Below are 142,560 nucleotides of genomic sequence, written 5' to 3' on the forward strand. Positions count from 1 at the left end.
ACTTGAAAAGCAATCAAAGGCTGAAACAAGGGTGCATTTTTAAATATAACTGCACAGCTAATTAATGCTTTTGGTTCATGTGAAACTGTGAGCTTGATATAGCCAATAACAGATGGTAAAGGGGCCGGAATCAACCGCGAGCATGCCAAACATACAGTATACACATCGCTTGGCAGTTGTAACTACACAGGCTGTGTGCTGCAACCCCCTTTAGTAAGTATTACTAGGCTAAATGATTTTCCTTTAAACAGGGAGCCAAAAGGTACCATTTAGTTTCAATATTTTGAGCATTATGAAATAGCTTTAGTCAATCCATTTTCAGGTACAACACTCCATCTGCTGCTACTTTGCAATCACAATCATGTTGCGCAGAATTAAAGCCATAATAAATTGCACTTTTCACTTATCTGGACAAAAAAATTATTTGCTTTTATTTTCTGGCTCATTTTTCATTCTGTAAAAAATATTAGTTTTAGACATATTGAAGAATTAAAAAAAAAAATCTCAAAGGAAAAAGCTTAGGTTTTTAAGCTAGCAAGAAATAAGTTATGGGATAATGAAAGACATTATGAAATACTATGAATTCTAAAAGGTACTTAAAGTCAATCTTCTCCCTCGCTCTCCTTTTCGCACATTCATCAACCACGCATTCATTTGTTTTATATGGTAAATAGAGAGTAATAGCAGTGTAATTTATGCTTATTTTGACATATTTATTCACAATAGTGTCTTGCACATAATTTTACTTGATTTTGCCTATTCACGATTGAACAACATTGTACTGTAAATACAGGTAGTGCCAGTCCTATTATATTGTGACAAAAAGTGAGGCACAGGATGAGTTAAAAATGAGACATTTTTTGTTCTGTATTAAATAGCAGCTTAACCTGATTTCCTGGTGGTGGGAATATGTAGGTTATGTAGGTCTCTCTTTTTTCTTCTTCTTCTTCTTTTTATCCAGGTTACAGACAGACAGATGGTTCTCAGCAAGATGAGCAGCTATCCATATACACACATGGGTGTGTGTGTGTGTGTGTGTGTGTGTGTGTGTGTAGGGTACAGTATATAGTATGTATACATAGCCTACTGTATATGTATAAAATAATAATATTAATATTTTAAGGGATAATATAAATTATTTATTTATTATTATTATTATTATTATTGTTAATATTATTATTATTATTATTCGTAGTAGTAGTAGTAGTAGTATAAATATCCTTTAAATATCCCAATTGAAAAAGTGAAGTACGTATTTACAACGAAAGCTCACTACCCAAGAGGAACTGAGGGGTTAATGGAGAGCGGTGAGTTGAGTTTGTCCAGCCTCTGGAGAGTCTGCGGGACCAGTCCCGTCTGAATGAAGGTTACAGACACTCAGAGACAGAGCAGGAGGAACCCAACCCAAACACATCCTGACAGACATAGAGCAATCTATGAATAACAAAAAAATCCCAAAGCTAGGTACAGATCGGTAAGTGTCACCTGACGCTGACTTTCATTCAAAAACATTGCATTGTAACAGTTAGACCCTGGAGAAGGGTTTGTGTGACACGTAGCTTGATGGCAAGATGCCCTTATTCTCCGTGCTAGAAGAGTTCCTGTGGATACAAGGAGTCGTCTATTAAGTTTCACAGCTGAAGTTTCAGTGAAAGATGGTTGTAAATAAGAGGTAGGGGGTTATTCACTCCAGTTATGTGTTACAGGTAACGTCCTAGTATGCTTTACGTTCACTACATTGCGGTTTGCTGTGATAGCGGTCGAAGAGCAACTGTCAAAACGAGTTATTTTGGGCTCTTTACGTTTAAAGGACCGTAATCGTGTAAACACATAGCCTATCGCTTTATCAGTAACGTTAGACCCCGAGCTGTTGTTCAGCCAAATTCAGACTTCAGAGCGCCCCTTCTAACAACATTACCATGGTAACCTGGGTTTCCGCTCAAATACCATAGTTACGATAGATATTGTTACTATAAATGGTTAAGGCCCTCAGACAAATAAATGTAAGCATATTTCTGTTGTTGCAAAATTGGCATTTGAACACTGCAATTATGCCTGTTTTTTTTCAGTGCATTTCAGTATTACTGTAACATTACATTGTATTTTGATTTGTGTGTGTGTGTGTGTGTGTGTGTGTGTGTGTTTGTTGTAACCGACAGTCATTGAAAACCTCTTATTGATTTAAATTACCACTACCAAAATACCAATAATGCTTAAATAATAGAGACATTTCCTCTGTTTCACACATTTTACCACATCTTACACCAATCGTATATCTACAATATTTCCTTTATAAAGCAGTACAGCTATATATTATTTATCTTTGTCAGTTAGTATGGTTAAGATGCATCTCTTCACCCATCTAAGGTTGTTCCAGCATTTTATGGCTTGTGCAGGCAGTTAGTGCACACAGTATAGCATTGAATATGAGTGCAGCAGATGTAAGGAGGTTATTAGTTTTGGTGCTCAGTATTGCATTGAGACTATAATGTAATATCTGATCTCAAAGCTTGCTTTGAATGGCCCGTATAAGATGATTATATATGAGCTATTTTTGTGTTCTGTGCCTTGATTCGAAACATTTCCCCAGTTACTGATAACAAGATCAGAGGAAGATAGACTACTTGTTAACCATACCCCTTTTTATATTTTTTTTACTGTAGCTTTTATGTTTTTAATTTTATGCTTATTATTCATTGCCTAAGCTCCCATAACAGGAAACATTTTATTGTTTGAAACAATAATACTGTAGCTATATCAGTAGAACTGAACTCTACAACCCTTAACTAAATATAGAATCCTTCAGACTGCTCCTAACATAATTTGACTAATGCAGTTTGACCTCTGTTCAGGATATTGATGCACTTGCAGTGCTGGCAGAGGAACAGTGCATTGTGCCATCCTTACACAGGCTCAGGGAGAAAATCGTTCTCATGAAAGTCAAGTACGAGAGCTTTCTGCATGGAGAGTGTGTGGTCAGCGATTTCCCCCTCATCTCTCGGTGGCTCGATCAAGATTGCTGGACTCATGACACTGTTATCTTCCAGTGCAGTCTGATATCGTTGCTGTTTGTGCCCGCAGGTTTCTCCGAACAGCCAGGCCTTTGGTGAACAAGAGTTATTGCTTTGAACTACAGAAGGCGTGAGGAAGAACAGGCCTGAAGATAAGCAAACAAGCAGTTACTAGGTGAAGGTGAATGTCTTGTGTCAAAGACTGCTGTCAGCAGACTGCGACACCAAATTTTTTTTTTCTAAGTCTTCCACTTATTGTCTGATGCGCTCAGCGGTGGCAAATCTAAGCAGCCTTGTTCACCACCGGATTTTGGTCTATCCTTTTTGTCACTTTGAAAAAAATGTACACCTAATAATACATCAATAATCACCGCCAGTGTAGATTCTGTCGTCATCTACCAGAACCAGGACTAAGTTTATTCTTCTCTTTCAATTCTACTAGACCCTCTCATCTCAGCTGCCAAGACAACGAGAGCAAGGCATCTCCTTTAAGAGTCACTCAGCGCTAACAAGACAGACGTAGAGAGGGAGTAAAAAGAAGAAGAAGAGAGGGAGGGTGGGTGGAGAGCCAGAGAGAATTGGCGCTCAAGTGTGAGCGAGAGAGAGCACGCAGAACACAGCGTGCAAGTGTCTCCTCTAACCATTGGCACTCTGATACATTTCAAAGCCTCGCACCTCGCAGTGAAGAATCTGACAGAACGCGGGTAGCATCTGAGACTTGTACTCGAGCAGACGGCTGAACGAATGGGCTTTTATTTAAGGAGCAACAGTTCAGAAGGACTCGTCTGAGGCGGCTGTCATTGAGGATGAATTTCTGAGAGTCCTGCTGGGTAAGAAGGATCCAAATAGTGACTTAAGATTTTACAATTGCCCAGAAAGCCAAAAAGGCACCGGAAATTCGCAATGGATGAATGTCCTTGGATTTGTTGGCAAAGCTGATCTGTTTCTCAGTTTGCTGGTGCATTTGGGTCTCTGAGATTCTGCTTTAAGAGGACGAGTTTGTAAGGAGTTCTGGTACAGTTCTGTTCCACGCTGGACCACACAACCTATCTGCAGGAGGTCTGGAGAGCATGGGGAAATCAAACAGCAAGCTCAAACCTGAGGTGGTGGAGGAACTAACCAGGAAGACCTACTGTAAGTGCTTTCTGACTACACTTTTAAGAATGAAGGTTTCATTGAACAATTAAAGAGCCACTTTGGGTTCCCCAAATAACCTTAATTTTTTTTTTAGTGTGAAGGACTTTTAATAATCTAAAGATCCATTTTTAACTTGTGCAAATGCAAAAGAAACATTCAGTAGATGTTACAGTTTCTATAGGGAACCATAAAATAATATTTATTTTTAAGGATGCATGTGATAAATGCTGTTTCGTAGCCATGTTTTTTTTTCAGCCTTTGCGTAAAAAGGCCACGGTGGCTATTAAAACCACATTTTTTTATTCATCTGTTATCCTCTTGGGTCCAGCACATGCACTAATTAATAGACTAGAAATATGAGCTAATTGTTTGAAAACAACATTGTTTAATCCACACTCAAGATACCCCATATATTTTGTGACAAGAAATCACAATTCTTGTGGCATCACAAATTGTGATTAGCAGAAGCCTGTAAGTGGGCCTAATCAGCATGTTTTAAAAGCCCCCCAATTGGGACTCAAGCTTTCTGAATATGCAAATTGGTCGGTCTTGAGATCTGCAATCAGGCTGGTGGTTGCCCAGAGAGATATCTGAAAGTAGCTTGCTCTCTGCCAGTGAAGCAGATTGGGTTTCCATGGATGCATAAGCTATATACGTAAACACACTGAGCCAAGATCTCAATTCTAAAACTAATGCAGTTAAATGACAAAAGCATTGGAAATTCTAAGGACACAATTCACTGTAGGCCTTCTTTGCATTCTCCATTAGTTTGCTGTCTCTTTATATAGAAATTAATTGTTGTTCATATATTAATCAAATCCTATCTTAGAAACTGTTGCCATCCAGCTTATCAAGAAATATCAAGAAAAGTTTTTGCTATTTTCAAATGCAAATATATGGAAGTCCTGTGAGTTTAGTTGTAATATATATATATATATATATATATATATATATATATATATATATATATATATATAGGGTTAATTAAGTGCATCATCTGGGTATTTCAATTTTGTACATTTTCATATTGAAGACACAATGGCATAGTGCAGTACAAAAGTACAAGAAGTAGCATGCACCTACAAATAGAGTTTTAGAATGCACCATAGTTTATTTATTTTTTTTACAAAGATTTACAGCTAAATGAATCTGTGTGACAATATAAAACTCTATATTAGGTTACACTTTCTGAACCGACTAAGAACAAATACCTAACCTGACCATCCGTTTATTAGAAATGATTTAGGAAGCCAAATATAAAACATCTTACGATGATCTTTTTTTCATCAAACTTATGAAAAGAAGCCAAGACACTGTGAGTAAATAGTGTCGGTGTTAATAAGCAGTGAGCATGTTAAAGTAGGCAGCGCTGGCTTGAAGTCATGCAGATATAGAATGGGAAGTGACAGCCAATGGCTTCCTAATAATGGTGTCTGCTGTGTGTTGGGCTCAGTGGTGGGCGCTACATGGAAAGATGCTGGGCAGGAAATTACAGCATGCAGGGAAATGTGCCTCCGTGTTGGGATGGACTCCATGGCCCTCACTTTCTTTCTTTCTTTCTTTCTATCTTTCTTTCTTTCTTTCTTTCTTTCTTTCTTTCTTTCTTTCTTTCTTATTCTCTCTCCGAGTCTCTCTCTCCCATTTAATTGCCTCTCTGTGAGCATGGAATGGAATACTGTAATTAAAGCCTTATCAGCTGAAGGACATTGCATTTCTCTTTCTATCCATGTATCCCTCTTACCTACCCCTCTCTCTCCTCAGCAGTCCCTTATCTTTACCCTCTTTTGTAATTTTTTTCTCCTCATCCCCATTTGTAACCTTTATCGGTCTCTCATTCTTTTGTTCCTGTACATTTTTCAAGTCTCTATAAGCTGGAGCCCATAGCTAGAAATTATGTTTTTAATCGGGAAGAAGTTGTCAATTGTGTATTTTTAGGTTTGCTTTTGCTTAGCTCTATTGTCTGGGACTACTGTAAGAAAGGGAAATGAATGCTACACCTAAAATACAGGTTTTTGCAGTGTAGGATTACCAGGAATTAACCTTTTTTTTTTTTTTTTGATAGAGACAAGCAGTTTTGTACTTATTTATTGGTGCACTTGAACATAAATTAGCTGATCTCTATTTAACTGTTAGTCTTTAGATATTAATAATATTGTATTAGATTTTCAAAATTATATGTCATAAAATGTCTTTGAAGTCAGTTTAGTCTGAATAAAAGTTGAATATAAGCAGGTTTTGATTCACAATAATTTATCCATTTAAACCTGTAGTAAATAAACAAATATAGTATGTAAAACATGTTAAAAATGGTTGAAATCATAAGTGCCACATACACCTTAGAACATAATTTGACTCTTGACATTTTTGACTCTTTTCGATTCTTTTCAAAATGAACAGCTGGCCTCTCTCTCTCTCTCTCTCTCTCTCTCTCTCTCTCTCTCTCCACTGCCATCCCAGATGCAACCGACTAATTCAATCTACACTTTCAGCCGTTTCATGTCTGCATTTTGCATATGTTTATGGCAATTAAAGGACAGCTTAACTTGTTTTACAGCTGTGGAGGCTTGCTGCTGCAAGTGTTTATTTGAGTGGGCTACATGATTGAGTTTTTTGCGTGGTGAAGTGCAAAGGGAAGCGTGCATGAATATAGACTAGATTTTAATGTAGGCAGAAGATTTTTTCATTCTGCCAGGAAGGCCTTGATCAAAAGCTTATCAATCAGAACACTGGCTCGCCTATTCAGTGTGGTGAAACAGATTTTCCATGGCATTTCACTACAAATATAAGGCACTTCTTTTTTGTTGGGTTATGTAACACTGGCATTTCCATAGCAATTATTCGATTATTTAATGGAGGACATATCTCCTGGTATTGATCGCATGTAAGCTACTGTTGCAGCTCTGTGGAGAATTGTAGCCTCAAAGAACTACAGCACTGGGCATTAGAGGCCTGAATGATTAAATGAGGCAAATTTAAACAAAGGCCTATATCACTGCCAGCTCACATCTCAGTAAAGTGCTACATGTAATCTCCAATGGTGCTTTAGCTCACTATGCGCTCAGAGCAGTGGAGCAACTGCCCCATTAAAGTTTTGCCCTTTCAGTTAGCAGATTTGCATACAATTGACATTTTAGGTTCCCTTTAGAGTGTTAGTAGCTATATAGTCCAAATGAAATAGGAGCGTGTGAACTCTTTAAGTACTAATGCACCAAAAAATGAACATTCTGCCATCATTTACTCACCCTCATGCCCTTGTATGACTTTTTCTTCTTCTGTTGAACATAATGTTTTTTAAATCATACACTAGTCAAACTTTTCAAGATTTCAGAAAGACAAAAGCACCATAAATCTTTTATAAAAGTAGTATATACTTGTTATCAGGTTTATTGAATTAAAAATATTTCTGATTAAGAACATTTGTTTAAACTGGCTTAAGTGCTTCATCTAAAAATCGAACTGAATTTGTTCTTATAGACTACTTTTACAATGGTTTTATTGTGGCTTTTTTTTTTTTTTTTTTGCCAATTTGGAGCTTAACTGCCCCTCTTCCTTGTTCTCTTTCATTATATTGAAAAGGGTGGTGGTTACCTTTTATGTTCCATTGCAGTAAATCAGTAAATCACACAGGTTTGCAAAGTATTTCCATTGTTCGTTTGATCCGTGCCTTTAATTGCTCACTGCCATTGTGATAGTGACAGGGTGTCTGAAGGGGCCAGTCATTTCCTTCTCCGTCACGCTTTTCTAAATCTCGTTTTCAGAGCTTGAAATACAAACTCTTTGTTTACCCCCATTAGAACAGTCCACCTCAACAATGATTTCCTGTGACTTTGCGAGGAGGCATCTGAAAAGATCTTGCTTCTGTATGGTTTCCAAGTGATTATTGGTCTTAGTACAAAGAGAGCTTGGCTGCAGAGTCATTCATAAAATGAGAAGGAGGGATGTTGGAGTCATTTTCGTATAAAACAAAAAGCTAGCATGAATTCACACAATTTCCTCTCAGCAGACCATTTAGTGAAACGTATTAGACATACAAATGTTTAATAGTGACAAACGAGGGTCTGCACACACTGACTGTGTCAGGAACCTGAAAAATGTTGACTTCTCAGGGAGAACATAAAGATAGGAAAGCATCGAGGCATGTTTGAGTCCAATGTTTGCGTAACATCCTACAAAGATTCCTCCATCTGGTCGATTTTCTGAGGGCAGCATGGATGCATCATTTGTTGCCTGAAGCAATCCCAGCAGGGTTTTGCTGAGTTTATTTCTAATCATGGCCAGCCAAATTTATGGAGTTGGCTGTGGCTTTTCCAAAAAATTGCAATGCTATTATTTCTGCATTTTTTGCGTTGTTTTGCAACAAAAACTTATGAATAATCATTATTTAATTATGAAAATAAGTTTAGTTTGTTACCTTCATAAACATTTCTGAGTAAGGCAGGACTATTGGTATAAAGCAAATAATGGCATACAGTCTACATTAAAACACATAACAAAATCAGTTTTCTGTGAAGTACGATCAATTTCGATTTATCTAAAACTAATAAGCACAGTTATTTCAATAGTGTGCCCTTCACCACCAGTTACCAAGATGCTCCCGGTGAATGTGTCTTAACTTTTTAGTTCCTACAAGCAATTCAAGTGATCTGAAAACAATGCTAAATCATTAGGCTGTGGTGTCAGTTTTGGTGCTTTCATATTTACCCGAATATGCAACCTATATATGCCATTTTCAATGATATCCAGTGTTTAGTTGTTCATGTAGAAGCATAAAAGGACTCTAAGATCCTGGAAATCCAGTAGAAGTTAGCCAATTTAGAACTAAGCTCTGTACTTTACATTTGAACCAATATTAGGTCATCCAATTGTTCTTAGCATACAGAATTTACATATTGTTAACAGTATATAATATCTTTTTATTTATATTTTTTTTACAGCCAAGTATGGAGACCCATACTCGGAATTCATGCTCTGCATTTAACCCATCCAAAGTGCACACACACCGCAGTGAACACACACACACTGTGAACACAGTGGGCAGCCATTTATGCTGCGGCGCCCGCGGAGCAGTTGGGGGTTCATGGTACTGCCAGCCCGAGACTCGAACCCACAACCTTAGGAGTCATACTCTCTAACCCTTAGGCCACTACTTCCCGTAATAAATATATATATATATATATATATATATATATATATATATATATATATATATATATATATATATATATATATATATATATATATATATATATATCTAAGAGTAGTGTCCTGTTTGAATAGCCAATAAGGTTTCATAACTCTGCCTTCTTTCCAGAAGCTAGGTGTCCAAGTCTCTTTACTTTTTTCTGTCTTAATCTCTTTTCTCTTCATCTTTTCCTCACAAATGGAGCACGGCATTCCCAAAGGAGGTTTTAGTGAGACAGGATGAAGGTAGACAGACATTGCCCACTCAAATCTTCAAAAGCTTTTCTTGCTTCCGTGATGGGCTTGAGCCACTAACTGCACAAACAGCCATATTTCACTAATGATGATTATCAACAAATGATGAATTCTCGAACCAATCAAACTGCCATTAGTCAAACACGACAGAAGTAGACGTTAATTGTTATTTACATGAAGATTTCCAGTTACAGCAGATGTAAACTAAACCCATGCTGTGCTGTATTTGACATCCTGTGTCTGGCATAGCAAATTTCAAACTCTCTGGCACCACCAATATGCCAAATTTGCACTCATAGTAAGGTCTAGAAGAAAAATTCCTTGGCTCATGCTGAGTCGAATGCATCCCAAAACTAAAATTTCGGTGAAGACTTCTACTTTTTTTTATGTTCATCCTTGAGAGTTTGTCTGAATTTCACTTGGCTTGGATCACCTTCATTATGGCATCAAAAGCTTATTAACCGGTCTGCATGTAATGATTGATTTGCAATTAGATAGCATTTCTGATAAATTGATTTCCCTAGCATATTCCAAATAAGATGCTTTATCCATACGTGTTTCAATTGAAATTGCAAAACTGCTGTTTTCCGTCTGTACTCATTTAAATCTCAAGCAGTTTTCCTCATAAGAATAGATGAGCAGCCATGCTCTTCAAGTTTGTTAGAGGAGGGACTCTTGGGGTCCAACTGTGAAAGCTGCCTCTCAGAATGCAGAGATGAGAGTAATATGATATTATGTCAGGGGATTTGTTGTTTTGCATTTGTAAATCACAAGCTTATGTATTCCGCCAAATGCTGCTGACCAACGAACCACAGCCTACTCATTGTCTTCTGGCTCTCACTTCTGTGTTTGCATTGTTTTTTGTTAGCCCTGTTACCTCTTATGAAGCGTATGAGGCTACAGAGTGTCTAATAAGTCTTCTGCAAGTCACTTAGGATAGATGTGTTAGCTAAGTGTTAAATTAATGTCAATGACCTACAAGTGAGTTCATAAAAAGTGTTGGTATTGTGCATTTTAGAGGACAGGCTGAATCACAAGAGGCAATCAGATATTATGTAATGATAATGTAGCACAGACAAATGTATATTTTGTATTTTGTTTCATCTTTAATTTATTAGTTTATTTATTATGTTCCTGTTTCCCCCTACAGTTACAGAGAAAGAAGTTCAGCAATGGTAAGTTATTTATCTATCTGTCTGTCTGTCCGTCTGTCCGTCCATCTGTTCTGTCTTTATACTACTCTATCTATTTTTCTATCTAGTTCTACATGTATTCCTCTGCTCAGTGTTTATCCTCCTCCTCTCATCCCTCTGTTGTCTGTTTTGGCACACTGGGCACACCATGCTTTTATACCTCCATCTGCTTTGGCCGCTCAACACAGCATCATTTTACATGTCCTCATCATTTTGTAGTCGTGCTTCCCAGGGGAAAAATCTCAGTGTCTACCCTTGAAACAAAAACACATTTGACAGTAATGTTACAGTCCATCTCTCTGTTCACGTACCCAAATGTCAGCAAGGAGGAGTGTGTTGTTTGGCACACCTCATTCAATGTCAGTCTGTCACAGAGTTCAAGCGCTGGCACCTTAGCTGGCATGCCCAAGGTCAGTCCAGTCCTGGCACTGTGTGTCCCTGGGTGTTTGCCAGGCTAAACTGTTGACTCATTTCTGCCGCTGCTGGTAGATATAAAACCAGCGAGGAAGGACTAAGATGTGGGGCTGCAGTGGGACGTGAGCTATAGGTGCCTTTTGAATTTACTCCGCCTGTCAGAGTCCTGTACTGTTGCTTCTTTAGTATCCATCTTTCCTTTGAGGATCCTTGCTGTGGAGAAATGATGTCACTAAAATGACACAGAGATGAAGGTGCAAAAAGCTGTTGTTTTTTTGTCATGTTTTTAACCACAGTGTCTTTGTGGTGCACAAATGCCAGAAGCGTGTGTGCATTTAAATTTAAATATTATCGTAATTTCAATTTATATACAGAAGTTTCTGGTCAGTAAGTCTGTTATTTGTCAGTGTTATTAGTCAGTAAGTATGTTTTTTTTATTTTTTTTTAAACCTTTTGAAATATTATGAATGTGTTTACTGGTACTTGCATGCCTACTTGCTGAATGAAAGTATTCATTTCTTTCTTTATAGTCTTTAAATGGTGTAAGGTTATTCGGAATAAGAACTGTGGGATGGGGTCATTGGACATTTATAATTGCAAAATAACATGCTGGCGTGAAACAAGTGTTTGTGTATTTAAATAGTAATAGAACATGTATATGTTTTCTCATAATGATTTCTGTCTGTCAAAAGGTAATAAATTCAAGTTACTTGTAACTATAGATTATACAGTTGTGCTCATGGATAACTTCGTCCTTAAAACTACTGTTGCCTTCTTAAAGGGGGGGTGAAATGCTATTTCATGCATACTGAGTTTTTTACACTGTTAAAGAGTTGGATGCTAAACATGGGCAAAGTTTCAAAAATTAAGTTGTGCGTTTGAAGGAGTATTTCTGTTCCAAAAATACCTCTTCCGGTTTGTCACAAGTTTCGGAAAGTTTTTTTCAAGTATAGCTCCGTGTGACGTTAGATGGAGCGGAATTTCCCTATATGGGTCCTGGCACCTCCCCCCGGAAGAGCACGCGCTCCCATATAGCAGAGCATAGACGAGACATTCACTGATCAGACCGAGAGCGTCGCGAAATGTCACAAAAAAAGAAGTGTGTTTTTGGTTGCCAGGGCAAGACAACAATGCACAGATTACCAAAAAAAAAAACAGCATTAAAGGACCAGTGGATGGAGTTTATTTTTACAGAGCATCAACAGAGTTGTGCAAGTGTTTGTGTTTGTTCCCTGCATTTCGAAGATGCTTGTTTTACAAACAAGGCCCAGTTTGAGGCCCAATTTGCACATCGTTTATTTCTTAAGGATAATGCAATCCCAACGAAAAAGGGTCACAATCGTGTGTTGGAACCGCAGGTGGTGAGTAAAACTGCTTCAAATATCTCTGTGTTGTTAACTTAACTATCGACGCGTAAGAACATCAAGTAAACAACATGCGATGTTGTCATCAAACTGCACTTTCCACATGTACACCTTAAAAAAAAAAAAAAACATAAAGTGGAACTTAGTCATTTTCCAAAACTGCTAAGCAAATATATACAGTTTCAGTACATACCACATAGAGACGTCCTGCTGTAGTCGTTGCTGCTGCTGCTCTTGTTCAATTTCAGCCTCTGGATCTGATTCTGGATCATAAATATACGGCTGAATCTGACAGTTAGCCATGGTTTGTTTTGGATGATGGTTTTTTCCTCACGGTTATGTCACAGCTTCCAAACACTCTCAACGCAAAAGCCTACTGGCGGTCGTGATTCTTTACACGTCACGACTCCAGGCGCTCGTGTTTTTCCGGGAAAAAATGGTACAGACTATCTTTCACTTATAAATATAATAAAACTAAAGACTTTTTGGAGTTATGAAGGATGCAGTACTACTCTATAGGTACTCAAGATTAACAGGATATTGAGTGAAAACGAGCATTTCACCCCCCCCCCCCCCTTTAAAATAACTTCATTTCCAATTTTATTGACAGAAATGGTGTGTTTACTTCCAGGAGTTGCATATAGTCAGTTATCGCTTGTTATTTTCCTTATTCATCAGATGGTCAGTGAATGGACTATGGTGGCAAATCTGAGGCTGAGAGTACTATTCTTGTATCTTTTTTGTGTGGTTGTAATTTTAATCTTTGTTATTCAATCTCAGACCTACAATGTAATAAAATCCCTAATCTCAAACTGAATTACAGAACTATTACTTAAGCCTGACAGAATTGCATTCTCTTTCATATAGGCTACAGAATTCATTGTCCTCTTATCCTAGGCATTCTGTCACTGATAATACATACAGAAATGAAATCCCCAGCATTGACCAAGAGTTCCACTTGCTTTATGCATATAAATGACCGTTTTTATATGTGCTGATAGGCATTGATCAGCCAGCTACATTGCATTGCGGTTAACCAGCGCGGAGGCTGAATTAATGGCTTTGCACAGGTTAACCAACAGCCCCGGGAGCAACAATTAAACATCTCAGTGATTAATTTAGTCATTTGTCTTTCCCTGCAGGAGCTAATGGACTCATGTGTTCTGGACACCTTAATGAAAGTCTGTATTTGAATATACTGCAATCTACTGAAGTGCCTGTTAATGGAGGGCACAGCTAAAGTGCCATAAGGTGGTGAGGTTTTTGTCAGGAGTCTTGCTAAACAAAGTCACATTTTTAAGTCACGTTTCATTCATCTTCCCCTCCTGTGAAATGACAAAAGCTGCAAGTGGATAGTCGAGTCGAACTCAATAACCCAGTTAGCTCAATTTGTGAACAAATCATTCCGATGATTCATTCAAAAGAGTAAACTCGCTTAAGTATTCAATCATCCCTTTTTCTCAGATGTACAGAAGATGTGTACAGAAGATATTTTATTCAGGAACAAATGACCAACTCTGTCAAAGAGACTAGCATTGTTTTGGGTGCTGGTATCACTACCATTCTTTCTTAAAGACATTGGTCACAAAAAAATAAATAAAAATGATGTCATTATTTGTTCAGCCTCATGTGGTTACAAACTTGCATGCCATTATTTATTCTGCAAAAAAAAAAAGAAAGAAAGAAAGAAAAAAAAATATATATATATATTTTTTTTGGTTATATATATATATATATATATATATATATATATATATATATATATATATATATATATATATAAGAATGTTTTAACTGCTTTTGTCTGTATATTAAAAGTTAGTAGGACATAAAGCATTCCAAATTTATTTGTTATCAACAAAAGAATAACTAGTCTACATTAAAAATAGTGACATAAACCACCATCATCAACTCTCATGATATCTCATTGGTTCTTGCATGTCACATGACCAGACTTTCATGTCACCATATTTGATGTTGCAAGTTAGACCAGCATTAAACCATCAATAACCTGCTTGGACCATCAACATTGGTCTTTTCAGCAGGGATGACGTTTAATTACTGATTTTCACATCCGCGATCTAGACTGACTGAACTGATATTGTAGGCTGATGTAGTCGAATAAGGAACTTGTATGGACAGTTTAATAACGTGTAATTAGAGAACGAGGCAGCAGCATTTCTAGAAAGTGCCCTTTAGACACTGCAATGAAAGATGCCTTCACTTCATCATCACATCTCAATGAAAGCTGATGTTTAACAGCTTTGACGGGGCAAATTTGTTTTCGTTTGAAATCTGAACATTAAAAATGTCATTCCTTAAAACCATGCTGCATTTATGCACATCATATTTGAAGTATGAGAGCTTTGTGTTCCTTGCCTTTCAAAAAACAGCATGCATTGCTTTGACAACAGTGGCGTGCTCAAATTAAGCCGCAATCAAGTCGGATTAGCTGAAACCGAAATGCCGTTACCCTTCTCATTTGCTCTGTGCTCACTCTGTGCATGCTTAATGCTGTGGAGAGTTTGAATTCTGTGTGTTGAGAAGTAGAGCATTGTTCAGAGTTCCCTGATGGGGCGTAACAGTCCCCACCACCACCACCTACCACCTTTGCCAATGAATGGATAAAGCATGAATCATACTTACAGAGAACATTTTCTCTTTTCTTGGAGCTGTAAAAATAGCCCAGCTGATTTGTGAATCATTCAGTTGACTGACTGTTTTTCCTGACTGGTGTGGTGTAATGGGGCAATTGCTGAGACATTACACCGCTGGCATTGCTCCGCATGTGGCCAGAGGATGGCGTCATAAAGCTACAGGAGGTTATATAGACTCCTGACCCTCTGCGAGATACTTGTGTGCATGTGGCAGAAAATATCTTTGATTGGTTTTATGGTTGTGTATAAAATCCTTCTTTGGTACACGTCATTTCTGGACTTAAAAAATCTCATATCCTCAGCCGAACCATTCATAATAGTGAGTAAACTTACTGATAATGGCTGTGTGTTTAAGACTTGCATATCCTTTGAATGTTTAATTAAGCATGTTTTTAATCTTATTTGAACTTAACAGTCTGGAAATTTGCCTATTCTGTTTTCTATTGTCTACCTGTTTCCTAAAATGCATCTTAGTGATCTTATAAACAATTCATCCATGCAAAATGTCAACAAAAGACTTCTCTAACCATTTATTTGCTTAAACCATATCCTTCCATCATTGACCACAAACCTGCGTTCAGATCTACCTCAATCAAATCAACAACCAATGAACAGAACCATATTTTTATGCTATTTGCATAGAGGTGGAAAAAACTATCCGTGGTAGTAAAAAAATAAAAATAAAATAAAAAACCCATTTAATCAGCATTAGATTGTTTATTGATTTTCTGGGTAGTCTTAGCTGCCTATGAGCAGTGATGACTTTAAAAACACATTTATGCTACAAACGTACACTAGCTCAGTGAAATTTGTTGGATGAAGTTACAGAGTTAAAACTTACAAAGATTGATGTAAACTGTTGCATCAATTTTTTTTTAAACCCCAAACATTTGTTTTCAGGGAATAGACAAGTTTAATTTCCTCTGTTGTTAAAGGATGTATATTTGTTGTCTGAAGTCCTGAATTAGTTCTGAGGTATCAGAGTCTGCTCATCATACTGAAGGCAAAATTGGGATCATTCCAAACCAAATTGGGGTATGCAAACAAACCCATATGACCTTGCGCTTCTCCTGTCCCTCATGCTAGCGGAGTCTTCTTTCCTTTAAGCGAGGAAGTTCCTGCCCTTTATCATCAGGAAAGGGAGAGAAAAATAGACAAACTGAGTAAGAGAGAGGCTGTCGTGAGAGTTTGGTAGCTTAAATCACAATGAATCTCCATTAGGAGTTTCAGCATGCGAGTCAAAGCTGAGAGTGTTGTGCTGAGATATCGATAGACCCTCTTTCCCTTCACGCTCACGTCACCTAACAGCCTGAATTCACATTCTGTGATAAACTGAGCTGCACTAATAGTCTGCTTGGGTGAAGTTGACATTAGTTGATATAAATTTAATGCAGTATTTAAGTTTGACAATGTTGCTGTTGCTGTTTGTTATATTATATTATATTATATTATATTATATTATATTATATTATATTATATTATATTATATTATATTATATTATATTATATTGTTTAATAGTGTGGTTGGTTTCTAAGTAGTTTTTTATGTTTTTAATGTATCTTATGCTTACCAAGGCAATATGTATGTACTATATAATAAAAAAGGAATATATTTATAATAATCTGTGATATTATGGACAATTATTAGAATTTAAAATATCTGTTTTATATTTGAATATAGTTTAAAATGTAATTTATTCCTTTGATGTTAAAGCTGAATTTTCAGAATTTACTACATGGTCCTTCAGAAATCAAGAAGACAATTTAATGCTCCAGAAATATTTATTATTATTATCAGTGCTGAAACATGGAAAATGTATTTCTTTGAAATCGTTTGTAACATTAGGAGTGTCTTGACTGTCATTTTGATCAATTTAATGCATCCTTGCCGCATAAAACACATGCTGTTTAATTATTTTTTATTGGAATAAGGAAAAGAAAACTTGAAAGCTTTTTCTGATGATAAGGTTTGACCAGCAGGGTAGAGTAGACAGGAGACATCAGTTGCTACCTGTAGTTTAGTGAAAGTTTCATTCTTGTTTCATGTCATAGTAGTCATAGTCACAGCAGGGTTCAGGAAGCTGACAGATCTAGCTATAAATTATTTCTAACTGTCAGAAAGAGAACAGACTTCAGAGATCTTATGAAGCAGGAGGCAGAGTATAAAGACATAAGCCTATTTTGTTAGCATGGAGATCAGTCAGGTGCTGTGCTCACAGATGAGCATAGACTGTTCGACATCTTGCCCACTTTTAAAAGACATTGTTTGAAATGATAGTGTTTTTTTCTCTCTTTCAGGTACAAGGGCTTTATAAAAGATTGCCCGAGTGGTCAGCTTGATGCTGCAGGTTTCCAGAAGATCTACAAACAGTTCTTCCCCTTCGGCGACCCCACCAAGTTCGCCTCATTTGTCTTCAATGTTTTTGATGAGAACAAGGTGAAGTGCACATCACTGTTAGGGTCTTGCACAAAATAATTTCTTTAGGGATGGAGACATTCTGTCTTTCTATTTGTCTGTTCTTTACCTAGGTCAGTGATCCTTGATTTTATATATATATATCACTCTTGTCATTTAAATCTATTGCAAATCAAGTTTCCAATGTAGAGCGATATTTGTACCTACACGTGGAGTTTTTTATATAGAACATTCTATATCAGACACTTATAAGGTTCCTTTACTGTTAGGATGCTGCCTATGTAGACAGCAAACAGCGAGAGCCCTCAGGTTTTGTAACAGAGCACGTATGTATATGAATGGGAGGTGAAAGGTTAATTATTCTCACTCTCTTGTGAATTGTGCTCTGTTCCTGTTATTAAATATTCATTAAATAGCCTCAATTTGTTATCTATGCAATCTGTAATGTGATTAGGAGCCAGTTAGCCCTGCCAGATAAGAGTCGTCTGGCAGCCAAACCACTTTCAGAGATCACCCACAGTCGAACTAGTCCCTATGTTTATTTATAGGTTTTGAAAGGCACCGCTGTTAGTGAGAGACTTTAGTCTTGGTCTTTGTTTGCTCTTTTCTAGTACTCTGTACCACTGCAGTGCGTTTCACCTCAGATTCACTTTTCCAGTCACCGTCTCATGGTCAGTGTTCTGGAGATGTTATCAGTGTGGGCTTGTAAGGAACTGCAGGGATGTCTTACAGAACAGACTCTGTAGTCTGACTCTAGAACAGAGGTCAAAGAGACACAAACTCTGCCTTGCTTGAATTTGTGCTCCATTAGCAGCATGAGTCTGTTCCTGCAAGTTACCAGTCTTATTCTATGATATGGCATTTGCGTTATCCTTTTTCACATTTGATTGTTACAGCTATGAAAAAAAATAAATAGTTTCTATATATATATATATATATATATATATATATATATAAACTAAGGAAATAGTGAAATGTGTATTTCACCCAAACATGGCAATTCTGTCATCATTTATTCACCTTCAAGTTGTTCCAAATCTTTATGAATTTCTTTCTTCTGCAGAACATAAAAGAAGATATTTTGAAGAATGTGTGTAACCAAACAGTTGATGGTGATCAACTGTGTTTTTTTAACCTGTATTTTTCAAAATATCTTCTTTTTAATGTTCAATCAAAACAAGAAACTCATACAGGTTAAATGATGACAGAATTTAGATTTCAGGTTAAACTATACCTTTAATCAGGTTAGACGCAATATTGAATTTAACACGGATGAAAACCAAATATACTTACAATAAGCTTTCAATCTGCACAATGAAGCATATTATAAAGGTCCTAGATCATGTAATTATCACAACTCGTGACTTTGAAAACTGAAAAGTACTGCTGAACAATCGGTATGTTATATATATTTCCACAACTGAATAAAATAGTTAATTGTGACTTTTGATCTTACAAATCAGTTTTTTTTTTCAGTTTACATCCCGCAATTCTTACTTTTTTTCTCTCTCAGAATTTTGACTTCATGGCTTTCTCAAAATTGTGAGATACAGTTATGAATTATAGAGTCAGAATTGTGAGTTATAAAGTCAAAATTGCGAGAAATAAAGTCAGAATTGCAAGATATAACATCCAGTTCTGAGGAGAAAAAAAAAAAAAGACTGATATGTTGTCACAATTCTGACTTATGAAGTTGCAATTATGAGTTTATATCAGACAATTCTGAGGAAATTGTGAGATGTAAAGTTGAAATTGTGAGAAAAAAAGTCGCAGTTAACTTGTTTTATTTTTTATTCAGTGGCGGAAACAGGCTTCCCTAGTATATTGTATAAACAAAAGTAAAATCCATTAAATGCACTAAACATCAGATCGTGTATTTTCAGCATCTGCCAGCAGGGGCTAATAGGGTCATGATGATGAGCCAGACCTCAGCACCTTTATAAACTTGACTTGACCTGATTCCCACTTTGTGCGGTTTCAAAGAAACACTAAACCCTTATGACCATGTAACATTCAAGTAGATCATCTAAAATGCAAGTCTAGGCAGGGATATAAGAAATGTTTTATGTTGTGGAATACATCTCTGAGCATAATGAAATCCATCATTAAAAGTGAGATAAAAGATGAAATAAATGGCTGTCCTCCAAAAGGTAGTGCTCTGAATAGTGGAAGTGTTGTAGGGCAGTAACAGTAACTGTTGTTGTTGTTCTTCATGACAGGCTGCATGAGACAGCGAAAGCAGATACACTCACAAATGTGACTCATAAGGAAGGGTGGCAAGAAAGTTGAGTCACCTAGAGTTTGCCCAAGGCAGATAGGAAATGCAACAATTTGGTTTAATGAGATTCTATGGTTTGATGACACCGAACTGAACCTTTGAACCTCAAGGCTGTATTTGACTGAAACCTAACACTGCATGCTAGATTCAGTCTGCAGATTGTGTAGCAGGAACTGGAAAACTCATAATGTTGAAAGGAAAATGGATTAAGAGAATGGAATACAGAGGAATTCAGTAGGTAAACATGAATTTGATTCTTGTTCCATCAGTGAGTGAGAACATACAATAATAGCTAGATTGTAGCTGATGTGTAATTTTTAAATAATTTTTATTGTATCTTTAAGCTACTTTAGTACATTGTAGTAATTAAAAAATACATATAATATTTATTAGAATTAGGAAATATAAAACAATTTGTTTTATTGTTTTCTGTTTTTCTTTCTATTGATATATAGAAATTATAAGAAATTATATAAATATTATATAAATGTTTTTATTTATTTATTTATTTATTGTGGCTGAATATATCCGATTTCATGGTATAGAACAAACAAATCTATGAAAGTGCAATGGTAGTGAATGCTTTTTGTAGCCTTATCTTTCATTGTCTATAGTGAGCCTTTAGTATATAGTCTAATTGCTGGCATGCATAATTGCAGTGTTTTTATTTTATTTTTTTATTTTTTTTACATGCTATTTGTACTCTGTAGTTCAAGAACAGTTCAGTCTGAAATAACACATTGCAAAAATAAACAATTGCAAATCAGGCAGGGTCACCTGGATGTGAAGGCTTGCCAGTGGAACAATGCTTTGATTGGATAATTTTATTCACAGAACTAAATGCTGTCTGTCATTGTTAGTGCCTCTTCAGAAGTTCCTTAAGCCCACCACTTCGGTCTGATGTGAAGATGACAGAAAACAGAGTGCATAGTCAATATAATAAAATTCACACAATAAAGTAAGGTTTGAACAAGCAAGCTAAGTGTTTCCACTCCCTGAGGTTTCAAGACATATTTTGGAAGATCTTAAAGCTGTGTACTAAATAACATGAAAGTGCATTCATTTACCTCTCTTGTTCTAGAGAGGTTTCAATAGACAAATCATAAAATGTGTCGTAACGTATCTGCTGGTTATTTGGAAGTGGAATGCATTTTGTAGTGGTTGCTGGTGCCAGCCTGTAGCCCCAAGGCAGTGCAGGGGGTGGGACAGGAATAGCAGCCCACTGGCCCATTTTATTCTGCCAGTCAACAGAAGACTTATGGGTAACACTTTACAATAATGTTCTATACTTAAAAATTAGTTAGTACATTAGACATCATGAAAAAAACTATGAAAATTTGTTTTTAAAGCATTTAACAGCGTATGTAAAGCATTTAATAGTGTATGATCTAATGTTAGCTTTTACGGTTAAAATGTATTTGTAGGCTGTTTGTATAAATTAATTAAAATAAAAGGGAAATAACATACATATATATTTTTTTTTTCACAGGATGGACGGATTGAGTTCTCAGAGTTCATTCAGGCCCTGTCTGTGACCTCACGTGGGACTTTGGATGAAAAGCTCCGCTGTAAGCAAGTTTTTGTCTAATAAAAGCCCATTCAAGTGAGAATCAGTGAAAGACAGAAGTACCTTTGTGAGATGCTTCATAAAACAGTAAGCATTCTGAATATACAAAATCCCAGCAATGACACTTAAGTCACATTTAAAAATCAATGTTTTTCATATATATATATATATATATATATATATATATATATATATATATATATATATATATATATATATGTTATCTTATATGTTAGGACAGTATTTGGCCGAGATACAACTATTTGAAAATCTGGAATTTGAGGGCGCAGAAAAATCAAAATACTGTGAAAATCGCCTTTAAAATTGTCCAAAAGAAGTTCTAATCAATGCATATTACTAACCAAAAATTAAGCTCTATTAAATTTACAGTAGGAAAATTACAAAATATCTTAATGATTTTTGGCTAACAAAAAAAATAAATAGTTTTGACTTTTGAACCATACAATGTATTGTATTATTATCTAGTGCTGTTGCGATTAATCGCATCCAAAATTAAAATTTCCGTTTACATATTATATTTATATAAGCGTAACATATTTTTCATAAATATATACTTTATGTGTGTGTATTTATATAGACATAATAAATATACACAGTACACACACATAAATGTGTAAACAAAAACTTATATTTTAAAAAAAATTTTTTCACTTTTGACAGCACTAATACATACACATAATTATATCACATTAATATTTATTTCTTACAAATAAATATTACATAGTTTGATATTTTATTATCATATACTAAAAAATTCATACATTAAGGCTTGAAGTGTCTGAATATTTTTTGGGGAGCTGTGTTTTGTAAAATTGATTAAATTAGAAAATGACCTCAACGTGTAACAAGCAAAGCAATTTTCTTGCTGATACTAAACAGACATATACGGGTCGCGTACCGCCTCTTTCTCTGTTGACTCTTCACCCCAGGCACTGACCTGTGTTTGCACTCTGCTGTGTGAGATGTAGGATTGTCTTTTGTTGTAGATGAGCGGAATGAAGTGGGGCTGTTTGGGTGGGACGTCCTAGAGTCCTGGAGTGAAGAGAAAACCATAGATGGCGAGATGAAAGAGACGCTCTTCACTGCTGTAATTGCAGTGCAATGATTTGACTTATACAAAGCATGCCTTTTTCACCCAATCCTGCATCTATCATTCCCTGTAGTGCTTACATATCTGCTCTGCTAGCAATGCATTTCAATACATAATCAAAATATATTAAACCCAGTCTACCGAGATGCCTGATGGTGCTTTTTTTCATGATTTAAAAAAATTATTATATATTATATTATATATTATATATGATATATACATATATCACACAGAGACACACACAAAACAGCTTATTTTGCTGCTTGATATTTCAAACTGGTATTTCTTATTTTAATGTATTATCTTAATTATAAACACAATGGTTTCTATTGCAAACTGTTTACTGTTTACTGCACTTTGTTAAGATTTGCGTTATTTCCTTATAGCAGCTAATGAATCGGAAGTCTTGCACATTCACACAAAACCTTTTGCAGCATAGTATTTCTGCACACTCACCATGACTTCTTGTTACACACTTTAGGGGCCTTCAAGCTTTATGATCTTGATAACGATGGCTATATCACACGTGAGGAAATGCTCAATATCGTAGATGCAATCTATCAGATGGTGGTAAGTCACCGTTCATTTCAACTCTAATTATAGTAGGAACATATGGCATTCATTTAATGAGTAAAATCTTTCATATGTCTTTAAAATTACTTACATTTTTTATTTAAGGGAAACACAGTGGACCTTCCAGAAGAAGAAAACACGCCGGAGAAGAGAGTGGATCGCATTTTTGCCATGATGGATAAAGTACTGATGTCCTTTCTTCTTGACCCCAATCACACAGAACCAGTTAATAATCCAAACCAAAACCCAGTGTTATTATGCAGAGGGCTGTTTATTTTATTAAATTAGTGGATTTATTTTATAATAAATCACCTAAGCAGACTAAAGACTATATATTTTCTTGGTTTTGGAAAAGAAAGAAATGTGCACAGATTTGTAATGACATGAGGGTGAATTAATAATGACAGAATTGTCATTTATCGGTGGAATATTCCTAAAAACCTAAGGATTTTTTTGCAGTCCAAACTCAACAGTAATGATGATCGATCAACCATCACTAAAACCATCAAAAAAGTCACTCATTTATAGCTCTGATACAATTTACTAACCACATTCTCATCATCAATCCAGATTAAGGATAGAGTAGGAAATAAGAGCTCATATCTGTGGTAAAGCTAGCGTCACTAACGCTGCCCTCGGGTCTATAAACGCCATTTTGGCATGCGCTACTACTAACATTGGAGCCTAGCATTAATGCCCACTCAAGCCCTCTTCAAGCCCTGAAAGATGAGATCAGGACTTGTTTGGGAATGTTGACAGAGATGGAATGCTTTCCAATACTGTAGCAATCTCAGATAAGAACTGCACCCAATGAGGAACCAGCGGGGTTATTTTAAGGACTTAGTGCTTCTTCAAGTACTACACTGAGCCACATAAGGTGAAAGAAACGTTTTCATAGCCTACTCTGTTGTGAATGTTTCTTCATTGGATCAGACTGCTAGCACTCGCCCCCTGCTGGGCACGTGGAGCATCTTAAAAGTGGGAGAGTGTTCTCCTCATGCATAACTGAAAATCCTCATGGCTGTTTTTTTAGTATCCTCCAGTTTGTAAACTGATGTAACCTTAAAGTCTATTCCACATTCGTTTGAAGTGTCATGCATTCGCATAAAACCACAAACGACCTTAAAATAATACATAGTTGTTTGTACTCAGCATTTGAGACGGTTGTGATTCTAAACAGTGTTTGTTTGTTTACCCAGAATGCTGATGGGAAGCTGACCCTGCAGGAGTTCCAGGAGGGATCAAAGGCAGATCCCTCTATTGTCCAAGCTCTGTCACTCTATGATGGCCTCGTATAGTAACAGGTATGTTGTGCTAAATAGAAAAGTATATTCTACATTTTAAGGGATACAATCCAATACGAGAAATACGAGAGCTTTCTGACCTTCCATAGACAGCAACACAGCTACCACATTCAAGACCCGTTCATTGTTGAATGAAGTCTTTATTTTTCTTTCATAAAATGAAAGTTAAACCACTGATGTCACATGGAGTATTTTAACAATGTTCTTACTACCTTTCTGAGTCTTGAATGTGGTAGGTCTCAGAAAGCTCTCAGATTTCATCAGAAATATCTTAATTTGTATACCAAAGATGAAAGAAGGTCTTGGGGGTTTAGAACAAAATGAGGGTGATTTAATTAAAAACTAGAATTCATTATTATTATTTTTTTATGAACTATCCCTTTAAATAAAATAATTTAAAAAAAAAAAATCTTATGGTTGTTGTGCAGGTACGTCAAAGGATCCAGTGCGGTGCCGTCCCACAATGCCATTCAAGAAGATGAGTCTTTGTTGTTTGATCTCTCATTCTGGACACTTCTGGAGACTGAGAAGTCTCACCACAAGCAAATCACATTTCATCCAGCAATGACAGAAAAAAAAACTTGTGCGTGTGTGCGTGTGAGTGTGCGTGTGAGTGTGCGTGTGTGTGTGCGTGTGTGTGTGTGTCTGTGTGTGTGTGAATGCTAAACTGCAGGATCCCATTGGAACTCCACCAGTGCTTGTTTTCTGCCGAATAAACATACTGGAGAGTATATGGATGGCACTGATTGTTAAAGAAAAGCATGCTGGAGAACCTACAGTAAATTAGAAATGTAAATATGTGTAAACATTTCATATTTTTTAATCATACTTTGCTGGGATATTGTGGATGTGCGCCTCATATATAATTTAAGAGACTGTTGGTATTTTATTTATTTCTTGTTTACTTTAAAGTATATGCATCGCAGCTGTTACAAGCCTGAACATTTCTAACAGCCTCTTGGAATGAAAGACTGTAATCCTGTTTTGCTTTTTCTTTGGAACTTTGAATGTGAATTAATTTATTATATTTGCGGAAGACAGCTCCCATTGTGAAGAGTGCGCTGCCCATTCATTGCTGGCAAAAGTCACTGCAGAGTCCTCAAGCTACTTTTGAAATAAGGCACAGTAACCAAGCAACATGCTACAATGTTATCACTGAACAGTTGCTCCTCGAAACTGATGTAAGTACCTTTGTAATGAAGAAACAATCAGTCTACCATCTGCTAACTTCAACTACACCTCTGCCTTTGTCTTTTCCTGTGTCATTTTCCTGTCAAACTAAAGTCATAGACTTGAACCATGACACTCCTCTCAAAGAAAGTAATTGGGTATGTGCTGGGTAGGTTTGAGTGGGTCTCATGCTTTATCAGTCGCTCTCTGGCTGATGATTAAATTTGAGTCACTGCATAATTGCCTCTAATGTTATTTTCTCGTCGGTAAGTAAGATGGAGGTTTTAATATCTGATGTGTCTCCTCTTGATATTTCAACAATGGCTGCTTCCATTTTCATCACTGTGTGCTATGTGTAGAACTGCTGTGCTCATAATAGGACAGTGTTCCACAGACTCACAGACCTTGTATTCCATCAGCACAATGGATTCGCTGGCACGCTTTCAAAACAATTCACTGTGGTCAATGAATCCCTGAAGTAATCGATTGTGTCACCCTAAAGGAACATAAATCAAATTCACCCATAAAAAAACATATAAAATAGATGTCTCACTCTCCATGTGTGCCATTTTCAGAGAACCACAAGAGCGTTAAGATTTTTTTTACAAATATTTGTATTCAGCAAGAATGCATTAAATTGATAAGAAGTGCAATGACAATTATAAAGTACAATTCAATTCTGCTGTATAATACACTAAATTCATAAAGTAATTTACAAAATATTAAGCGGCACAACTGTCTTCAACATTCATTACAAGAATAAATGTTTTTGTTGTGCAGCAAATCAGGAGGATTTCTGCAGGATCATGTGACACTTAAAATTTAGCTTTGCCATTTTAAGAATAAATTACAATTTAAAATACAATCAAATGGACAGTTATTTTTAATTTTATGCTTATTGTACTTTTCATCAAATAAAAGCCACATTGCTGAGCAAGAAATATCTGTATATATGTACATATAATGTATTTAAAATGTTTTAATGTGTATATATATATATATATATATATATATATATATATATATATATATACAGTATATAAACAATTTAATATATTAAATGTAAAGAATTACTGTAAAAAAGAATCTATTAAGATGTAATATTATTACTGATTGTTGCTTTTAAGAAATAATGAGAGAAAAAATAGGGGAAAAATTAAATTACATATTTATGTCAAACAAATATAATCAGTCATCTCTCCTTGTCATAAAAAACCCAAAATATGGTATCATTTCAAATTTGACTGAAAAGTTTTTTTTTTTTTGGGTGTACTGTAACCTTGCAACAGTTCATGAAGGCACACAAGGGTTTTAGGTATCAGCCGGGTCTTGTGATGGCTTGTTGCTGCCTCTTGAAAGTTCATGTCTAGCCCTGCAGTAATGGAGCTCTCATTGTGCGTCTATGGCACGTCTTCTGTTTCATTATGTGGTACTCAAGGCTGGTGGCCCAGTCAACACGACATCTGGGGCTTCTGATTCAGCAAGAACTAAAAGGGTTCTCGCTGACTAAAGTAATACAGACCCCACGCTCAGCTCGCAGGCTTAGTTTCCCGATCCAGCACTAAAACAAAACAGACTTCACACCCTAATCACACGGGACAGCTAGAGAATAACAGTGAATAGAGGAGGAGAGGAATGTTTCGCACAGGCACGAATTGTTACATGAAGGGTCATAAACATGGTTTTTGCAGTGAGGTCTGGATTATTTATCCCATGTTGTTAAGTGCAGCGGGTGATGAACCGCCTGTTTGGAAAAATTAGAAGACTTGGAAGGATGCAGGCAAACAGCATGTTAAGAGTATTTCATTTTAACAGATGCACTGTTTTTCTAACGGTAAACTGATACGGAAATAGGAACATTTTCATTAACATGTTGCTTTCGGTTTAAAATGTTTCCATGACTGTTATGTTAAGGGATAGTTCACCCAGAATTCAGCATTCGCTCACCATCATATCATTCCAAAGCCGACTTTCTTTCTTCAGTGGAACACACACAAAAAGAGATTTTGAAGAATATTTCAACTTTTCCAGTACAGTATAATGAAACTCTGAAACAACAGTACTACACTGGATCCTGTTGACTGTTCAGACTTTAAAAAGTGGGATATTTCTCAAAATATCTTCTTTTTGAAGAAGCAATTGAACAAAATAATGACTATGGAAATACTATGGAAGTCACTGGCTACCAGTAAATGTTTTGTTACCAACATTCTTCAGTTTGTGTTCAAAAAAAGAAACTCATACAGGTTTGGAGCAACTTGAGGGAAAATGAATGACATAATTTCCATTTTTTGGGTGAGCTATCCCTTTAAAAATAAAGGTTCTTTATTGGCACCTGTAATTCCTTGAAGAACCTTTAACATCTACATAACTTTTCCATTGCACAAAAGTGCCTTATAGTTAAAGTAGAGTTAAAATGCCCTTATACTGAGAAAAAAAATGGTTCTGTTAAAAACAGTTCACTGACAGATTCTTTGGGGAATCCAAAAGGGTTCTTCTATAACCATACTGCAAAAAAAATATTTTTTAATCTTTTTTTTGGTATATAAAAAAAATATAACCAAATAAAAAATATTACCAAAAAAAAAAAAAAAAAAAACCTTTAAACCCTTTATTTTAAACAGTGCTAGTCAAGACTTCTGCATTGAGCAAACATAACTATATGCCTGTGCTGAAGATGAAATCATTTCCTAAGTTCAATGTCTTTGAATGGCATTGTGTTATTTGGCAAGGCTATTTGGGTGCGTCTTGATCAGTTGACCAACCATGTACTGACCTGAGAGCAAATTTCTTGTTAGTTTTAGATCAAATTATCACAGAAACAACCTCTGTTTACCATCATAAAGCCTATCATATGTATGCTTGGTGTCCTTCCAGAAGAATCTAAAGGCTACAATGTAAATAGTACTGAATGCTATTTTTTTAGAGGTTACTGGGTCATTGACATCCTCATAGACCTCCTTTCCTTCCGTTTTTGTAATGTTCTATTATCAACTTGACAGCATTTGCTGCATCGCTATCAAGTTAAAGCAACATTAAATGACATCATGACCAAAAGCTACGTGAGGATTGATTGATGTATCTGAGAGTTACTGATAGCAGCATAATTCATCCGGATATACAAAGGGGTTGAGGCGTATCCGGAGTCTTCCCTTTCAGAAAGCATCTGGGATGCCTCTACCCGGAGCCTTGTCATTTATGCCACACGTTAAACCGAGTCCAGAGAACAGCATGTATATTATTAGCTGTGTGGCAGCTGAGTATAAACTCACTCTATTAATAAACCTAAAATTATTTCAACCCTATCCATGCACTAAATATTCCTCCCAAGAAGAATGTAAGAAAGGTTGGGTCTGTGTTTTAGTATCTGTTCTGTTTGGGTCTAGTAATACGAGTGCATGTTTTCTCTATTATTGGTTTTGTATGTTAGTTTCAAAATGCTTGTAAATTAGAATAACTTTCATGCATTCTGTCCTCAAAACTCCACAATGGAATGGAACATGGTTTTATTGTGAGCTCAGTAAAACCACACTGGCATTGATTCTGACACAAGTCGATTATTTTAACTAAAAGTTTGAATGTTTTTAGGACAAGAGTAATTTTCATAAATACCACAAATGTATATTTATAATGTAATCAACTGATTAATTGTAATATTATTTAAAATGAGTTGTTATTAAGTTATTTAATTAAAAACATATTTGTTTGAATGTTTAAATGTAGGTTACAACCCTATAATAAGCTGTTTTAATAGTAGGCTATAGGTTAATTTGTGACAACATGCCCCACTGTTTTTTTCAATGTCTGTTGAACAAAGAGATCATAAACTGTATAACCATTGAAATAACAGTGAAAGCTCTTTCATTTTAGCCAAGACTTTAAGGTATGTGTCCACTCATTGACTTCCAAGAATGAAACCTCAGAAATAGGCTATTTACTTGAGTGAACAAAGACAACTTGCCCCACAGTGCCATCAGTTCCTCCAGTCACACTTTACATTATAGTGTCAACAAAGTAGTGTTAGAAAGTAATTGCATAAGCGCTGAGCAACACTAATGCTGATAAACATCATATGTTTTGTTGTAGAGCTGCCTGTCAGACTTTGTTATTGTGATGTAGAAGATGGGCACAACAATATACAGTGTTATACAGTAGTTCCATCTCTCTCATGGCAGTTGGCACGGGTTTCTCGAGTAGCTCCCTGATAAACTGGAGCAGGCCGTGTGGGATGGGGTTTGGAGTCACAGTCGGGTCAAGTTACATACATACAAAAAAAAAAAAAAAAAAAAAAAAAGTCAGGTTGTAAGGACTCCTCACACCCCTCCCCAACACTGCAGTGTTCAGCTCCAGAGGGTCCACGCGCTTCTTACAAGTTTTCTCCGTAACTCAGCCAAGGATGGGACAAGACGCAGGGAATTTACTCCATGTAGCGTTCGTCCAGCGCGAGTAGGATTATTTACATCCCAACTTTTTTTCTAGGAACTCGAGGCACTTTGAACTCTTTTGGGACAATTTAAAACTTTTTCCCCTCCGTTAATTAACTGATTATCTTTTTTTTTTTCTCCCACAGTCACATGGTTTACATATTTTAAACTTTTAAATCATTCGTTTTTACGGTTATTTCTTCATATGCCTCTTTTAAATAGAGTCTAATGAATTTCAAGCAAGAATGAATACGTTTCTCGTGAGTTTCCTCATTTTGGCGCTGACCACCAGCGCGCTCTCCTCATCCGTCTCGCCGGTGAAGAGACACTCCGGCGCGGATGACAGCGCCTCAACACTGGCGTTTGTCTTCGATGTGACCGGCTCTATGTACGACGATCTCAAACAGGTGATAGATGGTGCTTCTCGCATCTTGGAGAGAACCCTGAGCCGCAGAACAAGACCAATCAAGAACTTCGTGCTGGTTCCTTTCCATGATCCAGGTAGTTGCACAATTTCAGCTTTATTCCTAAAGTCAATTATAAATTAATCCATGTCCGTTAGTTTACCTCATAAAAGTGATTCCGTAGAATAAATAACTTCTGACTGAATATAAATGTTTGTGAGGCAAAGCATTAAAGATTGTCTGGGAACTAATGAATAAAGGTGTTCGGCTGCTAGGAACATCTTGACCACCAGGGACCGCTGAAAGGTGCTGATCCATGGCATCATGGAGTGATGTTTTATTCTACATGTAGCAGGTTGCCCTCTCATGGAAGCCACTATGTTAACATCACATGATCTAGTAGTTATGATCCAGTTACTATACTACTATGACACAAATATCATGATTACTTTATATTTTTACAGACAGAATAGGTATGAAAGGAATAGGAAAAAATATAAACCCATGTAACAGCACAAATCACCAACAATGTTGACATTTAATCCAATAATGTCCATTTACATGCTATCCAGAAAAACAGACAAAAATGAATGAAACAAAAGATAAACAAACAGTTTTGGTGTGAAATGGCAGCAGTTAGTAAATGCACCCTGGCCAATGGCTATAGTCAGGTTATCGACTCAATATTGAATTAAATGTTAGAGAAAATGAGGCTGCGAGGGAAAGACTTAGTCTTTACATGCATTGTATAAAGTTCCTGTTTCATATTTTTTTCCCACCAGAACTGTTTTATGCTGAATTTTTTCCCCATTAAGACATTTCATCATTTGCACAGTTGTGTTGTCAAACAACAGTATAATAAATTATATGTACTTCCATCGCCATTTCTGTCAAATTTAAATATAGTGCTACCCTGACAAAAATCCATAAGCTAAATATTAACAAAACTCACTAAGTGCACCTTTAAGCATCAGGATTGTATTTTATTTCTGCCATTTACATTTTTTTTTTGTGAATTTTGAGCAAGTTAATCTGCAAATCACATCATAATTTTTCTGACTACTACTGAATGTTTGTCATGCTTATGAAATCTGTTTAAATTCCACATCTGGTCACAGACTGCAGAGAGGATACTGTGTTCTCAGGTACGCTTACACAATGTAGCCTAGTTCAAACCAGCTATCTGTTAGCCTTTGGGGGGCAGGGTGCTCAAGGAGCTGATGAGAAACACATGTTGTCTGGTAGTATGTAATTAACACAATCACCCCCAGTCCCCCATCCAATTCTCTGGAACATTCAACCCAGCCCCCCAGTCAGAGGAGAGACGTCAGTCCTAGACTGGTAGGGGGATGGTGCCAGTCCTTCCCTCACCTTTTAATGTGGCCTTCCCTTGGGGACCTTGTAAACCGCTGAGATCACAAAGACAGCCAGTGACAGACAGAAAGGCATTACAGAAACTTAATGGCCCCTCACAGCCGAGAGAGGGATGAAGAAAGTGCAGAAAATGAAAATGAATGTTAGAACTGGTTGCATTGCTGCTTGAGTTCATTAACATTTGTGTTTGTGTTTCGAACCCAGCTGGAAGAAACTAAAGCTGGTCTTAGCTGGTTTCAGCTGGTCTAGCTGCTCTCTCAAGCTGGTTTACAGATAGTTTAACATTTATAAGTACACAGATGCTAAACCCCCCCTAAACCATCAAAACAGACCAGCATATGCTTGTTTAAAGCTGAGAATGTTATATTGATATTAATGTTGATAAAATGACCTTAATATTAAAGGTCCCGTTTTACGCGCTTTTTTGTAGCTTTGATTGTGTTTACAATGTGCACTATAACGTGTTCATGTTTCGCGTGTAAAAAAACACAGTATTTTTCACACAATTCAACTATCTGTATACTGCTGTTTTCACTTTCACAAAAACGGGCTGATGACTTCCTTGTTCTATGAAGCCTCTCCTTCAGAAATACGTAACGGGTTCTGATTGGGCCAGCGGTGTAGTGATTCAACAGCAGCTGAGAGCAGGCTGCCCTCCTGGTAACGTGATTGGGAAAGAACGCACGTGCTGGAGATGTATTTATAGTCACAGGAGCGTTTTTACTGACGAGATGCGCATGAAAACCGCATTTGTTTTTTTGCACAGCCCTAACATCTAGTTAACAAAGCTAAACAGCGTTGCCCTTTGTGTAATAAGTTACAGAAACTGTTAAACGCACCAACTTAAATAATAAAATACACTTACCAGTTGTGGTCCATAAACAACGCCTTCTCCAGACAAAGAGGGAACTGCTCCATCTTTCAAGAATAATCTTTGTGCAAATCCGGCATTAAACTGAATGAGATTGAGAAAGTTGTCCTCAGCAAGCTGTCCTCAGCAAAATGAGCTGCACATAGTTTTACATGTGCATTATAATTTTCGGGAACCGAGTTAAACATAAATTGTAACCATTAATCTCAAAGTACAGTGTTCCTGGGAAGCCCAAACAAAGGTGATTGGACTCAGAGATGAAAATAACAGCGTTTCAACGACATGGCGACAAACACAAACAGCTCTTCCTTCTTCTCCGTCGGAGCGCAACAAGGCCACGCCCCCTGTTTGTGAATTCATGTGGGGGCGGAGGTTAGTAAAAAAACTGTTTTAGTGACGTCATTCCTGCAGGAACTAGAGGGCTGTAGTCCAAACTGGTCGTTTTTTGTAGGCGAATTCTGTTAAATAAAATATCTCGCTTGGCATTGAACTTTGAGCTTTAGCATTTTACAGATATTATTTATACTCTAACAACAACATTACACACTAACTAAAGTTTAAAACATGGAATCACGAAGAAGGGGACCTTTAAAAATATAATATAATGAAACATACACTGTAAAAAAATTCTGCAAAATTTACAGTAAAATATCAGCAGCTGTAGTTGCCAGAATTTCACTGTTAAATATATGTAAACATCATTTTAGGTTTTACAGACTTAACTTAAATTCATAATAAAAAACGTATTTCATTAACTGATGTTATAAACCAGCATACTGAAGTACTAAGATCTGTTTTGAACCGTTGTAATACTGATAACAACCAAGATGGTGATGAGAAAGTCACATGATGAATCAAAGCTAATCACAAACAGCTTTATATAGAAGGTGCACCGTGTCATCCGTGTCAAACACTAAACACCATCATGGTAACACACATGAAACTTAAATAATGCAATAAACATTAATTTAACAACATTAGATGTAACATAAAACCCTAGTGTACACAACTAATAAGACAAAACTGTTATTTCAACGAAGAAGAAAATAAAATATGAAGTGTCATGCAGGGAATTCTGTGATTGTCAATTTACGTTTTTTTCACTGTAAATTGTGCAATGACTTTTTCTTTTTCACTTCCAAAAACCGTCATTTTAACAGTACTTTACTGTAAAGTTACAATAAATGTAATTACAGTTATTCACCGTATATAGAATGGAAACTTACTGATAACAAATTAACAGGTTTTTACTGTAGCATTTTTACAGTCTTTTACAGTTAAAATCACAATCATTTTTACAGTGTAATATAATATAATATAATATAATATAATATAATAGTACAAGTTCAAAAACCTAAACCACTCTTAGTTGGTTTGCTGGTTTTAGCTGGTTTAAGCTGGTTTAGCTGTGCCTCCAGGTCGGTTTACAGATGCTAGTTTTATGTTTACAACTTACCCAAACAGCTCTTAACTAGCAAAACATACCAGCTTGACCATGCTATGCTAGTTTTATATTATATTCTATTTTATTATATACAGACTGAAACAAACACTAAATCCGCCTTAGTTGGTCTGCTGGTCTGCTGGTCTCAACTGGTTTAAGCTGGTTCAAGCTGATTAAGAGCCTGGTTTTGTAATATTAATATTAATATTGACAAAATCATTAAAGTATTTATAGTATATTATTATTATTATTCCTAATGTAATGTAACACAAAGTACATTTGGATTCAATATAAAGTTTGTTTGCATTCAGTGCTGAAGATCATAACATAAATGTATTTTTTTTTATTATTGTTAAATAATGGTGTATTGATCTGTCCTATTTGCTCTCAGAAGAAGATATACTTCTCCTCAGACATATTCAAAATTTCTCCCTTTGTCCTTTCTTCCAAAGCACTGTCAAATTGTAATCCACCTCTTTGTCTTCTATGTTTTAATAATTTCTAAAATTATATATGTTTTTTTTTTTTTTTTGTGCAGAGTAATAAACCATGTGGGATATCTGTCCCATACTCAGATCATAACGATGCGTCTTCTTTATGCTTTTTCATCCATGTGCCGTATATTCAGCCCTCTAATCAATCAGCTTCTGAGTGAGTCCAAATAAGTGCCAAATTCAGGGAGGACACAATTCATCCCGAGACGAAAGAATGGGAGAGATAGACACAAGAGATATAGTAGTGGAATGAGAAGAGGTCAGAGATTATCTAGGTGGATGATGACAATCTTAAACAGTGATGCAATGAGGTTATGCACCCAATCTGGTATTTCATGAGGACTGCTGGAATTTTGCATGGTCTTTAATTTATTATCAGCTGTCAAATGTTTCAAGACGGTCATTTGTATCCGCAGATGTTGATGAGGAAGAATCCAGGACAAATGTGTTCTGTGATTAGGAGTTGGCTGGGTCTGTAGCTAGTTTGTTAGTTTGATCTGCAATCATTAGTAGGGTCTTATCTGTGGAAGAAGCTTTGCTTGTACCTAATCCGCACGGTTTAAAAAAAGGTTAAACTCCTGCTCCGGGATATCCTTGTTGAAGTGTTGTGATAGACTTTCCAAAACTAATGTCACGTAAAGTCTTTTTAAAGCTTTTGTATACAATTAATAAGTAGTATAGATGTTTCTTGATTCCTTTTTTATCCCTTTCCAGACATTGGCCCTGTTTCCATCACTACTGATCCCAAGAAGTTCCAGAAGGATCTCCAAGAGCTGTTTGTTCAGGTGGGCACCAGTCAAAAAAAAAAACAAAAAAGAAAAAAAACACACACACAAAAAAAAAAACACTGCATTGAGTGGTTAAAATGATGTCCTTACTTTATTATGCCACACTAGATTACTATATAATTCAAAGTTCCTCCTCTTATCACTTCCACACATACAGTTTTTAACCTCCACACCTCTCTTGGTAACTTTGCTCAGGTATTTATACTTGTATTCTTTAGCATCAAAAGACACAGCAGTCATTGGCCTCTTTCATCAAAAATCATAATCGAATCATATTCTGTACTTTGTGTTCTTATTTGCTCTTTGTGGCTTCTGCTGAGTATCTTGGCTCGTTTCAGCACTTGATCTGTCTTCAGTGCTACAGTTTTATTAGCACTCTGTTCTTATTGTACCTTTGGGCTCTAGAGCAAGTACTGGAACTTGTACCCCGAGCCAATACAATATGCGCTTTCCTGTGCTGTGGTTAGTGCATAAATGTCCATGTCAATGATGAAGGCCTTGTTGTTCTCTCTCAGGGTGGAGGGGATTGTCCAGAGATGAGCATTGGGGCCATCAAGAAGGCTCTGGAGGTCTCTCTACCGGGATCCTTCATCTACGTTTTCACAGATGCCCGAGCCAAAGACTATCGCTTGAAACGAGATGTTCTTCAGCTTGTACAGCTCCGACAGTCTCAGGTAACGACAGATCTTTGAAGTCTTTTTGCAGTTCTGTTCAGTGCAGCTGGTGATGCAGAAATCACGCTTTGTCACCCAATAATGAAAATGTGCTGGAAATGCACTCACCTTTAGGACATTCAAGGTTTAGATAAGTTTGTTTCAGATTTTGGAGAACATATTTTGAGAAATTTGGCAGTATTTCACTTGCTCACTAATGGATCCTCTGTAGTGAATGGGTGCCGTCAGAATGAGAGTCCAAACAGTTGATAAAAACATCACAGTAATTCACAAGTACTCAAACTGCTAAAATGTTTTATCCATAATATTGTTTAATATTCTCATCTGGTTCGGGAGTGAAATATGCAAAGATCAAGCACTTATTACAACAAAAACAATCCAAAAATATTATATAATATAAAAATATTTTGTTGGATTTTAATGTAAGAGGACAACAGCGTGAAGGACCTTTTCACTGGAGTAAATGCTATAATTAATGATTTTGGACTTTGGTATAACTATATACAATAAGATTGTGAAGTTGTAAGCCAGAAATCTAAATATATCACAACCCATTTAAAAGAAAATCCATCTGCTCTTCATGGAATATACCCCAGTGTTGACATTTAACCCCAACACCCAACCCCCTAACCAAACACCTAACTCTCATAAACATCCCGTTTGAATCCAGGTTGTGTTTGTGTTGACGGGGGACTGTGGGGATCGGTCTCAGCCGGGATACAGAGCTTATGAGGAGATTGCTGCCACAAGTTCTGGTCAAATTTTTCACCTGGACAAACAGCAAGTCAATGAGGTGAGATGCATGAACTCATATGACTTTCAAATGTATGTAAATTGCAGATACGCACAAAAATTAACCTGGATGCAGTTAGAAGTAATTATTGGAAGAAAAGAAGACCAAAAAAAAAAAAATATATATATATATATATATATATATATATATATATTTGCAGAAGTAGAAAGAAAAATGTTTTTGGCACACAATAAAGACACAGAAATAACTCCATAGACTCTACAGTAGTAGTACAGTGTTCATTTATTGTGTAATGTGACTCGACTGACCAAGTTCTGACATGTGACTAATTTTACAGCTGTATTTTGAGTTGTAAAATCTGTTTAAGTCTGTGTTTCATATGGAGACCTAAATGAAGCATGTTCAGTCATTGTCAGACTTGAAAGAAAGCAGACCTTCCTCTTTGTGAGACGGTGGTATCATGCATGTCAACACAGGACATGGCAGAGCCGAAGCCTTCCAGCAACAACTATGGAAACAGTAATCCATAAGACAACAAGGCAGAACAGCTTGAAAAGTAAAGAAAAGCACGTTTGCGAGTGTGTATTTGTAATTGGAGATGTGTGTTGTTGACTTATGGTCCTTTGGGGGTGGGTGGCTGATGGTAGTTGTGTTTGAGAGCTTTACCACCTGTACCTGTTGCTGAGAGTCTGCACTGAGGATGACTGGTCAACCTCAAGCTGTTAACACTCTCCAACTCCCCTGCTGCTCTGTGAGGATTGTATCAAGGTCAGGGTCACACAGTTGCCCCCCGCCACCCCTACCACCACAACCTAGTCTTTTTCATTCAATCAGTGGCAAATTGAAGGGTTTGGGGTAATTTAGTTTTTTTTTTTTTTTTTTTTACATAGCGTTCTCTGTTGTAAGCATTTTTTGTGCTCTGCTGAATTATTTCATGTACGTTTCCAGATTTCAATAATTTAGAAAAAGTGCAAATCTTGAAAAAGTCAGTAGAGGGTTAACACTGGAGCTATAAATTTAGAATAATTTAGTAAACATTTGACTGTAGAGCAAATGTGCGATAAACAATAGAAATATCAATATTATCATATTTTTATTCAGCAATTAATGAATGAATGAATAAATCATGTTTATGATACATTATCTTATTTTTATTTATACAGCAATATAATACCATGACAGTAACATATCTTCATTACCATTCAAAAGTTTGGGGTCAGTAAAATATTTTTTTGAAAGAGATTAATACTTTTATTGAGCAAGGATGCATTAAATTGAAGTCACAGTAAAGTCATGTATAATGTTACAGAAATTTTCTGTTCGTTAATAATTCTAGAAAAAAAAAATCACAGTTCACAAAATCAAAGACACTTAAGACTAGAGTAATGACAGCTGAAAATTAATCTCACATGAATAAATTATATATATATATATAGTGTTTTTACAGCATTTTTCCTGTATGATTGTCTCCCCATTTTTTATTTTATTTTTTATTTATTTTTTAAAATACATGCAGCCTTGGTGAGCGTAAGAGACTTTCAAAAATATAAAAAAATAACAGTTCACAAAATCAAAGACACTTAAGACTAGAGTAATGACAGCTGAAAATTAATCTCACATGAATAAATTATATATATATATATATATATATATATATATATATATATATATATATATATATATATATATATATATATATATATATATATATATATATATAGTGTTTTTACAGCATTTTTCCTGTATGATTGTCTCCCCATTTTTTATTTTATTTTTTATTTATTTTTTAAAATACATGCAGCCTTGGTGAGCGTAAGAGACTTTCAAAAATATAAAAAATTGACTGACCTCAAACTTTTACATGGTAGTGTACGGTCTGTAAAAATAGGACCCATTGTACTGTTAGTATGAACGAGTGGTCCCTATTGGTTTCTCACAAGTGTTTTAGCTTTATTTTGAATGACACGGTATTTTGTTTTAGTTTTTCCCCCCCGGTGTATTGATACATGTAGAAAATAACATCTAGATCAATAAATACTTAAAAAATATTGTTCATTGTTAGTACATGAAACCAAATACCCAATACATCAGTGTTCTGCATCCCATATACCTAATTTCTCCAATATTTCAGATCCAAGTATGGAAACACACTCCCCTGTCAGGTGTATTTTTTGCTTTTGATTAGTCTATGGGTGGGATTTTGAAAAATGAATTAAGGCAAATCTGTAAATCCGCAGAAACCTCATGATTGTTCTCCACATCTAACCACAACGGCTATCTGATAGGAGTTAAATGAGTGAAAGCCAAATGAAATACACACAGCGCTTTGTCATTTTTTTGGGAGGGGAAGGGGGCAAAGAGAGAAAGCAGGGCTTATTTTACTTAGTAATCCCGGATATGATCTATCATGCCTGCTCTATCCAGCACAGCTGCCTGTCCAGGGTCCAGGTTGGACGTCTCCAACAGACAACTCTTTGTGGAGCTGATGGAGGAGGCACTACTTAAACAAAGGACGGGGCTCAGCTTAATCATGAGTGATTTGCAGATAAAGCTTTATGAAAGCGTGTCGGTGCTTTAAAGGGTCTAATGGTTTGGCTGAAACCTCAGGCCGGCCAAGCTCAAAGTGAAGGTTGGAGATTTCGTTAGTGCTGGGCAGGAGACTTTAGTAGTGATAAAAGTTCTTGCTTTTTATAGCACACCTAAACCAGGGATCTTCAACTTTTTTCATTTGGCGGAGACAGAGAGGTAGCGAAAATCTGGAGTGTTGCATTTGAAGTCTGGCCTATATTTAGATCTGTATAGTGTATTGAATGGTGTCACGTACTTGTACGTTACATTTAAATTTTTAGTTTATGTCTTTGAACTTCAGTACTGCTACAAACCCCTTGGGGTCACAGGGCTTTTTGGGAGCCCCTTAATAGTGATAAAAGTAATGACAAAATTTTGTTATATATAAACTGATTTTAATACAATTATGCTTTGCTCAAAAGGTTTCTAAGGAAAATCAATTTCACTTGGTTCAGAAATTAGATGCACACACAAAAATGAATATTACTTGATCAAAGGAAAATGTCATGTGAATAAATTTTTTTAAATCCAAAAATCTATCCAATGTAAGACTTTCACAGCCAAATGTTTCAGCATCACTTAACCAGCACATGGACATTAGCCCACAGGTGTTTTCCATCAAAAAGACCTAATAGCAAGAGTGTCTGACCAAGAGTAACTAGATCCAGTTTAGTCTGGATCTCCTGCTCTGTTTTTGTCATAGGTGACCAAAGTCTTGTCTGTAATATGGAGAACATTTAGAGGTCACCTTTGAGAGAGGAAGACAAATGTATTAACCTTTTGCTTCAGTGTCACAGGACAAAAAAAACAAGCAGGTGTTAGACATTCTCCACTGAATAGATGAAATTAACTTGGTTAGAGACTTAATTCTCTTGGTGCCTACAATAACACATTTGGCAGATGGTTTTATCTAAAGTGAGTTACAGTGTGTTCAAGTTCCTGTTTTTGCCTGTGTGTGTGAATCCTGGGTCTCCATAATACAGTATCTTTCCAGTGAAGCATTCAGGGGGAGTTGACCCAAAAACTAAAGGACAAGGTACTCAGGTTTGGAATGACTTGAGGAAGTGATTGAGGACTTCAGGTCACCTTTTATTTACTTTTAGATGATCTGAACATTTATACACTTTCATGTCATTTTGGACCTGTAAGACTTCTGTAGAGCACAAAAGGAGAAAGCTGCAGAATGTCCTGCTGGGTGTTCTTATTCATATAATGAAAGTGAGTTGGGGGATAAAAAAAAAATAAAATAAAAAAATACTTACATTTCTGGTCTGTTTCTATATGACTTCTTAAGATGTGGGATAAGGTGCATTGGTGACATGGACTACATTTATGATACAAACCCGATTCCAAAAAAAGTTGTGACTGTACAAATTGTGAAAAAATAAAATAAAACCAGAATGCAATGATGTGGAAGTTTCAAATTTCAATATTTTATTCAGAATACAACATAGATGGCATATCAAATGTTTAAACTGAGAAAATGTATAATTTTAAGGGAAAAATATTATATATTTTTTATATCTTTTTGTAACAGTCTGCAAATGTCTGGGAACTGAGGACACAAGTTTAGGAATAGGAATGTTGTCCCATTCTTGTCTAATACAGGCTTCTAGTTGCTCAACTGTCTTAGGTCTTCTTTGTTGCATCTTCCTCTTTATGATGTGCCAAATGTTTTTTATGGGTGAAAGATCTGGACTGCAGGCTGGCCATTTCATTACCCGGATCCTTCTTCTACGCAGCCATGATGTTGTAATTGATGCAGTATGTGGTCTGGGATTGTCATGTTGGAAAATGCAAGGTCTTCCCTGAAAGAGACGACATCTGGATGGGAGCATATGTTGTTCTAGAACTTGGATATACCTTTCAGCATTGATGGTGCCTTTCCAGATGTGTTAGCTGCCCATGCTACACACATTCATGCAACCCTGTACCATCAGAGATGCAGGGTCCTGAACTGAATGCTGATAACAACTTGGGTTGTCCTTGTCCTCTTTAGTCCTTCAAGAACTTCAAATTTGGATTCGTCTGACCACAGAACAGTTTTCCACTTAGCCACAGTCCATTTTAAATGAGCCTTGGCCCACAGAAAACGGGATCATGTTTAGATATGGCTTCTTTTTTTTGACCTATAGAATTTTAGCTGGCAACAGCGAATGGCACGGTGGATTGTGTTCACCGACAATGTTTTCTGGAAGTATTCCTGAGCCCATTTTGTGATTTCCATTACAGAAACATTCCTGTATGTGATGCAGTGCCATCTAAGGGCCCGAAGATCAAGGGCATTCAGTATGGTTTTGCGGCCTTGACCCTTACACACAGAGATTGTTCCAGATTCTCTGAATCTTTATATGATATTATGCACTGTAGATGATGCTAACTCCAAACTCTTTGCAATGTTTCTCTGAGAAACTCCTTTCTGATGTTGCTCCACTATTTTTCGCCACAGCATTGGGGGAATTGGTTATCCTCTGCCCATCTTGACTTCTGAGAGATACTGCCACTCTGAGAGGCTCTTTTTATACCCAATCATGTTGCCAATTGACCTAATACGTTGCAAATTGGTCCTCCAGCTGTTCCTTATATGTACATTTAACTTTTCTGGCCTCTTATTGCTACCTGTCCCAACTTTTTTGCAATGTGTAGCTCTCATGAAATCCAAAACAAGCCAATATTTGGCATGACTTTTCAAAATGTCTCACTTTCAACGTTTGATATGTTATCTATATTCTATTGTGAATAAAATATAAGTTTATGAGATTTATAAAAATTCCATTCATTTTTTACTCACAATTTGTACAGTTTTCCAACTTTTTTGGAATCAGGTTTGTACATTTTGCTGCGTTTTTATGCTGAAATCTCAAGTCCCCTTTCACTTTCATTATATAGGTGAGCTGGTTCTTTCATTTCTCTTCTTGTGTTCCATGGAAGAACAAGGCATTTAGGTTTGGGATGATGTGAGGGTGAGTAATTGAGGACTTTTGGGTCATTTATTATTTACTTTTAGATTTACCGTCCCTTTAAACCACAAGTTATCCAAACAGTGTGGGTGCTAAGCTGGAATTCGGCTCATCCTCAGCTGACCTCTTCATCCTTTCCACATCTCTGCTTCCCGACCAACACTCCTCCACAACTAATCATTGAAACATGACAGTTTAACTTCCAGAGGAAGCCAGTCTGTTGCCTCCCATTAGGGTTTGTCACGCTGGATGTGGTTTCAGGATCCCTTTGGCTTTGATGATGTCTTTTGGGGGGCACCTTTCAAACCTTTCCTAGATGCACACAGGCTGTAGTTGAAAATATTTCCCTCCGCTGTGCTCTTTTTGTCGATTTTCTATCACTAGGCTAATCTTCCCAGCTCCCATGAGACGTCCATTGAAACAGACACTGGTTTGAGCAGATGTAGGTCATTGGTGAGCTTTTTTTCTGCTCTGTGGGGGATAGTTGCACATGTGGCACTCATTACAGCTGTTTCCAGTTGTAAACTCCGAAAGGAACCAGCTGCTGTCTGCAGCCAGAGAGAATGAGAAAGCGAAAGAGTGAAAGAAATAGTGGAGAATCTGAGTAATGAAATTATCAAAGGCTACGCTTGCTCCAATTTTCTCTCTCATTCGTAAACGTATAAAGATGTGTTAAATAAGCGTCATCCTCGAGGGCGCTGTGTTTTCCTTCATTGTTATGGAGTATGGACACAGAGCATCCATTATGCCTGTGCTCAATATAAAAAGGTCAGAACAAATACACACAGCTGCCTCTAAAAGGAGTTAATGACTGAAATCTAAAAATACATACTCTGAGGAAATAGTTTCTTTTAGTTGTTGGTCTTAGACTCTCCTTGTGCTAATAAGCTGCTGTGAAAACAATTTCCTTTGTGATGTATAAAATTATGATGTTTAATTGATGTGTACCTAGAAAAACCCCATACCCAATTATCCACTATGGGATGTAAAGTTGATCTTAAATGTATTTAAGTTCTTTCAGGTCATTGTGCTGCATTTGGACAGTTGGCAAGTTAGATAATGAACCTAATTTCACATTACTGACTTCGGGTGCAAACATCTGCTATTGTGAACAACAGCATCTTGCAGTATTCAAAATAAATGAAGTTAAACAGACAGTTTGCTCAAAACGGAACATTCTGTCATCATTTACTCACCTCGTGTCATTAAAAACCTGAATGAACTTTTGGAGCACAAAAGCGAAAGATGCAAAAGCACCATAAAATGATCAAAAATGTGGTCCATTAAATTATCTGGCCACAGCTGAATGAGAAGATTATTAGTGAATAATGACTTAATTTGAGAAGGTTCCTCAAATAAAAATGATGTCAGAAGTACATGGACCATTATGTTGCTTTTTTTGCTAATTTTGTGATTCATGAAAGTAAGTCAAGCAGATTTGAAAGGGCATGAAGCCGAGGAAATGATGACTGAACATTAATTTTTAGGTGAACTATCCTTTAACCTGTTCTTGTCTGTATTTGAAGCAGCTTGTCTCATCTGGTATGGTCTCAAAATGACTAATGCATTACCTATACTTTTAGACATCTGCTGTGATCTTCTCTGTGATCATCCAGGATGAACAGCAGTCCTTTACTGTTTGTACTGCTCTTTGAGAAATCAATGCCCTGTCGGTCCAGGAATAGTTAGCATTCTCTCACTGACAGACGATCTGATCACATTTTCTCACTGTTTAATAAGGATCCGCTTGTGACATACCTCTATGAGACCGTGAACAGTCTACATGAACAGATGATGTCACTGGGATCCTACCTTGCCTGCAGTTCTTGTCTTTGAATGGATTCGTGTTGATCTGAGCTTCACCAGGCATATTCTCTTGAGTCTTTTGTTCATAGATTGTGTCATCCGGTAAAACTTAAAGGGATAGTTTTCTAGAAATGAAGATCATCATTTACTCTCCCCATGTCATTCTGAAACTGTGTGCCTTTCTTTCTTCTGTAGAACACAAGATTATATATTTAAGCTGCTCTTTCCTTACAGTGTCCTTTCACAAATACTGTTCGTTATTTTCTTGTTTGCACTATGAAACCTCATAATACTTGGAGAAGAGTCTGATAGTTGATTTGTTTGCTTAGGTTCTTAAATGGGTTGAGGAAACTGTCCAGGCTATGAAGGTCCACCTTCTCTCATCCGATCATGAAACTGCCCAGGAGACTCAGTGGGAGGTGTCCTTTGACCCCAGTTTAAAAGAAGTCACCGTGTCACTGAGCGGTCCAGCACCACAAATTGAGCTCAAAGACCCTCTTGGTAGGCATATGCTTTTATATTAAATGGTTGTTTGGGAAATACAGCTGAATTTCTTCAATGTACCGCAATTCATAAACCTTTTTAAAATCAATATCTAAATAATTATAGGTCGCGTAGTTGGAGAGAGACAGGGTCTGACAGAACTGCTCAACATCCCAAACTCAGCACGGGTGGTCAACCTGAAGAACCCTCGACCAGGACCATGGACATTAAAGGTGCCACCAGCATCTACAACTACAGATACTTCTGAAAAATGTCAGTGATTGATCCCTGCTTTTTCTCTCGTCTAGGTGGGCTGCGGTGGGAGACATACTCTTAGAGTAACAGGTGTGAGCAACCTGGACTTCAGGGCAGGTTTTTCTAGTAAACCTGTCACAGAGTTCGGCAGGACCAGAGAGAGACCTATTAAAGGTATGACTACATCATCATGTGGCTAAATAAAACTTTTTCTTTGATTATTGCTGCAGCGATAGCCTAAAAATATAAAAAAAAATCTATATCATTTAAATCATTAAAATTATAAAATTAATCATTTTAAACAGAATTGTATTTATTTTTAAATAATGATTTAAAACAGTTCATATTTAATTTAATAATTGCTCCAGCCACATTTTGCTGGAAGAGGGCTATTACTAAGAAACTGATACCAGATTGTGCTCGTATTTGCACATCACTTAACTGTATTAAGAATTATAGATCTAACATATACTGTTTTTCTCCAGGCGTACCAGCCCATGTGATGCTGAAGTGTTCAGGTCTGAAGCCTCCTGGTCTGGTTACCAATATGGAGCTAGTATCTTTAGGGGGGCGCTCGTTGCGTACCATTCCTGTGCCTTTGCCTGACGATGGAGGCTCTGGAGGTATTTGGAGGATCCCAGAGTTTCGAACACCCTCACAGAGCTTCTTCCTCAAAGTGTCTGGAAATGATGGAGATGGCTATAACTTTCAGAGACTGTCTAGTGTATCATACACCAACATTATCCCAGGTATGCATCTTTCAACAATAGTTTTTTGTATAGTTGCATTCAAAATCCATCTAACTCAGCTTATCCTTTGAACTGTTTGAACACTATTAATACTTTTTGTTTTGGTTTTTAAAATCTGTTAAATTTTTTTTTTTTTACTTTGAACTGTTTGAACTGTATAAATACTTTTTTTATTTCTGTTTCATATTGTTTTGTTTGTTTTTTGTCATTTTATTTAAACTTTGATCTGTTTGAACACTATAAATACTTTTTATTTTGTTTTAAATTTAAATTTCTGTTTCATATTTTGTTATTATTATTGTTTTTTATTTATACTTTGAACTTGTTTGAACACTTTAAATAAGTTTTGTTTTTAATCTTTTGTTTCTTTTTTCTGTTTGTTTTGTTTAAACTTTGAACTGTTCGGACACTATATACAAACTTTTTATTTTTTGTTTTGTTTTCGATTTGAATGGGCTTGATGCTCTTAGATGTGTTGAGACACAAGTTCACATTGTTTATATTGTGTTGGGTAACCCAGCTGTGATGAACCAGTTTAACCGTTTGACCTCCTCTCACCCTGCAGAGCCTCCACGAGTGAACATGCCCACTATGGTAAGAGGCTTCTACATGCAGCCTGCTACGATTGACTGTTCTGTGGAAAGTGACCTGCCCTATAGGCTGAGATTCACCAGAGGTGGAAGCACAATAGGAGAGGAAAGAGACTATGAGTGAGGCTCTCCTCATATCTTACCTTTTTATATGGTCTTCTTTCTCTTCTCTGTCCGTTTATGTTTCTTTTTCTTTTCTTTTGTTTATGTTTCTCACACTTCACACAAATTCAATACAATTTAAATTTGTTATTAGTATTTTAATGCATGTTTTTATATTTTGCGTACTATTAGATATTCTTGATAATCAAGTAGCTGTCTATATCCCTCTTTTCAGATCTTTTGTTTTATAAGAAAAAAGTTTTCAGACCTAATGTTGTACCAAATTGTATTGTTTTTTTCTTCCAACATTCCATTCTGTATATTTCTTCCTTTCTTCCCTTTGTCTTTCTCACATATATCCGTCTTCTTCTTCATATCTCTCTAAACCCAAACATGTATAAACACTTTTGCAGGCATTCTCTCCGGTGATATGGCCCTAAGTAAACAAAATGGAGCAGATGTTAAAGTGAACATCTGCTGGACAATTTTTTGCTCCGTTTGATACCGTTTGCTGACACGGGGCATTCGTTTACAGTCAAATTCAAACCTAACCCAAGAAGGATTTGTTAGCTTTCACTGACATATCAATCTTGGAATGAATAGCCGGGGTTGTGTGCACTGCACAAAGTCATCATGAAAAATGAAAGAAACGTTTTTTTTTTTTTCTCTATGAAGGGCACTCTGTTTTGAATTACTTTGAACATGAAATAACGTTGACTTATACTGAAAGGTATTCTGTGCAAACTAGTTTTTATTGACATCAGACTGTCTTTTTCCTTTCACCTGCTGCCATCTCTGTGTGCTTGAATAAGTTTGTATCATTTGTAATCTGTAACGCTGTATTTTCAGTCTAATTCTTTCCATTCTTGACCCCATTCTTCTGTGCAAGTGAAATTCTGTGCAGGTTAAATGCATGTTTGTGATCAAAGGCTGCACTTTTGGACTCATCACTTAAACCTGCAAATTTTTGGTAATTGAAGGTCTTCAGTTAAAGCATCATGGGAAATTCCCCATGCTTCAGGCAGTGATGAAGGAGCATATGAATGTGTGGCCCAGAGTACTGCAGGCATGGGACGAGCTCTCACGCAACTCACTGTCAGAGGTACTGCATGGATACTCACATTTTCCATACATTTTTCCATACTCAATACAATCTTGCATTCACATGCTTATTTTCTGTTTTGAACCATTGTGCACCTATAGATTTTTGTAACTTTTTAAGCACAGTGTCATTGCAGCACAGTCGCCATGCTAAAAAAAATATAAATACTGATATGTGCAGCATGATAGCGTATATACAGTATATATATAGTTAGAGGGCCGTCTTCATGTGCTATCGAAGGTTTCCTGGTTCCCACATATGAAATCGTGATTATGAGCATGTTGCATTCTTTTCTGTTAAAAATAACAGTGGACAGTGGTTTGTGAATGTAGATGCTTAGCCTAAACCTTTATCGGGTTTGGAATATATATATATATAAATATTAAATACATAGTAGAAGAGTAGAAGTTAGAGTATTTACTAATGCATTTGTTGTCGTTTGCACTTTTTGTATATGATCAAGAAAAGCCATTTACATCGAACTAGCAAGAAAAAATAAATTAAACAAATGTTCAATGAAAAAATGTTTTTTCCCCCCACCTGGCTTGGTTAACAATATATTGAAAATTTAGAAATTCAGTTAATGTAAAAATATTACTTTCTGGTTCAGCTAATATTTTCTGCATGCTGCCTTTTGTTGTTGGGGGGAACAGTTCAGCGTGGAACATGTCAAGTATAAATGCTTCTTGAGTGTCGTGAACTGTGCACACAGTGTGCGGAGGGTCATGTGAAAATATAAACAAGGCTTCAGCTTGCTAAGGAGGGTGTAATCTCCAGAATTAAAGGAAACTCTAAATGAGAAACGCTTTTTGCAATGGAATTGTAAGTCACAGCCAAATGACTTGTATTTGACCGCTATGACAACATTAAACTGAGAGATTTGCTGCCTCACATACTGTAGTCTTTTTATAAGCATTTCATCATCATTTCTCTTAATGCAGAGCCACCTCCTGTTCTGCATCCTCCTCTGAATGTGACGTCATTCCCGGGGACAGTGGCAGTGCTGTCCTGTCAGGTTCAAGGCTCTGTGCGGCACAACCTGACCTGGTATCGGACTGGCACCGCTTTATCATCCCGCTCAGGAAGGGTGAAAATACTGGCCAATTCCTCTTTGGAGATCAGTTTGGTTCGCAGCCATGATGCCGGACCCTACCAGTGCAGAGCTACAAACGCCCACGGAGAGAGCCAGGCTGTCGTATGGCTGGTGGTCCTAGGTATTCTGCAGCACCTGGTCAAACACTCAGCTCCTGCGGCCTCTCGAGTCCAACCGTCATGTGTTTTCCATTAAAACCCTCCAAACCACAGCGCAGCTTCTACACAGCCAGCGAGATTGAGGCCTGCATGTTTCGAATAAGGAAGATTAATGTGATCTTAGATTGGCGGGTCCTTTTGGAGACAAATAGCCTAACAAATCGATAAACTGTATCTCACTGTGAGCAACTTTCAACATGTGCACTTAGACGTCCACCATTATTATACTATTATAAAGTGTGCAGTATTCATTATCCCTTTTGCCATACCTGCAGACTCAAAGGTTTTGTGCCAAGTAATGTGTAGGAATAGTTCACCAAAATTATTTACTCACCCTCATGTCATTCCAAATATGTGTGCTGCTATTCTTTGTTGAACAAATATCTATCTATCTATCTATCTATCTATCTATCTATCTATCTATCTATCTATCTATCTATCTATCTATCTATCTATCTATCTATCTATCTATCTATCTATCTATCTATCTATATATTCTTTCTTTCTTTCTTTCTGTCCATCCAGAATGCAATTCAAAGCCGGTTCAGTTTCTGAGTTTGACAGAACACATAATTGCAGATAGAATGCATTCTGTTTTGAATTCTTCATTCTTTCAAATCCAGGACTTAAATGGGAATTTTTAAGGCATTTCCGTTAAATTATGAATGGTGCACAATTCTACTATGAAATGTTAAAGAGTAAAAAATATCCATGTAAAGATTCTTTAAGATTCTTCTTATATGTTCCATGGAAAAAAACTACAACAGCGTATGGGTTTGGAATGACATGAGAGTCGGCAAATAAGCATTTTTGGATATACTGTCCCTGTAAGTATAGGATGATTCACAGTTTATTTCTGTTTCCTTTACAGAGGCCCCATCTGTGGTTGTCTCCCCTCAGAAACAAAGGTTCTCTCTGGGTGCAGAGGTCCACATCTCCTGTTCGGCATCTGGTTCCCCTCCTCCAAAGGTTTTCTGGAGCCATGGCAACATCTTTCTGTCCAACCACCATCGGTAGTCTACCAGCTCCCCCTCCCTTCTCTCACTATACATTTACACACATCATTTGAGATGGTTATTTTGATCTACTTTCCTAAAATGGATCATTTATAGTTTATTTCTGTTTGAATACACTGTCCGCAAACCATTAATAGTCTGAGATTTGGTCAAGACATCAGAATAAATCTGACATCGATGCTGTGATCATTTAGAAGTCAGTGGAAAGAAAACACTGTTGAGGTTGAAAAGTACTCAACACAACTGTCTCTGTAATATAATCATTACATCAGCAGTCTTAGGACAATATAACCCTGGCTGTGCTTTCAGAATGAGCATCTCTGAGTCTGGCACACTGACAATCCAAGGAGCTGTCCCTGAGGATGCTGGGAACTATACGTGCCTGGCCACCAACGAGGCTGGCACTGCCTCTCAGTCTGTTAGCATCAGTTATGCAGGTGGGTGCCGGAGTCAGTGGCTCTGTTGATGGAAATGCTTGTGCATGGTAAATCAGTCTTCTGTCATTTTGAGTTATAGATTGAATATATATTTTTATAGTGACATGACAGCATGCATAAAAAATAAATGAGATTCAAGCTGCTGGCAGACCTATCAAATTCAAAATGTTATATGGCTGCTTCTATTAAACTGTTTTGTCAAGCCTCGGAATTTTATACTTAATTCAGTTGGCATATTAAACTTAAACATTTTTTTAATGTTTTTGAAATAAGTCACCAAGACTGTAAAAACAAGCAAAAATACAGTAAAAACATAGTGATGGATTCTAAAATTAAATATATTCCTGTGATGGCAAAATTTTCACTTTTATGACACTTTTTAAAATGAATGCATACTTATTGAATACAAAATATTAATTAATTTTAAAAGAAAAGTTTGATGGATGAACCAGGAGTAATATATATTTTTTTATGTTTAACCCTCTCTTTCTCCCTCTCTCTTTCACTTTCTGTAAGTAGTAAGCTAATATTTAATTCTGAACATAACCAGATATTTGCATGATATTTACAATGCTAGTTTTAATTCCTTTCTCACTTGTTGTTTTCTCAGAACCTCCGAGCATCTCTGTGGCACAGCAGGTGGTGATGGTCATTGCTGGTGAAGATGCCAGTCTCGAATGTCAGGCTTCTGGCACTCCTCCTCCATTAGTCAAATGGCAGAAAGGTAAATACTGTCCTTCAGCACAAAACCTCCACCTCTTTTTACAGTTTTTACTTGTTTTTTTGAGGAAAATGTCTTATATCGTTGCAGCCTGATACTGCAATTGTTTAAATTATTTTTTCCCCTCATTAATCTACACTCTGTACCTCTTAAAGACAAAGTGATAACACCATTTTAGAAATGTCTGTAAATTTATTAAAAAGAAAAAACTAAAAAATATCATTTACGTGTACACAAGTATTCAGACCCTTTGCAACAACACTTAAAATTTAGCTCAGGTGCCTCCCATTTCTCTTGATTATTGCTGAGATGTTTCTACACTTTGATTGGAGTCCACCTGTGGTAAATTAAATTGATTGGACATGATTTGGAAAGGCACTCACCTCTCTATAAAAAGGCCTCACAGCTGACAATGCATATCAGAGCAAAAACAAAGCCATGAGGTCAAAGGAACTGCCTGCAGAGCTCAGAGATAGGATTGTATCGAGGCACAGGTCTGGACAATTAAGGTTCCCAAGAGCACAGTGGCTTCCATAGATCTCAAATGGAACAAGTTTGCCACAATCAGAACTCTTCCAAGAGCTGGTCACCCAGCCAAACTGAGCAATTGATGGAGAAGGGCTTTGCCTAAACTGGTGAACAAGAACCTGATGGTCTCTCTAGTTGAGCTCCATGATCCTATATATGCAGATGGGAGAAACCTACAGAAGGACAATCATCACTGCAACACTCCACCAATCTGGGCTTTATAGCGGTGTGAGCAAACTCAATCCTCTCTTCAGTGAAGACACATGAAAACACACAGAATTTGCAAATCAGCATCTAAAGGACCCTCAGACTAGATTATCTGGTGTGATGAACCTCAGTTCTAAGCATCACATTTGAAGGAATCCAGCTCTGCTCATCACCTTCAGAGTACCATCCCAAAGTAAAGTGTGCTGGTAGCAACCTCATGCTGTGGGGGTGTTTTTCAGCTGCAGGGACTGGGAGACTGGTCAGGGTTGAGGGAAAGCTGAATGGAGCAAAGTACAGTGAAATCCTCATTGAAAACCTGTTCACCTTGTAACTCTTGTTGTTGTAACCTTGCAACATCCAGTGGCCCTAAGAACACATCCAAGGCAACACCGGAGTGGCTTATGGACAACTCTGTGAATGTCCTAGAGTGGCCCAGCCATAGCCCTGACTTGAACCCTATTGAACATCTCTGGAGAGACCTGAAAATGGCTGTCCACCGACGGTCCCCATCCAATCTGACCGTGCTTGAGAGGATTTGCAAAGAAGAATGTCAGAAAATCCCCCAATCCAGGTGTGCAAAGCTTGTTGCTTCATACCCCAAAACTCTTGAGGCTGTAATTGCTGCCAAAGGAGCTTCAGATAAGTATTGATTAAATACTTATACTGAATACTTTTGTCAATGTGATATTTCAGTTTTCTTATTTGTAAATACATTTACAGACACTTATGAGGTACGCAGTGTAGATTCATGAGAAATTCATTTAAACAAATCAGGTTGCAAAATAACACAATGGAAAAAAGTAAAGGGGATCTAAATGCTTTCTGAATGCACTGTATAATTTTAGTCAACAAAAAATAAAAATGTGCAAACTGACAAAAATGTGTCAAACAGACCAAACTTTGACCAAATCCAATGTATAAAAATGTATCAACATATAACATATGTGACCCTGGACCACAAAACCAGTCTTGCGTCACTGGGGTATATTTGTAGCCATAGCCAAAAATACATTTTATGGTTTAAAATTATAGATTTTTCTTTTATACCAACAATCAGTATAATTTTCATGTTCACTGAAGATATTTTGTAAATTTCCCATTGTAAATATATTAACTTATTTTTTTATATACTTTATTAATTAATTCATGCAATGCTAAGAACTTCATTTGGACAACTTTAAAGGCAATTTTCTCAATACAAATATTCAAATAGTTGCACAAATATTCAAATATTTGTATCTCTGTCAACTATGGTCATATCCTAACAAACTATACATCAATGGAACCTTTTTTTATCCAGCTTTCATATGATGTTCAAATCTCAATTTCGATTGACCCTTATGACTGGTTTTGTGGTACAGGGTCACACATGATAATATTTCTTCATGTCTTCTTTCGAGACTGTTATTAATTTTCTGGGTTTTAGAAACCGTTAAGGATATTGCATTACTTGTAGTGGGTAGTTACAGCAACGGTGGATGTTTTCTTTGATTCTTGCACCATCCGTCTTCAGGGGATCTGGATCTGGGAACAGTTCCATTTGCAGAGCAGAATGTCCATCGTGGATCGCTGCGGATCCGTGGGGTTCAGGAACTGGATTCTGGAGACTATACCTGTGTGGCCTCAAATGATGCAGGGTCTGCCTCTGCTGTGGTCAAACTACAGGTGGGAGGTGAGAACAAGAGCTCAGCTGCATTACAAGCTGACACAATATAAATATTACTGTGCATTTTATACGGAACAGTTTCATTTTATGTGAGCTTTTATTTATTGAGCTCACTGTCGCAGTATTTCTATTGCTTTTCCAAAACTTTGAAGCATATGTAGTTCATAGCATGAATCAAAAACCCTGGACAGAACTATCTGATTTTAAGCAGAGCACACCCATAAGCCCATGAGCTTCCAAACCGCAAGTGGAAATGTTCTCTCTGCTTTGTTTCCGAGTGTGAAATTCCGAGAGCAAAATAATTTTTTTGGGAATGTGAATTTAACGGGACTTTTAACAGCTCCTGACAGGATTCTCAGACTCCCAGTAGCTCATGGCCAGTTTACGAGCATGCTTGAATGATTCAAAGCTGGATCATAGCTTTATATTGAACTTGCATTAAAAGTTATATGTGCCTCTAGCATCAGTAAGCATAGTTACAGAAATAATGATTATGTATTATGACTGATTCATGTTCTAGTTCCCAGAAAGCTTCCTCTTTCTGCCACTGGTCAATTAAACAGGTGTTCTTGCATTCAAACTCACACCACTGGTTGAGAAAATATTTATCTGGTCATAATATGCAAATAAACTGAGCAATGTGACTAAACTTTTTGAGAGAATCATTTTACAGTCTTTGTTTAGTAAGTGTTTTTCTGAATAATAAACAGGGATGGAGAAAAATTTTTACATTGTAAAAAGCGACAAACTTTTCATCATAATTATTATCCTACATATAATGTGTGAGGGGAAAAATATGTTGGAAATAAATTTGTTCAGTTTAATATTGGTGGTAAAGCTAATTTTTTTTTCCATCTATATATTTTCTACTTTGTTCTCAGATATAATTCAGTAGTTTTTACACTTTCTCAATGCCAGGGACACCGAAATACAATAAAGACACCTGTACATAAAAACCAATTTACACTGTGTGTTAAACACACACACACACACACACACACACACAAAGCACGATGTTATTGACTTTGGCTTTGTTGGATGTGGCAAAATATGTTGTTGGTCTAAAGCCAGATCAAATGAATTAAGTATTATGTAAATAGAAATTAATTGTGGTTGCACTTTATTTTACAGTAGGTGTACTTGCATGTACTTTCAGTGTATTTATCTAAGAAAGTTCCAGTAATACAAGGTAAATACATGGGGTAGGGTTAGGTTTAGGGGTAGGTTCAGGGTTAGTACCTAGTTATTACATATTGTAATTACTATAATAAGTACATAGTATGTACATGGGAACAGGACTGTAAAATAAAGTGCTACCTAAATTGTAAAAAGGAGAGTTAAAAAGAAAAAGATTATTTATTTCTCTATATTTATCTATTTATTTACATATGTTACAATACATTTTGTTCACTTTTTCAAACAAAGTGTTTTTTTTTTGTTTTTTTTTTTGCAGCTGCTCCTACGTTCTCCGAGTCTCCCGTGGACATAACGGCTGGTGTGGGTGACAACATTACTCTACCATGCATCGCCCGTGGTTTCCCCACACCTTCTCTGACATGGAGACGCCAGGACGGACGTCCCATTTTTGGCAAGTCATCTGGCCACATCGGCACCTCTCAACTGCCTTCCGGTGCCCTTCAGATCCAGAGTGAGTTTCTATATTTATCTTTGCATAGACGTCTGCTAGTGAAATCCCTCCCAGATACTAAACATGAGGATCTAACGAACATGGTTCAACCACAAGAGGAGAGTGAAGATGTTATTTTAGGTGTTGACATGCAGGGGAGGCTCTGAAACCAACTGCCGCGATAGAGGAAATAGAAGCAGTCCAGCAGAGAGCTTCCTCTCTCAGAGACTGGGCTGAGAGGAGGTCTCCTCACCCCAGGCCTGATCAGGGGCTGGGTGGGGTAAAAGTCTAACCGCAGGGCAGGCCTCTAGAGCCAACACCGGAGCTTCTGGCCGGACAGGGAGCTACATATGGACAAAGTAGAGCTCTAAATCTTTATAGGCTATAATGTTTTTATTGGACAGCTTCTATAGTATTAGCATTGAACAGCTCATCTGGTGTTGGATAACCTGGTTACTAAAAGCATTCTGAGCAAACGTGTCTGTTCCTAGTCCTACCTTCCCTTTGAGAGAGTGTGTGTGTGTATGTGTTTGTATAGGCTGACAAAGTTTATTGAAATATATATAATTCATTGATTATATATAATTTATTTAATTTAAATTTTTTTTTTTTTTCCAGTAATGCTAAGCTGAATTTTACAATCTTCAGTGTCACATGTTCCTTGAAAAAGCATTCTTCTTATATTTGATTAGCTGCTGAATTATTGTTAGTGGTCTGTTTTTAATAACTATTATCATTATTATTATTATCAGTGGTATTTTTGGTGACTAATTTTTACAGGATTCTTTGATGAACAGGATTTATTTGAAATATTTATTAGATTTGTATAGATTATAAATGTTTTTACTGTCACTTTTGATCATTTTAATGCATCATTGCTGGATAACAAAATTCATTAAAATAATAATAATAAAAAAATCATACTGACCCAGTACCTTTGAATGGTAGTATATCACAGTTTTTCCATAAATATTAAGCAGTCGAATTGCTTTCAGCATTGATAATAAGAAGTTTATTGAGCAGCAAATCATCATATCAGAATAATTTCTGAAGGATCATGTGACACTGAAGACTGGAGTAACGATGCTGAAAATCCAGCTTTGTCCTCCCAGAAATAAATTACATTTTAAAATATATTAATATAAAAACAGCTATTTACCATTACCATTTCTGTTGCATTTTTGATTAAATAAATATAGCCTCAGTGAGCATAAGAGACTTTCAAAAACTGCAACAAATCTTAATAATTCCAGACTTTGGGCCGGCTGTGTCTGTGTGAAAATTTGCGATCATTCCTACTCACATAGCACTGCATATACATACAACACTCCATACTTGCACACAAATGTATTGCGCAAATGTGACACTGATTTATACTATTTATATCTATTTCAACAGCTACTTATGTGATTGCAAATGACTATTGTATGAATTTCACACACGCAGACTATTGCACAACATTCATAACAGCTTCATTTTTTTAAAATCAGATGAACATTTGCATATAAAGTAGTGAATGTGTAATGCTCTCAAACAAAAATGAATAGCCGCTAATGAAGTCAGAACTGTCATCACAATGGAATTAATAGCTGGACTGTAAGTTACAAGAGAACCAGCATGGCTATAAATTCTCTTTCTCTTCCAAAAGCGCCAACAGCGCCAAGAACCGAATGCGTCTTTTAACAAATGTAAAACTTTAATGGTTAATTAATTAGATCTGTAACAAACGTGCAGATGTGTTTCATTAAAAAACATTCATCATAAACGATGACTTAAGATCCAAGTCATCATCTGTAGCATCTATTTATTTATTATTATTATCAAAGCATGAGGTAGAAAACCGTGGAGAAACAAGTTTATAAATTGGGAATGCACTGATATTTAAAAAAAAACAATGTCCAAACAATGAGGTCATTATTATTTTTAGGTTTTTTAGGTATTTTATATGCTAAAGATCACAGTTGGTGTTACTGAGCTGTTAAATGTAACCATAATTTAATAACACCATTACATGTAATCGTCATAAAGTCTCAGATTCATCTTGGTTTAAGAGTTTATAATTATTATTTTTTAAATAACATACTTTTTTTATTGTTATTGTTAGTAATGTGAATTGGTTAATTGCATTTAAGTGAGTGTGAGATGATGACAAAAGTAATCTAAACATAAGAAACATGAAAAAATGCAGTAATAAACATTAAAGCTACTTAATCTATACTACTACAGTATATGACTCTAAAATAAGAGACATTAGAAAAATATTGTAGGTTATTATTTGTGTGTATCGTTAAACCAGTCACATTCCTGACTGAATGTTCTGTATGTTGTTTTTATCCTGACTTTGATGCAAAGGTCAAGATACCTCTTTATTAATGAAGTAAAGCCGTTACCAAAAACAAAAAACGCACAAACACATCCATATGTGATCTACCTAATGACCACACATCCATTTCACATTATTAACAGCAAACTAGAATTAAGCTGAATGGTTTGTTAATGAGTTAAGTATGAAATTACATGTTTATAAGAAAGGAAAATACAAAAGAGTCCTTTATGTTCTAATCAGTGTTCCTGTGTTCCCTCCAGGTGTTTGGGTTGATGATGAAGGTGTTTATGTTTGTGAGGCCAAAAACCAGTTTGGATCCATCAAGGCTCATGCCAGAGTCACTGTTACTGGCTTGGGTATGAACATATATTGTTCTCCTTAACAAATCTGACAAATATTATCACCATAAACTGTCATAATAATTATCTGTCCTGTTTGCAGAAGCCCCATTATTAGTTCAAGGTGCACCAGCTGTCGCAGTGATGACCGGTCAGCCTCTGAACCTTCCCTGTATGTTGTTAGATGGCATTCCTCTTCCTGACAGAGTCTGGACGCACAATGGAAAACAAGTGAGTGACGAGGGAGACGCTTACTAGGTGTGAAATTGAAATCCAGGGATAATAGACATTGTTTACACTTATTCTTTCATTGTGATCACTCTGTGTCTAGGTGCGTGTTGGTGGAAGAGTCTTTCTAAGGAGTGACGGCAGTCTGCATGTAGATAGAGCTGGAGCAGGGGATGCTGGGATATATGTGTGCACTGCCATCAATGTAGCAGGATCAGCCAATATAACCGTCACAGTGGAAGTTCATGGTTAGTAGGCAGGGCCTGTTATCATAGAGTATAATTGATTTACATATTTTTCATGGGCTAGATTTATCACCATGATGATAGCAAGAGTGTTATGAGGAGATGATGGAAGAAAGTTTTTTTTAGACACCCAAATTAAAAGAACAAGTACACTGGTTTCAAACAATCCCTCATCATTTATGGTTTAACTGCCTAACAGTTAGAAACTTAAATGAATAATATGATTTTTTTAAAATCTTTATTTTATGTTTCATAAAAGGGAACCGTTAATGGCAACGGGTAAAATTATAATCTTATTACATAAGTCAGAAAAGAGTTTCCAGCTACAATCTACAATCAAGTCATGCATGCATACATGAAAAATACATTATTAAATAAAATACAGTTAATTATTAATTATATTAAAATGATAATAAAGATGTTAATCAGACACACATTGATATAGAAAGAAACAAACAAAGAGAAAGAAAGAGAAGGAGAGAAAGAAAGAGAAAGAAAGAAAATACAAATTTATAAATTAATAAAAATACAAATGAAGGCTTAACCAACTTATGATCAGCAAAATTAATCTCATATCTATCTACATATCATGATAAATTTACTTTTAAAAAATACAAATGTTTTCAGAGATTTTCTTTATTCAGAGAAAAAAGGTATTTTTTATAAAAATCTAATGAAAACGGAAACTATTGAGATTCATGCTTAAAATAAATTTTCTGTATTCTCTGAAAACATATGATTTGTTACATCAAACCCGTATCTCATCTTAAGATTATTTTTATTATTAGTGGAAATATGTACAAAGAAAATCTATTTGAAGTACATCCAGCATTACAGTAATCCATCTGGTCCTTAATGAAGCTAAAATAGATGCTAATATGAGAGTTTCATATTTAGAAGCGCTAAGCTGGAATCCTTGTGAAGTATCTTTGGCGTGAAGTTCTAATTGTGAACCGCTGGTTGTTAAGGCCTCGTGAACAGCTGCTATTCTGACCTACTTTTCCAGCCCCTCCTGATATCAAGGCTGGTCCTCTGCACTACACAGCCAACGAGGGCACACCCATCTCCCTGTCCTGTGAAGCAAGTGGGGTCCCCAAACCCACCATTGTCTGGTCCAAGGTACATCACTCTTACTGTGGTCTTTTTTCAGTTATGTTGCTTCTGGCTGTGCTACCATCCCAGCAGTGACAAATAGTGACAGATCGCACCTTGTTATACACTTAGCTGGAATAATTTAGCATAATGGAGGCAGGAGAAGTGCTGATGCAGCATGTTCATTGTTGATGCATGGCTTTCCCAATCGCCTTTCAAATGAATGCATGCTCCCGTCCGCCTGCCCCTGTTATGGGAGGTTAAGTTTTCCACCGCTGTTTCACAAAACGATAGATTGGGGGTGTATTGTCCGCAGTATTCACTCGAGGCATGTAAATTGCTATTCTGGTCACATGAAAGAAGGTCTGCTAAAGTCATCTTGTTTCAGAGCAAAAAGGGGCTGGGGGATATGCATGAGGAATGCCTGATTCCTGGTAACCTGAGAAGCTGCTTCAGAGGTTTCGGACAGGATGTGCATTCCAATGGTGCATTCAAGTCGCGTCGGAAAAATTGTATATACAAGTTGAATGCACATGAACGTCGCCACAAAGCCCTAATTGCGATTGGGAAACTCTGAATTTTCTTTTAGCCCTGAGAAAACATGAAAACATGTCAAACCCAATAGGTGCATCATCTGTTTTAATAGTAAATTCATGAATATATATTTGTTATTTAGAGTAAAATAGAATTGTGTACTTGAGTATTGTACAATTACTGTAGAATATCCACCTTATTTTTTTGAGAGCAGGTGCAGCCATTTGTAACTTTAATGTGCAAAGCTACCAGGTTCATTCACTTCCTATGGAAGCTTTTAAATTAAAAATGGGATTGCAACTTTTTTCTTACAGTTCTGAATTTATTCTTACTCTTTTGAGAGAAAAAAAAGTCAAGATTGCAAGATGTTACCTCACAATTACATTATAACCAGGTTATAACTGGCAATTCTGAGAAGAAAGCCAGAATAGTGAGTAAATTTGAAATTGCAAGAAAAAAATGTCTAAATTGTGAGCTAAAAAGCTAGAACTATAACTTTTTTTTTTTTCATACTGAAATCTATGGAAGCTTGTTTCTGCCACAAGATGAGAAATAAAGAAAAATTGCAATTACCTTTTTTATTTTGTGGTAGAAATTAGAAAAAGGTTGCTTACTTCTGTGATGCAAAATAAGATGTAATGTTTACATTTGCAAAACACCCAGTGCACATTCTTTATTCATCATTTTGCAGATGTAGAGTGAAAAATCTGAAAAATCTAGAAAATGTGTATTACCATCCTGTTCTAACCGAAGTGATTTGAGCTTCCTAGCTTCACAGCTCAAACTTTCCCAAGAGGACTTAAAGGCACTTCTTCTCTCCCCAGGGTCGAGATCCCTCAAACAGGCCTGTGTCTGCACCTCTTAAGGCAGCTGATGGAGGTCTGTACATCCCCAGTCCCACAGCGGAGGATGCAGGGGTTTATGTGTGCACCGCCACCAGTGCTGTGGGCTACACCAGCAGAGAGATGCATCTGAGTGTTAACAGTGAGGGAGATATAGATGGATGATTTAATAAAACAATTAAGTGTAGAAGTGTTTTCTGAGTCTCTCATTTCAATAGGCAAACCAAGAATTGTTGGTGCTGACGGGTCACAAGCAGTGGTTAAAATGGCAGCTGAGGTTGGATCAGAGGTCATCCTACCATGTGAAGTTCATGGAAGTCCTACACCTCTGGTGACTTGGAGCAGAAATGGGCAACCGATACCTCCTGTCACAGCCTGGTAGGAAAATATTAATCGTCTTGTGTTGTACTCGCATGCACCATATAGATTATATAAATTCACAAAGACACCTAACCCAACTATCGTTCATACACTAATATAACTACATGTTTCTTAAGCAACAAATCAGCATATTAGAATGGTTTCTGAAGGATCACGTGACACTGAAGACTGGAGTAATGGCTTCTTAAAATACAGCTTTGACTAACTAAGCCCACCTGTCAAATTTGACCCATATTAAGGACTGTAAAAAATGCCCCATATAAGAAAGAAAAAATCATACCGGTTTGGAAGGACATGAGGTGCAAATGACAGAATTTGACTGAAATTGTTTGTAAAGAATCTTGAGGTACACAATTTGTGTGAAAGGACATGTTAACCAATTCTGGCACATACTTTTGGTAAAAGGTTTTCCCAGTTTTCTGTTTATTTTTATATTTTTTCAGCATAACTTGCCAAACAGCCTAAGGTCAAAGACCAAATGTGCTCATACTCTTGACAGTGTCACAAACCATGAAGCCGAAAATGATGTGGTATTTAAGTTTTTGCTTTTAGAACAGTTCTTTTTTCGTACATAATAAATGGCAAAAATATGTCCTTATGAGTGATGAGGTTTTCTCGCTGTGAAGGAATGGGCCCTCGTGAGGTGATGTAACCATCTATCAAAGGCTTCAGCTGTGTCAAAATTTACCCCAGCTGACTTCTCTTGCCTCATTCTAACTCCCCTGGACAAGAACTAGAGCCAGCTCAGTTTCAGCAAGAGCCACCGGTGCTCTGTTATAAAGGAGACACATTAGATTTCATCCTGATGGACTGATGCTTTGCATTTATTTGGCATAAGTGAAAGCATCATCTGCAGGCATCTTTTTTCTCGATAATTTCATGTTTTGAGAGTGTTGGATATAGCTGTGTGTTTTCAATTGTGGTGATCTATCATAAGCCAGATTGTAAACTACCCAGGAGTACAATGATGTCACATAGTAAAAGTAACTGGAGATGAGACTCTCTTATGCTGGCTAAAGTTGTCATTTTTGCCATGTTAAAAAAAAAAAAAAAAAAAAAATCCTGGTTTAATTTCGGTTTAGCTCAATCGATATAATTTGGGTTACAAAAAACTGGGTTACATGAGTCACTCGTAATGGAATTGAATGACGCCAGTCTGTAAACATTACTCAGTACAATTCTCAGTGTTTCAATATTACAGCCACAAGACAAACAATATTAATGTTAACATGATTTTAGTGAGAAAAAAAAAAACATAAGACTACTAAGCTTTTCTATGTGAAGCTATATCCAATTTTACAACTTTATTACCTTGACAACATAATATAAGCCCTAAAACAACTATTTAAAAAAAAATGATGATTTAAACAGATTTACAGCTCAAAGAATACACAAGTTTTAATAGGTGCTTTTATAAAATGATAAGTTTCACATTACTGCTTTTAAGTTCATTCACTTCATTTTAAGCCCCATTTTGGAGTATTTTTAAAAGAAAACAAAAAACAATTTAATCATACCATAAACCTGTAAAAGCATGTTTTGCAGAAAAGTTTCCCAGGCATTATGGTCATGTGGACTTGCATACAGAAATGCAAGGTGTAAAATCACATGAGGTTCAATGGAAAACAGATGTGAAGTTCATTACATCAAGGTTGATGTATTTGCTCAGTAAACAGATGATGGGACTGGGGCTGGAGGTGCTGGGATCAGAAAGAGAAGCGTGCTGGGTTTTTTTTATGTAGGTGCTTGAGCATGTACTGTAGATGGCATTAGTTAGAGAGGGATGCAGCAGATAGATATTGCAAGGGTTTATGGATAACAGCTTTAGGATTAGGTAATGTGGTCTGTCTGTAAAAACAGGGAATTATTGGAATGTTGAGACACTCTAGTCCTACTAAAGCAAGGAATGAGACGTGTGTGTGTGTGTGTGTGTGTTTTGAGTGATAGTCACAAAGGAAGAAGTGTAGCCTGCATAATGTTTGAGTCTCCAGGAGCTTCCTGTCTCATAAAACAGCATGTCGATGTCTCAGTCTGCCTGACGCGAATAACACTCCACTCCAGAGACATCTGCCACACAGGAAAGAAGATTGTGAGTGGAAAGTGTGTTTAATCTAGAATCAGGTGGCTGTAGTGATGTTAGGGGCACCAGTGCTTGCTTTAACCTTTGTGAGTCTGGAGCTTTATCTCACTGTGAACTGCTTTTTTAGCCTCATTCTCTTTCTCTTTCTGGCCCATTCCAGCACTCTTGATTACACTAATAACCCACAGTCCAATTTTGCCAGCTTGCACAAGTGTTGTTTCAAGCTGGTTCAAACTGCCCCAACAGGATCAACACACTGATCCAACTAGAATTTGTTGTTTGTTGGAATTTGTTTGGTGAATTTGAACCTATACCTAAAAGTGTACAATTAATCAATACAGAACACAGGTATTCAACAAATCCAATCTCTAAATTAACGTACACGTTTTAGGTGCTAGTATGTTATATGGCAGAGAAATTTAAAAATTATTGTGCATTTCATGAATGTTTACTGTATTTTTTTTTTTTAAGTTGTCAGCCTTAAAGGGTTAGTTCACCCATAAATTAAAATTTTGAAAATAACTCTGAATGGATTCTTCTGAAAGAAGAAAGTCATATACTGTACACATAGGATTATTTCAGGGTGAGTAATTTATGGCTTAATATTCAGTTTTGGGTGAGCTAACACTTAAATTTTAAATGTTCAAGCTGGGAACAATAATGCTATGTAAACAAAAAAGGCCAAAAGCACCAGTGACTTGAAACTGATGCCGTTTCAGAAATATTCATTGTACATTTTTCAAGTTTCAAGAAAACACACGCACGTGCACACACACACACGCACACACAGACACAGACACAAGGAATTAAAGAAACAGTCAGTTCCAAATTGATGCTTTTTCAGAAATATTCACTGTAAACTTTCAAGTTGGTATCCATAATACTTTAAAACAAACAAAGAAATACTAACTCTGAAACTGATGCTCTTTCAGAAATATGCACTGTACATTTTCAAGTTAGCAGCCATTTACAGACATAATTCCTTGAAAAAAGTCAAAATATTCTCTTGAAGAGTGCATTTTAGTCTAGCATAGAATCAGAAATTATTTAAAAGAAAAATCCAAAAAGTTTTTATCATAAATAAAATGCTTCATTATAACAGTTCACGTTCACATTTTTGCTGTTCAGATATGACTTATAGAACAAAACTTTTAGAATTCTGTTAATTCATTAGAAATTGTGTGCAATCTGTGTAAAGTCAGTGTTGGGTATGAATCTTGGCCGCGACTCACTATTTAGTGATCTCAGCATTAGTCCACATGTGCAAGACTTGTGAGAAAAAAGTGGGAGGTGGAGTACTTTGTCCCAAAGGGGGTTTGTTGAATATAGAAGCTTGTAGCTTCCTTTCAGATTTATTAGTTGTATTTGTATTTGGGTTGCCATAATAAAGTTGCTAAGCAAATGTTCAAAAGATTATGATCCAAATGAAACCAAGCTGATTTTCTCAATTGGTTTCAATTGCACAAGTTGGGAACCAGCTTGTATGCATATACACAAGACCACACATTCATACTGTATACACCCCACATACTCTTTAGCAGACACTATATAACATGCTTCTTTCAGACTTCAGCACCTGACCTTTGACCTCTTCTTACGCAGGTTCACCATTCTGCCGTCTGGTTCTCTGAAGATTAGTGATGTCAGGCTGATAGACAGTAAATTCTACACCTGTTCTGCCGCTAACCCAGCTGGCAACGTCTCACTCACCTACAATTTGCAAGTACAAGGTACAATCCAATAACTTCAGGATTTATCTGTGGAAAAAACTCTTAAAATACATGAAATAGAATACAGATTTTAGGAGTGTTCATAGTTCATACAGTTATCCATCCTTTCTATGACAACTTCTCTTTTGAGGTTTGACAATGGAATTTGATCTTATAACAAAAAAACAAAAAGTGCTGTGGTAGAACTATGATACAGTGATAGTATCAGATAGTATTGCCATCATTATTTTACATCATTGATTACTGTAAGAAATGTTTTTTTGAGCAGCAAATCAGCATATTCAAATGATTTCTTAAGTGACACTGAAGACAATTCTGCTTTGCCATCAAAGAATAAATTACATTTTTAAATATTTTAAAATAGAAAACTGTTATTAAACAGTTCATATTTAACCATTTTGCTGTATATTTATCAAGTAAATACAGTCTTGATGAAAGTGAGATCTTTCAAAACCATTTAAATCCTAAAAGCTGAACTCAAACTTTTGGATGCTAGTGCATAAAGAGGATTCAATTTATAATTCAATTTCATGTGCCAGATGAACTACCAAACAACATAGAAACCAGACTTTTCTGTACCGGATTTATCCTAACAGCTAAACCAAGGATCCAGCCAGCACCTCCATCTCTCAAGGCTCTGATTGGCCAGACGGTGGTGTTGCCATGTGTGGTCCAAGGAGAGCCAAGCCCTCAGATCAGCTGGCTTCATAAAGGACTTCTTGTGGGCAGTGATAGGATGCTGAAGATCCAGGCGGTCCAGCACTCGGACAGCGGCATCTATAGTTGTGTAGCCAAGAATAGTGCTGGAGAAGATACCATCGAGATTGTTCTGAACATTTTAGGTATGTCTGTTGAGCAAAACTGCAAGTATTACATTGTTCAACTGTAAACATTTGTCATCACATGAAAACTCTTTAGTGAACCAAATCATTTAAGGCAGGCAATATATCATGATCCCCAGCCAATCTGAATGATGACTAAACATGACTTATATGAGTTTGTAAACCAATGGATATGGTCTCAAATCACTTATCCCTGTGTTCCTGTGCTCTCACTCTGACCCTTGAGTTGAGCTTTGGCTTTGGGCTTTTTATGTTAACCTTGTACTTGATGTTAGTACTTTGTAATGTAACTACTTCTTCAAATGGCTTGACTCTAGTATAATTACTTTGTGGTTACAGAGGGCCCCTATTTTAAGACAAACGGAGAGACCATTATTGAGACTGTGGCTAACAGCAGAGTGCTCATCCCTTGCCCTGCAAGAGGTAGGTAAACTAGCTTAGCTTGTCACTTGTCACTATTACTGTATTTGTGGTGTATTTTCTTCTCTACTTCCATGGGTTAATTAATGCTTGGTTTAATCCCATTTGCAAGATAAACGAATGTTTTAAAAGACTAAATCTAATTTAAACATGAGGTGTTAGTGTGTTGGTGGTTTAAACTAGTTCAACAACCAAAACATCTTTTGTTAACCAACTTTGCTAGCTTTTTAAAAAACGTTTTGCTATTAAACAGTGTGACTGTGCCCATTCAGCAAGACCAGCATGGAGCCAGCGTAAACTGGCCCCGAAACGACAGGGAAATCTATATTTGTCTAAGTTGATCTTTTTTAGGCAAATTACATTTTAAACAAGTTGTTTAACTGTGTCTCCATTTCCAGAAATATTCAACATATATTTATGTAAAGTCAGATTTTATTTCTGTAATTTTTGGCTGAGCTGTAGAATGTACTGTATCATATAATACATGCAAAATATTTCTGAAATTTAAGTGAGTTTATCGATAACAAGCTATTCGTAGGCTCTCTCTGTCTAATTTTCTATATGGATGGGTTAAACATTTATTGTAAATAGAAATTCAAATAAATGCATCCCTGCTGAATATAAGCATTTAATAGGTGACATATGAAAAACTTGTTCCATGTTTAAGTGCTATAATCAGGTACATGCATGTACCAAAACCCTATATCAGAAGTTTAAACTAATATGGTTTATGAGAATGCAATAGACATGGTCATCAAAACCAAACCGATGTTTTTTAGCAGTGTATCTGAAGCTGTGTTCACACCATGTCGTAATCACCATAATACCAAGATGACAACACGTGACACTCTACTTGGAGCTTAATTATTTGTTTCTATGGCAACACTATCAACGCCAAAGCCCTCACATGCTGCAGAACTTGGATTTATGACTTATGAGCTCGGAATGTTCTGAGAGTTATGGCTTAGACCAGTACAGCTATTACTTAGGCGCTAACTCAGAGTCCGAGGACATGAGTAAAATGTCCTGTGTTGTCATCTCGGAATTACAGTTTTGACTTGGCGTGAACGAAGCATGAGATAGGAGCTGTAAAGTCAAAGCCCTATGCTGGAAAAGGGGGCGGGGTGCAGCAGCTCATTTACATTTAAAGAGACATGCATGAAACAGCATGTTTCCACTTCCACTCAAAATAGGTATTTTCAAAATAATATAATAAATGATCTGTGGGGTATTTTGAGCTGAAACTTTACAGACATTCTGGGCACACCTGAGACTTATATTACATCATGTAAAAGGGGTCATAATAGGTCTCCTTTAAAACTTACTGACCTCAATCTTTTGACAGGTGGTGTTTCTAAATAATTTTAGCAATTAATAAAAATATAATGGTGAAAATAAAGGCATATACACTTACATAATATAATAAATAGAGAGTGATGTGATAAAAGCTGTACTGAAAGCTGTCTTTGGTAGTTTTTTTTTTTTTTTCTCTCACCATATGGTCTCTTTTCTCACCGCCGCCTCATTTTGGCTGCTGGCAACATCTTAATTCGGGAACACTTTGTGCAGGTTTAACAGCTCGTTTCACATAAACAGACCTGGAAAGGAAGTCCTATGCCTCCACTTGTTAGAAGTGAGAGGTGTTTAGTGTGAATCTGTGTCTGTTTATGAAACACACTACACTGATACATACCCAGCTCTTCCCGTGCACACTGTAAGCTAATAGGTGTTGTTTTGATGGAAACCTGCCATGGCAACCCTGCGTGTCGCGGATATGACATGATGTGTGTGTGTGTATGTGTGTGCGTGCGCAGCAGCTGGAACACTACTCTTCTCCTCTGTCTCTGAGGGCCACATCTGCTTTCCTGCATGCGATGGCCCACTGGGAGAGGAATCCTAATTAGGGACTGTTGCAGGCGGAGAGGAGGAGGTCTAAGAGCGAGATTACAGGGAAAGAAATGGTTTGATGGGTCATTTTAACAGGCGGTTATCAGTCTGTCTTGAATCAAAGCAAAGATGGTCGAGTCATCCTTACTATTAAGTGCAAATTGTGCTGAATTGCTAGTTGTTTTCTTCTGTTTGTGTTGTATCTCTAATGTTGTTATGGCGACTGAGAATTCAGACATCTGTGTAGCACTTAATAAGAGGTACTTAATACAGATATGACAGTAAATAAGTGTAAGCGGCTGTGCTGTCATGCATGTTTGGTGGCGGATGACGGTAATCATTAGGCTCCAGCGAAAGTTGTTGTCTATTAAAATAAAGTAACATGCCTAATAATCCCACTTCATAGGAAATGAGCTAACTCAAACACAACCTTTACAGCTGATTTAGAGGTTTTGTGTTATGATTTCACTCTACACTAAAAGTTTGGGGTCGGCAAGCCACGTTCACTAAGGCTGTAAAAGGATACAGCGATATTGTAAAATAGGATTAAAATAACTGTTCCTGTTTTATATGTATTGTTGACTTGCAGCTCGAGAAACATTTCATATGATCAATGTTGGAAATATAATTTTGGGGCAAACTGTGATGCTTTTTTTTTCAGAATTCTATCATGAATAAAAAGTTAAAATTAGCATTTATTTAAAATAAACATCTTTGTAAAAATATGAATGCTTCATTGTCACTTTTGATCAGTGTAATACGTCCTTGCTGAACAAAAGCTGTTGATGTAAAAAAAAAAAAAAAATATATATATATATAAAAACGTTATTTTTTATTTAAATTCTATGTTTATTTAATTGTATTATTTTAGTATTTTTTTATTAAGATTATATTAATATAACCAAACTCAAATCATCTTAAGACCGGCTGAGAACAACTGCATAATTTTTGTTTTTTTGCAAACAATCATAATTTTGTTGGTGTTAATGCCGCGTACTGTACATTTAAAAATGTTAACTTCTACATAGAACACACACTGCTTTCTTAATGCAGAATTCCTCAATCCTACAGGTGTGTTAGATAAAGAAGACGTGCCAAAAGGAGTAGGAGTGAGGAAGTCTGTCCTTTTCAGATAGATCCATTTAATCTGGCTTGCACTAAAGGCATGACCCCACCCAAGGAACACACACAAGACTCTTTTTATAGCGTGCATCATCTGAAGTATTGTTCAAGGGATTTTTGACAAATAAACTGCTCCTAATGTTATCCTGTAATGTAAACGGGACCAGCTGCACACCATTCTTTAAGTAACAAAAACAATCAATCCAAACATTATGACTGTAGACATCTGCTCTGGGAGTTCTTTTCCCTCCAATTCTGATTGGCCTGTTAAAAAAAGTGGCTGACTTATTGTATACAGCGGCCCCCTAAAAGTATTTGGACACTTAAGATGCACTTAAAAATGTATGAATATCTTTGAATTCCGTAATAAATTATTACACCAAGTGACATTTATTTTAAAGCTAGCACAAACACACATTTGAAATAAAATGCTTTACTAAAAAGTTTGTAAGAAAGTGAAGACAACCAGCATTTATATACTTTGTAGTTAAAACATTAGTGGATAGTTAATGTGTCAAACTTCAACTGTGGGTACTCTAATAAGACACCTGGGCGAATTTGGCCTCATTTGGTTGCAAGTCATTGCAAGCAAAGTTACTTCTGAGAAAAGTTCCTACATAATTCATTTGCAGATGACACCTGGTTTGATATGTTCTGTCACACCCTATTTCTGTGAAACATAACAGAAGATACTTCGAGGAATGTTTCAGTTGCTTTTTGTCAGTTCAGGTTCCTTAGAAAAAGGTGCATTTACCAACATTTTTGCAAAGAATCCATAAACATGCCTGTACATAAAATCTACTGCAGTTTCCAGCTAAAATAAACACTAGTGGCAGTAAACATCTTTTCTGATGTAGTAAACTTGCTTGTTAGCTCACCTGGTATAGTTGTACCTGATGTGAAGGTCCTGTGAAACACACGTCATGATAAAAGATTTAAAAACTTGTAGAGCTAACTTAAAACATCATGGTTGCTTCAGCCAATGGGTTTTTATCTCACAATTGGTTTGGTTATACCGATCGGTTAGGTTCAGTGTGGGGGGTTGTGTAGGTGGTGCAGTTTTTTCAAATGTGATAGAGCAATAATCTTTTAGTGCTACTGACTGGGTGTTTCATTTCCAAACTGCAGCAATATGTACAACAAATGATAAAATGTTTATAGATTCACATTCATCTGTATCGGTTAAATCTGAACACTCTTTTAGCACTCTTTTAGCACTCTTTTCAGCACGCTTTCCAGTGGGCCAGGGTTGAAATGGGGTTCAAAACAACAAGGGACACTTTCAATGTATGAATAGAAAAACTGATAAATTCTTCAAAATGTCTTTTATGTTTCGCAGAAGAAAAAAGTCACACACTTTTGAAACTCCACAGGGGTTAGGGGTTGGGGGGGGGGTTCATCTGTTTTATAAATTTGATCAGATAAAAATGATTGTTTCTCTTCACAAGACTTGGATTAAACCGTGTGATTCATACGGATTCTTTTTATGATGCCCTTATGATCATTTTAGATCTTCCACATTTTGGTTACCTGGAATTTCGGTGGAAGAAAACCTCAGAAACCTCTGAGGTTTCATTAAAAATGTCTTATTTGTTCTATGTTTTGAAGATTAACCAAAGTTTGACGGGTGAGACCATGACAACAGATTTTCTTTTTTGGATGAACTACTCTTAATAGTTCTGAATGTCCAGATGTGTCTAAATACTTCTTTTGGGCCTCTTTTCTTGTATTTTTTAAACCCTTATTAAAGTATATTCCTTCCATCACTATAGACTCTGCATGTCACAGGAGAGTTTCATCTAAAGTGCTCTGGGTGAAACCAAACACAAATAACTTCTCAGTATCTATCATTCCTGCCCAGATGGCCTTTGAGGAGGTTTAAGAGGTGACTGTAAAACAAGTTCAAGGTTACCCCCTGCCCCGTCACTTAAAGCTAACCTAGTAAAGTTCATCACACATCTGTTAAAGGGGTCTTGGAGGCTGATATAGGACCTCATTGGTGTGTTTGAACTACTCCCCTTACTGCTGACCTGAAGTCTCTTGACTTTTGTCTTTGAGCTATAAATCTGCTGTTCTTACGCTTGATCCGTTCTCTTCTGATATACTGTGTCTGGCATCTTCACTCGGTGTGTTTCACCTTGAAGCACTGTTTGACAGGACATCGACTGATCCACTTCTGAGGATAGAAATTTACTGGCATCTCTTTGTTTCTGCACTATGTTGCCTCGCTTTCAGGTGGATGGATATCTGGTTTTGTTTTTAAGCTCTGGCGAGCCGCGTGTTCATTGTGCAGAGGGTATTGTGATTATGTCTTTTCTGATCGATGTCTTCTTTCACACATACCCCTGGCTAGGATCTCCTGCTCCTTGGGTGCGATGGTTCAAAAATGGCCTGGAGATCCATATGGAGCGATCGGAGCACGGTGTGTCTTTGGCTGAGAATGGCTCGCTGGTGATTGGCTCCGCTTCGGCCAGTCACAGTGGAGATTTTAAGTGTGTGGCCACTAATGAAGCAGGATCAGTGGAGAGGAAGACCAGGCTAAAGGTCAATGGTGAGACTTTTGCACCATTTCCACATGGCTAATAGCTTTACAATACATTTGAAATTAAATTCTATTTGGTCTAACATATAAAATGTTATAATCACTGAATTTTGGATTACAAATTATGAAACAATAATGTGTTAAATGTGTGCAAGTTTTCCAAATTTGTATTGGTGACTCTTAATTACCCTGTATAGTTCACATAGAGGTTAATAGGAATGGGTTTCTGGTTTGTGTTGTTTTAGAGTAGGCACTTACAGTACATTTTCATTGCTTGATTACATGCCTAATTAAATACAATCAAATTACTGTCAAGGATTAGTGCTGGATTGAATTATGCTGAATGATTTCTTTGTCTCACAAATCTAGTTCCACCAGAGATCCAAGAAGATGGGCAGCCTTTGAATCTGACGGTCACACTGAAGCAGCCCCTCACACTGGGATGTGATGCTTTCGGTATCCCAACCCCGACCATTACCTGGTCTAAAGACAACAGGCCTGTAGGTTAAGATCTCCTCATGCATGGTGATTTTTCAAAAAAAAAAATGTTATATGATAAATAATGTATAGTCACGCTATCATTATCGAAAAATAAAACCCAACAGGGTTATCAGGACCCCATCATAAAATGGATCCATTATCCAGATTATTACACAGCTGCTTGTCATCTATATATATATAATTATTATTATGTTATATATTTTAGTTTTTAAAACATGGAATATTAATTTTGATAGTGATGTGAAAGACACAAATCTAGTATGATGTATTAAAATGGTCAAATATATATTTTAATTGTCATTGTACAAAAATATTTGCAGAATGCCAAATAATCCAGAGAGCCATGTATTATTATTAAAATAAACAAATTTTATTTTATTTTATTTTGACTCTCGTCCAGTATAATGGTAACATAGTGTCACCTAGTGGCCATGAAATTCCACACAAATCTTGGCTGCTACTCTTGGAAATCAATTACCCGCTTTGTGCTTCTAGGTATTGGAGACTCCAGGGGTGTATCTGCAGAATGGAAAAAGACTTTTAAAGATTTACCGTGTTCAGCATGATCACGCTGGCCACTTTTCCTGCACTGCCCAGAACTCTGCTGGGGAAGCCAGGAGGGAGTATATTATTGAAGTACAAGGTGAAATATAGATACAAAAGCTGTGTCATTTAAAAAAACTAAAAAACTTGAGGTGTATGGAACAAAGCATAAATATTAGGCTTTGTTTTTATATTTAGCTTGTAACATCTGATACAAATTCCTTTAGTTTCTCATTTATATTTATATGTCCTGTGTGTACGTTTAGCTCCACCAGTAATTTCAGGTACCTCAGGAGTGCAGGAAATGACTGTCATGGCAGGGCAGGAAGTGGACATGCAGTGTAGAGTCAGTGGCCGCCCACTGCCTATAGTGGAATGGAGTCATGATGGAGAGTGAGTCAATGACACACACAGTTACATGCTGCTGTCTTCCAGCTTTTGTGCTCATGTGAGCTCTTCACAACCTTTCTCAGAATTTTATCCCCTAATGGAGACCCTCATGTGGAGTTTCTGGAGAAGGGGCAGGTTTTGAGGATCAAGACTGTCAAGCCGAGGGATCGTGGCCTATATCAGTGTATGGCCAGTAACAACGCTGGGACTCAGACACGGCAGTTCAGGCTGAATGTACAAGGTACAGTGGAAATCACAAGGAATTCTTATTCCAGCTCCTAATACTATGGTGCCCGGAAGAGGACATGGTGGGTTCACTTAGTTTTGTTGTGGCCACGAAATAATAATTTGTGGGAACTTGATAATACTGTATGTTGTGGCCATGAGATATTAATTTGTAGGAACGTCATATTAACTAATAGGAACGTCATATTATGTTGTGGCCACGAGATCATTTTAATGAGGTAACGACAGACTTATATTGTGGCCTCGAGATGTTATATTGACAAACCTGCATGACCATAGCAACCTAGGTTTATCAGAGATGTATTCACTATAATATTTTATTTTATTTACACTTTAAACTCGTGGGCGTGAGAAAAACATGACGTTCACTCAACATAAGAACTCGTGGCCACAAGAAATGGATGCCACTATATAATATGACGTTCCCACCAGTTAATATGATGTTCCCAAGAATTAATGTCTTGTGGCCACAAATATATCATGTTCCCACTAATTATTTCCTCGCCATGACAAAACTAAGTGAACCGACCATGTCTCTCACAGACACCATATATTACTGTTTCCTAAATTATGTAATTAATTCTAAGTCATATGTGTTTGACATTAAAAAAAGAAAAATAATTATAAATGTGATTCATATGGGAATCAGACTACACTGCTTGCGCTGTATTGTTTTGTTTCACTAATAATAACTGAATCAAAAGAATAATTTGTTCAAGAATCAAACTATACTGGTTGTGCTCTATAGTTTGGATTTACTAAATGAACAAAATTATTAGAGTCATTCATTCATGAGCCTGAACCACAAAACCAGTCATAAGTAGCACAGGTATATTTGTAGCTATAGCCAAAAATACATTGTATCGGTCAAAATTATAAATTTTTCTTTTATGCAAAAAATCATTAGGATATTAAGTAAAGATCATACTCCATGAAGTTATTTTGTTATTTTTCCACCGTAAATATATGCACAGTTTATTTTTGATAAGTAATATGTAATGCTAAGGCAATTTTCTCAATATTTTGTTTTTGAACCCTTGAATTCCAGATTTTCAAATAGTTATATCTCTGTCAAATATTGTCCTCCTAACCACACATCAATGAAAAGCTTATTTATTCAGCTTTCATATGATGTATAAATCTCAATTTAAAAAAATTGACCCTTATGGTTTTGTGGTCCAGGGTCAAATTTGGGAATCAAACTCTTCTAGTTACTGTATGTTTTTGATTCACTAAAAACTCATACGAGTTATGCATTCAAGACACCGACTACATTGGTTCTGTATGTATTTGATTTACTTAAGTGACATTTAGAATTTTGAACACCCAGGTTTTCTTCATCTTTACTTTCATCCAGTTCTTCTCCAATCTTTCTTCTCTGTCTTTCCACAGCTGCTCCCATGATTCGTGGTGCCGGTGAGAACTCAGAGGTGACTGTTGTTCTGGGCTTCCCTGCTGTCCTTCACTGTGAAGTTGAGGGGATCCCACTTCCCACTATCACCTGGCTAAAGGACAACCAGCCCATTGTGTCCAGCCCTCAGCTCACGTACACACAGGGTGGACAGTCTTTGCGTGTGGCTGCGGCCCGTGGTGAGGATGCAGGCGCTTACACCTGCCGAGCAACTAACCCAGCTGGAACAGCGCACAGACACCACACACTAAGAATTATGGGTAAGTATGCAAGCTAAAGACATTTACATGGCTAGAGGTGGTTTGTCTTTGTGAAAGATTAATACTGTGCCATTTCCTCAGTACCTCCACAGATTGAGGGGGATTCTACGACTCTCCGCTTTGGCAGAAGAGAAGAAAAAGTGAGAATTAATGGGACATTGACTTTGTCATGCCTGGCCAAAGGCTTTCCAGAGCCTGTCACACAATGGTTTAAAGATGGACAGGTCTGTATATCCGTTTTATGTCTCTCAGGTTCTTCCATAGTTATGTCTAGACATTGCTTTTTATGCAGTTGTTAATGAATAAACAAGAAGATAATATTGAGTCACTTACATTTTAAATACAGAGTGTGTATTTTTATTCCTCCAATTCCTTGGCTCTTTGAATCATGTTTTGAGGAGGAATGGATGAAACAGTAATATTCAAACCCTCTCTATTCACTCTGTTCCACAGCTGTTAAATGGGAATACACACACCGGTCTGAGAGTGAACAGTCACATGCTCCTCATCGAGAATGCCATGTTGTCTCACGAGGGCCAGTACACATGTGTGGTTACCAATTCTGCTGGAGAGGACAAGAGAGACTTCCACCTCATTATACAGGGTCAGTGCAAAGTCTACACACATTAACTTCAGTTGATATTAGTAGATATTAAAGATTGTTTCTTGAACTACCTCCTCAGTTCCTCCGATCTTTCACCGGGTAATAAATGGTGCTGCTGGTTTCTCACTGGGGGAGAGGGAAGATGAAGAGGATCCTGACGGCACTGAAGGGATGGTTGAACGACGCGAGGTGGTACTGGGACACTCCATCAGTCTGTCCTGCGAGAGCAATGCTATTCCTCCTCCTCGACTCAGCTGGTACAGACAAGGCAGGCAGCTTTCCAGCTCAGATGGAGTTGTGTTGTTACCTGGTGAGTTGTGTGAAATGTGCTTTTGATTCTCTTTAGTTATAGTAGTTCAAAACAAACAATGCCATCAGTTTTGAATTTAAAGATAAAACACTGGCATATGCAGTACAGTACATATACAGTACATTATTTTTTGTGTGTGTTTCTCTTCAGGAGGGAACGTCCTGCAGATCCCACGGGTTCAGCTTGAGGATGCTGGGAAATACACCTGCCAGGCTGTGAATGAAGCTGGAGAGGATAAAATGCACTATGACCTGGAGGTGTTGGGTAAGGAAGTACATCCAACAAGCAGATCTCTATGGCATTCAAATTAATATACTTTACTTAATAATGAGCATGACTAATCTGCATAAACATGACTAATTTTACATTTTTTACGCAGTTCCTCCTTTGCTTGATGGCCAGACTGATGAGTTCATGCAGGACGTGGATGCTGTGGTCAACTCGACTATATCACTGCGCTGTGATGTCACAGGAAACCCCACTCCATCTGTATCTTGGCTGAAGGATGGTCTGCCCCTCTACAGCGGCCCTCACCATCAGATATTAGAGGATGGGAAACTGTTGGAGGTGATGGTCATGAGCTCAGAAACAAGAGTTTTGACCCATTTCTCTCCTAATTAAACATACTATCTTTGATTTGTAGGTTAGCATTGATTTATATTACTAGGCTGATAGAAAGATTTTGATAATCTGAGAGAAAGAATGAAGTGCCTTGCCTTATATAACTCCTCTGTGTGTCTCTGTAGATACTGAATGTGCAAGTGTCAGATGCAGCCAGTTATCAGTGTGTGGCAGAGAATAAGGCTGGAGCTGTCGAGAGACTTTACAGCTTGTCTGTTCAAGGTACGAGCAGTCAACCAGGGTCCAACAATCATGGAAAACCAGGAAACATCAGGGAATTGTGTTTTTCAAAATGATTAAAAACTCCCTCAAAAACGGAAATTTCACTAATGATGTATAGTTATGTTCTCCTCTAAAATATTTCATAGTCTAAACTATGGTAATATGGGGGAAAAGAACATGCTCTTTCAAGCCATAGTAGTGTTTAATGTCAAATCATTTTTGAGTCTGTTCTTATTTCCAATGAAGAAGTGTTTTTTAAGCAGTGATTCACCATATTTGAATGATTTCTGAAGGATCATGTGACACTTATGACTGGAGTAATGATGCTAAAAATTCAGCTTTGCCATCACAAGAATAAACGACTTTTTAATATCTCTTACACTAATAAAAAAAGTTATTTTAAATTATAATATTTTTAAATTATATTATTGTTTTAAAGTTGTCAAATAATTGACATAGGAGCATAACTAATTTGCTATTTGTCTAATACACTGTTAATACAGTATGTATTTTTCTTAGTTCCACCAAGGATTGTGGGTCGCCGAGAGGAGGATATGAGTGTGGTGGAGGGTCACATGATCTCTCTGCTGTGTGATGTGCAGGCATACCCACCTGCTGACATCATCTGGACCAAAGATGGGCAGGTGCTGGAGTTCAGCACTGGCATCCACATACTGCCAGGTGATTTGCCATCTAAATATAACTCTCTGTATGTATCACTAATGCTTTGTGAAGTATGTATGCATGTACAGTATGTAATGTGCCATCACCTTGTTCAAAGGTGGTCAGATGCTGCAGCTTCCCAGGGCTGGACAGCAAGATGCTGGCCAGTATGTCTGTACAGCCACAAACTCAGCCGGACAAGACCAGAAGAGCATTGTCCTTACTGTCTACGGTTAGAAGACTATGGGAGTTTTTGTTAATTAATTGCTTCAGTTGATTAATATAGCAGATTAATTTTGTATTTTTTTATGATTTCTAGCCCTGCCTTCACTGGTGCCACGTCTTGAATCCGAGTCAGAGGTCATGACACCTCAGGTCGGGTCATCACTAATTCTGCGTTGTGAAGCCAATGGCACCCCTGAACCAGAGGTCACATGGTATCGTAATGGACTTCAGCTGGCTGCTGGAAATGGTTTGAGGATAGAGCGGCAGCAACTTGAGATAGTTGGGGTGCAGGTAAGAAAGATGTTCTATGGGAGGTTTGCAAATGCTCCCACATGTAGATAATTTGAAATGCATATGTTACATACTACTGTTCAGTTTGGGGGTCATAATTCTTTTAAGAAAATAGTAATTAGCAAGAAAGCATTAAATTGATAAAAAAGTGACTGTAATGACCACCAAATCTGCACATTAGAATGTTTTCTGATGGAATATGTGACACTGAGTAATGGCTGCTGAAAATGCAGCTGTGCTTTACAGAAATTAATTAAATGAAAATGAAAAAAAAAAGGTTCATTTTGTAATAATATTTGTACAATATTTTTTGATTAAATAAATGCCACCTGGGGAGGCATAACAAAAATAAACCGACCTCAGACTTTTGAACATTAGTTGTAAATGTATAAATAAGCAGTGTATTTCTGTTGGCATTGTTTACATGGTTTCTGACTTTCCCTAGGTGGCTGATGGCGGGGTGTACACCTGTAAAGTGTCCAACATTGCAGGTCAAGTAGATCGCACCTTTAGAGTAACAGTCCATGGTGAGTCCTAAAAACAGAGCGCAACTGAAACATTTAAACTTTTTAACAGTTACAGGTGCAGTAAGCGATTTTGCTATCTTTCACTTTTAGTGCCTCCCGTGATGGAGGGCCCTCTTCATGAGACCCTGACTCAAAACATGGGGTCACACATCACCCTCATCTGTGAGGCCTCTGGCATACCTGTACCCAACATTGCTTGGCTAAAAGACGGCTCTCCTATCGGTCAGTTAAATGCTGCATACCCTCAGAGTTTTTTTTTTGTGTGTGTGTGTGTTTTTTACTCATGTTTTTGCATTTTATTGTTTGTTCTTTTGTGTAGAGACCAGTTTGCAGTGGAACTGGTCAGCGAGAGGAAACCGACTGGAGTTAGGCCCTCTGCAGATCTCTCATGCCGGCACTTACACATGCATTGCTAAAAACAGTGAAGGCCAGACGCAGAAAGACTACTCACTTACTATATTTGGTAAAACTGCACGTAGCTCTAATCTCAACTACTCTCAGTCTTGTTTCTTGATTCAAACTTTGTGGAATTCACTAATTATTAACTCTAAAATAACCAAATGTATTTGGCTCCATCAGCGTCACCCACAATTCTAGATTCTGGCCACCCATCAGAAGTCAGTGCACCTGCTGGGGAGGAACTGACTCTTGAATGTCAGGTGATGGGTACACCTACTCCCAAAGTGAGCTGGCTGAAGAACGGAAAGACTCTTGAGAATGGAAATACAGAGCATATTGAGTAAGACTCTTGCACTGATTCAGTAATGTCTTTTTTACTACTACTATTACTACGACTACTAAATGTTTAATATAGTAATGTAATGTAATATAACATCATTAATATAATAGCACTTGTTTATTTTAGAACACACTGAAAATGTAAAAAAAAAAAAAAAAAATTAATCAGAGAGATTGTTCATGAAAAATAATTAAATTGTCCAATTCCTACACCTTTCAGTCTATTTGTTTTGCTTATAATAGTATTTGTAATTAATTTTACTAAAAAGTATTAAACTGTATAAAAAAATCACTAGTAGGACTTTTTGACCATACTGCATAATAAAGGCATATTTTATTTTTCTGCTTGGCGAAGAAAAGCTTGTTTATAGTTGCACGTTAACATATATACTGGTGTGTTACAGTATCTCTCCTGATGGGAGCACTCTAACACTTCTGAATATAAAGCCAGAAGACTCAGGAACATACACCTGCCTGGCTGTCAGCTCTGCTGGCCAAGAGAGCAAGATCTATACCTTGTTTGTACTAGGTGAGAGCAGCTTTCTTTCTATACTGTTTTAGCAAACATGATACAAATCTGTTAAATAATTGCCATGCTTTTTGCACTACAGTTCCTCCCTCCATGAGTGGGGAGACCAGCGTCCCCCGTGAGGTGCACACCACTCAGCACAGTGTAGTCACACTGGAGTGCAAAGCCACTGGGACTCCTCAACCTCAAATCAGCTGGCTGAGGGACGGTCATCCTTTACTCCTGTCACCCCGTCTCCGTCTGCTTTCTGCAGATACTGTTCTTAGGTCAGTGTTGAATGCACAACAGATTACAATTTCTAATATTATAGATATAATATAATATAGATTTGATTGACGGTGTCCTGTGTCCTTGTGTCTGAACAGGATTGCATCGGTACAGCTGTCTGATTCTGGCATCTACACGTGTGTGGCTCGTAGCAGAGCTGGATCAGCTGAACTCAACTTTGACCTCCGTGTGCAAGGTACAGCAGAACTTTTTAATTGATGAATTTCTGTAAACCAGAATCAGTTAACAAATAATATATGAAAATAGAAACAACAAACCTGCAGGTTTTAACCATCGCTGTTTCTCCCCCTCATCAGCTCCCCCTGCGGTTGAGCGTACAGAGCCGACTGAGCAGGTGGCCGTGGTCCAGGGCTCTTCGGTAACATTGACCTGTGAAGCCCGCGGTGTGCCTCCTCCAACTCTATCATGGCTAAAGGATGGCCAACCGCTTTCACTGCACCGTAATCTTCTGCTGGATGGACAGGAAACCCGCTTCCTGCTCTCTGATGTGGGTCCCAGTGATGGAGGCCTCTACAGCTGTGTGGCAAGCAACCAGGCAGGAAGCAGTACCAAGACTTTCAACCTGACCGTGCTAGGTATTTGCAATCGAAAGCAATGTAAACATGAGAACTAAAGAAATTTGAAAATGTTTTTTTTTTTTTTGATGCTCAGAAAATGAGTTTCTGAGCATCTTTTTTGCACATTTGCATTGGCTCGCAAATATTTTGTAATGGAAATCGATGCTTTTATGAGAGAATGTAAAGTTTGTTTGGGACACACAATGCTTTTGCATGAAAATGCAAATGTTTTGCAGGAGATCTCTTGAGTTTCTCAGGTAAGAGCAATACCTTTGCCAGAGTATTTCAGTTTAAAATGCAATACTTCCCCATTTCATATTGTATTTCCTCTAAGGGACATAGGAATGCATAGTATCTGATGTTAGTATTAAATCTGATGACGTATTTTTTCATATAAGAGCCCCCCAAGATCTCTGGCTCTTCATCCCCTGACGAGCAGCTGGTTGCAGTGGACAGTGTGCTGGAGCTGGAGTGTATCGCGACGGGTCTTCCCCCTCCAACCCTCAGCTGGCTGAAAGATGGGCGTCCACTACAGGACAGCATGGCAGTAATAGAGAGAGATGGGCAGCTTCTCAGAATCAACAAAGTTCAGGTGCTTATTCAAATGAAGCTTTTTGGCTTGTTTGAAATATATACCTAGACTCGCATTTGTTTGTGGTTTTGTGGTTATACCAGTATGTTTTGAAACAGGTGGAGGACGCAGGTCTGTATACCTGTATTGCTAGTAGCCCAGCAGGAGAGGATGGTAGAAACCATTGGGTTCGCATTCAGCGTGAGTATATGTGGGACAGTAAAGACTTTTCTAATGTTACAGACGATTTCTATTACAAATAAATGCAGTTGTTTTGAACTTTCTATTAATCATGATGAATGAAATTTCCACAAAAATAACAAGCAGCACAGCTGTTTTCAACATTGATAATAATAAGAAATGTTTCTTGAGCACCAAATTGACCCATTTATGAAGAATTAGATTACAGTAGATATGCTAAAATGTAGCTTTGCCATCACAGGAATAAATTACATTTTAAAATGTATAGTAAAATAGACAACTCTGGAAAAAAATGTCATCTGTCACCATGGACCATAAAACCAGTCCCAAGTCGCTAGGGTATATTTGTAGCAACAGCCAAAAAAATAAATAAAAAAATAATAATAATTCCTTGTATGGGTCAAAATTATAGATTTTTCTTTTATGCCAAAAATCATTAGGATATTAAGTAAAGATCATGTTCCATGAATATATTTTGTAAATTTCCTACCCTAAATATATCAAAACTTATTTTTTGATTATTAATATACATTGCTAAGAATTAATTTGGATACATTTAGAGGTGATTTTCTCAGTATTTAGATTTTTTGCACCCTCAGATTCCAGATATTCAAATAGTTGTATCTCGACCTAATATAGTCCGATCTTAATAAACCATACATCAATGGAAAGCGTATTTATTCAGCTTTCAGGGGATGTACACATCTCAATTTAAAAAAAAATATTGACACTTAAGACTGGTTTTGTGTTCCAGGGTCAAATATAAAGACCACAGTCATAACAGGTGAATCATTTGTCTGATCACTTTCAGTTCCACCCACTCTTCTCGGCTCTAATGACATCAGAACTGTATCAGTTCCAGCTAAAGGTCACTTGACACTGGAATGTCAGGCCGACAGTGACCCTCCACCAGAGATTGAGTGGTACAAGGATGATGTCAAACTACAGGCGAGTTGTTCAGGGTACTTTCTGGATGTATTTGTAACTTTCCATTCACATATCACAATCACATTATTCTGCCTTTCTGTCTCTCTCTCAGTTGGGAGGTCGAATTCAGTCCATTGCTGGTGGACAGTATTTGGAAATTCAAGATGTCCGGACCCAAGATAGCGGACAGTACAGCTGTGTGGTCGCCAACATTGCTGGCAGCACCAGTCTGTTCTTCACTGTAGAGATTCTCTGTAAGTTTGTGTCACTCACTCTCATGTTGTTTTAAACCTGTGTTACTTTCTTGCATGGAACTCCATATACACATAAGCATATACATTGCTGTTCAAAAGTTTGGGGTTGGTAAGTTTTTTGAAAGAAGCATCTCTCATACTCACCAAGAGTACATTTATTTGACAAAAAATCCAGCAAAATAAGAAAATATTGTTAAATATTACCATTTCAAATAGCAGTTTTCCATTTGAATATATTTTAAAATATCATTTATTGTTGTGGTGGAAAATCTGAATTGTCATTACTTCCAGTCTTCAGTCACATAATCATTAGGACATTATTCTAATTTGATGATTTTGATGCTCAAGAAACATTTCTAATTATTATGAATTAAAAAAAAAAAAACATTTTGCTACTTAATATTTGTATAGAAACTAAATTACAGGATTCTTTGATGAATAGGACATTTTTATAAAACAGAAATCTTTTGCTGTCACTTTTGATTAGTTTAATAGATCGAAAATAGAACAAAAGATTTGATAGAAAAAAAGGTAACACTTTATTTTAAGGTGTAATTTTTACACATTACATGTACTTACTATTATAATAACAATGAGTTATGCATAATTAAGCCAAATCCTAACCCTAACCATATAGTAAGTAGTAAATTAATATTACTCAATACTTAAATGTATAACTACACTGTAATAAGGGCATCTTAAATTAAAATGTAAGAAAAAAAAGTATACAAATTCATATTGACCTACGAATGTTTGAACTTTTATGACAGGTTTATGATAATGACAGATTACATTTCAAGATCCTATGCTTTCACTGTATGGGAAAGAGTCCTGCAGAGCAAAACATCTCTTTGTTTATGTTCCACAAAAGAAAGTCATTCCCACAAGTTTCATTTTTGGGGGGAGTGGTCATTTAATGCTAAACATGTTGTTGTTCATTCTCAATTAGTCAGTCTTCGGTTCGAAGGAAATAAACGGCTTATTGATTCTGTTCACTTAGTGCCGCCAGTCATCAGAGTGGGCAGTTCATTGATCATAGCACATGTCGATCAGGATGCAGTGTTGCCATGTGAGGTGGAGGGAGGGCCCTCCTCATCTGTCCTGTGGAGGAAAGATGGCGGTCCAGTCCCATTTCACCATGGCAGGTAAGTTTGAACCTCAAACAACCAAATAAACAGCCATTTTAATCCTGTACTGAATGTATAACTAAATTCAATCTCTGTCTGCTTAAAGATTCACCTTGCTATCAGAAGGCTCTTTGCGCATTGCGTCAGTGCAGCTGTCCGACACTGGGCGTTACTACTGCAGTGTATCAAATCAGGCTGGATCAGACCATCGCGGCATGGACCTTAAAGTCTATGGTACTGCAGAACACTTACACTTTCTATAGGTTGCACATAAAGACATTTCACCAACCCCCCCCAAAAGAGTTCAGACTAGTTGTAAGGGATTTTTTTTCTTTCCTATCCTCTTTTATCCTTTCAGTTGGGCCCTCGATCAGCCCTGGCCCCTTTAATGTGACGGTGGTCACAGGTCAGAGAGCAGTCTTGAGTTGTGAGAGCACTGGCATACCTGCTCCTCAGGTGAGCTGGAAAAGGAACGGCTCACCCCTCAATGTGGATCTCCAGTCTGGCGCTTACAGGTTTGAAGAGATATTTAAAATGCCAAAAGATTATAATCATTTAATATGTAATCTATACTGGTGTAATTTGTAAGAATATTTTACGATTAGTATTTTTACTTAATCTTATTATTTTTTGTTTTAAAGGTTAATGTCTTCTGGATCTCTGATCATTACCTCGCCGTCTTTTGAGGATGAGGGCTACTTTGAGTGCACAGTGACCAATGAGGTTGGAGAAGAGCGAAGGGTCATAGAGGTTATTCTGCAAGGTACTGTGTGACAGATTTGTGTATAATAGGAAATATAAAATACATATTCACACTCCTATACTATAGTCCAGAAACTGTTTGGAGGCTTCTGCCATATTTACAAATGTATTTTAATTTATAAAATATAAAAAAGATGCATTTATTATAATGAAAGGTAAAGTGTCCAAATGTTTTTTGGGGTAACTGTAGCATATTGTGAACTCATACTATGTGTGCATATTCATTATTATCTTTTTTTTTTTTTCTCAGTTCCTCCTGTAATTAAAGATGATGTCAGCAGTGTTACAGCTGTTAAAATGTCCCCTGTCGTGTTGCCATGTCATGCCACGGGCCGTCCAGAGCCTGTCATCAGCTGGAACAAGAACTGGATGCAGCTGGGCGCTCGAGGGGGCAGTTACCGTGTGCTGCCCACAGGTGAATCTAAGACAAATTTCCACCATAAGCTACACACTTCAGATATTACTGATATTCCTGAACCTATGCTGTGGTAGATGATTTCACTGTAGTTGTTTCATTGCGTTGTAGGTGCACTGGAGATCTTGGCTGCAACACCTAGTCATGCTGGCAAATATACCTGCTCTGCCCGCAATTCTGTTGGAGTGGCTTACAAACACGTTACACTTACTGTACAGGGTAAGATGTAATAGTGGTGTTATGTTGCTTGAAATAATCTTATGAATACTAAGCACATTTAGTATCTGCAATAAATAAAGTACATGGTTTGGGTTCTTAGAGCCTCCAGAGATCAGACCCATGGCAGAAGAAGTCCAGGTGGTGTTACATCACTCAGTGGTTCTACCCTGTGAAGTACAAGGATTCCCAAGACCCACCATTACATGGCAGAGAGAAGGTGTTCCTGTGGCGACAGGTTGGTTTGGTTGGTTCGGTTATTGAAATTGGATTTGTTACCAGTTTAAATGATAAAAAAGGAAATATTAATATTATAGATAATGTGTGACACAAGTGCTTATATTAGACTTTCTGATAAAAGATCTAGTATACAGTATATACTGTGGCTGTGAATATGTTTAGGTCATAGATTGACCGTACTCCCCAATGGAGCTTTGAAGTTTTCACGGGTCACTCTTGGAGATGCCGGAACATACCAGTGTTTAGCACAGAATGAAGCAGGAACCACTATGGGAAGAACCAACCTCATTTTACAAGGTATGCCATGTTTATATAAGGAAGTCAGCCTATACAGTATCTCAAACTAAAGGTTCAGTTGCATAATTATCTCACTGTTTCGGTGACAGTTCCTCCGGTGTTGTCTGTGCCTCGTCTGGAGTACACAGCAGTTCTTGGCCAGCCGGTCAGTCTGGAGTGTACTGCGGATGGTCAGCCAAAGCCAGAAGTGACGTGGCACAGGGAGCGTAGGCCTGTGGTGGAGGGCACACACCTGAGACTGTTCTCTAACGGCACACTTCACATCACTGCCACTCAACGCAGCGATGCAGGAATCTACACCTGCTCTGCCCGAAACAATGTTGGTAGAGCCAGCCATGACATCAGAGTAATTCTGCAAAGTGAGTTCCATTAATATCAAGAGAAGCATTGTTTAAAGGGTTCATCAGATGCCTATTTTCCACAAGTATAATATGATTCTTTAGGGTCTTAATGAAAAGTCTATAACATACTTCTCAATGGTAGTGTAAAACAACACTCTTTCAACCTGTCAAAAACAGCTCTGTTTACAGCAAGCCATTTTACATTTCTCTTTTAGTTGCTAATGAGCTCTGCTCACCCCGCCCCTCTCTTCCATGGGGTGATGTGCAGTTCACTCATTTCGCTGCGTTCACCGTAAAACTTGCTAACTAGAACATTATTAGGAAAGGCAATTTGCAAAACTCATAAAAATAAAAATAAAACTTCTTGAGGTGAAGCTCAAGAATGATTCGCACGAACATAGATGCATTTAGGTAGATCAGGGTCGCATTCCCTTCAGAAACAAAAATAATCCACTGCGTCTTCAGTGGCTCAGATGTCAGGAGTAAATGACAACTGCTATGTTCATTATCACATCCAACAACTAAACTCCTCGATTTCTTATGAGCCAGTGTTGTCTACTAGTCCTGCTGCGGTGTCGAATCAATGGCAGACTGTTGACAGCCCAATCAGTGTGGGTCTAAGGTAAAAATCCAGCATCAGTCAACTATTGTGGGAGAGGCCTTGTCCTATGTGATGTCACACTGGCAGAAAATCTGTAAAGGCTTGATTTGAGAAAGAGGATTAAATTTATCGAGATAAAAAAAAAAAAAAAAAAAAACCTGGGTGGATTTTTAGCATTTTTGGGTGGTTGTGTACACACACTGTCAAGACACATTTCAGTTCAAACAACATGTAAAAGTGAATTTTGCATCCGATGACCTCTTTGCAGTATTTCTCACAGATAGTGTCATGGAATGTAGTTTTAAGACTTTTTTTTTTTTTTTTTGGTGAGAATGTAGTTTCCTGTGTCCTTGTGCCTACAGCTGAATCACAGCCATGCATGCCAGTATACAGATATATGACACTGCAATTAGCATAACATTACATTTATCAAACTGTGGTCTTGCACATTTTAAACCTATTATTAATGACTATTAATGAAATGCATTAATATACATTGTATTCATAAAGATCATCAAATGCCTCTACTCTTAGCCCCACCACAGATTTCTGTTGGTCAGTCAGAGATGTCCGTCATCCAGGGATTTCAAGCGCTTCTGCCATGTACAGCACAGGGTCTTCCAGAGCCCAGGGTGAGTTGGGAGAAACAGGGAGTCCTTGTGCCAACTCTCCCGGGCAAATTCACTCCGCTGAGGTCAGGAGAACTGATTATTGAAAGGGCTGAGGTCAGTAATATGCATTTCATTGGATATAAATGAGCAGAACGCCCATTTAAAATTACCTTCATATTAAGTCATGATGTTACTTTATATATTTTTGCAGTCTGGTGATGCGGGTCTGTTCACATGTGTAGCCACCAACACTGCTGGAACAGCTCGAAGGGACATTCGCCTGTCTGTCAACATGAGACCTGCTTTTAAAGAGTTACCTGGTGACGTGACGTTGAATAAAGGGCAAAGTCTCACCCTATCCTGCCATGCTCTGGGTACTCCACCTCCCACCATAACCTGGACTGCCAACAACAGGCCCTATACAGGTATGGGAGGAGTTTATAGTCTTTTCTTCATCTTTTTTTCCAGCATAAAAATAATTACCTTGTTTTTGCCCACAGGTGCAAGTGTTGATGGATCTGGCAGAAGTTCAGTGATTATTGACAATGTCACTGTAAGTGATGGTGGCACCTACGTCTGCACTGCAGAGAACACTGTAGGATCCATAAGGGCTCTTTCGTTTGTGCGTGTCAGAGGTATGCATTTATTCTTTTTTTTATTTTATTTTTTTATTCAACAATTGTATTCAGTTGTTTTCAGAACAATTTGTTTTATTTTAATTCATCTATTAATTATTCATTTTAATTATTTTTATTTTAATTATTTAGTTGCTTATTTTAATCCACAGACAGCCCTAGTTTATGTAAAAAAAATAAAATATGACCAAAAAACTTATTGGCTTACATATTGGGCTCTTTAAAGTCAAAAAGGCTGAAAACTCTGTTCTAGATGGTGTCTTGTGATTTAAAAATGAAACTTTCCTAATTTATAGAGTTAAGTTAAGCATACACTCTGTCTTTACAGAACCTCCCATGCTGAGAGGGGAAGCCCAGACCACTCAGAATGTAGTTAAGGGTAAAGCTGCCATGCTGGACTGCGCTGTCACTGGGGATCCTGTACCTTCCTTGCGGTGGTACAAAGATGGCCAGCCGATACTTGGCTCTCTGCGGTTTCATCCCCTCCGCAATGGCTCTCTGGCTCTGTATAGTGCCACGGTAACCTTATTTGTGTGAAAATGATTGAGTAGGATTTTAAAGCCTTTTCAAGATATCAAAGGCTATTTGACCAGCCTACCACTTCACATTCTATTTAAACAAATGTGTGAGAGGTAAATCTGTGTGTTTTCCAGATTGGAGATTCAGGAGAGTACAGATGTGTTGCTGAAAGTGAGGCAGGCGCTGTGGAGAGAACAATATCTCTGAAAGTACAAGGTAAATTATTTTATTAGAGCCATGTTCATCTGTATATTTTAGATTCCCATTAAAAGTAATTTCACATTATGAACTGTTATTGCAGTTCCAGGGGGCTACTCAGACTGGGAGGAGTGGGGCCCGTGCAGTACTACCTGTGGGCAAGGCATCCAGGAGCGAATCAGATTCTGTAACAACCCACCTCCAGCCAATGGTGGGCCATCGTGCGTGGGTCCAAATGTGGATTCCAGGAAATGTCAGGCCTCTTTGTGTCCAGGTGCATCTGTGTTTATTGAAAGAAACCATGTAGTTTTAAATCCTAATTAGATATGTATTTTGTAGGCCTTAACCCAGAAACAAGTTAGCCTTTTAGCATGTCCATCTCCATTGTTCTAGTGTTAATGGATTTTTTTCAACCAGCATTATGAAAATATGTCTACAGCCATTACCTTACTTCCTGAAATACTTACATTAACATTTACATTTAATCATTTAGCAGATGCTTTTATCCAAAGCGACTTACAAATGAGAACAATAGAAGCAGTCAGGTCAACAAGAGAACAAAAACAGTATACAAGTGCCATGACAAGTCTCAGTTAGTCTAGTATAGAATGCATAGCCAGGTTTTTTTTTTTTTTGAAATGAATGAAAAGCTGAAGGTGATGGTCATTCATCCAGCTAGAAATGTCACTCAGACAGGCTGAATGCTAGCAGCTACCGTCGGGTCATCTGGCTGGAATAAAAGTAGAGTTGGGTGTCATCAGCATAGCAGTGATATGAAAAGCCATGCTTCTGAATGACAGATCCTAATGACGTCATGTAGATGGAGAAGAGAAGTGGTCCAAGTACTGAGCCTTGAGGAACCCCAGTAGCAAGGTGTTGTGGCTTTGAACATCACCCCTCCAAGACACACTGAAAGATCTGTCAGAGAGGTAGGACTTAAACCACAGTAGTGCGGTACCAGAGATGCCCATCTTTCTGAGGGTGGACAGGAGAATCTGGTGATTAACAGGGACAAAAGCAGCAGACAGGTCCAGTAAGATGAGTACGGAGGATTTTGAAGCTGCTCTCGCTAGTCGCAGGGCTTCAGTAACCGAGAGCAGGGCAGTCTCAGTTGAGTGGCCACTTTTGAAGCCAGATTGGTTGCTGTCCAGGAGGTTGTTCTGCACAAGGAACATAGAAAGCTGGTTGAACACAGCTCGCTCAAGTGTCTTTGCAATGAATGGAAGAAGGGATATCGGTCTGTAGTTTTCAAGAAGCGCTGGATTTAGAGATGGTTTCCCTGAGCAGTGGGCTTACCCGAGCCTGCTCTCTTCACTCTGGAAAATTTCCCTCAGCATTCAAGGAGTTGATAATATGAGTAAGCGAAGGTATGAATGAAGAAGAGATCGCTTGAAGGAGGTGAGTGGGGATTGGATCAATGGACAAGTAGTAGGATGATTGGACAGGAGAAGTTTGGAAACGTCCATCTCTGAGAGTGGGGAGAAGAAGGAGAAAGAGTGTGCGTCGGTCATTGTGAAGTTGTCCTCAGTCTGCGGTGTGGAGAATTGGTCACTGATGGTTCTTGTCTTATTTGTGAAGAAAACTGCCAAGTCGTCCGCTGTAAGAGTTGATGGAGGAGGTGGTGGCGGAGGATTAAAAAGAGAAGAGAAAGTCTTGAAGAGTGTCCGAGCATCACAACAGCTGTTAATTCTGTTGTGGTAGTATGATGTTTTAGCCGTGAATACATTTGCAGAGAAGGAAGACTGATACACACTGAGGTCGGTAGAGTTTCTTGATTTCTGCCATTTCCTCTCTGCAGAGAGTTTAGAGCGATGTTCACAGAGAACGGCGGACAGCCAGGGGGCAGATGGGGTGGTGCGTGCTGGTCTAGACAACAATGGGCAACAGTTCAAGTTCAAGTTCATTTATTTATATAGCACATTTAAACAGCCACACTAGACAGACCAAAGTGCTTTACAGAACAAGCATATAAAAATAAAAGCAGCAAAACACACTTAAGCACATAGAGAACAACTAAGCTAAGATTTATTATAAAATCAAGAAGCAAATGTAAAATAATAAGAACAGTCTAAGATAAGTAATCAGTATGCTAACGAGAATAGATAAGTTTTGACCAGAGACTTAAAAACAGAGAGGTTGGGAGCAGTTCTGATCTCTAGAGGCATGGTGTTCCACAGACAAGGCCCTGCCACCGCAAAAGCACGCTCCCCTCTACGCTTAAGTCTGACACGAGGGACTACCAGCAGTGCCTGGTCGTGGGATCTGAGACTTCTGGACGGAATGTACGGATGAATAAGTTCAGAGAGATAAACTGGTGCTAGGTTGTGTAAAGATTTGAAGACAAAGAGAAGAATTTTGAAATCTATTCTCTGCCGGACTGGTAACCAATGTAAAGATCTGAGGATGGGAGAGATATGGTCATATTTGCGACAATTATGGATGAGTCTGGCCGCCGCATTTTGGACTAACTGAAGACGGGAGATTTGAGAATCTGATATACCGCAATAAAGTGAGTTGCAATAGTCCAGTCGACACGTGATGAAAGCATGAACCGCCATTTCCAGAGTTATTGGAGTGAGAAATTCTTTGATTTTAGATAGTAAGCGAAGTTGGTAGAAACCAGAACTGACTACAGATGAGATGTGTTTATCAAACTTTAAAGACTGGTCAACAAGAACACCTAAGTTCCGCACTTGTGTAGATTTAAAGGGAAATAGACCTCCCAAGTCTGGGCATGTGCACTGGGACCTTTCACTCGGGCTGAAAACAATGACCTCGGTCTTATCATCATTAAGGGATAGGAAATTTTGAGCTAGCCATGCCTTCACCTCCTCTAAGCATAGATGAAGAGAGTTTAGTGCTGCAGGATTATTGCGCTTGATTGGAATGTAAATTTGGGTGTTGTCTGCATAAAAGTGAAAAGATACACAGTGTTTCCTAAAAATTGTGCCCAGCGGTAGCATGTAAAGAGAAAATAGAGAGGGAGCCAAAATAGAGCCCTGTGGAATACCACATCTCAGGGTTGCCATGTAGCTGGAAAAGTTTCCCATTTTTACTAAAAACTTTCTGTCAGTAAGGTAGGACTGGAACCATGACAGGACAGAACCTTTTATGCCCACCCACGTCTCTAGTCTAGCTAACAGAGTGGGGTGGTCAACGGTGTCAAAAGCCGCCGACAGATATAGGAGAACTAGAACCACAGTGTCTCCACAGTCAGTGGAGAGATAAATGTCATTTAGCACTCGCAGGAGAGCGGACTCAGTGCTGTGGGCAGTCCTAAACCCAGATTGAAAGAGCTCATATATACAGTTATTTGACAAAAAGTGTTGGAACTGATTCAACACGATTTTCTCTAATAACTTGGAAATGAAAGGTAGGACAGAGATGGGCCGGTAATTTTTTAAAACAGAAGGATCCAGTGAAGGCTTCTTGAGCAAAGGAGTGACCGTAGCCACTTTAAGATTGGCCGGAACAGATCCAGTGCTTAGACACTTGTTAATAAGCGATAGCATACCTGGACCCACCGTGTTGGTGATTAATTTTAAAAATCTCGGGTGAATGATGTAATTTGGGCAGAATGAAGGTTTGAGCTTAGCGCTCACATCCTTCAGTGTCTGGAGGTTAATGGGAACAAAAGCCTCCCAAACACAGGAGGTATGCGGCATAATAGGGGGGAGAGTTAATTTAGGGCAGATACTGGTCCTTAATGTAGTGATTTTGTTAATAAAAAATCTCTGGAAGTCTACACATAGAGCATCTGAGGCAACAGACAATTTAGCAGATGGGTTTAAAACAGAATGAATGACAGAAAACAAGACCTTAGGGTTAGAGTGATTGGATTCAATTAAGTTTGAGAAGTATGAGGCTTTAGCTGATTTAGAAGTGTTCTGGTAAGCTGTAAGTGAGTCTTTGAACATGCGGAAGGAGACACTTAGCCTGTCCCGTTTCCATTTGTGTTCGGCCTTTCTACATATTTGTCTTTGGAGATGAGTGTCAGAATTTTGCCACAAATCTGATTTTGGTTTGGGTTTGTGAGGCTTAAGAGGAGCAGTCACGTTTGCTACTTTAAGCCAGGCAGAATTTAAAAGGCTAAGATGCTGATCTGCATCCAGGTCAGATAAAGGTTGGTCCAAGTGCCAGTGAGAGCATAGCTCAGTAAAGCACAAGTCGAAGTTTGTGTTGAACTGAGGAGAATAGAACCGTGACATAACAGGATCAGTAGTGGGTTGAGAAAGCTCAAGAAGAGACAGTGAGAATAAAATAGGCTTGTGATCAGAGAGAGGAAAATCAGAGATAACAATATCAGTGACATCAATCCCATAAGATAACACAAGGTCCAGTGTGTGGCCCTGAGTGTGGGTAGAGTTTTTGACCCACTGCAGTAGGTTAAAAGCATCTATTAAGTCAAGAAACTCCTGAGACAGGGAGTTTGAATGACAGCAGACATGAATATTGAAGTCGCCCAACAAAAGGAAGCGATCATAGTTTGTGGCAATGTTGCCAGTGAACTCAGTGAATTGGAGTATAAAATCCTTAGTGAAGAGTGGAGGGTGGTATATCACCCCTATACAGATGGGACCATTCCAATCTAGGTGGAGAAGCTGAGTTTCAAAGCTGGGGAAGGCCGTTGCAGGGACCAGCCGGCAGCGTGAGAGAGAGTTATTTAAAATGGTTAAAATCCCACCCCCGCGTCCATTAGGACGAGGAGAGTTAAAAAATGTACAGTTTGCTGGAACCAGTTCTGATAAGGGAGTTAAATCACCGACCTTTATCCATGATTCTGTGATGAACATAAAATCCAAGTTGTGTGATGAGTAGAAGTCGTTTAATAAAAAGGTCTTATTCACCACGGAGCGGGCGTTTATTAGCGCCAACTTAGGTGGAGGAATAGACACGTGAGTTGACAGCGCTTTTCTCAATGAGCGCAGATTTCCGTGATTTACTCCGTTCCGCCGGGCACGTCGGCCAACACTGCGGAGATCAACCTGAGTGGCAAGACTCAGATGTAGAGGGAAAACAGGACGAAGACATCGGTAAACCACGTCCCGCGGGTGCCATGCTACAGATCTGCGTCCAAACGAAATGTCAGCTTGTAAATAAGCTTTCAGTTTCGTCATGTAACCTCCACGGCAACCTCGTTTCCTCCTTCGCTTTCTCCGCACGGTGTTTAGCGGCCACCGGCAGATATCGTGCAGGAAGATAGTTTGGGGAGGCTCGTACGGTTTGTGAAGTGGGCATTCCACGTCCACGGTGTGAAAGTTCGCGTATGAATCCCCAACGGAGATGCGGATGTCCAGGAGAGCTTGACGGGCGTACACCAGCCGCGTACAACAGGTAAACGACACATCAGACAGAAAGAGAAGAAAACACGAGAGCTGCAGACAGCATGCCAAACACACAGGCGCCATCTTCAATCCAATCCAACAGATTGGACATCAAAAGTTATCCAAGCAAGATGTTAAAGTGGAGCAAAGAGTGTCCGTAGCGCTGCTCGTGTCCAGAGCTGAAAACTGAGAGAGTGCAGGAAGCGAGGATGAAACCACAGAAGATAGGCGAGATTGAGAGAGTGAGCCTAGGTTCCATTGAAAGGTGACCTGCGTTGGAGTGTGAGGCGCTTCAGGAGTAAGTGCTAGGTTAGCAGTAATGAGGAAGTGGTCTGAGGTGTGCAGTGGAGCAACTGAAGAGTTGTCCACAGAGCAACAGTGCGTGTAGATAAGGTCCAGTTGGTTGCCTGATTTGTGAGTCGCTGTAGTAGACACTAGCTTGAGATCAAATGAGGTGAGCAGAGTTTTGAAGTCAGCAGCCTGAGGTTTATCTAGGTGGATGTTGAAGTCACCAGGCAGTACCAGAGGAGTACAATCTTCAGGAAAGTTTGATAGCAGCACATCCAACTCCTCCAAGAAGTTTCCCAATTGACCTGGGGGATTATAAATGACCACAAAGTGGATTTTAACAGGGTTGGGTTACAGTAATGGCATGTGATTCAAATGAACCATTACCTGTAGGTGATGGCTGAAGATCAAATTTCCATTCTTTTGATATAAGGAGACCTGTACCTGCACCCCTCCCAGTGGTACGAGGAGTGTGGGAACAAGTGAAATTAGTGGAGAGGGCTGCAGGGGTGGCAGTATCTTTAGGTTTGATCCAAGTCTCAGTCAGTGCCATGAGGTTGAGACCGGAATGAGTAGCAATAGAAGAAATGAAGTCTGCTTTGTTAACTGCAGACTGGCAGTTCCAGAGACCAACTGGAATAGAGAGCGTAGTAGTAGAGGTCAAAGGGACAGGCCGTAAGTTTGTCAGACAGGCCTTCCTGCGATGTACGTAGCGTGCTCTTCGAGTGGTAGTAGTGATAGTAGAGATCTGAAAGCACATTGTGACTACAAGTGTAATAAATATTTGAGAACAAGCTATACAAAAAGTAAAGAAAGGGGCAAAAAGCAATACTCAAGTGCTCTGTCGGTGTCCTTGCTCGGTCGTGCAGGTCGATTGTCTTTACACTCGTCTGACTTCACACGAGGAGGGCTTACACGAGGCCTGCCGCGACCACTGACGTGGTGAAACCTACTGCTTTTGTATTTGCCTGATTACCTGTGATTGAAGTCAGCTGGCCACACCTCACTATTTAGCAGATCAAAACTGGGCAGTCCCGCGATAGGCAAACGCAAAACCAACGGCCACTTTCAGCACGTATTTACCAGGGTAACACACAATTAAACCAAAAACTTTCCTAGCAATGACAATCACACAGTATTCTAATGAGAAAACGAGACAAAACACTCACAAGCTGCTGTCCTTCTCTGTTGCTCGATTGTTTCTTCTGACAAGTGCTTTCAAAACAGCAAATTAAATACTTTCACTGGCTTTGACCACGCCTCACTATTTAGCAGATCGAAACTGGGCAGTCCCGCGATAGGCAAATGCAAAACCAAGCGCCACTTTCAGCACGTATTTACCAGGGTAAGACACACAATTTAAACCAAAAACTTTCCTAGCAATGACGATCACACAGTAGTCTAATGAGAAAACGAAACAAAACACTCACAAGCTGCTGTCCTTCTCCTTCATATATATATAGGGCCACCTCATACCGTGCTGTTTGTCTACTTCTCTAGAAATTCACAATGGATGTAGAGATACAAAGTCACCTGTTCCAAATGACAATCTACTTTAAAAGAAACTGTTGAAAACCCACCTATTTAAAATTACTTTTCATGACTACGCTGAATTTAGCATTTTTATTTTTTTATTTACATTGTTGAAGTGTAATATAATGAAATGTATTATTATTATTATTATTTACATCAGGGCAGCAACATCAGCAATTAGATGTTGAATCTCAAATGAAACTATCAGAATTCTCGACCACTGGTCATCACAAGATAACTCGCCTACGTATTCAAACAAACTTGAAGACCTCAATCAATCCCGTGTTTAACTCAGCCCTTCCTAACTTAGGGAGTCCTAATTGTCTGGCCTAAATATACAATCATCCCATTCCATCTACCTCTTCGTCCTCTTTCTACTTCTCCCCAACATCCTGTTAAATTACCTATTCCATAGCTTGTTTGTTGCGTGGTCCTAGTTCTTGAAAGGGAGTTGACTTGTTAACTTAGGTTCGGGAGCAGGGCCACGCCCCATAAACCTTCATGTATAAACCTTCCCCAAACCTTCTGTGGTGAGTGGGGCGGGGGTGAGAGCCGTGGGAACGGAGTGAGGCCAGTGGAGTGATTGGAAATGAGCAACACCTGCTCAACCCACCGGTCTTGAGTCCCACGGAGGAGATGGAAGGATACAAAAGAGGAGCGATGACAGTGAATGACGAGAGAGGGCCTGGATTTTGTTTGTGTTTGGTTATTGTTTGTGTTCGTGGCAGTCATCCATGAGGTGCTGCCATGCTGTTTTGTCTTTAGTTTGTAATCAAAGTTTCATTTTGATTGTCCGCCGGTTCCTGGCTCCTTCTTCCCACGAAAGAACGTTGTTACATTGGTGGGTCCCTCCTTCCTCCTGGGTTTCGGCACCAATGTAACAATGTTCTTTCATGGGAAGAAGGAGGCAGGAATCGCTCCATTCCCACGGCTCTTGGCCCCGCTCCACTCGCCACACCTTCATGTATCGGGCCACCTCATGCCGTACTGTTTGTCTCCTTCTCTCGAACCCACCCTTTCCCTCCCTTTCACACCCATTTAGCACATATTTCTCTTTCTTTCAAGTTTTATCGGGGGGGCCTAATCATATAAATATACAATCAAGACGATACCCTCACCCTGAGTCTCTTTGGGCCATCGCTTCTAGATGCCCTGATCAACCGGACCATCAGTGTTGGGAATGTTACTTTAAAAAAGTAATTAGTTATAGTTACTCCCTACTTGTTCCAAAAAGTAACTGAGTTAGTAACTGAATTACTCTATAATAAAAGTCGTTACTAGGGAAAGTAACTATTTGCGTTACTGTAAAAAATAAATAAAAAAAAAAATAAAAAAAAGTTGCTACATGTCAGAGAATTTGTACTTTTTTTTTTTTTTTTTTGCAGTTTTCACAAGTAGGTTGAAATGAGTAGAACAGACAGGTACATAACTTTCAATATTTATTGCATGTCAACAGACAGCAAGAGTTTTATCCTGCCCTTCAAGTATTATCTTTGTAAGAAAAGTGTTTTTGGCCACTAGCTTTGTAGATGCGTGTCACACATTACATGTAAACATTACATGCACGTTCTTGCCTTTGACCACAATGAATTTGAAGTAGTGCTTATATCTTCACCTTGAAAATGCCAACTTGCTCCTGACTCGCCATCTCTTCTGCGAATCTCTGTGTGTGTAGCTGTTGTGTGTGTGTTTGGCGCCGCTGGCATGTGTGTAAAAACACTGGCTCTGATTGGCTACCATGAAACACATGACTCTGCCTTAGCCAATCACAACCGCATATCTCGTCATTAACCATTAACCCACCTGCTCACTCGCTGTGTGAGCCAGGGGTCGGTTCGGATTGCATAGTTTATTAAATCAATGCATAGTAACGCACCGCATTTAACGTTCAGTAACGTTAACGGCGTTGTAACGATGGGAAAAGTAATTAGTTAGATTACCGTGTTACTGAAAAAAATAACGTCGTTACCTAACTACCTAACTAGTTCTTTTAAACGCCGTTATTCAAAACACTGCGGACCATCAACCCATTCTATCTACCCCTTCATCCTCTTTCCACTCTTCCACAGCATCTAAATTAACTATTCCATAGCTTGTATGTGGCGTGGTCCTAGCTTGTGAAGAGATAAAAATGTGGTTTATGATACTATTGTTGCCAAAATCAAACAATATTCAAAAGCACTCATTGTAGCATGTGTCATTACTCCTAGATCCTTTAGCAGACCAAAAAACTCACCATTTTAGTGTAAAATGTACCTCACACTGTCTGTAATGTTATAGACTAAAATAACCCTTACAACCTGTCTTCTCTTTTGTGTAGGCGAGTCTCCACGGCGTGCACGGGGCAGTCTGATAGGCATGATTAATGAGAAGGAGTTTGGAGTGGCCCATCTGGAAGCCAATATCACAGAGAATGAAGCGGATGGCACCAGCACGCTGGAAGCCCATGTAGAAAACATTCCTCCAAGTGTTGGTGAGTGTATTTACATGATTGTATGCACAGTGTGGTTTAACCATGTGCCAGAGTATGTACCGTATTTTCCGGACTATAAGTCGCACTTTTTTTCATAGTTTGGCTGGTCCTGCGACTTATAGTCAGGTGCAACTTATTTATCAAAATTAGTTTGACATGAACCAAGAGAAAAGAACTAAGAGACATGAACTAAGAGAAAACATTACCGTCTACAGCCGCGAGAGGGCACTCTATACTGCTCAGTGCTCCTGTAGTATACACTGAGTGCCCTCTCGCGGCTGTAGACGGTAATGTTTTCTCCTGGTTCTTGGTTCTAAATAAATACGACTTATAGACGGTTTCATCGGGCACACGCGCCTGGACCTAAGTTAACTTCTGGTCTGTGTTGTGTATATCGGTCTGGCTGCAGTGCCTTCTACAAATGCAGTTAAAGGCAAGGTGATGAGTAGACTGAAGTTGGGCTCAGGTGGTTGTGCTGTGGAATGTGTTTCCCATACATTTATTTATTTTTGGAGACTCGCCACAATTTTAAAACTGATCTTTTTTCAAAAAGGCTTCATTGAATAAACATGAGTAACGTTACGTACTGCATGTTTAATAATAATAATTCCTTACATTTATATGTTTAAATATCAAAACGAGGCACAGGTGTTTTTATATCGCTGTATTTCTGAAGGAAGACTTGCATGTTATATGCCTGATAGCAGCGTATGAGCGTACCAGCTCTGCTTCATTACAGCTGTTACTGGGGAAACCTCTATTTCTCACACTTTATGTCTATGCTTTAAATCATCTCCTGTTGGCAAATAATGAATTTGCATTTTCATTAAGTCCGCCTGATCCACGCAGCAAACATTTTGTTTATCAAAAAATATCTACTCTAGAGGGACTTGGCTGTTGTTATTGATTCTATTTGGAAGTCTTCCGGAAGTTAAGTTAGGTCCACAAAAGCGCTCATGCGCAGTAACGTTTGTTTATGTTGTTGCCGTTGAAACCGTCTATAGTCCAATGCGACTTTTATATGTTTTTTTTCTCATCATGACGTATTTTTGGACTGATGCGACTTATATTCAGGTGTGACTTATAGTCTGAAAAATACGGTAACCCCAATTCCAGAAAAGTTGGGACATTTTATAAAATGCAATAAAATCAAGAATATTTGATTTGTTCATTCTCTTTAACTTTTATTTAATTGACAAAAGTACAAAGAAAATATTTCCATAAGTTCTCACTAACCAACATAAATGTATTTTATTCAAATGAACAAATTTTGATTTTGATGGCTGCAACACACTCCAAAAGAGTCTGGACAGATTAAACTGTTTTGAAACAGTTCACATTAAGCAGGTGAATTGGTAATTGATCAAGTTATCATGTTTGGGTATAAATGGAGCATCTCAGAAATAGAACCAACGCCTATTTTTTCACGCAACGCGCGTGTTGGAAGCGTCTCCAGGAAAAATATAATAGGAAAATATGTTTATATGTCATTTTGTACACAAATACATATTAATTCATGACATTTTGATATTTGAAAGTCTGTAGGTTGACATAAATTCAGATATAAATGTAATTTTAAAAATAAATAAATATAAAATATATCGATTTTCAAATATTGCACCTGTCAAACATAGTCTATTTTGCCATCAATACTGTTGACGGTGTCCTTTATCAGTAGGTGTAGGTGTGAAAAAAAAAGTTGATATTGTTGTCATGAAGACAAGATCTGGTCTGTCGGCGGCCTCCCTCTATTGTCACCTACAGCAGCAGCAGCGCGTCAGCGCCGCGTCAGGTACGCTTCTGGTGTGTAAAGACACAGAAAACGTGAGGCAGCCGGCACGCTTCTGGCACGCAGCAGAGACGCCACGCAGCCAGTGTGTCACCGGCCTTAGTCGCGAAAGAGCAAGAAGTGAGAAGAATGAGTCTGGAGCCCTACTGTGCACCAGGATAAACGGCATGGGTGACTGCCACATGTGCGAAGGTACTATTCACATGGAGGCATAAACTGGGATAGTACAGAGAAATATACTGCCATCGAGATGATGTCTTTCATGGGAAGTCCATTGTTATTAGATCAAGACTCTTTATATGCTACAACAGCATGGTTTTGTCGACTCACAGAGTGAATGTGCTAGACTGGCCTACCTGCAAACCTTATATGTCTCCAATTGAAAATGTATGACCAGTCATGAAAAGGAGAATCAGACAATGACAATCACAAACTGCTGACCATCTAAAGAGAGATTTTGCTCGTTGACAAAACGTCCCAACTTTTCTGGAATTGGTGTTGTACTTAAGCAAGCAGTCATGCTCAAAGCTATGTTGACTTAAAGCTGACAAGAACAGGAGAAATGGGTTCTTGTCATTTGACAAGTGTGCTCTCAAACAGACATCAAGAAGTACAGTACCAGACAACACATTTAAACTGCCAATGTTCTTTCTCTGACAATGAGACCTTGCTGTTTTATTTTTTTTATTTTATTTGAAACTTTCCTGCATTACAGGTCCTTTGTTGCGAGTTCTTGTGTCAGTATTTTCCCCAATTTACTGGACAACTGTACATCAATCACCGGAAACTCAAAATGGCTTCTCTCTCAATCAAGGGCAATTCAGACAGGAATCTCAGCTGGAGTTTGACACAGGTTAAAGCTTTCCATACATGCCAGTTAAAAGAGCTTAATTAACATATCTGTTGGTGTATATAAGACAAAAACATAATCTGTTGATAAAAGGACTTCATTTTGGATTCTATCAACTTAATGTGTCTTCTGCTTTGGAATGACAGGAGAGGTCTTAAAGCTGACTCATGTGGCCAGAGGTCTGGATGCAGAAGGGGCTCTGCTTGTGGACATTGTGATCAACGGCTTTGTTCCTCCTATGCTGTTGACTTCTAATCTCAATCTGCAGGTTGGTCTTTCAAACTCATGGATGTAAGTCTATCTAACTTGCATTTATGGACACAACTTTTAAAAAAGGTCTTTACTGATCTGAATCTATTTTAAGTGCGGGGGAAGGGGGGCTGCTGGTGGTGTTAATGGTTGTGTAAGATCAGGTGTGGGGTTTGAGACCAGTATAGTAAAACTCATTCAGGTCTTCAGCTGATTGTTGATTTGCCTCAGTGCTGGGGGATGTTGCCTTCCAGTTAGTGATGTCTTTCAGACCTTTCCATATTGATGCAAGTTTCAGCATCGTTACTCCAATCTTCAGTGTCACATGATCTTTCTGAAATCATTCTAATATGCTGATATGGTAGTCAAGAAACAATTCTTAATATTATCAGTGTTGAAAACAGTTGTGCTGCTAAATATTTTTAATGAAACCAATAATAAAAATATTTTGTAACAATTTAATGCCACAATTGATACATTTAATGTAATACAAATGTATTAATAGAAAAGTAGTTAATTAAACCAAGTAGTTAATTTACCAAATAGGTAGGTATAGTTTGAAATACTCTTAAAGTGATAGATCATACCAAAATGAATTCTTCAAAAGTATTTGATTTTCTTTCCTTCTGTTCATTAGGAGTTTGACGAGTCATATGTGCAGACAGGCTCCGGGCAGCTTTACTCCTGGTCCTCACAGAATCACATGTGGGACGGGGCTCCTCTAACCCTAAGATGCAATCATTCTGTGGTTTATGAAGGGCCGGAGAACCGTCAGGGGCCCCTGCTGCAGCTCCTCAGACTGACAGGAATAAGTAGCACCTACAGCTTTTTCACTCTCAGCCTGGAGTTCAAGATGACTGCCAGTTTACTCATACCAGGTCAGTCCATGGGATGTTTTATTCAGTTAGTTGATAATGTGTAAAAAGATGCATCTTCACATGTACACGATATATATATATATATATATATATATATATATATATATATATATATATATATATATATATATATATATATATATAATATTTCAATTTAAAAATACATAATCAATGATTTGTTTGTGTGCAGAGGGTGATGGAGAGACATGTCCAAAAGGTTTTGTATTGGACACAGCATCTTACTGTGCCGGTATGTACTTTTAAACTGTTTTAAAATGTATATGCAACTGCATATTAGCTATGAAAGCCCACATTCTTTTACCAATTTTAAAACAAAATTTATTTTAGAATGTGATTGGAATATTTTGTTGTCGTCTTTGTCTTTTAGATGAGGACGAATGTGCTGTTGACTCTCCCTGCTCACACTCATGTAATAATATCATGGGTGGTTTCTCCTGCGCATGTCCTTCTGGATTCACCATCTCTACCGAGTCTAACACCTGCCAAGGTCAGATCTATATTAATCAGACGTTCTGCATTTTTTTTATTTTTTATTATCTATATTAAAAAATGTTTTGGTTTAATACAAATTCACTTTTCAACTCAAAAATTCAAGATACAGTATTCAAGTTCAAAAGTTCAAATGTTCCTAGATGACATTAACACATTCGCCTGGAAGGCAGTGAAAAGTTAATCTCTGTTTTCTTGGAAACAGAACAGTTGCTTACTGTGATTTCTATTGTGATTCAGATATTGATGAGTGCACACAAGGTTCCCACTTGTGTCACCCCAACCAGCAGTGTGTGAACACTGTTGGGACATATCGCTGTCAAGCCAAGTGTGGCCTGGGCTTCAAACCCAGTTTAGTTGGCACCAGCTGTGAAGGTTAGTTTAAAATATGGTGGTCAATGGATAATGGATGGAGCATTATTAAATTATTAGCATTATTAAATCCCAAGTCAACAACAATTTGAAAAGTCATTGAGATTTCCCCAATGAAACTAGACTGAATTATTCTAGATACAGAAACTATCCAGAATGTAGAGGAGTTAAATGACCAATCTCTTCCTTCAGATGTGGATGAGTGTCAAGAATCAGCAGTCTCTCCATGCCAGCAGCAGTGTTTCAATACTCTAGGCTCCTACCGTTGCACCTGCCATCCAGGATACCAGCTAGTGGGACATCGCTGCCTGGGTCAGTGTAATTTTGTAAAACAATACTGACTTTCACAGGTTCATTGGTGTTGGTTAGTGGAGTTTTTGAATAGCATATATCATGGGATTTACACTTTAAAGACTCTAAGACTTCCATTGGACCAGTTAGGAATGCATAGAAATGCGTTTTACTTTAGTTTTACACTCTAGGAGATGAAATTGTCATTTATTCACCTTCTTGTCATACCAAAATTAAAACTGGAACATGAAAGAAGATATTTAGAACAGTGGGAGACAAGCAACATTGAAAGCCCATTGACTTACACTGACACAGACAAATATCTATTGTGTTCAGCAAAAGAAAGTCATACATGTTTGGACTGATATAAATGATGACGTTTTTTTTTTCAGACTATAACTTTAAATATATATCTTTTATATGTGTAATTTCCTTAAAATTTGTTTAGTGTGCAGTAATGAGGAAATTCAAACCAACACCCCAGGGGTGGAAGTTTTTGAATGAGTTTTTGAATGGCAATATTGTGCTCAGAAGATATTAACAGAATCAAAACTGTAGCTTAGTAAGTTTGTATTTTACTTATCATCATTTATGCTTGTTTATAACCAGATATAAATGAGTGTTTGAGGAATGTGTGTCCAGCACACCAGCAGTGTCGAAACACAGATGGAGGATACCAGTGTTTTGACAGCTGCCCATCTGGCATGACCACAGCGGAAAATGGAGTGTGTGTAGGTAAGGAGTCACACAAATAAGACCCTGTTACTTCAACAAATCAGTTTATTTTAAATGAAACATGCCATCTGTTCCTCACAGACATAGACGAATGCCAGGATGGCAGTCACATGTGCCGCTACAGTCAAATCTGCCAGAACACCATTGGTGGGTATGGATGTGTTTGTCCTCGAGGCTACCGCTCTCAAGGTGTAGGTCGACCTTGCTTAGGTAAGGGTCATAAACACAGTCAAGCAATTTCAAATATGTGACCCTGTCTGTGGAATCCAGGCTAAAGTCTAATTAAAAAAAAAACAAAAAAAACTTATAAACTATATAAAACTAATGCATATTATTTTTTGGCATTGCAGATATTGACGAATGTGCGCAGGTGCCCAGCCCTTGTGCTTTTCAATGCCGGAATGTTCCGGGCAGCTTCCGCTGCATTTGTCCACCAGGGACGGTTCTTCTGGGAGATGGTCGCTCATGTGCTGGACTTGAAAGAGGGCATATCTTTACTAACAGTACCCGGGTACAAGCCAGGCTGCGGCCACAACTGGTATCTACTTTAGAGCGACCTTACCTCACTCGCCTCTCAGTCCTACCAGAGCACCTTGGATCTTCACGTCGTCCCAGGCATGAATGCCCAGTTGGATACACCAGCAAGGATGGTACTTGCATAGGTGTGTAACATTACACTATACTGTATTTTATCTAATCCTAACTGAGACTGGAGCCTATCCCAGCAATAGCAAGGAAACATGCGATATGGATGGCCAGTCAAAAGGGTTGAATTTGCATCAAAGGATTGAATTTTATTAGATTATTTTATTTTTATATATATATATATATATATATATATATATATATATATATATATATATATATATATATATATATATATATTTTTTTTTTATAATTAATTTTTTTATAATTTTTATTTTATTTTATTTAAACTACTTGACCTAAATACACTCAACCCTGGACTTATAATACACTCAACCCTGGACTTATAGACTTATTTTGTTTTTAATGTATATATTCAAGACTATAATTTAACAGAACAATCTTTCTTCTTCCACAAAGATATCGATGAATGTGCATTTAAAAAGCCTTGCCAACATGAGTGCAGAAACACAATAGGAAGCTACCAGTGCACTTGCCCACCAGGATACCAACTATCATCCAATGGCCGAACATGCAAAGGTGAGTCTTTTGCACTTTTTATTATAAAAGGTATTTCATTAACTCAGATACACATTACTGTATATAAAGCCTTTTTTCATGTGTAAAAAAAGTTTGAAAATCAACTTATTATTATTATTATTATAGATATTGATGAGTGCACTGTTCAAGGTGTTCAGTGTGGCCCAAACCAAATGTGCTTTAACACACGTGGGGGCTACCAGTGTCTTGACACACCCTGTCCTACCAGCTACCAAAGAGGACACAATCCAGGGTAAGATTTGCTTGTAATATAATGAATGAAAGTCTCAGTAATATAAATTATTGAACAAAAAAACGTATTTAGTAGCTTTTTTTCTATTATTAAGGAGTTCAAGCGCATAGCGCTGAAACCTTATTGTAATTGTTAGAATGGTCACAGATCAGCAATCTCCACATAAAACTGATTGTGCAGACCAAACCGTGAGTCATAGAGCTTTGAAACTTGGAGGGATGGTATTACTCACATCACCTACAATCGCCTGGTGGGGGCGATACAGTGATCAAAAGAACAAAATCACTCTCTCACACCCAATTCTTAAACCGTCAGTCACAGGCTCAAGTGTCTTATGTCATTGGAATCCTTGGCTCACGTCGGACAAAACGCATGCCTCAGATTTGGCAAAAGTTTGGGGTATTTTGCCTATTTTCCAAAACCTACTTTTGCAAACTACTCCTAGGTTTTTCACCCGACTGGAACCAAACCAGTGCAGAAAGATTCTCTGGAGAATGAATATCAATAATTATCAAAAAAAGTTGATCTTTTGACAAAATTTTTTGAAAGGGGCAGGGTCACTTTTAGTAAACTGCCTATAACTACTGAATGGAATAAGATATCTTCGCAAACTCAGAACATTTATGTAAGAGCTCAATCTGAGGTCACAGGAAAACAATCGTAGAATTTGGTCAGTTGGTGGTGCTATAAGAGGGGGAAAAAATTTAAATGGCTATAACCATGCAACAATTTGTCCTATCAACAGGGAAATCGGTGTGCACGGTCTTGGTTTAAAAAATAAATAAATAAATGGGCGCCATTGGCAGACAAAATTTGAGTACCCGTTTGACAAGGTTAACGAAGGCCAGTGTTTCCCAACCGGGGTACCATCCGTCAAGAGCAGGGGTGCCACATAAAAAAAAAAAAATAATAATAATAAATTAAAAAAAGCATCTATTGTATAATACCCATTTCTGATATTGCCAATAATTAAAGATGCTCCGAAATTCTGGCTGTCGAAACGGAGTTCACTATTTAGGTTTCACTTTCACGTGGTGTGAAGTTCTACGTATTATCCTACTCTATGCGTGTTTGTGCTCCACTCAGTGTGAGTGCTTCTTAGCTCCAATCATATACCGTTCATGCTCAACCGAATAGTCCACTCAAAAATCAAGCCAACAGGAAACACCTGTGTAGCACAGAAAGTAGGGCTTACTGTGCAGTATCATGATGTGTTATATGGGCAACTTTTTAATGCTGCCCTCTCATTCATTGATCAGCTGACCGCTATATTATGCTCATGTGTTCTGATAATAATAGCTTTCTAGGACTAAACATTATTTGCATATAATTGATCAAATAAAATAAATAAATCTCTTGTTAGACCTACCTGAAAAACTAAAAAGCAATGTATTTCATTTGCATCATTATTTTTGCACTATTATTAAGTCATTTGTTTTTGTTCTAATTTTATTACTCACTACTCACATGTCATTTTTATTCAGTTCAAAGTTTGACCAAAAAAGTTTGAGAACCACTGGGATACAGGCTTGCTAAATATAATATGTAATGTTTTTATCCTTATGTGCTTAAATGCTTTGATCCCTGATCATTGCTGATTGCAGCTATATTTTTAAATGCTTTTATTATTACTTATTAATTAATAATTTATGATGTAAAAGATTACTTGGAAATGTAAACATGAAAAGGATGTTAGGATGTGTGCACTCTTTTTATATGTACAGACTAGGGCTGCATTATTAATCTAACACTTCTTATCACGAGTGTCATGCGCATTTAGTCAGTAAAGCCAGTTCTGTGATTTAGCAGTAAATTTCCATCACCTGTTTTCAGGTGGAGCAGCATTTAATACACAGAGCCGTAGTTCTCTGATAAGCTATGTAAAATCACGTTCATAATTGCAGACGATATAATTGTAGGATTATGAAATCAAGTAAATTGTTTGCGATAATGACTGCTGTTTGCGTATCTTCTCAGTGTACTACGTCTCTGTGTATTAAATGCTGCTCCATCTGAGAGCACATGAAAATACCACATTTAATAACATTTTAACTCCAAATTCACTTTTTAACATCAGTTGAGTGTTTAAAATAAATCCTTCCGTGAGAAGGTTTGGCTTCTTAAACAGAATACAATTAAATATTGTGTGCCTTAATTATTCTAAGCAGTGATGAAGGCTATGTCGATTAGCATTTCATTATAGAGATACTTTATTAAGATGGAAATTATAATAATAAGAACTCAGATAAACCATATATTGCCATAGTCATGTGTTTATAATTAGTCACGTTGAATCAATGAAAGCAGTTAAATCTTCTGTTTATTCAGCTGCAGCGGGGCGTATTTGGATTTTCAGCATGAGAGCCTTTGGATGGATATTTACTGCTGATCACAGAACCGTGCTTCACTGAAAGATACGCATGACAGTTGCAGGTTGCCTTTTGCGATTTAATTTGAATTAATTGTGCAGCCCTAGTACACACTTTTTAGAAGCATTACATTTTCTTGCAAATGCTATAAAAGGATTTCAAAACCACATTAAAACATTCCTTGAATACTTACCAACAAGGTTTTTTTTTTTTTTTTTTTTTATTTCCTTAACATGGAAACTCTTATTGACCCATATACATTTGCTCTATTGCTTTGACCCCAGCACCTGCTACAGGCCTTGCACTTCCAGACTAGATTGTGGCTCCACAGGCTTTCCTCTGCTCCAGTACAAGCTCCTTACTCTTCCTCTGGGAATACCAGCACACCACAACTTGGCCCGTTTGTCAGCTTTCTCTGAATCAGGTGTTCTCCAAGACCACACATCCTTCACTATCCTGGAGCAAGGAGGGGGAAATGGAGAGAGGCCATTTGGCATCAAGGACGAAGCAGGAAGAGGCATCATATTCACAGTAAAGCCTTTAGACTGGCCCGGCCTGGTGCGACTTCGGGTACAAGCCACTACGCTGTCAGACCAGGGGCGCATAACCTACCAGAGTATCTTTATTATCTACATCTCCATATCCAAATACCCCTACTGAGTGTGCAGGCTGCACAGGATGTACTGTTGCTTAATGGGACATGGGAGGAGCATTAGTAAATGAACTCGATTCCCACCTATTTATGTGCCCTCTTGTGGAGCGGAATGTTGGATTAATGAGTTATCATCAGGATAATAAATACATTGCACCTTTTATAATTACTGTTATTTTAAAGTATTGTAGTAGCTTTGGAATCTTACCTGGTCTCTTTTATTTTCACTGATGTGCTGTAATTTCTCCATTTTTTTTTTTTTTTTTTTTTTTGGTAATGAATCAGGATACATCTGGTATTAAAACAACAAAAATAATAGCAGAAGACATTTCCCACTGACATTTTGAGCAGGCTTCATTACCTACATTAAAACTGATTACTGGTATGTTTAGATATATTTACTTATCATATGTTGTATTGCTATATTCTTGTACATTATTGAGTGTACTCTCGTATGAGAATGAGAGTGTGTGTGTATGAATTATTGCGAGCGTGTTTGCCTTATCTGTGAATATTGATGGTTGTGCTCTCTCTGCTCATGACTCCTTGAAACTAACATGTAGATTATAAAAATTCTTTAAAAAAAAGTGATTATTTTAGTCAATCAGACCTATCTTTTTGACATTAAACACCATTCCTTTTTAATCCTTGGAAAAAATATATGTCAGGAGATGCATAAGAATCCATTGCTTTAGAATTTTAAGTTGCTAAAGACCATGAAACTTTTGGGTATCTTCAGAAGACTTATTTATTGAGAACATGCTGTGTGGCTCTGCAGTGTTCAAACGTCTAAGGCAAACATACATTGTATTTTATAGGCGTTCAGTGGGCAGTCCTTAAAGGTGTTTACCTGACACATCCTTGGAAGTGACCACTCTAAGCTAAATATCTAAAAACTATATAGGTAATCATCCCCCAGCTGCGAGTTCCAGTAAACCTAAATATAATAGGTTAAGGTAGGTTAAGTACCTATTTAACACCTTTGCAGGTGTGTATGAAAATGAGTCAGTGTCCGAATACACTATCTTCACTGTGTATTATATAATATGCATCAATAAAAATGCATCTGTTTTCAGTGTATAGTAAGTAAAACTCAAGTAAAGGCAAACTTTGTTACTTTCCCACTGTTAGACTGTTAAAATGATGTTCAATCAGATTTTATTTTAAATCATTAAATTACAACAAAATACATTACAATTGAATCATTCTTTCAACAGATGCAAAAACTACATGAAAGTTTGTATATGCACATTACAGTCCACAATGAGCAGGTGTGCATAAATGAGCTAAGCCTAAGGTCAAAAAATATATAGGAAGAGATGACACAGGATCCTCTACGTGTCAGATCAACTGCACTTCTGTGGTTGCAATAAACTTGCATTTGATCATAATTTGAATGTCATATGCAGCTTGTATATAAACTAATACAGGCTATCAATAAGCGGGTTCTTTTCCAGTTTTTTGCATAATGAACGTGAAATCTTTATGAACATAATCAGAATGTCTTAAACCCCATAAAAAAAAACAAAAAAAAACCCGAAACATTCTGTCACTGACAAAATTATTTCATTTTACAGTATATATATTGAGAGTATCAAGGTTTTTTTTTTTTTATCACATCAATACAGTATAACAAGTCATATTTTTGCATTATAAAATAGGGGAGACCGGGTATGGTTGTAACACTTTTGTCTTCAGCACCCAAAACTACCTTTTTTTTAGCTACATGTCTGAAACTTTCTACTACAAATGGAAACAGTTTTAATTTCTTCAACTATATCACAGACTTCGTGAGATGATGACAAATACAAGGTGGTCCTTTGTTACAAGACAACCTACCCCACTACTCACTGTGTGAATATGGGAAGTGTATGAGCATATTGTGTGTTTTTGTGCATGCGCACGTGTGCGTTTGTGTGTGCATGTCTGTACGTGCACATTCATATGGGTGTGTGTGTGTGAGTGAGAGCAAATTAACATACACATATTTACCCCCACTCCACAGAATGAACAAATTAAACGCATTCTTTATCAGTCACAATGGTGACAAGAACAAACAAATTAAATTCCTGGTGGGCCCAAAAGCTACATAAAACACACTTGACCCACACTTCTTTGAATCTTGAATTTCTGAATGGTTTCATGCAGACGACACACAAATCTTCCTCTTCTGAAGAGGAGTTATCAGCCTTCACCCTTTTCCCGGCAGGTTTTTTTTACCTTCTTGTTTTTGCTTTTCTCACTCCCCGAGATTTGTTTTCTGATGTTTTTCCCTTTTCGACTACTCTTCCAATGCCAGCCTCACTGGTGTATCAGTGAGGATTTACGAGCACCTCTTCTTCCTACCCCTACCTGTCTCTTTGCTTGGGCCTGCTTTTGCAAATGGCCTAATGAGTGAAGGACTGAACGACTGACCTACGATGGACCCCGAGGTGCTCGGCATCTCATCAGAGTGCAGGTGGGCTCTTTTTAAAAGACTGGCATTGACTCCACGATCTGTTTTTCTCACCCAAGGTCTAGGCATTCTGTAGAATTATTAAAATCACAAAAGTGTTCTTAGTTGTATGTTAGGGGATGGTTGTAACACTTTCAAAACACGTGTTACAACCTACCCCGCCACTGTCACCTATTGTTTAGCTAGCTGTATTAGCATGGTGCTTTGAAATTAGCAGGTTGATACACCATTCTTTACTAGAGAAACTACAGTTTGACCTGATATAACTCATACAAGATTATCTACAATGGTAGAAGTACTAAACAAAATATTATCTTTTTTTTTTTTTTTTACTTTCTTGCCTCAGAATTAGATTTTCTGCTGTAGCTTCAGGAGAGATAGCAACACAGACTGGAAAACCTCCATGTGAGATTGTAAAGGAAGCCTGAGGAAACTGACAATGTCACATGACTCCTATCTTATCCCTGGTTCGTGGAATTGGTATTGTACAACTCTCCCCATATTACAACTATACCTGGTCTCCCCTACTTATGCATTAATTATGCATAAACTATTGGCTTGATGATATTTGACAAATACCAATGCTTTCTCATTTGTTAATGGTTTTATTTATTTTTTTAAAGAGCATTTTATTTGACAGTTGAGCCGGTGGCAACAACTCAAATGCATTATTATTTTAACGAATGTGTTCAAGTTTAAAAAAATGTTTTAAATATATTTGTCTATATTTGCATACTTTTATTAATGCTATACAACGATATCAAACAGAAGCCTTCAAGAAGCCAGAAAGTTTCAAAGTGTGGTCAATGTTGTGTATCAGTTCTTGCTCAAAGTCCCAGACTCTTTTGTCTACAACAAGTTGCTCTTTGGTAAGACTCCCCTGCAGTGGGACTCTCACGTGTACAATCCTACATACATTAAACGGTACAAGAACACTGCCTCTAAAGTGTTTCAAAGGGGAGTGTACTGATGTTTGCTGCACCTTCCTTGGGTTGACAATCATCTTTGTGGGATTGTAAATATTTTTTCGACTTGGTTCTCTATAGATGTGCTCCATGATATTGACACCTGGGATATTATTCCATTCTGCTCGTTTGAACTTCCCACTCTCCTCAAACTGTGTTTTAGGGAATATGTGGTTCTCTATGAGGAACACTCCTATACTGGGATGAGCAGACTGGAGGTCTTCCATTAGAGATTGTAGAGTGGCATGTTTGTAAGGCATGATGATTTCATCAATGTCATTCAGGAGAACGTACTTTGACTGGTACATGTGCCTGTAAATGCACTCATTGAGTGTTACTAACTGACCATAATACTGAATGTCTCCCTTGTGTAGCTTGATGTTCCAGCCTGAAGAAGGGTTCAGAAACTGGTCGATAGGCCATGGAACGATCTCCAGTATCCCCTCCGTTTCATAATGTTTTAAGAGCTTTTCCATGTCTGGTCCACTACTAGTGTTATAGATGACCACATGCTGTACTCCCAGAAGCTTGTACATCTCCATCGTTTGAGCAAACTGCAGTACATTGTTGTAGTCGCCAAAAAGGTTAGAAATGCAAACGGTGAAGTTAAACTTGAAAGTCTCTTGTAAAGCCTTATTTTTTATTGGCAGATATTCAATTTTGAGGTCAGCTGAATCTTTCTTGACAGTTATGAGGACATGAGTTGCATCAGTCATGGGTTTACCTTTACAAATCACATCGGAGGCACCATACGGGAAGCCAAAATGGTCGCTGTGTATCTGGACCTCAGTGTGAACAGTTTTGCAGACTTGTTCAGCATTGCAGTAAACACAGTAAAGCGGCTGAAGACGGTTTCTGTTGATTATACTGATGACTCGAATGACCCCATCCAGTCTGTGGTCGATAAAGGCAGACACCATGAAATGCTCCGAGTCTCTAATGGGTGTTATTGGATATGAAGCTTCCAGGATTTTGAATTTATTATTTGACAGAGGAGCTTTTATTGCTGTAGGAGCTTGTATGTAATATGTATCACCGTTCATGTGCACTAAAACTAGAATGCCAATAATACTGACAATTAATAGTGAAAGAAGCACTTTGCCTTTTTCCATCTGTCCTTTAGTTGCTGTGGAGTGAAGAAAAGAAATGTCAAAATCCAAAATACTTAATTTATAACGCAATGGTATTGGTTGCAAGATATTTGTTTAAACAGATCTAAACTAGTAGTATCCACACTTATGAGATATGGAGTAGTCTGGTCTTGCATTGTACTTTCAACAACAAACAAATACGACAAGAACAAAAGTCTCACGCAACAACCACTGATGAAGGCAGATAATAAACAAGAAAGAAAGACTTCCTGAGAACACATCTTTTTCATGGCCAGTTGATGTCGCAATGAACTATTTAATAAGGCTGATTCAAAAATACAAAATGTATAAATAATATAAATTTGTAAATCTAAAATCTAACATTTTTACAATTACTTATTTAATTAAGAATTTGATTATTTAAAGATAAGTCTCTAGGCAGAGTATACGTCTCATTGTAAAAAGTCTCAAGATATATATATATATATATATATATATATATATATATATATATATATATATACACACACACATACACACACACACACACACACACACAGTAAAGCAATTACGTTTAAAACAGAATATATGAAAAAAAGGTATATATATATATATATATATATATAGAACCAGGAAGCAGCGAGCTATTTTGCATGAATGGCAAGTTTAGGTCATATAAGGAGCCTTAATACAAACTTAATTTATCAATAATTATATTTTAACTTTCATTTGCTTGTAAAGTATTTAAGTAGCCTACTTTAAGATTAGATTCCAAGTAGAGTCCAAACTTGAAAAAAACAACAAAAAAAAAAAACATTTCTCTTTTAAAAGACATCAGCCATAATTTGTCATTAATAAAAACATATGTTTAGTTTTTCTACAATCGCGTTTAACATTTCGTTACAATATAAAGTCTACTTTCATATTTAATATTTTTTGCTTGACTTACTGACCAAAGACAACATAATACTTCCTGATTCATCCCTTTTTGCATTTTTTTTCCAAATGAAAAAAAGAAAAGAAAAAAAGTGTTACAGTACCTTTACTCGCCATACAAATAACGATTGGATTCCATAAAGATATTTAAAAAAATATTACGCAAAAATCTGTAGAACAAGATGGAAAAACAAAACCAACCAGACATCTGAAGTCATACTAAAGAATTACTGTATGCCTCACAGAATGTTAAACGATCATTTGATCCATCAGCCTTGTAGATCTGTACTGATCATAGAGCACGATGCACCCTTAAAGTATTTCGGCAAAATTCGCTCAAAATAATGAAATATATCATTAAATAAGCTACGTAAAAAAATCGTTAATATCTACCAACCATGCCTGCTATAGCGTCACCTTTAACACGTAACATTACTCCCTTAGATGTGTCTGGAGTCCAAGTAGATTCTAGAGATGAGTCGTTCTTGAACGATTCATTCATTTTGAACGAATCTTTAATGTGACTCGAGACGAAGATTTGTTCAGTTGCGCATCAACTGGTTTCAAGCCGGGGACATGTCAGATAAACGGTGAGGTGAGCCAATCATAAACTGAAGACTCATGTAAATAATGAATTAATATTTTCTGTTTTTATCGCATTATTGTTTTGTAGTGTCTGTAGTGTTATTAACGTTTGCGTAATTAGTAGATGTGTTAGGGAATTAACACGTAACATTTTGATAAAATGAATTCATCTTGTTTTGAGTTATTTCGTTCATTTTGCTGAACGAGACTAAAAGGTCCGAGTCGGAAAAATGATCCGAACTTACCAGTAGCTTCCAGTAAACGAATCAGTGCAGCACTGAGCAACAGTTGAGGTCTTGGAGTCTTCAATAATGAGCTGATGAGTTAAATCAGGTGTGTTTGAATAGGGAGACATCTAAAATGCGCAGTGTTGGGGGTTCTCCTGGACAAGGATTGGGAACCACTGACATAAGTAATTGTTTAAGGCAGTAGTTTTCAGTGCTGGTCATGGGAACCCGCTTAGAACATTTTGTGTGTCTCCGTTATTTAACACCTGATTCAGATCATCTCATTAGGCTTAACTAGAGCTCCTGAACTGAGTCTGTAAGAATAATAATAATTATTATTATTATTTCTCAATCCTTCCCCTTTTCGATTCTGTCGGCTGCAGATTGGATGAAACATAGGCTACTCTACAGCAGCCCCTGCTCTTGAGCTCGCAGGCGACACAAGTTGTAGATATTGTAAGCTATGGGTTAAGGGGCGAGCTTACTATATAATATCCACCGTTGCTCTACATCCTCCTTGGATCAAGTGTTTTCTCAAATTTATAGTTAGGCTATATATATATATATATATATATATATATACTAATTCAGAGTATTTCTTATAACAAGTTTTCCCCTTCTCTGTTATCTGCTTCGCTGAACTAATGCAGACACGTTCATTTGATTTGGCGCTTACGCTTCCAACTCTTGTTCGTGCAGGCCTATTGTTTTTAAATGCAGACTCTAAGGAGTCCTGCAACGGGTGTTTGTGCATTATGTTTTTTGGCACTTCAAGCTACCAAACATTAATTTACCCGACTACTTACTATTTATTTCAGCTCCGCTGCTGCATTATTATTATTTTGGCGCTTAGTGCTACCAATAATAGTTGCCTGTCTACTTCATTCGGCTCCGCTGCTGCGTTGAGTTGAAACAAATGGAAGAGCTCAAGTGATTATAGCAAGCTATAACAGTCAGATGGCGGGCTGCACTGATGCAGACATGTTCATTTGATTTGGCGCTTACCCTTCCAACTCTTGTTCGTGTAGGCTACTGTTTTAGACGCAGACTCTGAGGTGTCCCACACATGTTGTGCAATGTGATTTTTGGCGCTTCAAGCTACCAAACATTATTTTGCCCGACTAATTACTATTTATTTAATCTCCGCTGCTACATTGTTCTGAAACAAATAAGTGAAAAAATTTACGTGCTTCAGAATATTTCTTATAGCAAGCTATAAAGGTGAGTAGGTGGCTAAATTCCCCTTTCTCTCTTACCGGGGCCGTTTGAAGGAATTTGGGGGCCCCGAGCAAAATGGACATAGAGGCCCCCCGACCCCCACACACATGCAAAGCCTACAGGAACCACAGCATAGCCATACAGTTTAAGTTCACCCACACTTTATATAAATAAAAAAGGTTTACAGTGCAAATACTGCTTGAAAAAATAGTTTGGTGGGAATTCAATAGTGATTTGCACTGTTTTTGTTTTCTAATAAAATGAACACACACTTATCAGTTTAAACTCTGGGCTGTGCAAAATATCAGCTATAATTATAGAGCTTGTGGTAACTTGGCTATATAGAAGAAACATCAGCACTGAGAAGTGATGCATCTGTTGATGTTGAGGATGAAGTTAATGGTGTAGCTGGGAAAATAATTGAAAAAAAATCAGAAATTACCTGTGAAGTACATTTTACCATTTTACTGTTAGCATATTGAAAGAGGTGACTATTAACAGCTCAGGGGTGCGTTTCCCCAAACCATAGTTTCTAACTAAGTTAGATGGTAGACACTTTGTAATAACAATTATTAATAGATGGTAAATTGATAGTTAATTAACCTTGAGTTAATTGTAATTTAACTGTTAGCAAACAGTATTTTTACTTATTATAAAGTTTACCGAAAAAATTTAAGATATGTTAGCATTTCCATATTTTGATATTAGAAGGGAAGGGATGCAGGCAGCTGCTTTCACTACCTATGCTTAAAAACATCCCAAGCTAATGTTTGATGCAAGGAATTTATTGTGTGGTTTTCATAACCCCCATTTGGTAAATAGATTATCACGGTGGAATAGTATAGCATGCTATTTGCTATGCCACTTTCATCTGGGGCTGTAGCTATCAAATTTTTTAGTAATCAAGTATTCTACCAAAAATTCCATTGAATAATCGAGTAATCGGATAAATTGTGTTTTTGCTTATTAATATTAATTATGCTAGAGGAAATAAGACTCCTGGGTCTCTTAAAATGAACAACTAAGTTTCCTTTTTTTAGAAAATTATTATTTTTTTATTTTAAAATGCATAGAATGCAATGCATACATCAAAAATAAACATTTAATTATTATCCATTGTTTCTCTGTCTGTACTTGTACTGTGAACAATGACAATAAAGTTTGACAGATGAATTAAGTGCATTTAAGTGCCATTCAGTTGAGGTTTTAAATAAAGCATTTTCTGAGATGCACATTAAACATTAAACACAAAACATTAATTTAATTTATATTTTAATTATTGAAAATTAAGCAAACTTAACTTTTTGGTAAACAATGGGGATTTACTATTAAAAATAAAGCATGGAAGATATTTTGTGTGATTAAACCTTAAAAAAAAAGTTTGATTTTTTTTTAGTAGTAGGCTATGTACATTCTGCTGAACAATAGTAATACATCTCTGGCAAATACTTGTCTAAAACAGGACTTTTATTTTGACGGGTTGTCGTACCTTTACAGTTCTGTGTATGTGATGTGACGCTAGTTTTACTCAAATCAAAAGGTCAAATGCTCATGAAGTGGCTGTCAGAGCAGTTATGGAGATGTTGTTCATGTGTTCTCGTCTTATTTAGTTTGACAGCAGACGCTGAAATTACCGTCACGTGCGCTTCAGTGTGTGTTAATAAAGGAAGTCGCGCTTCTGCTCCATTCATTGACAGAGACACACAGAACATGCAGGATTCATATTTAAATAGACTGTTACGGCTTAATATTCACAGATATTAGTCCATCACGTGAGATCACGTGGTTGGCTGGCTGCTGTCAGCGACTACTGAGAGGGGCCCCCTTGAGGGGGATCCCGATAAAAATGCCATTACACATTACTGCATTGACGATCAAAGGGGCGCTCACACAGTGTCGTTGCATTTTATTCTTAACCAGTCGTTGTCTTGGGGCCCCAGGCCAGCTCGGGCCCCAAGCAATTGCTTGGTTTGCCTGCCTTGTCCTCTTACGTTACCTGCTGCACTGTAATGCAGACACGTTCATTTGATTTGGCTCTTAAGCTTCCAACTCTCGTTCGTGTACTGTTTTTAGACGCAGACTCTGAGGGGTCCTGCACAGATGTTGTTGTGCACTGTGATATTGGCGCTTCTGAAACCAATAATTTGTTGCATGACTACTTCCTTCAGCTCCGCTGCTGCGTCAAGCTGAAGCAAGTTGAAGACCTCACGTGTTTATAGCAATTGGTTATAACAGTGAGCAGGCGGGTTTTGCTCCCTCTCCCTTATCAGCTGCGCAGGTGCTTAGCTTCCAACTTTTGTTCGTGTACTGTTTTTAGACGCAAACTCTGAAGAGTTCCTGCAACAGATATTATATTGTGCACCATGGTCTTGGCGCTTCATGCTACCAAGCGTTGGTCTGCCGGAGTAATATAAAATTTGTTCAGCTCTGCTTGGGCGCCGACTTGCATTCTGGGACGTGGCGGCCCTGTTGGTAGCCTCGCGAATGTAAATATACAGCAAGTCGAACGAGAAGAAGCAGAGTTGGGAGAAAGAGAAAAGATGGTAAAATTGCGAAAAGGTTGTAGGATTTAAAGGGATACACAAAATAGGGATGTCAGGGACCGGTATGTGCACAAAATCGGCACTATACCAATGACGACTTGCTGCCGCACTTTTGCATTACAGATATCTTATGCTACATTGTTTGTTTTATGAGCGCCTACTCTTCAGGACAGTTCCGAAGCTACAAGTCATTGGAGTCTCATGTGCAGTTCACAAATGGATATGTTCAGGAGTTGCAGATCATAAAACCAGCAAACAGTATACGTTACAGTAATCTGGACAAAGGTAAGCTGCGCTACACCTTGCTGCTAGTTTTGTAAACGTTAGTGCTAACAACCATTCACACATGTAATTACTTTTAACAAAAGTGTAGTTAGAAGCTGTCAACCCTCCCGTTTTTATCCGGGATTCTCACGTATTTGAGCTCTTTTCCCGCCGTCTTCCCGATTTAGTATTTTCCTGTAAATTATCCTGTTAGCCCTTCGATCAGACCTGTCAGTCTCTGTCCTGTTGCAGCAGAGGGATAGCAACAAAATTATGAATGTTGAAATTTCCCGTATTTTGGATGTGTAACCCAAGAAATTTCCCTTATTTTCAATGTTAACTTAAGCTATATAAATTAATATTCAGATGTTATGGTCTCCGTGGTCGCGCCTCCTAGCAGGAAAGCGGTCTAAAGTTAATCCATTCTCATTTTGTTTTCCCCATGTCGATTACGTGTTGCGCTATTACACCCCATAATACAGCAACGATTTACCATGGTTGAAATAGATTTTTAATTAGCTGAAATATTAAGTGGCAAGCCTTTTGTAACATTAATGTTATAATGGCTCAGGTTGTAAAGCTGAGCAGACGGGTTTTCCTATCTCTCTCTCTACTTTTGCGCTGCACTGATGCATTATGGTCTTGACGCCTTGTGCTACCAAGCATAAGTCGACCCGGCTATTAATTTGTCTTTCAGCTCCGCTGATGCTCCGCTGATGCTTGAGCTGGAACAAATCAGTGGGGGAGCTCACATCTCCGGAAGCAGAAAAGGAAAAAAGCACCAGGCCCAGATTGTGTTACACCAGCCTGTCTGAAATCCTGTGATGACCAGCTGGCCCCCATCTTCACACAGATCTTCAACAGATCGCTGGAGCTGTGCGAAGTCCCTTCATGCTTCAAAAGCTCCACCATCATCCCCATCCCTAAGAAAACCAAAATTACAGGACTAAATGACTAAAGGCCTGTGGCTCTAACGTCTGTAGTCATGAAGTCATTTGAAAAACTGGTGCTGGCCCACCTGAAGGACATCACTGGACCCTTGCTGGATCCTCTTCAGTTTGTCTACAGAGCAAACAGGTCTGTGGACGATGCAGTAAACATTGGACTGCATTATGTTCTGCAACACCTCGACAGACCGGGGACTTATGTGAGGATCCTGTTTGTGGACTTCAGCTCGGCCTTCAACACGATCATCCCAAACCTCCTCCTGCCCAAACTAAATCAGCTCTCCGTGCCCACCTCCATCTGTCAGTGGATCAACAGCTTCCTGACAGACAGGCAGCAGCTAGTGAGGTTGGGAAAATACACATCCAGCACCCGTACAATCAGCACCGGAGCTCCCCAGGGCTGCGTTCTCTCCCCACTGCTCTTCTCCCTGTACACTAACGACTGCACATCTAAGGACCCCTCTGTCAAGCTCCTGAAGTTTGCAGACGACACCACACTCATCGGCCTCATTCAGGACGGTGACGAGTCTGCTTACAGACAGGAGGTAAAAGAGCTGGCTGTCTGGTGCACTCTCAACAACCTGGAGCTTAACACGCTCAAAACAGTGGAGATGATCGTGGACTTCAGGAGAAACCCCCCTGCACTCCCCCCACTCACCATCATGAACAGCCCTGTGACTGCAGTGGAGTCATTCAGGATCCTGGGCACCACTATCTCTCAGGACCTGAAGTGGGACATTCACATTGACTCCATCGTGAAAAAGGCCCAGCAGAGGTTGTACTTCCTTCGCCAGCTGAGGAAGTTTAACCTGCCACAGGAGCTGCTGAAACAGTTCTACTCCACCATCATTGAATCCATCCTCTGCACTTCAGTAACTGTCTGGTTCAGCTCAGCTTCTAAATCTGACCTCAGAAGACTACAGAGGGTAGTCCGGACTGCTGAGCGAATCATTGGTACAACCCTCCCTTCTATTCAAGAACTGTACTTATCCAGAGTGAGAAAAAGGGCTGTCAAAATCACTCTGGACCCCTCACATCCAGCACGCTCCCTCTTTGAACTGTTGCCATCTAGTCGACGCTACAGAGCACTGAGCACTAGAACGACCAGACACAGGACCAGTTTCTTCCTTCAGGCAATCCATCTTATTAACAGCTGATAATAACTGTGAACACACTACACTTTATATTTATATACACATACACTTATTTATCTAACACATATACTTAGTATACACTTAAATTTTGCACATAATATACATGTACATACATAACTGCATTTTGTAATATACCTGCCTACAATTGTCAATTTGTATATTGTCATTCACTATCTACTTATTTGTATTTTTTATTCTTTATTATGTGTTTTATGTTCTGTCGCTGTCATTCTGTTGTACTGCGGAGCTTCTGTCACGAAAACAAATTCCTCGTATGTGTAAACATACCTGGCAATAAAGCTCATTCTGATTCTGATTCTGATCTGAGTAGAGCCTTATGGCAAGCTGTTTTTACGAAAAACCTAATGCCATAGTGACTGGAGCTGCAGAGTGAGCAGGGGTTTCTTGTCTCTATTCCTGCACTGCATGAATGCATGCACTTTGAATTGGCATTTATGCTTCCAGCTCTAGTTACATGTGACCCATTTTTATCATGGATTCCACAGCCGACATTGCAGTGCACATTGATTTTTGGCGCTTCATGTTACTGTAACCCTGTAAATTTTGCCCCAATAAAGTCCTGAAATGACCTTTAATGCAAACACGTAAAACTAGGGTAAAATGCAATATCTAGTTCGCCACTAGTTGGCAGTGCAAAATGAAACGTTCTTCTTCTGCTGTTTTCTGCCATTCGAGCTGCCTTGAAAAAAGTTGGAAAACGGGAGCCAAAGCAGAAGTAAATATTAAGATTGAAATTGATTTAGAAAACTAATTATATCCTCGAGGTTGAACTACATTGAAATTTAGACGACACCTGTTGTAAAACGAAGTTATCTCGGTGAGTGAAAACTATAATTTTGTGTTGATTAGCTTGAAGCTAAAATTGTGAAATGACTAAGAAGTTTACATTTCAATGTTACAGTGGATTAAAAAAAACAGTCTGGCTACAATAGCAGTGGATGTTACCACACAGGTACATTTTGTTGTATATTTTGGTATAATGAAAAATGCATTTTGAAAGGAAATAATTTTGTTTGAGTCAAGTACGTTAATTTTGAGTTACTATGCTATACTGTAATTTTGTTTGTCCAATTCCATTTGGTTGATTTTTATTTTAAGTTGTATTATTGAACATATGGACTCTTAAATGATGAAAAGATGGAAAAAATGACATTTAGTTGAACATTAATTAATTTTCTGCACATTTTTGTGTAGACTGTTTTTTTTTTGTTTTTTTTTAGGCTTCTTCTGGTCACGGATCCCTGGTGTTCTTTCCACCGAAGTTGGATTCCTCTCTTTTTGCCCTGGTGCCTGTTTCCCTGGTCCACTGCCTCAACTAACAGCGCTGCAACGGTTCCATTGGGTGGTTTGATATGGATGCTGAGTATTGAAGGGGTGGTTGGACAGTTAAAATATTTGAGTGCACTCAAGGGTAACATTTTATTTTTCCTTTGAAGGATTTTCCCTTTTGTTTGTTTCATGAAATCACAAAAGTTGTAACCGATTTGTTAACATCGGTGGTACTAATGCTATGTGAACTGAACTAAATATTGAATGTTGAACAAGGAAATAAGGAAATTGAAGAGCTACATTCAAACTTTAATCTATTGCCCTGTGCTTCTTTTGGAGTGGAATCTGTGAGTCTTTTGACCATATGATTAGTACATAACCAACCTCCTCATCGAATCTAGATTTAGATAACTCCTACAATAGATTGTTAGCCTGCATATAAGCACCGTAGGGTTACATTGGTGGCGAGCCTAGCCAGGAGGTTGGTACAGTGTGTAAATAGACTCCACCCCAAAGCTGAAGTACACTAAGACCGCGTTTACTGCAAAATGGATCTTTGTAATCAGTTTAAGGTGCATGGGTCTAGTTGTTTATATGTCACAGGCATAGACGAAGCCTATTCTGATGATGACATTACAGAGTTCTTTAAAGTTTACGGGGACATTATGAAAGTAGTCAGAGTTCCCAATGACCCAGAACAACCCCGAGGCCGTGCACTCATTGAATACACAGCAGAGCGAACAATATCCAGACTTGACCCAGTACAACTAGGTAACCGCCCCAGTCCCAATGATCCAGCAGTTACCTGGTGTGTCAAGACAGTCCGTGAGCTATGCCAGGAAGAACTAGGACGAGAACTCGCTCAGAGATGTTTAGCTGAATTGAGCTCTCTTGCTGAAATTAGTAAAGCTGGCTTTTGAGAAGCACTTCAAAATGAACTGCAGAGTGCCCAGCCCCAGACAGAACTTGCCCCTCCGCAAAGCCCAGATACTCAGCCACAGCCCTCTGAAAATCCTGTTGGTGTCTCCACAAATGGTGCCAGTGCAGATGGTGATATGCAAACCAACAATGATATTGCTAATCCATTTGATGCAGTCACCCGCAACATCCCAACTACTGCTACAAGGAGTCAATTTCTCGATGAAGGCACAGTTAACCCACCTCATGTCCAAAAAGTTATTGTTGAACATTTCATTCGCAGTGACTCCACACCGTCTAGCTACAGTCAAAGCAGGATCCGTACATTCTCAGGGCGGCTGCCAAAACCAAATGGAGAAGTTGATTATGATTCCTGGCGTACTCAGGTAGACCTACTTCTTAAGGACGTGTCTGTCTCTGATTCACAGAAAGTAAGGAGAATTTTGGAGAGCCTCCTCAGCCCAGCAGCGGATATTGTTAAGCCACTTGGGACGGATGCAACCCCTCAAGCTTACCTCACCCAGCTCGAGTCAACATTTGGAGTGGTTGAAGATGGAGAGGAGCTATTTGCTACCTTCCTGGGCTCTAACCAAAACTCAGGTGAAAAACCCTCTGTTTATTTGGGCCGGCTCCAGACTCTCCTCACCAAAGCCGTAACCAGAGGGGGAGTTTCAGCTGCAGAGTCTGACAAGTACTTACTCCGGCAGTTCTGTAGGGGATGCTGGGACCAGAGTCTGATCATTGGCCTGCAGCTCGAACACAGGAAACCCAATCCCCCCTCATTCCCAGAATTGTTGTTGCTTTTGAGAATGGAGGAGGATAGGAGAGCAGCAAAGATGGATCGCATGAAAAAGCACCTTGGAAGCACGAAAGCTGCTGTACATGTTCATTCAATTATGAGCATGCCATTATTCGAACCTGAAGCTGCCCCCACTACAACAAAGAAACACGAGACAGATTCTAAGCTAGAAAAGGAAGTTGCAGAGTTGAAGATACAGGTTGCAAAGCTAATACAGCAAGGAAAGAAAGGAGAAAGGCATGAGGGAGTGTGGAGCCATCCAGCCCAAGGTGAACCGCCTGCTAAGACTGAAAGTTTACTCGCGCAAGCTTCCAATAGAGACTCAAACCCCCAATCTCCGACACCACCTAAGCCCTGGTTCTGTTTTAAATGTGGGGGTGATGGCCACATCGCTGCAAAGTGCACTTTTGAACCCAATCCAGGCCTCATCCAGAAAAAGAATGCAGAGCTCAAAGAAAAACTAAGCAAATTCTGGTTCAAGCATGCAGCCAACAGATCATCTTTAAACTTCTAGAGGCTCCTGCCTTGGGGCGACCAGGAGCTGAGGACAAAGAATGTCCCATAGCATTGACTCACAATGAGTGCTTTTCTGAAAGCAGTAGTTCTTCTGGCTACAAATTGCCGCCTGGACTTGTGGGACCCCGTTGCACTTCGAACATCTCTGTTGGAGACATGAAATGTGATGCTATTCTCGACACTGGATCCCAAGTAACAACAATTTCAGAGACTTTTCATTCTAAATACATGTCAAACTTACCTGTTCAGTCGATACACAATCTTTTCGAGGTCGAAGGGGCTGGAGGTCAAGCAGTGCCTTACCTGGGGTACGTGGCTAAGGGCAAGGTAAGTTCATTTAACCTTCCCTGAGAATGTTACTGGAACAGAAGAGCAAATTTCTGTTTTAGCACTCATTGTCCCTGAAAACCAGTTCAATAGCAAGGTTCCTGTCTTAATTGGCACAAATGTCTTGCTTGAGTTATACCAATGTGGAATAGGCTATGACAAATTCAAATTTCTCAGAAGATCAGACAGTTTTGCAGTACTACTCCAACATGTGGCCCGAGTACGCGAAAGAGAAGCTGAAGCTTGTCTAGTGAAATTGCACGGAGAAGAGCCCATTACTATTCCGGCAAGACAAAAAATGTGTCTTTTTGGATATGTTAGAGTCGGAAAAGCCAACCCAATTTGACATTTGTCGTTGAACCCCCTGAATCTTCCTTCCTGCCGGGTGGGTTGTTCATTCAGTGTGCACTAATAAACATAAACACAAGAGCTTCAAACAAGATCCCTGTAGTCCTCAGTAACACCACAGATCACACTGTCACCCTACATCCAAAGTGTGTTATTGGTCAAGTGTCTGCAGTTCAAAGTGTAATGCCCATGACCTCCTTTGCACAAGTCGATTCACAAACATCAAATGGCAAACATTCATTCAATCTGGATGACTCCCCAATGCCAGAGGAGTGGAAGACACGCATTCGAGATAAACTGAACTCCATTCCTGAGGTTTTTGCGCTTGATGAGCTGTCATTTGGCCATACCATCGCCGTGAAACATGCCATCCATCTGCAGGACGAGAGGCCCTTCAAAGAAAGATCCAGGCCGATACACCCCAGCGATGTAGAAGCTGTCAGACAACACCTTAGAGAGCTTCTGGATGCTGGTATAATAAGGGAATCCGAGAGCCCCTTTGCATCCCCAGTGGTTGTCGTGAAAAAGAAAAATGGAAAGATCAGACTATGCATCGACTATAGGAAGCTTAACAGCCGCACTATTAAGGATGCTTATGCTCTTCCTAACATCGAGGAGATGTTTTCTGCCCTGAGTGGAGCAAGGTGGTTCTTGGTGATGGATCTTAAGTCTAGTTATTACCAGGTGGAAATGGTGGAAGAAGATAAACACAAAACTGCGTTCACATGTCCATTAGGTTTCTACGAATTCAATCGTATGCCGCAAGGTGTCACCAACGCGCCTAGCACCTTTCAACGCCTTATGGAAAAGTGTGTTGGTGACCTACATCTGAGCGAGGTTTTGGTGTTTTTAGATGACGTCATTGTCTTTTCCCAGACTCTAGAAGAGCATGAGGCAAGGCTCCTGAAGGTGCTTCATCGTCTCAAAAGCTATGGCCTAAAACTATCCCCAGAGAAGTGTCAGTTTTTCAAGTCTTCCGTGAAATACCTGGGCCATATTGTTGATGCTCAAGGAGTTCAAACAGACCCAGATAAAGTGTCAGCTCTGAGAGATTGGCCCCGCCCTGGAAACAGAGAAGAACTGAAACGCTTCCTCGGATTTTCAGGGTATTACAGAAGATTGTGGAGGGCTACTCAAAAATCGCCAGGCCTCTCAACGCTCTCACCGCTGGGTACTATCCACCTAAAAAGAGTGGTAAAGTTTATAAAACATTGAGACCCAACACTGGTATAAGCCCCAAAGCACCCTTTGGCTCAGAGTGGACACCTGAGTGTGAGTCCTCTTTCAGAACACTGGTTGAAAAGTTGACATCGGCCCCTGTACTCGCTTTCGCAAATCCAAAGCTCCCATATGTGCTACATACAGACGCTTGCTGTGAGGGGTTAGGAGCAGCTCTTTATCAAGCTCAAGATGGAAAGCTTAGAGTAATAACCTATGCCAGCAGAGGCTTATGCAAGAGCGAGAAGAACTACCCTACTCACAAACTAGAATTTCTAGCGTTAAAATGGGCAGTTTGTGAGAAATTCTGTGATTACCTGTATGGTACAGACTTTTCAGTCCTAACAGATAACAACCCGCTTACCTATGTCCTTTCATCCGCAAAGCTCGACGCAGCCGGACACCGCTGGCTAGCGGCCCTCTCAACCTTCAGATTCAACATCAAATATTGAGCTGGACGTGCTAATGGTGATGCGGATGGACTGTCAAGGAGACCTCAAGCAGCTCCTCAAGAGGATCATGAGTACCTGCAGGAAAAAGAACGGATCAACTCAATGACAAACCGCCTTATAGAGGGGGAGATTCCATCTGATGCAGTCTCAGCTGTATGTCAACGCCATTCAGTAACTATACACTGACCTGTCCTTGCTGAGTCCCTTGTTGTTGACGCCTCCTCCTTACCTGATCTATTCACTGGTACTGGACAAGACACTGTACCTGGCATGACAAAAGAAAACTGGCATGAAGCACAAAGAAACGATCCATTAATTGGGAAAGTCATCACCTTGGTAAAAAAAAAGACAAAAGCCCCACTTCAAATCCTTAAAAGCTGAGTCACCTGAAGTCAAGTTGCTCCTTCGGGAGTGGGATAAGTTTGAGCCCATTGATGATGTCCTTTACAGGACGTGTTTTGACAGAGGAAACAAAATTCATCAGCTCGTCTTACCTGAGGAATTCAGAGAAAGAGCTCTCAAAGGCTTTCACGATGAGGTTGGTCACTTAGGGCCAGAGCGTGTGTTCAGTCTTGCTCGTGCCAGATGTTATTGGCCTAAAATAAAAAAAATCAGTTGAGAAGAAGTGTCACACATGCGAACGTTGTTTCAGAAGAAAAACTCTTCTGCCACAAAGCCACAAAGAGCAACACCCATGGTGAATATTAAAACAACTTACCCGCTAGAGCTTGTTTGCATGGACTACTTGTCCCTTAAACCCGACAACCGTGACATCAGAAACATACTAGTCATCACTGACCATTTCACCCGCTTCGCAGTAGCTGTGCCAACAAAAGACCAAAAGGCCAGAACTGTTGCTAAAGCTCTCTGGGAAAACTTCCTGGTCTACTATGGGTTCCCTAGTCGCCTTCATAGTGATCAGGGACGCGACTTTGAATCCCACACAATCAAGGAGCTGTGTTCGCTCATAGGGGCTGAGAAAGTGCGCACCACCCCATACCATCCTCAGGGGAATCCTGTGGAGCGCTTTAACAGGACCCTTATCAGCATGCTCGGTACCCTTGACGAGAAAGATAAACATCACTGGCGAGACTTTGTGAGGCCTGTTGTACATGCGTACAACTGCACCAGGAATGATGCAACAGGTTATTCACCGTATGAGCTGATGTTCGGCAGGCAGCCGACTCTGCCAGTTGACCTCATACTTGGCCTGAAACTTCCAACTGAGACTCATACAACTCACCCAGAATATGTCCAAATTTTGCGCCAGAGACTCAAAGAAAGCTATGCACTAGCTGCAGAGAACTCCAAAAAGTCTGTAGAAAGAAATAAGCACAGATTTGATGCCAAGGTGAAAACTGCTGAATTAGAAGAAAGGGACCGTGTCTTGGTGAAGAATGTCCACGTCCGTGGCAAACACAAGTTAGCCGATAAATGGGAAAGGCCCATCCATATCGTTGTGAAACGGATTGACGGTGGTCCTGTGTATGTAGTCAAGCCAGAAACAGGAATTGGCCCTCGGCGTACACTTCACAGGGACTTACTTTTACCATGTGGATTTCTGCCAGTTGAGACTACTCCTGATTCAGTGCCACACCAAAGCAAACAAACTCAAATGCGCCTGAGGAATAGACAAACCCAAGAGATGGAATGTGAGTACTCGGACAGAGAAGAAGAGGATGATGGCTACTATGTGAATGAACCTCCACAGTTCACCACATGGGGACCCTATGTGCAAGAGTTTGAAGCCATTCCCATCAGTGGATCTCAGTCTTCTCTGAACCCCATGGCTCCTGAGTTCAAATCGCTAGGACTCCAACCAATTCTTGATCACTCAGTTGCACCTCTTGACACAAATACAGCTGTCCATCAGTCCCCAACCCAAAGTGGCCATGTCATCATTGATATTCCAGAAGATGAGATATTGCAAAGCACAGTGGTCACAGACCCAACACCAGCTCATGACACGGACAATGTTCAGAACAGGGTTCCTGTAACCCCTTAAAGGCACTCAGAAGTTACTTGTGGGGAAGAACAAGATAAGCAGCCCAGGCGTTCAAACAGAGAAAGATACCCCCCAGCCAAGTTCACCTATGAGGAGCTAGGGAAACCCCTAATCCTTGCCCTTAGTCAGTTTTTTGGGAAACTCCAAGATATTATTCCTGATACCTTGTCAGATTTAACGCACATGCAGGGACTCATGTGGTTTAGAGGGGGAGGGTGTTACCCTGTCAATTTTGCCCCAATAAAGACCTGAAATGATCTTTAATGCAAACACGTAAAACTAGGGTAAAATGCAATATCTAGCTCGCCACTAGGTGGCAGTGCACAATGAAACGTTCTTCTGCCATTCGAGCTGCCTTGAAAAAAGTTGGAAAACGGGAGCCAGAGCAGAAGTAAATATTAAGATTGAAATTGATTTAGAAAACTAAATATATCCTCGAGGTTGAACTACATAGACATTTAGACGACACCTGTTGTAAAACGAAGTTATCTCGGTGAGTGAAAACTATAATTTTGTGTTGATTAGCTTGAAGCTAAAATGGTGAAATGACTAAGAAGTTTACATTTCAACGTTACAGTGGGTTACAGTGGATTAAAAAAACAGTCTGGCTATCTACAATAGCAGTGGATGTTACCACACAGGTAAATTTTGTTGTATATTTTGGTACAATGAAAAATGCATTTTGAAAGGAAATAATTTTGTTTGAGTCAAGTATGTTAATTTTGAGTTACTATGCTATACTGTAATTTTGTTTGTCCAATTCCATTTGGTTGATTTTAATTTTAAGTTGTATTATTGAACATATGGACTCTTAAATGATGAAAAGATGGAAAAAAATGACATTTAGTTGAACATTAATTAATTTTCTGCACATTTTTGTGTAGACTGTTTTTTTTTTTTTTTTTGAGGCTTCTTCTGGTCACGGATCCCTGGTGTTCTTTCCACCGAAGCTGGATTCCTGGTGCCTGGTTCCCTGGTCCACTGCCTCAACTAACAGCGCTGCAACGGTTCCATTGGGTGGTTTGATATGGATGCTGAGTATTGAAGGGGTGGTTGGACAGTTAAAAGTATTTGAGTGCACTCAAGGGTTACATTTTTTTCTTCCTTTGAAGGATTTTCCCTTTTGTTTTGTTTCATGAGATCTCAAAAGTTGTGCCCGATTTGTTAACATTGGTGGTACTAATGCTATGTGAACTGAACTAAATATTGAATGTTGAACAAGGAAATAAGGAAATTAAATTGAATAAGAGCTACATTCAAACTTTAATCTATTGCCCTGTGCTTCTTTTGGAGTGGAATCTGTGAGTCTTTTGACCATATGATTAGTACATAACCAACCTAATCATCGAATCTAGATTTAGATAACTCCTACAATAGATTGTTAGCCTGCCTATAAGCAGGACATACCACCGTAGGGTTCCATTACCAAACACTAGACTGTCCAGCTTACATCATTATTCTTCTCATCCCAACTGAGTTACTCTGAGCTGAGCTACTTTCTGAACAAGTTCACGTGTAAGAGTATGTTTTATGGCAAGCTATTAATGCACACAATGGTCAGCCGACTTCATGTGATTGTTGCAGCGCTTTTGCTACCAACACTCACTTCACGTGGATGGCCACATTATGTACTGCAGCATAAATTATTATGCACTAGAGCTGTTGGGTGCTTCATGCTACCAAGCAGTGGTTTGCATGATTAATTACTCTGTTCTTTTCAGCTCCGCTGTTGCTTTGAGCTGGAACTGTGTATAAATGTGGGCAACCTACAAGTTTGTTGCCTTTATCAGTTTTTCCACCGCATGTTGCGTTTAGACTGATTTTACCGTTCTCCGCACTTTAGCTAAAGATGGAGAGGATAGCCCTAAAGCCATTAGTGCAGGGCCTATGTTGACATCCAAGTCCCCACTCTGTGGTTGGTGCTGGCATGCCTTATTTAGTATCCATTCCTGTTTCAGAGGTTTTTCCCGCAACTCATGTGTCTCGGGGCCTCATGAGGGAGGATCAGGCTGTCATATGGTTACACAATCCAGCTTATTGGGTTGATTGGATTTGTGTCCTAACCTTGTGCTTGGAGTAAGCAATGTCAAGGACACAGATGCTCATCCGGTCTCTATCTGAACCAGAGATTGGTTTGTGACCATCAGTCTAATGATGCGTACTTCTGCATCCAGATCGTCAGGAGACACAGGAAGTTCCTCAGTTTTGCTTTTTGAATGAAGTTTGCCAATACTTTATTCCATTGAACTGGTCTTTAACACCAGTTGAGTGGCTGTTAGATTAGGTCAAGAACTGACAACATGGCTGTGGTCTCATAAATTGGTCAGAGAGTATTACACTCTCGCCCCCTGTCAGGTTGATGAGATGTGTTCTTCTTTGGACGCAGACCAGGTTCCTGTCAATCAGAGCGGTTTATGACCTCAGGAGTGGACTTACTCTTGCACCCTCAGTTGGGTAAGAATCATATGGCAAGGTTCGGCTGAGCAGAAGTGGATTGTTTGCTTCGAGCATGCGCATTGGCCGCTCTGGTTTCCTTGTCTCCTCCGTCACCTCTGGGTGGGGACACTCTAGCCAAGAATGGCCCAGGACCAGTCCTCTGCTTTCAAGTCGACCTGTTTGCTTCCAAACGATTCTGTTCAGAGTAAGGTTGGTCTGAGTGATCATCTCCATTACCCTTAAGGACCTGCCACAAGTATATGTCTGCTGAGCGTTACCCATAGAGGTGTTTCAGAAGGAGGTCACCCTCTGGTTTTCCATTATGCAGGGACGAGACGGCTTAGGCCTTTCCACCCAGCACAGATTCATTTTGGGACTTATTTCGATTGGAAGGCCTGGCAGGCCATTCATTTGAGCCGTTTGAGTTTGTCAGAGAACTTTGAAGTCATCTATTCTCAATTAGAGGAATAAGATCTGCAGGCTCTGTCAGCTCCTCTTGTATGGACTTTTCCCCTAGGTCGGTTAAGTCTTACTGCTTCCTAGGCCTAGTATATCCTAGGCTGCTTCAACACTGTTCATTTCAGCAAGTGGTTGGAGGCTTTATCCCTTGCTATGTGGGGTCAGATAGTGCTATATCTTTAGCCTATGAGGCGCGTGGTGTGACTTCGCCTCCTAAGGTGTGTGCTCGTCGTTTTACAAGAGCAATGGCTTCCTTTCAGGCTCTCTTTTAAGAGCTTTGTATGAGATGTCTGTGCTGTGGCAGGTTAGTACTGCTTTCATCAAGTTCTACTTATCTGGATGTGAGGATGGCTCTTGGCTCCCGAGTCTCTTCCTCTTGAGCAGATTCTTTCCTTGGTCCTCCAGCTATCTTAGGTACGTCAGGCGTTATGGTATATCGTTCCCAAGGCGATGACGTCATCGCAGCATCAAAGTGAACCTATGAAAGGGAACATCTCGTTTACATATGTAACCTTGATTCCCTGAGTAGGGAACGAGATGCTGCGATGCTTGTCTGTTCCGTACCTTCGATAGCGCTTCATCATTGTGTAAATCTGATGAAATGGTGCTCAGCACGCATATATAGCATTCGTACGTATGGGCGTTGCTAAGCGCTATTGGCCAATAAATTGGCGTGATGGTATAAAGGCTTCAGACATTCGTCACACCAAAGGTTTCCCAAGGCGATGACGTCATCGCAGCATCTCATTCCCTACTCAAGGAACCAACGTTACATATGTAATAGAGATGTTCTGTTGCTTTTATATGAAAATAAATAAAATAAACAAGACGCCCATTTAATTACATACCAAAGACGTGTTTATCAATATTTTTTTTTCTTTAATACAGACAAATGTGGTTTTATTTTTATAAAAAATTAATTACATAACCCAAAGAGGTCACACTTTCAGATAGTTTGATAATATTCACACATGACATTCATTTCAATTCATTTAATTTTTACTTTTAGGATTGTGTGGAATCAACCTCGGCTCTCTTGTGTGTTGAGGAAACAATGATATCAACAGTGTTATGCATGCGCGGGATACTTTACTTCCTGAACAAGCACCCGAGTCCATATTGTTTGCACATTCACGCGAACCGCGATACAGTTCGGGAGCAACCAAACTCAGACCACCTTCTCCAGGTAGTCTCAGGTTCGGTACCCTTTTCTGCACTAAACTGCCAGTGTGCAATCCCCCTTAAATTTCAGACTCATCACTGTAAGTGTAATTTACATTCCGTAAAGTAGGTGGCGATAATGCTCTTAAGAAGTTAATTGCGATTAAGCAAGAAGTAGAAGAGTCTGTCAGATAAGAGCGAAATAAAAATGTTTAAAGCGGTGGGTACCCAGGACCAGGATTGAAAACCACGGGTTTAGGGTATTTTTAAAGTATGAGTTAATGCAGTTTTATTCAAATGGACATATACTGAAAAAGACTTAATTCTCAGGTTTGTTTCCTGAAGACAATATGTTCTCTTATGACGGATGTCTGTGGCTCTTGTGATATACTATAGTAGGGATCTCCAACCCTGCAGACTTCAGCTCCAACCCTGTTCCAACAAACCTGTCTGTAATTATCAAGTAGCCCTGAACACCTTGATTAGCTGGTTCAGTTGGTTTGAATGGATTGGAGCTGAAATCTGCAGGACAGAAGCTCTCCAGAGCAGGGTTGGAGACCCCCTGCACTATAGGCTATAGGCAGTGTTTCTTAAACAGGTCCTGCAAGATCCCCTATCACCTCACATTTTGTATGTCCCCCTATATCTTACACACCCATTTCAGGTCTTGCAGTCTCTACTAAAGAACTGATGAGTTGAATCAGGTGTAGATGAGGAAGACCCAGAAAATGTGCAGTGTGTCCCTAAGATCACTGCTTTACATGTTAGTCTTTTTAAAAATGTTTGTATGTTTTTAAATATGATGTTGAAAAGCACTTCACCACCTGCAAGACTGCCAGATTGGATGGATGATTTCCAGTCCAAAAGATCACAAAAACATGCCCATATTTTAACTGTCAAAATAATGTGATGGAATATGTAAATCAAGGTTGATAAGGGCGCTTTTTAACTCCTTAAATCAAACTAATGACGACAAAATAAATATAACGTTATATACATTTCCCAGTAACGGATCAAATTGGGGAAAATCGTCATCAGTTAGGAACCTAGGTGTGCTATTTGATAGTAATCTTTCCCTAAAAAGCCACATTTCTAGCATTTGTAAAACTGCATTTTTCCATCTCAAAAATATTTTTAAATTACGGCCCATGCTCTCAATGTCAAATGCAGAAATGTTAATCAATGCATTTATGACCTCAAGGTTAGATTATTGTAATGCTGTATTGGGTGGTTGTTCTGCACGCTTGGTAAGCAAACCCCAGTTAGTCCAAAATGCAGCAGCTAGAGTTCCTACTATAACCAGGAAGTATGACCATATTAGTCCTGTTCTGTCAACACTGCATTGGCTCCCTATCTAACATCGTATAGATTTTAAAATGTTGCTTATTATAAAAAGCCCTGAATGGTTTAGCACCTCAGTATTTGAATGAGCTCTTGTTGCATTATAATCCTCCATGTCTGCTTTGTTCTCAAAACTCAGGCAATTTGATAATACTTAGAATATCAAAATAACTGCGGGCGGCAGATACTTTTTCTATTTGGCCTATTTCCTATTCATGAACCTTAACTCTAGAATAACCTACCTAACATTGTTCGGGAGGCAGACACACTCTGTCAGTTTAATCTACATTAAAGACCTCTCTTTAATCTGGCTAACACTTAACACACTAATATGCTTCTAATATCCAATTCTGATTTTTAGGCTGCATTAATTAGGTAAACCGGAACTGGGAACACTTCCCATAACACCTGGGGCCTGTACCATGAAGCTAGATTAGCTGGCTAGCCAGGTAAATTCCAGGTTAGTTTGCGCCAATCCTGGGTTTTAGGTACCATGTAAGTGGCTTGGCTTTTAGTGGCATTCATTGCCATAGTAACTTATCCTCCATGGCTAACCTGCTCCGGGGCAGGTTATGTTCTGGGTTAGAAATCTCAGACTGAAGTTCGACCAATCAGATGTCAGAGAAGTGACACATGTCTGACGCAAAGTCACTCTTCCAGTTTATCTTGCTCCAAATTAAAGGTCTCTAATGCTAAAAAAAAAACAAACAAAAAAAAAACAATAGAAGTCTGGCTTTAATGATAATAACTTAGACATTTTATGATTTATATAATTATTGTGATTCATATTATTATTATTATTATTATTATTATTATTATTATTATTTATCTTTTACACACAAGCAATTTTAGTTTAACAGTTATTATAAATCATTTATTTTAAATAAATATTAACGTATACAGATCATGTAATATAAATAAGCTGTAGCATAATTTTAAAAATAATAAAATGTTTACGTTTGAGTCTCTATCACCATATTTTTTCAAATGTATAGACTAAGTTAACAAGAATCACTTGTCACTGCATTGATAGAGCAAGATTATTTATTTTATTTTTCATATGACGTTAAAATTTGTCATATTCTTTAATCTCTTAACCTTTAGCAAAATTTTTAACCTTTAGTTTTGAATCTCGCTGGGTCTCTAACGAGAAGTAAATCAAACTTGTTTTGTGTTGCAAGGCTTGTGATTGTTGCAAGGCTTCTGACTTTGCTGCAACCTGGAATCCCACAATTAAAATAAAAAAACAACAATAATAGGCTTTGTATCACTCTATAATTTTACACAGAACTAGTGGAAGGTTATAAGTTTATAGAACATAGGCTAATACAGAACTTTGCAGAGTCAAAACTAATCAAGTTTAGTAGTTTAGTATTTATCAGTGGACTCTTTAAAATATAAAGATAGGATCGTATAAACTAAAATATATATATTTATTTCAGTTTTGATTCATTAATTGAAATGTGCTATTATTTCGGAGTTGCAGTGACAGACATTGCACTCCATTGCATTCACGTTTTGATAGTTGAGTCACTCTCCCACTCTTTAACTTATATTTAGGCATTGTGATTACTACTTGAAGTCATTCAGAATCAGATACGTTATAACTTATACAAAAAGGAAAAATTCAAAGTCAAAGAAGCACTTTGCCTTTTTCCACCTGCCCTTTAGTTTCTGTGATGAATAAAATACTTACAAAAATACTTTGTGTAATTTTTACAATTACATTTATATATAACTTATCATGTTAAAAAACGTGTCACTCATGAATACATCTGTCTTGCTGAGCCCTCGTGATAAGTGCGGCTGTCGACGTTTACATCAGCAACCAGTGCCTCTGCTGTGTGTGTGTTTGACCGTTTTATTTTTTCGTTTAAATCTGGCAAAAAATCTAGAAAAGATTATGCTTGCTATGACTAAGTGCAATTTAAGCTAAGATTATCTTCGTAATTTTTGACGCTATGAAAAAATGACGCTTACCATATTTTCTACTCAAATTGGTGTTGTGAAATATACGGTGTCTGAGATATTTGGTGTCACTGGGCGGAGAAAATATGAATATTCATGTGGTGTATCAAAGTTACTATGCGTTTTCACCCGAACACAAAAACTTTTCAACCAGGACGATTCAGCTTTAAATGTATAGAATATAAATCTTAGAATATAATTGTTTGTTTGTGCACAAAGAGCAGCAGATGTTAAATATTTTCTTACATTCCTCTGTTTTGCTATTAAAAGTAGTTATGTCCTCTGAAGTGTGTAGGCTATGGTGGCACAATAAAACTTGCTCACTTTATTTTAAGACTGTAAGGTATGAAAAAAGGAACAATATAAAGACTTATGAAGTAACAACTATTGAACTATTTCAGAATTAACTTTGTGTGTGTGTGTGTGTGTGTTTGTTTGGTTTTTTAATCCAGTGCAGAGGATGGTGGATGACGACCAACATAATGTGTACTTTATTACTGTAATACTGTAGTTAAACAAATCAAATGCAAAAAAGTTTTAAAGTTTTACTACATTTGTTCCTGAAATCCACACTTTTTGAATCAAGAAATTTAAAGGTAATCAAACCAATCACAAACTAATAAAACATGTTTAATGGATAAAGGGTTTTGGAAAAAAGAGCATGTTGGTGGATATTCTACTAATATTAAAAACGTGGGTCATTCTTGAAAGGCTTTTTCTTTAATGGGTATAAACAATCAGGTCACATTGATTTGGAAGCATGTTTCTTCTCCCAACATTTAGACTCCTTTCATTGAGTTTGTCCATGAAGTATAAATCTCTACTTGGCTTTTGTTGTTCATATAGGAATGTATAACAGGTTTTAGATCCATAAGAGATATTACCACAGAAATCCTATGACGTGTGCCTGCCTGTGTTGATCAGTAGAAGTTTCCCTACACACAAAGTAGACATTATGTAGCTTTTTTTTTCTTTAAACATGACCATGTATTTTATATTTATACAGGTGTTTTTTTTCTAAATGTCATTTATGCAATGCCTTCACCACATCTGTTAATACAATTTTAGAACAGAATCAGGTGCTGTCTTTTTTCTGCAAAAGGAGCACTGTATATAAATGAATCATGGGTCTTTTAATTTTCATTACAAAAATTAAGGTGATAATTAAAAATAATGTGTGGATTTCATTAAAGAAATTGTAATTCAGTGTTTTTTTTTTTTTTTTTTTTTACTTTTTACTAATAAAACCAAGAGATGCATTTTCCTCATTTTTTTTAAGGAGCCTTAAAGGGATAGTTCACCCAAAAATGAAAATGATGTCATTAATGGCCCTCATGTCGTTCCAAACCCGTAAGACCTCCGTTCATCTTCGGAACACAGTTTAAGATATTTTAGTAATAACCTGCAATAAACCTGTTGAAGAAAATCGTTCACCGATTCTTTTGTGCTCGACGTAATGGCATCATTGGCGATGATTGCCCTTGATTCAAGCCTTCGGTTTACCTCCACTCATAACATTAGCACAGAATCAGTTCAGAATCAATCACCAAAAAAAAAAAAAAAAAAAAACACCGGTTCAGTTCAGACGCGCTGTGTGTCAGTCTGCTTCACGCTGAATCACACATGCGCAGTATCATCAGCTCCTCAGATCTAAAATCGGACGCGTCTGACAGAAATGGTTCTTGACTTGAGAACGAGACAATTTTTTGTTCGTTATCTGTATCAGCTCGGTGTTCATCTTCAGTTCTCTCTTCACAGCAGTTCAGTCAGTGTACTGTTTGAGTACATGAATTACTCTGGGATATTGGTTTGTTTTAACTCTGAGGGAGTGTCAGCCATGTTACAAAAGTTAACAGCTTAAGTCATTTGTGGATTAATGCGTATTGGAGACGTGAACCGTTTCAAACGATTCAGTTCGATTTGGTGAACTGGTTCAAGAAGATCCGGTTACATCGAGTGATTCGTTCGTGAACCAGATATCACTACACTTCAGTGAACTCACAACATACCCGGAAGAGAAGACAATGCTGAATAAAGTCATAGTTTTGCTTGCTTTGGATGCTTCAAAAAATTCTAACCGACCCTCTGATGTCACATAGACTACTTCGAAGATGTTTTTTATAACCTTTCAGGAACAGGGACAGTATACCATACATACATTTTACATGGAGGGACAGAAGGCTCTCGGACTAAATCTAAAATATCTTAAACTGTGTTCTCACGGGTTTGGAACGACATGAGGGTGAGTTATTAAAGACATAATTTTCCTTTTTGGGTGAACTAATATATATTAGTTATTTACTTTGTAGCAACTGTAAATTCTTGTCTAATGGTAATTTTGACTGTGTATATATATATATATATATATATATATATATATATATATATATATATATATATATATATATATATATATATATATATATAATCTTTTTAAATTGTAATTTATTAATGCATTCAAAGAGCATTGCCTTTTTAGAAATCAGAATCACATTACATTCAAATTACATTCAAATTCATATCTCATCCGAATGCATTTTACTCTTATACTAAATTTAATCCATTCTAATAAATAAATAAATAATCCCCTAAGAACTTAGTAAATTAAGTTTTGAAACAAGATTTTATACTTCCCTACTAAATACTAGGCGACAGAATGTTAAAGGGTTAGAGGAAATATGTCATATTGTGTGCAAGTAAGTTTTTCTCATTAGGCTTATATTTCCATAAAGTCAAAACACAAAAGTATTGAGTTAGTAAAGGTCTAGGCACATTATAGACCATATGAAGTTTCAATGACATCACATTGTGAGAACTGATTAGAACATCCAAAACTCAGTTAAAGCTGCAGTAGGGAACTTTTGTAAATATATATTTTTTACATATTTGTTAAACCTGTCATTATGTCCTGACAGTAGAATATGAGACAGATAATCTGTGAAAAAAATCAAGCTCCTCTGGCTCCTCCCAGTGGTCCTATTGCCATTTGCAGTTACTGACCGTTCCCGGTAAGAAATCAACCAATCAGAGCTGCGGTCCGTAACTTTGTTTGTGTTCAAAATGTAGAAAAATGTATATAATAAGCGAGTACACCATGAATCCATTTTCCAAACTGTGTTTTTAGCTTGTCCTGAATCACTAGGGTGCACCTATAATAAGTGTTTATATTCTGACTATTTTAGATTGCTTCGGGGGTACCGCGGCTACGATGTTCTTCCGCAAGACGCAAGCAGTTCTGTTTATTAACCGCTAGAGCGTCAAAAGTTCCCTACTGCAGCTTTAATAGCAGAAGACAGAAATATACTGTACAGAAATATGTGAACTTTCAGATGGTATGGTAACCATAACCCCCCAAAAAAGAGACAATAAAGAGTTAGCTACCACTTAGTAATACTATACTTGCTGATAACATCAGTGCATGTACAGATGTACTATGTAATCACATGCTTATTACGTGACGCAAAATTCCAGCAGCATTCCATCTGTCATCTTTATAATATGTTGTAGTCTTGTTTTAACAGATTCTTGTAGTTAGCCAACTGTACTGTTTAAAGATTCAAAGCCTGATAAATTATTTTCATGCTAACATATTCACACCTTTTTCTGGAGTAGTTCCTGTGAATAGTGTGTAGGCATGTATTCTGATACTGAAGCGACACAAAAAAACCTGTTAGTTCAAAGCATTCATGCATGTTCTGAACAATTTACAGAAACTCAAACAAAGTATATTCTAAATTTTTATATTTGCTATATACAAAACATTCTATCTTCACATTTAGTGCTTTAATATCAGTGAATAAGTCTTCACTCCTACACCTTATAAAAATTTGTGACTATGCAAAATACAAGACTTTGCCATGTACTTTACAATTTTTACAGGCCTTTTGATGTATTCCATTTAAATAAAGAAAGAATTAATAACAAAAATAATACTACACTGAAGTATTAGATGTAAATACTGAACATCCATGAAAACGTTGTTTCTCCAATGACTACAATGTCTCTGAAAAAAAGACAGTTGTTTTCATTCACATTCTCCCGGAACTTTATATCACAACAGTATCTCTAAAAAACCTGATCAGCATCCAAAACTATATACCTTTTGGGTCCTGCCCACTTTATTATGTCAAGACATACACTAAAAAGTAAATAAACTACAGAACTTTGAGTTGAACTACACCACATTAACATTGTCACTTATTTCCTTATCCCTGTGACATTACAAGTTTAATGTTTAATCCACATTTTCCATTAAAATGCCATTATTGTGTCAATGTGCAATTCCCTTTGTGTAACAAATTTCCTTCATACAGGGCTCCTCTTATGAAGTGCCATTATAAATGTTTTATGCATGATCATCATCCAGGGATTTAATGATTTCAATTTTGCTCTCTAACATCTAACATGAATTGAACATAATTCTATATGATTTAATAAAACAAAGGTCGTAATTTTGGCACTTAATCACATGAAGTCATCTATTGGCAAATGTTATTTACAACATATTTCACATGTAACTTTAGTTTTGTCAGGTAAAACTAAGAATAGGGTTTCAATTTGTTAACATCAGTTATATATGAGTGTATAAATTAACTAATGTATTATGAAAAAAAAAATGGATAGGACTAACAGCAGTTCCTTTTCAAGGGAACTTTGAACTGCGTCCTCTAGGGTTCGCTATGGGGAACACCTCGTCGTGAGCTGTTTCTGAAGCATACATTGAAAAAACACCAACAAATTGGCAGGGGACAGCCTCTGACGTCGCTACCGGCGCGACTATAGGTAAGCTCCGGGAGAACATGACATCCTCTCCTTCATCTTCACTGACTGTTCTGTTTGAAGCATGCATCTGAAAGAACTGGTAAGAGCAATCTTTCTCTGTCTATCATGGCGACTACTAGCAAGTGTTTAGACAATGTGTGTATCTCTGTCAGCGTTATTTGAGACCCGATGACACACACAATCTTTGCGTCATTTGTTTGGGTGAAGAGCATGCACGTTATGTCTTTGAGGATGCAATCTGCTTGCATTGTGAGCATTTTTTCAATGAAATAGCTCCGCTCTCATTCGCCTCCCTTTCCGAGAAAAAAAAAAGGAAAAAAGGCAGCCATCTGCTTCCCAGTCCAGGACCAGCCGCCCCTGAAGCATAGAGGAGAATGAGCTTGTGAGAATTACAGGTGGATCTGTCTAAGTGGTTTAGAGAAGGACTTTCCCTTTCGCGCTCATCTGCGGTGGACAAAAGAGAGCCTTGGGAAGATGATGTTATATCTTTAACACTTTCTGATCCTGAGGTTAGTGCTCTGCTTGGTTTTTACCCAGAAAAAGCGAGAGATATTTGAGGATGGTGAAGAAGCTGAGGATGAGCCTTCTCAATCCTCCTGCCCTGTGTATGTAGAGCTGTTGGTGGTTATGGATTGCGCCACGGCAAAGTTGGACTTGCCATGAAAGTGCGCTAACAAGGTGACGTTGTGAGGCCACCTCGATGAGCATTATCTTTTTGACCACAGCTCTTCAGCTCAGATGAGCCTTCCATTTCTGCCTGATCTCCATACAGAGATCGAAAAGAAATGGAAGAGGCCGTTTCTTCTCGCATCCACCGGTTTCGGCTTAAGTGTTATGCTGACATCAAGGCGATGCGCAAAAGCCGCTAATGAGAGGATGGCCCCTTTAGAAACAGCTTTCTTTCTGTCGGGGAGACATCCTCTCTTTATCTCCCTCCTTGCCATCTAAGCCCCCTCAAGAAATACATCTTGCTTAAATGGCAAGGCATACACAGCAGCAGGTCAGGCTGTGGCTTCATTACACACAATGGTGGTGCTTCAAGCATATCAGACTGATCTGCTAAGAGACCTGGATTCCTGCCCTTGCAAAATTTTTAACCTTTAGTTTTGAATCTCGCTGGGTCTCTCACGAGAAGTAAATCAAACTTGCTTTGTGTTGCAAGGCTTGTGATTGGCTGTACATTCATGTGCACGCACTCCACAAACTCAGGATCAAAGCCTTTGTTGACAAAGAAAGTGGATGAAGAGTATTATGGTACCAACAAAGCTGAATTGGAGAGGTTTGTTTTGTCAACTCTAAACTGATCCTTTAACTCTGAATTTGTTCAGCTACCATCATGGTACAGGCCCCTGATGTACTTGCTACATCAGTAGAAGAATAGCATCTACACTAATATTAGTCTGTTTCTCTCTTATTCCTAGGTCATCGTAGTCACCAGATCCAGTCTGTATCCAGATCAGATGGTCACTGCAGTCACCCGGATGCAGTACAGATCCAGACCAGATGGTGGATCAGCAGAAAGGACCTCTACAGCCCTAAATGTCAAAGGGAGACCAGGACAACTAGAGCCCCAGATCCCCTGTAAAGACCTTGTCTCAGACAACCACCGGGACAAGACCACAGGAAACAGATGATTCTTCTGCACGATCTGACTTTGCTGCAACCTGGAATGCCACAATTAAAATAAAAAAACAACAATAATAGGCTTTGTGTCACTCTATAATTTTACACAGAACTAGTGGAAGGTTATAAGTTTATAGAACATGGGCTAATACAGAACTTTGCAGAGTCAAAACTAATCAAGTTTAGCAGTTTAGTATTTATCAGTGGACTCTTTAAAATATAAAGATAGGATCGTATAAACTAAAATATATATATTTATTTCAGTTTTGATTCATTAATTGAAATGTGCTATTATTTCAGAGTTGCATTGGCAGACATTGCACTCCATTGCATTCACGTTTTGATAGTTGAGTCACTCTCCCACTCTTTAACTTATATTTAGGCATTGTGATTACTACTTGAAGT

At 38.1% G+C, this 142,560-nt stretch overlaps 3 protein-coding genes across 5 annotated transcripts; 2 read left to right on the forward strand and 1 right to left on the reverse strand.

Moving 5' to 3' along the window:
- Positions 1-1,354: 1,354 nt before the first annotated feature.
- On the forward strand, positions 1,355-25,871 carry ncs1b (neuronal calcium sensor 1b). 3 transcript variants are annotated; one of them, XM_052562499.1, is made up of 10 exons: positions 1,355-1,474; positions 3,082-3,192; positions 3,454-4,145; positions 10,735-10,759; positions 17,511-17,649; positions 21,396-21,474; positions 23,066-23,154; positions 23,263-23,340; positions 24,357-24,461; positions 24,890-25,871. In XM_052562499.1, exons 3-9 carry the CDS (start codon positions 4,082-4,084, stop codon positions 24,453-24,455), a joined length of 573 nt encoding a protein of 190 aa, XP_052418459.1. In that variant the 5' UTR covers positions 1,355-1,474; positions 3,082-3,192; positions 3,454-4,081; the 3' UTR covers positions 24,456-24,461; positions 24,890-25,871. The 3 variants fall into 3 exon arrangements, 1 of the variants encoding a protein (XP_052418459.1); XR_008154681.1 differs by having other exon boundaries at positions 23,263-24,461; XR_008154682.1 differs by having other exon boundaries at positions 3,082-3,186; positions 23,263-24,461.
- A 4,006-nt stretch (positions 25,872-29,877) lies between these two features.
- hmcn2 (hemicentin 2) lies at positions 29,878-109,318 on the forward strand. Its single transcript, XM_052563856.1, has 81 exons — positions 29,878-30,556; positions 35,357-35,427; positions 35,946-36,104; positions 36,775-36,897; positions 44,522-44,693; positions 44,802-44,908; positions 44,984-45,104; positions 45,416-45,679; positions 46,245-46,389; positions 47,352-47,473; positions 48,415-48,687; positions 49,596-49,737; positions 50,050-50,177; positions 50,788-50,901; positions 53,147-53,305; positions 54,753-54,947; positions 57,513-57,608; positions 57,694-57,821; positions 57,922-58,066; positions 59,070-59,182; positions 60,514-60,673; positions 60,750-60,909; positions 64,595-64,722; positions 65,319-65,564; positions 65,904-65,987; positions 71,347-71,544; positions 71,905-72,035; positions 72,532-72,679; positions 72,846-72,972; positions 73,053-73,210; positions 74,608-74,886; positions 74,968-75,110; positions 75,340-75,490; positions 75,570-75,800; positions 75,951-76,064; positions 76,180-76,367; positions 76,547-76,643; positions 77,163-77,324; positions 77,425-77,538; positions 77,626-77,822; positions 78,268-78,349; positions 78,440-78,571; positions 78,669-78,812; positions 78,929-79,088; positions 79,492-79,616; positions 79,699-79,882; positions 79,982-80,079; positions 80,201-80,479; positions 80,860-81,053; positions 81,152-81,233; positions 82,045-82,181; positions 82,273-82,414; positions 83,415-83,559; positions 83,648-83,775; positions 83,900-84,056; positions 84,183-84,304; positions 84,554-84,718; positions 84,830-84,937; positions 85,038-85,172; positions 85,337-85,471; positions 85,561-85,830; positions 86,948-87,138; positions 87,236-87,449; positions 87,525-87,659; positions 87,988-88,178; positions 88,313-88,394; positions 88,480-88,650; positions 97,842-97,994; positions 100,499-100,636; positions 100,780-100,901; positions 101,520-101,760; positions 101,951-102,010; positions 102,149-102,268; positions 102,511-102,645; positions 102,835-102,954; positions 103,543-103,668; positions 103,750-103,878; positions 104,019-104,330; positions 104,734-104,853; positions 104,980-105,106; positions 107,760-109,318. Exons 1-81 carry the CDS (start codon positions 30,301-30,303, stop codon positions 108,133-108,135), a joined length of 12,636 nt encoding a protein of 4,211 aa, XP_052419816.1. The 5' UTR covers positions 29,878-30,300; the 3' UTR covers positions 108,136-109,318.
- Positions 109,319-109,649: 331 nt separating this feature from the next.
- On the reverse strand, positions 109,650-112,964 carry zgc:194839 (glycosyltransferase family 92 protein). The gene has a single exon (XM_052563857.1). It carries the CDS (start codon positions 112,657-112,659, stop codon positions 111,343-111,345), a length of 1,317 nt encoding a protein of 438 aa, XP_052419817.1. The 5' UTR covers positions 112,660-112,964; the 3' UTR covers positions 109,650-111,342.
- Between the last annotated feature and the right edge of the window lie 29,596 nt (positions 112,965-142,560).

This window comes from Carassius gibelio, chromosome B8 (assembly GCF_023724105.1).
Source record: "Carassius gibelio isolate Cgi1373 ecotype wild population from Czech Republic chromosome B8, carGib1.2-hapl.c, whole genome shotgun sequence".
In the NCBI taxonomy this organism is placed as follows: domain Eukaryota; kingdom Metazoa; phylum Chordata; class Actinopteri; order Cypriniformes; family Cyprinidae; genus Carassius; species Carassius gibelio.

Bases quoted from the DNA above. Each gene is read 5' to 3' on its own strand.
- ncs1b (XM_052562499.1), top strand. From the start codon at position 4,082: ATGGGGAAATCAAACAGCAAGCTCAAACCTGAGGTGGTGGAGGAACTA. The intron at 23,155-23,262 runs GTAAGTCACCGT...TTTTTATTTAAG, and splicing joins ATGCAATCTATCAGATGGTG to GGAAACACAGTGGACCTTCC. The intron at 23,341-24,356 runs GTACTGATGTCC...TTGTTTACCCAG, and splicing joins TTTTTGCCATGATGGATAAA to AATGCTGATGGGAAGCTGAC.
- hmcn2 (XM_052563856.1), top strand. From the start codon at position 30,301: ATGAATACGTTTCTCGTGAGTTTCCTCATTTTGGCGCTGACCACCAGC. The intron at 45,680-46,244 runs GTATGCATCTTT...CTCACCCTGCAG, and splicing joins ATACACCAACATTATCCCAG to AGCCTCCACGAGTGAACATG. The intron at 82,415-83,414 runs GTAAGTTTGTGT...CTGTTCACTTAG, and splicing joins CTTCACTGTAGAGATTCTCT to TGCCGCCAGTCATCAGAGTG.
- zgc:194839 (XM_052563857.1), bottom strand. From the start codon at position 112,659: ATGGAAAAAGGCAAAGTGCTTCTTTCACTATTAATTGTCAGTATTATT.